The following is a 115478-nucleotide window of genomic DNA, read 5'->3' on the forward strand; positions in this document are numbered from 1 at the left end:
AAGCCATTTGACGTTTTAGTGCTTCTTTCCTGATCCGAGCTCTTTCTTGGATTTTAGGAAGTAGGTCGAGCTCTTTCCTTTGAAGTTGGGAGTTGGCTTCTTCATTGTAATGAACCACTCTAGGCGACCCTTCCTCGATTTCTACTGGGATCATTGCCTCCGTTCCGTATGCTAATCGGAAGGGTGATTCCTTTGTGGTGGAATGTGGCATTGTTCGATATGCCCATAGGACTTATGGGAGTTCTTCGGTCCAAGCTCCCTTTGCGTCTTGTAATCTCCATTTTAGCCCAGCCAATATGACTTTGTTGGCAGCTTTGGCTTGTCCATTGGCTTGGGGATGTTCGACAGAAGTGAACTGGTGCTTTATGTTCAAGTTGGCTACTAATTTTCTGAAGCCTGTATCTGTGAATTGGGTGCCATTGTCTGCGGTGATGGAGTATGGGACCCCGAACCTTGTGATAATGTTCCTATATAGGAACTTTTGACTTCTTTGAGCAGTGGCATTAGCTAGGGGTTCTGCCTCGATCCATTTTGTGAAATAGTCTACCCCTACTATGAGGAATTTAACTTGTCCCGATCCCTGAGGAAAGGGTCCGAGAAGGTCGAGTCCCCATTTTGCAAAGGGCCAAGGTGAGGTTACGCTAATGAGCTCCTCTGGCGGGGCGATATGAAAGTTGGCATGTTTTTGACATGGTGGACATGTCTTTACGAACTCTGTGGCCTCCTTTTGTAGAGTTGGCCAATAAAATCCTGCCCAAAGTACTTTTTTGGTGAGTGCTTGTGCTCTGAGATGATTGCCACAGATGCCACTATGTATTTCTTCTAGAACTTCCTTCATATTGGAAGTCGGTACACATTTTAACAATGGTATTGAGATTCCTCTTTTGTATAGAGTATTATTTATGATAGTGTAGTATTGTGCCTCCCGTTTTAACCTTTTTGCCTTCTTCTCATCTGTAGGAAGTGTTTATGTTTTGAGGTAGTTAATTATAGGAGTCATCCATCCTTGATCTAAACCTGTTATGGATAGGACTTTTTCCTCTTCTGAGATTGACGGGTTCTGTAGTATTTCCTAGATGAGGCTTCTATTGTTGCCTCCTAGTTTGGTGCTGGCTAGTTTTGAGAGTGCGTCAGCTCGGGCATTCTGTTTGCGGGGTATGTGATGGATCTCATATTCCCGGAGTTGTCCAAGCTGTTCCCTGGTTTTACCCAGGTATTTTTTCATAGTGGGGTCCTTAGCTTGGTAGCTCCCCGTTATTTGTGAAGTGATCACCTGTGAGTCATTGAAGATAATGAGTCTTTGAGCTCTGACTTCTTTAGCCAGCTTTAAACCAGCTAGTAGTGCCTCATATTCTGCCTGGTTGTTTGAGGCAGGGAACCTGAATTTGAGAGAGAGTTCGATTTGGGTTCCTTGATTACTTTCAATTATCACGCCTGCGCCGCTTCCAATCTTATTCGAGGAACCGTCCACGTAGAGATTTCATTCTGTGGGGGTTTCCGGGGTGTTTGTAAATTCTGCAATGAAGTCGGCTAAATATTGTGATTTGATGGCTGTCCGAGCTCCGTATTGAAGGTCGAACTCGGACAACTCGACTGCCCATTGTAAGATTCTGCCTGCTAGATCTGTTTTCTGCAATATCCCTTTTATGGGCTAGTTGGTCCAAACCTTAATGGTGTGAGCTTGAAAGTACGGGCGAAGTCGTCGAGATGTTAGTATAAGAGCATAGGCAAATTTTTCTATTTTTTGGTAGTTCAGCTCGGATCCTTGTAATGCTTTACTGATGAAGTATACGAGTTGTTGCCCTCTGTCGTCTTCTCGAACTAGTGCTGAGGCTACTGCCCGACTTTCTACTGCAAGGTATAATATGAGTGGTTCTCCTTCTCGTGGCCGAGATAGGATAGGTGGCTATCCTAGAAACCTTTTGAAATCTTGGAAGGCTTGTTCGCACTCCGTTGTCTATTCAAACATCTTTCCTTTCCTTAGAGTAGCATAGAAGGGAAGAGATCTTATTGCTGATCCCGCTAGGAATCTGGACAAGGCTGCTAATCTCCCGTTGAGTTGTTGTACCTCTTTGACACAAGTTGGGCTCTTCATGTTGAGTATGGCCTGGCATTTATCCGGATTTGCCTCAATTCCTCTTTGTGTGAGCATAAAACCTAAGAACTTGCCAGCTTCTACTGCAAAGGTGCATTTTGTAGGGTTGAGTCGCATGCCATGCTTCTTTATAGTGTCGAACACTTGGACCAGGTCAGACAATAATGTCTCTTCACTTTGTGTCTTTATCAACATGTCGTCCACATAGAATTCCATGACATTTCCAATATGATCTGAAAAGACTTTATTCATTAGCCTTTGATAAGTAGCTCCCGCATTTTTGAGACCAAAAGGCATCACAATGTAGCAGTAGTTTGCTTTTGGTGTTAAGAACGAGATTTTTTCTTGATCGGGTGGATACATTGGGATTTGATTGTATCCGGAATATGCATCCATAAACGAGAGGTATTTATATTCAGAGGAGGCATCTACCAGGGCGTTGATACTTGGGAGTGGATAAGGGTCTTTTGGGCAGGCTTTGTTGAGATCAGTATAGTCAGTACACATTCGCCACTTCCTGTTTGATTTTTTCACCAAGATGACGTTAGCTAACCATAGTGGGTGCTTGACTTCTCTTATGAATCCTGCCTCTAGTAGAGCTTGTACCTGCTCTTCAACAGCTTGGGATCGTTCGGGTCCGAGCTTTCTACGCCTCTGTTGTACTGGCCGAGATCCAGGGTAGACTGCTAGCTTATGACACATTAACTCGGGGTCTATGCCTGGCATGTCTACAGCCTTCCACGTAAAGAGATCGGCATTTTCTCGTAAGAACTGTACGAGTGATTCTTTTATGTCTCCTTTTAGAATTGTGCCAATATTGATTATTTTGTCTGAGATGTCTCCGATCTGGACTTTCTCTACTTCACCTTCAGGTTGTGGACGGAGTTCTTCTCGCCTCTGAACTCCACCAAGTTTGATTGTGTGGAATTCTTCTTCTCTGCCTCTGAGGTTTAGACTTTCGTTATAACAGCGGCGCACCATCTTCTGATCTGCTTTTATCATAGCTATCCCTTCTGCAGTTGGAAATTTCATGCATAGATGTGGAGTTGAAACTATTGCGCTAAGTTGATTTAATGTTGTTCGACCTATTAGGGCGTTGTAGGCTAAACTCACGTCGACCACGATGTAGCCTATTTTGAGTGTTCTGGATTGGTTTCCTTTTCCGAAGGTTGTGTGTAGCGGGACGTATCCCAGTGGTTGCACTGGAGTGTCTCCCAGTCCGAACAGGCTGTTTGTATATGCTTTGAGTTCTTTATCTTCCAAGCCGAGCTTGTCGAAGGCAGTTTTGAATAAGATGTCGGCGGAGCTCCCTTGGTCTATCAATGTGCGGTGGAGATTTGCATTGGCCAGTATAATGGTGATGACCATGGGATCGTCGTGTCCTCAGATGATGCCGGATGCATCTTCCTTGGTAAACGTAATTGCGGGGATGTCGGGTGCTTCCTCCTTTCCTCCGACATGATATACTTCTTTGAGATATCTTTTGCGAGATGCTTTGGAGATTCCTCCTCCTACAAACCCTCCGTGTATCATATGGACATGTCTTTCTGGTGTTCGAGGTGATCGCTCGGTTCATCCAACCTCTTCGTCTCTTCTCCTTTTTCTTTGCTCATCGTCCTAGGTGGCCAGATACCGATCTAGTTTTCCTTCTCTTACTAATTTTTCTATGACATTTTTTAAGTCAAAGCATTCGTTGGTGGAGTGTTCACGGACTCGATGGTATTCACAATATTCATTCCGGTTTTCTCCTCCTCTTTTGCCTTTGAGTGGTCGAGCTGGGGGTATTTTTTCTGTGTGGCAGACTTCCTTGTAAACATCTACCAGGGACACCCTAAGAGGGGTGTAATTATGATATTTTTTAATTTTTTCCCCTTGTCGATCTTCCTTCTTTTTGGACTCTTTCTCTTTGTCTCGGTAGGCGAATCCAGATTTTGAGGTTTCTCCTAATCGAGAATTTTCTTCCATGTTGATGTATTTTTCCGCTCGTTCCTGCACTTCGTCCAGAGATGTGGGGTACTTCTTTGATATAGATTGGCTAAAAGGTCCCTCTCTTAGGCCATTGATGAGGCCCATGATGGCGGCCTCTGTTGGTAGGCTTTGTATGTCTAGGCATGTTTTGTTGAATCTTTCCATGTAGTTGCGAAGGCTTTCCCGATCTCCTTGCTTGATTCCTAATAGGCTGGGGGCGTGCTTAGCCTTATCTTTTTGGATGGAGAATCTGGCCAGGAACTTTTTGGCTAAGTCATCAAAGCTTGAGATGGACTTCGGAGGTAGGTTGTCGAACCATCTAATTGCTGTCTTTGTGAGAGTCGTTGGAAAAGCTTTGCAGCGAACTGCATCTGAGTCGTCGGTGAGGTACATTCTACTTCTGAAATTGCTGAGGTGATGGTTGGGATCTGTAGTGCCATCGTATAAAGTCATATCCAGAAGTTTGAAGTCCTTGGGGATTTTGGTCTTCATAATTTCCCTAGTGAATGGATCTTGATCTTTGCGAGAGTTATCCTCAGGGGTGGACCGAGTGGCTTTGGCTTTGAGATCGGTTTCGAGTTTTAGAAGTTTATCTTCTAATTCTCGATGTCGCCTTACCTCTCTTTATAGATCCTTTCCAACTTCTCGTTGGTGCTGGGTTTCTTTTTCAAGTTGCTTTAAATGATCTTGAAGTGCTTCTATCACTCCTGGATTTGATGAGTTTTTGTCCCCATTAGATTCCGAGGTATCTTTCAGCGTATTGCCCGCGTTTTTGTGCGGTGTTCTATCCTCTAGATCTGAATCGTGGTCGTTATCATGGTCGTCCGCCATGGTGATGGGATGACTTCCAAGTTCCCCGGCAACGGCGCCAATGTTCCGAGGGTTACCTGAAACTGTAGGTCGATCTCGGATGAGATCTTCTGTACTGGTCAGAGATGACGTGTCCGGTTGGTGGATGGCGGCCGGAGCTATCGTGTCCGACTTGTTGGACTGGCCGCACTGCTGATCCTTCGTCACCGGAGGGTGGGGGGTACCTGCAAGGGACTCCGATGTTTAAGTTAGCAAGGGTATTAAGCAGGTTTTTAGTAGAATCAGAGTATGAGTTATACCTGGGTGCTCTAGTGTATTTATAATAGTGTGGAGTGACCTTCTTTAGATAAGATAAGTTAGTTATTTTATCTTTATCTTATCTTATCTTTAAGTGAGGTCAGCTTATCTTCAAGGGAACCGCCCTTCTCTCTGTAGGCTTGGGATGCCTTTAGATTTGGGTCGTATTCTTTAAGTTGGGCCCCTTTTTGGGCTTTCCTGTCTTGATCGAGCTCTTTAAGAAGAGGTCGGATAGCCTGACCTGAAGAGGTCGGTCGCTTTGTTACTAAACATCCCGGATCGGATAGCTCGACTCAGGGTGTGAACACCTTCCATTCCAACCTTCTGGCCTATAGCATGATCATCATCATCTTCAATCTCAGACAACTCCATTACATCAATTATATCAGAAACCGAATGTTCGTACTCAAAATAGATGTGGATGACGTTGTTATTATCAATGCAGTGACTGATCATATTAACAAGATCCTGGTCCACTTGCAATCTCCTAAGACCAAACTCCAACCCATCTTTAGGGTCCAAAAACTAACATGCTTCAGCTTTGTCATACCCCAACTTCCTATAATAACTTGTTACCACAAACACGTCAAGATAGTCTTCATCGACTCCAACCCATTCATCATACAAGTCAAATTTGTAGCAACACTTCCACCAAGATTTGTCTCAAACTTTTCACCATGGTAAAAAATAAGTTTCAATCAATCAGGCATCTGAAGTTTACAGTACAGCAAAATCAGAGAGCTTTAGTCATTTTGTAGCAAAACAACCATGTTAAATAGAACAAGAAATCAACACTATATTTGTAATAAGAACGCATATATTTACTTCCTAATGACTATAACTTAAACCAAATTATGCATAGTAGTTACAAGGTTCATATCAGAAATCCTAAACCCTAACACTTGCGCCACTAACAATCACAGCATTCTAAACCACTCATTTATGTATACAACGACTCATTCACACATAAGTACCAAGAACCCTCAACAGAATACAAAAAATGAAAGAGAAGCTGTCGGCAGTGTGCAAAAGTGATGCTTCGTCAATAAGTCCTTCATTGACCGAAGAGAATAGATTCCAAGGATGATCGCCGGTGATAAAATGAGAGTGGAAAGTATGGGAGAACAAACGAACAAAGAAGAAGATAATTTTTTTGAGGTTTTGGTTGGAAACATTAAAAATGGGGGGACCAGTGAGAATTGTTTATTCAAAGGGGGAGAAGATGTTGAATGACATTATTTCACACATTTAGGGCATCCCTCTCCCTCGACGACGTCGTTTAATGGAATGCCCACATGGTAGTTCACGTTCCACATCATCAACGTTTAGACGACACTTCTACGAGGGACTAACGGAGATGCAATTTTTCAAATTTCAGGGATTTAATTGTTCGTTTTTAAAATTCAACTAAATTGAATAGCGATTTAAAATTTAGGGACCATTTTGGATATTTACTCTTTCATTTTCCTTTTGGAAAGTTCGTGTCCTGTCCTGGTTCATCTCCCCCTGAACTATTTTGTCTCATCGATTTAAAGCTCTTCATCTCCTTTAAGTGGAAGAAATATAATTCGGATTGTCAAAAATAAAGTGGTGAGCATTTATAAAAGATATTCTAACACTCAAATCAATAAATAAATTATCTACGATGTTTTTTATAGTGAACCTGTACTTCTTTCCTTTCTCATAAATCCCTTTTACACATAGATGTATAAGGATTCACTCTTTGTTCAAATATTTTGTTATCATTGTATTATTGATTACAATAATTAGGCAGATCATTGTGACTTATAACATTATATAAAATTAAGGGTAAAAAACACATGCATAAACCAAACACATACCAATATTATATGAAAGTTCCAAAATAAATAACATTACATACATGTCTTCGTTCACAATTCTATACAAATCAAATTCATTGAATTCAAATTAGCCATTATAGTGCTAAATCAAATAAAAAAATTAGAATTAATAGGCTTCAATGTAAATCAAATTTATTAGTGTCGATTTACATAGGGTTGAAATTCAAATTGAGCATCTATGGTGTAGACCCCTAGTAAATCGATACAAGGTGTTTCAATTTAAGCCCATTGTTTTACACCCCTAGTAAATCGGATGGAGTGAATTCGATTTATGAGCAATGGCCAGTAGTGGTAAATCGAAGCCACCAAGTTCGATTTAGCTTAGATATACTATATATAGAATTCGAATTCACTTGTTTCGAATTACATTTCACCATACCCCAACCCCCAAAATGCCAAAACCAAAGAAAAGTGAGGAACAAAAACCACAAGATTCATACTGCGAAAATGGAAGACGCGAGAATCGTATCTATGGGTTGGACGGAGTTGCCCATATTGCTAGTAGCATCCATGAAGAGGTTAATGAATGAATTTTTTTTTCAAGATAAATTGGTAACCTTAGTAGCATTAAGTCGCTTATAGTAGTTGTTTATAAAGGTTAGTTAGAAATTAGAATTTTTAAACTAAAAATGGTGGTTAGAGTAGTCATTTAGTAAGAGTAGTGATTAAAAATAATCGTTAGTTAAAGTAGTGACTAAAGACTCTATTAGAATTTGTAAGTTATAAATGTTAGATTGAATAGTGATGATTTGTTTAGTTAGGATTTAATTTAACTCAATAGTGCCAGTGATAATAGTGGTAGACGGATTGTGATATGTTTTACATTGAAGTTATTTGTTTGTGTTTAGTGCATTTTTTAGAATATGACATGCATTATTTAATATTCCTTTAGTGAACTCTTTTGTTATGGTTCTTATAAATAATTTCTTATCTTTATGTAGCCCACCGATGTATCACCAGCATGAGAAGGTAGCACGGTATTCCCCTAGATGATAGGATCGTACTTTACTTGTAGATGGCTAGTTTATACCATCTTGCAAGGCTGAACGAGACATGGTTTAGGTTGGATGAGCCATTAGTGAGTGCATTCATGGAGCGATAGCGTCCGGAGACGCATACTTTCCATATGCCATTTGGGGAGTGCACAATTACGCTACAGAATGTAGTGTACCAGTTAGGACTCCTGACTGATGGTCAGTACATCAGTAGATACCTCACGGACTTTGGGAGATACATTAACGGTGGCGCCCAGCATGGGCTTGGTTCAAGGAGCTATTAGGTGTTTTACCTCCTGCGAACTGCATCGACAAATTCACAGCGAAGTGCACTTGGATGCAGGAGATATTTAGTGAGCTTCCTCAGGGCGCAGACGATGCTATGGTTAGGAGGTATGCCCGAATGTATATCATGATGCTCTTATCGACTAAGCTCTTCACATATGCAACATACCCGAAAACCAACTGATGAAATTAAATTAACTGTTAAGTGGGAAAGCAAAACACAATAAACCTTACAACAGACCCATCATTAACGTAAATCAACGAAGACACACCTGACAAAACTCAACACTAAATAAACATAATCTTATATATTACTAGCAAAAGCAGAACCCATGTTGGAACCTCCCTGTGGACACCTCTTACATGTGTGGCCAGGCTGTCTAGAAAGCCCACATGTCTTGGATTTGTTCGAGGTCTGCCTCGTCTATTGTAGTCTGGATCCTAGTGGTCCTGGAATGCTCTTCAGACACACGTTTCTTGGTGGGATCAGGTATGACTATCGGACCATAATACGGTGGCCAAAACCCCTCAAAGATTGGAGGTGTGAATCTCATTCAATAGACATTGAACACCGAGCTAAGGCAATACACCTCATGGATATAGGTAACCCAACTCAGACGTGAGTATGCACAGCATGCTAAGGCATAATGTCATGGATAATGAAGTGCTTGAAAATATCCGTAATCACATGACTGGTCCCTGAGGGACACTATGTAAGAGCCAAGTGAGAAGCTACCAGTCAGAGTGGTCTCGATCACAGTAAACTTAGAATTATCCCTGTCGTGCAAAGTCACCATGAAACATCTTGAGGCCTTCAGATTAGCCTCTATTGCCTTCATAAAATACTGACTAAACTACTGCCCAGTTCCAAACTGTGTCTCTGCCTCTCTTCCTTTTCGAACAAATAGCTCGACCAATCTCCCACAGGTGAACTTCACCAACGAACAAACTGGAAGGTTCCTTACACCCTTTAATATCGAGTTTACACACTTATAGATATTAGTAGTCATATACCTGAATCTCTGACCTTCATCCTGATGCTGAGTCCACTGTGCATACCCAATCCTGTTAGCCCAGTCACACATTGCAGGGTCTTCGGATCAGAGAATGTCAAACTAGTAGTCAAACTCGACCTTAGTCTTGGCCTAAGCAACATTCACTAGAAACCTCCGCACATCTTTGCCCTTAAAAATCAGTGCAAAATTTTCACCACGTGTCGGATACAAAATGCCCGGTATGTACTAGGTGGAAGCCAACCACCATCAGGAGCCACCAATGCAACTTTAATCCTGTTGTGCCTATCTGATATGACTAGAATATCCAGCTAAGGCATTATGTATTGCTGAAGGTGAGATAGAAAGAATGACCACGACTCTGCATTCTCACCCTCCACAAATGTGAATGCAACAAGAATGATGTTGGAATTTTCATCCTGAGCAATCGCAATGAGCAATGTACTCCCGTCAATATTAACTAACTGCTTACAATGCCGGAAGCCTCAATACACGGTGGGAATTTTCAAAAAAGCTGATGAAAATAGGGTGATGGCTTATCGACTTGCCTACCAACTCGCACAGTACTTGTCCTCAACACTACAACACTACCTAGCATCGTGATCTGCACACCCAGTACCCAGCGCAGTAACTCATTATATGACTCTTTTCAATTCCCGTAAATCTAGGCAACGGCCTTTTCTTTAGCCAGTCAAAGTCAATCCAAAACTAAAATGTGCCTCTATCGCATTCTGAAGTACCTTGATCGACACGGTAGCATCAACTCTAATCATAGGCAGTATGAAAGCCGATATAACATGAAAATCAAGCATCCTGTGATCACTAGATATCGAGGTGGCCAGACAAGTATGAGGTCCATTGTACCGTTTTACCTCCAAAATACCCGTGCGCTGGCAAAAACCAATCCGAATGAACCATATGCACTCGTTGCGAAAATACTTACACTTCCCATGGTACTTGTGATGATTGGATTCCAACACTTTGTGCTCAACTCCACGGCGAATGCTATAAGTCTTCACGCTTAAGACGGCTTCCTCTTTATCCTAAAACTACTGACCAACTTGAAACTCAGCTAAAGCTCTTGTATCCTGTGTATCTCTGGCCCCAAATCTAAAAGGTACTTGATAAACCGCTATTTTACGGTTTATTTTGTATTGAATTGAGTGGATTTTATCCATTATTTTTACACTTATGCATATAATTTGCATGTTTTACATTTTCCTTCCTAATTCTGTGCTATGATTGAAAACATGCTTCTTTGGCCTTAAATTACCAATTTTTAATCATCTCTTATTACCATTCGATGCTGTGATATGTGTGTTAAGTGATTTCAAGTTTTCCAGGACAGGAATGGCTAGAGGATGGAAAAGAAGCATGCAAAAGTGGAAGGAACACAAGAAATCAAGTTTTTTAGAATCTGGTAGCGACGCACACGCATGGGCAACACGTGTGCATGACCAGTGCAGCTGGCAAGCGACGCGTACACGTAGATGACGCGTACGTGTGACCAGGAATTTGTTCGGCGACGCGTACGCGTGGCTGACGCGTACGCGTGATAGAGCGTCACGTACTGTATTAAACAGAAAATGCTGGGGGCGATTTTTGGGCTGCTTTGGACCCAGTTTCAGGCCCGAAAATACTGATTAGAGGCTGCAGAGTGGAGCTGGAAGGGGGAATCAATCATTCACAATTCATTCACACATTAGTTAGGTTTTAGATGTAGTTTTCTAGAGAGAGAGAGGCTCTCTCCTCTCTCTAGGTTTTAGGATTTTTAGTCTTGTTTCTTCTCAATTTCAGAATTCTACCTTGCTTTAATTTAGTTTTCTTCTACTCTTATTTGTTCTAGCACTTTAGTTCTCTACCTCTCTTATTGATTCCTTTATTTTGCTAATTTAGTTTATGAACTCATGTGTTACTCTCAATTTTCATTAATGCAATTTATGTTTCACGTTTCTTATTATTCAACTGCTTTGTTATTGTTATTTCTTTGCTTTGGTTGGTTTTAGATTTTGCTATGTCTTGTTAGTTTTCTAAGTTTTTATTTTATGCCTTTCAAGTGTTTGATAAAATGCTTGGTTGGATTTTAAATTAGAGTTTTATGTTCTTAACTTGGATTGATCAATTAGAGACTCTTGAGTTATCAAAATTCTATTGTTGATTGGTGATTGAAAATTGCTAGTTGGCTTAGACTTCACTAAATCTAATCTTTGATTAGGACTTGTGAACTTAAGTTGATTTTGCTCACTTGACTTTCCTTCATTGTTAGAGGTTAACTAAGTGAAAGCAAAAGGCAATTACCATCATAACTGATGATAATAATGAGGATAGGCATTCCAATTCTCAATCCTTGCTAGGACTTTCTTTGTTGTTATTTTATTTCCTTGTTATTTACATTACTTGTTTCTTATCACAAAAACCCCAAAAATATTTTTTCATAACCAATTATAAGTACACTTCCCTGCAATTCCTTGAGAGACGACCCGAGGTTTAAATACTTCAGTTAATTTTATTGGGTTTGTTTTTGTGACAAATAATTTAAACATTGACTGAGGAGAATTTGTTGGTTAAGAACTATACTTGCAACGCGATAATTTTTGTGAAAATCTTTACCGACAATTTTCCTCCGTCAGTACTCCCAGTAACCCCTGCTGTGTCATGGCATTCAAGTCCAAAGTTAAAAAGTGCAACTGTACTGCTGAGTTTTTGAACTAGATGCTCCACCACTCCCAGCTGGAATACTCCTCGCTATGTCATCATCACTATCATCAGCAATCGTGGCGGGCACCACATCATCATCATCATCATCATTCCGCAGTACATCCTCGATACCATCTGGTGCTCCACCCTCCCCGAAAACTGGGACCATAACAGAAGTATTGGCCATCGCAATAGCAAGCTCACCAAAGGGTCAATTATCACCTATTTTGCTGTCTTAATTGCGATTTAGATCAGCTGCGAAGGACAGAGATGCAACCAAAGCTGCCTCATGTGCAATCATAGGCACAGATGATGAGGCACCAAGAGGCATTGAATTAGAGGCAGCTAGCATTGCTGAAGATTGAGGATTCTAGTTCAAATCTTCTGAACTACAGGCAAGCTTGGCCAATAGCTCAAGGGTTCTCATCTCGGAAAACTGACAACAACAATGGAACAAAACTTGTAAATCTTCGTCATTGCCTATGACGAAAGAATCGTACTTCACACCATCACGCAACACAGAAATTGAAATTCTATAGAATAACTTCTCCACCCGTTTCATGTCATGCAGCCCCAGTTTTTCGATTATAGTATTCTAAATCTCGATGAAACTCATAGAAGGTTTGAGGAAAACACTCAAGGAATTTTTATCAGTAAATTTTATTTTGGATCACTTTTTTTTTAATCAACCATTTATAGTGCACCAAAACTTAAAAATTATCATCACTAGCCATTGTGAGTCCTACTATGATGAGCAATTCACGTTATATGTTAGTAAAAGAGTAAATCGAATTAATTCAGCTTGATTTATATATATAGGTAAGTACGTACTAAATCGAACCTAGTAGATTCAATTTACTACTAGCGACCAATGCTTATAAATAAAATTTGTTACATTTGATTTATTAGGGGTTGTAAATTGAATTGATTTTATTCGATTTAATTGGTACATATTGTATCGATTTATTATTAATGGCTAATTTGATTTATATAAAATTGTGAATAAAGACATGCAAGTAATATTATTTATTTTAAAACTTTTATGTTAATACTTAATACTGATATGTGTCTATTTATGCATTTGTTTTACCCTAAAATTAATTTAGAATCCAATATTATCGTCGGTTACCGCCAAGTTATAAGTTTATAACATACGTATCAGTTTGTGTTCTCAATTTTTGCAGTTGCTAGTTTCAATCTACTATTTTAGAAACAAATTGAAGATTGGAGCATATTGAAAACATTGAAACCCACATTACCCTTTGATCCGTTACCCAAACCTTGGCCCACAACAACAACAATCTCGGAACCTAGTATAGCTGGCAGAGATAATTTCTCTAAGATAACCACCCCACTCAGGCTATCACTATCCCGATAAATCCGGGCAACGGCCAGCATAAACCCCGTCAAACCTGCAACAAAGATACGAATAACAAACATGATCCAGGTAACAAACCATTCAAACAAATCACTATAAGTGCTAATGAGTTACTAATCTAAAGGTACGCAGTTCATTCTGATTTCTACTGTAAACTCTCTCACACTCATACTTACTTGACCGTTGGAGTCCCTTTGCAGGTATCCAATGCTGCCTCCCCACAAGAAGACGATGTTCCACACTCTTTACTCCAAGGAAAGTCAATTCAAGCGTCAGCCAAACGAGCTATACTTCGGAGTTCATTTTCACACAGAAACATTTAGCGCCCACCGTGGGGCCCCGATTTTAATCTAACCCCATATTCTCTATATTTTGTATATCTCTTCATTTCCTTTTGCATGACATAGGAGATGGCGGACGAGCACAGTCACGCTCCCTCCATTAATCAGGCAGAAATTTTAGCAATCAACGAGGCCCTCAAGGCCGAGAATCAAAAAATGGCTGAGCTCCTGCGACAGATGGGCACGACCGAAGCAAAGGAGAACACAAAAGTACCAAAAACAAGGACAATGATGGCGAGCACACCTCGGAAACCAAACACACCATCCCAAAACCACCAAAATGACCACCAAAAAAAGAACCAACCCCTTCGCCAAAGAAGTCATGAGTTTCGAAATGCCCCAAAATTTCACCTTACCGTCAACCTTAAAACCCTACAATGGAATAGGAGATCCGAATGTCCACGTCACCAAGTTCCAGGCCATGATGTTCATGAATAAGGAGTCCGACCCGATCTTATGCCGCACATTCCCAACTTTCCTAGATGGAGCCGCTCTGATTTGGTTTTCCAACCTCCCTGAAGGCTCCATTTCTAACTTCGACGAAATAGCAGACCAGTTCGTCAACCACTTTGCCGCATCTAAAATATACGTCCATAACTCTGACTACCTAAGCACCATCAAGCAGGGACCGAACGAAAGCCTAAAAGACTACATGACCAGGTTTGCCGAAGCAACCAACGAGATACCTAACCTAAACCCCAAAGTCCACCTCTACGCCTTAAAGAGCGGCCTCCGGCCAGGGAAATTCCAAGAATCCATAGTCATTTCAAAACCAAAAACCCTGGCCGAGTTCCGCGAAAAAGCAACGACTCAGATCGAGGTGAAAGAATTCCGGGCACTACGAAGAGCAGATAAGCCTATCCCAACCAGAGACGAGGAAAGGCAAAACAGACAGTCGAACAGCAGAACGGATCCGAGAACGTTCAGGCTAACACCCAAATTCGATAACTATACCACCTTCAATGCAAAAAGGGAGGACATCATAAAGGACATATTGCACTCAAAACTTATCAAACTCCCAAACAGGGCCGGTACATATCAAGACCAGCATCATATGGACAAATCAAGTATTGTGCCTTCCACCAGAAGTACGGCCACACCACGGATGACTGCGTAATAGACAAGGACGTCCTTGAAAAGCTCGCCCGCCAAGGGCTACTGGACAAATACATTGCCAGCCGAGGAAGAAAGCGAAGCACAGACGACCTCGGCCAAAAATCCAAACCGACTGACAATTCTCGAGATAGAGGGAAAAAGGTAGATAACGATATCAATCCACCCCACAGAATAATAAACTGCATTTCTGGTGGTTTTGCAGGTGACGGATGCACAAACTCGGCACGAAAAAGGTCGTACCGAGCTATGATGACGATGACAGAAACCACCATGTCCCAACCAGTCGATAAGGACAAGCCAGAAATCTCATTCGTCCCAAAAGACTATAAAGCAAATGACCGGAACTTAAATGACCCGATTGTCATCACAACACAAGTCGGGGAGCCATTAGTAAGGAAGATCCTAATGGACCCAGGAAGCAGCGTCGACGTACTTTTCTACTCAACTTTCCAAAAGATGAAACTCAGCGACAAGAATCTCCACCCCTCTTCCGAAGAACTGGTAGGTTTCTCAGGTGAGCGTGTCTCCATTCGAGGTTACATCTGGTTACAAACCACTTTCGGGGAATACCCCAACAGTAAAACAATAGATATACAATATCTTGTTGTAGACTGCAGAAGTCCATATAACATCATTTTAGGCAAACCATCCTTGAACGCATTCAATGCTATTGTTTCTACTGTGCATTTGTGTGTTAAGTTTCTTTCACAGGACAACAAATTCATTACCATCCACGGAGACCAGAAAGAGGCCAAACAGTGCTATAACGCCAGTCTGAAAGACAAACAGCCAAAACAACCCGAACAGCAATACGTCCAAGCAGTATATAACTCGGACCAACTGCCTGCCCTGGCTGATCTGGACCCCAGAACCAACCATCAAGAGTGGCCAATGCTAGCAGACGATCTAACCAAGATCCAATTAACCAAGGACGACGAATCCAAGTGTACATACCTCGGCAACACACTTAAGGAAGAGGAACGGAACCAACTAACCGAGCTATTGAGACACAATGTTGACCTATTTGCATGGACCCCAGTAGACATACCAGGAACAGATCCTAACGTCATTTGCCATAAGTTGGCCATCAATCCAATAGTCCGACCTATAGCCCAAAAGAAGCGACACCTCGGCACTGACAAGAGAGCAGCCTCCTTGGAAGAGACTCAAAAGCTACTCAACGCTGGCTTCATCAAAGAACTCAGATACTCCACTTGGTTAGCCAATGTGGTAATGGTAAAAAAGAACAACGGTAAGTGGAGGATGTGTGTGGACTATACAGACCTTAACAAGGCCTGTCCAAAGGACGCATATCCCCTCTCGTGTATTGAGAAACTTATTGATAATTCTTCTAGTTTCCAATGTTTAAGTTTCATGGATGCCTATTCTAGCTATAATCAAATCCTTATGCATAAAGCTGACCAGGAAAAAACTGCCTTTATTACTGACAATGGAAATTTCTGTTATAAGGTTATGCCATTTGGGCTAAAAAATGCAGGTGTCACCTACCAACGACTCATGGACAAAATTTTCACAAGCCAAATTGGACGAAACATAGAAGTCTATGTCGATGATATGGTGGCAAAATCAACACACACGGCAAACCATGTTAAAGACCTAACAGAGATATTCCAACAACTACGAAGGTATAACATGAAGCTTAATCCTGATAAATGTGCCTTTGGAGTACAAAGCGGCAAATTCCTCGGCTTCATGCTCACTTGCCGAGGTATTGAAGCAAATCCGGAAAAGTGCCAAGAAATCTTAAACATGCGAAGTCCAAAGACAGTCAAGGAGGTCCAACAACTAACCGGCTGACTCGCAGCCTTAGCCAGGTTTCTGCCTCGAGTAGCCCATAGATCACATCACTTTTTCAAAAATCTTTGGAAACAAAAGAAGTTTCACTGGACCGAGGAATGCGAAACAGCTTTCACCGAGCTCAAGGACATACTTTCAGCTCCCCCAATCCTCCAAACTCCAGAAGCTGGTAAACCGCTCTATCTATATTTATCTATTACTGACCAGGCTATCAGTTCTGTCTTGGTAACAGAAGCAGAAAAATAGCAACACCCGGTGTACTTCATCAGCAAATCACTTCAAAACGCCGAGGTCCGTTACCCTAAAATAGAGAAACTGGCTCTAGCTCTAGTCACAACAGCCAGACGCCTACGACACTACTTCCAAAGCCACACCATCGTGGTTTGAACAGAACAACCCTTAAGACAAATACTGACGAAGCCAGAGCTAGCAGGAAGATTAATCAAATGGTCGATCGAGCTGTCAGAATACGACATTCAATACCAATCCAGAGGAGCCATCAAATCTCAAGCACTAGCCAACTTCATTGCAGAACTCACTACAGAAGAACAAGATCCTGAAAACAACATATGGACACTATATGTTGATGGCGCCTCAAACAGCAAAGGTTCTGGAGCAGGAATACTCCTCAAAGACAAACACAATTCGAGCAATCCCTGCAATTTACTTTTCATGCAAGCAACAACCAAGCAGAGTACGAAGCTCTAATAGCAGGACTTTGACTGGCTCATATGATGGGAATAGCACACTTAAACGTCAAATGCGACTCCCTCCTTGTGGTACAATAGGTAACAGGTATTTTCCAGGTAAAAGACCCGTTGTTAGAAAAATACAATATCACAGTCAATAACCTTGTCAAAAATTTTCAAAAATTCAACATATCCCATATACCTCGAGAACAAAATGACAGAGCAGATATTCTCTCAAAACTAGCAACAACAAGAAGTCAAACTACATCACCCATCCTATCCCAGCTAACACTCGAAGAACCTAGTGTATTACTAACATCAATCTCGAGTATTTCGCAGGAGGATGACTGGAGATCACCCTTCATCACTTACTTGCAAACAGGCAACATCCCCAACGACATCCAAAATCAACGAAAATTCAAACGAAGAGCGAGCTTCTACACAATGCTCGGAGCCGACTTATACAAAAGAGGATTCACAAGACCCCTGCTAAGATGCCTAAATACAGCAGAGGCCAAATTGGTAATAGATGAAGTCCAGGAAGGAGTCTGTGGCACACACATCGGCGGCCGAAGTCTAGCTGCCAAAATCCTCCGAGCTGGTTACTACTGGCCGACGTTACAACAAGACTGCATGAGTAAAGTCAAACATTGCGACCACTGCCAACGCCATGCACCAATCATTCATAACCCAGCTGAGCAATTACACACATCCGAGATATGCTGGCCATTCAACAAATGGGGGCTAGATATCCTCGGACCATTTCCACCCGCTCTAGGCCAGGTTAAATTTTTAATTGTCGCCATAGATTACTTCACAAAATGGATAGAGGCTACACCATTGGAAAAAATCACTTCTGAAAAAATGATCTCTTTCGTATGGAAAAACATACTATGCTGTTTTGGTATTCCTCAATCCATCATCACCGATAATGTTAGACAATTTATAGATCAAAAGTTTACAAACTTTTTACAAAATTTCAAAATAGTTCAATAGTTTTCTTCTGTTGAACATCCACAAACTAACGGCTTAGCTGAGGCCGCCAATAAGATCATTTTGCAGGGGCTCAAAAAGAAGCTCGATGACTCAAAAGGAGAATGGGCCGAGCTTATTCCCGAAGTACTATGGAGCTATAACACAACTAAACAATCAGCAACAAAGAAAACACCATTCAGGCTAGTCTACGGAAGCGACACAATGATACCAATTGAGGTATCCCTACAAAACACCAGAACCACACATACAAGCGAAAGTGACAATGCCGAAAACAGAAAAGCCAAGCTCGACCTTGTAGAGGAAACTCGAGACAAATCCGTACTACAACAAATAGTGGCAAGACGAGCTATAGCTCGGAAATATAACAGGAAGCTCAAGCAGAGAACATTCTCAGAAGGAGACCTTGTACTAAGAAAAGTCGAGGACGTACGAAAGCCACAAGGACATGGCAAGCTAAGCGCAAATTGGGAAGGACCATTCAGAATTCAAAAAGTTGTCGGCAAGGGAGCATACAAAATACAAAGACTCGACGGAGCTACACTACCAAATACTTGGAACATATCCTCTCTCAAAATGTACTTCAGCTAGTCTATAAGTCGGACATGGTGATGCACTCTTTTTCCTACTACCAGATTTTATCCCTGAGGAGGGTTTTGCTGGAGAGGTTTTAATGAGGCACACCACCCCGCATTCTTTTCAATCAATCACATTACAAACTAGAAAACACAAAAGCTTTTATCATATCTTCCATACCATTTGCATGGCTAAATTCAAACAAGCAATACTAAACTTCCGACGCACTCAAATTGTTCCAAAACAAATCAAACAAGCTTATCGAGTCGAGCTCTAACCTTGTCAAACTCCCTCAAGCCAAAAACGTATAGTGCAAAATACACATAAACAATCAACTGCAAATACTAACAAATACTGATAATAAACATTCAATACCACAAAACCTATACATCCAAACTGTTCAGAGGTACAAAAAACAAACGCATGTACCCAATCAATCCCCCAAATCATTCGATTAACAAATGCAAACAAATATAAAAAACTCCAAAATATTCAACACATGAAATATGAACAAAACCAACCATTATATTTTTATTTGGCCAACGGAACAGCAGTTCATAACAACAAACCAAAACGATTATCAGTCAAAACAAATTCATTACAGAACTCAGACATCAGGGTTCTCCCCATGACCCTCAATACCATCATTGTCTTCAACCAATTCATCCTCCACTACAACTTTACAATGATCCATTCTCGAAAGATCAGTAGCAGGAGCAAGGAATTTGGCCTGCTCAACAGCCCTCTCAAATCCAGCCAAGAACATCTCCAAACCATGGTCCTCTTTTTCGGTCTCAGCCTGCTTTTTTTCTACTCCAAGAACTAACAACCTCACCTCCAAAGCTATGTTTTTCTCCTTCAGTTCCTTCTCAGCTTTCTCACAGGTCGTCAGTTTCTCTTGGAGGACGTTCACCAAATCAAGAGCATCATGAAGCTTGCCCGACTTTTCTACATTCTCCTGCATAAGCTGAGTCAGGGAAGCTCTATCAAAGGTATCCCGAGCATGTTTAAGCTCCTGAGTCCGACCTATACACATCAAACGGACTCCAAGAACCTGAATAACACAGAAATAATCTCAATCAAGCGAGCAATATAAAGGAGAACTAAATTACAAAACAATACTTAAACAAATACCTGCAAAAATTGAGCCACGCCAATATCACCAATGTCATGAACAATTTTCACATCAGAGGGATTCTGGGCATGCTCATCAGCAACAGCAGAATAAGAGAAATGTTCCCCCCACACAAACGTTAGGTCTTCATTTCCCCTGAAGCCATGCAGAGCCCTCTGATTATCAGCAAACCGTTTCACCTGTTCCAAATCAACATCTTTCTGACCGAGAACATCCTCAGCCCCATCAGTTCCCCTCTCTTTCCTCTCTACCTTTTTTCCTTTTGTAGTTAACTTTCTTCACCGGGGAACCCTGGTTTACCTCGGCACCCACCTCAGCAGCAACCTGGCTACTAGAACCTTGCTTCTAAACATTCTTCGACCAAAAGAATGCACGCAAGCTTGTCAAAGTCACCTTAGGTGTCTTTTCCACTACAAAAATACAAGACAGTCAAGAGACCAGGAAAACACAAAATACCAAAACAGACAGAACAACGAAACAATCATTTACCTATATACTCAGACAACGCATCTTTATCAGACTCAAGATCAAGCATATCCACAACAGAAAGCAGAGAAGACGATGATACATTATTCACTAAAAACTCAACCACCATTTCGTTCTCATACTCCATCACATCCATCCCTAGAATCTGCCTAGGCCTCGGAACCCAAAACAAAGGGAATTTCTCTAATAAGCAGTGATCAACATACCAGGAAAATTCACTCTCAGCCACACCAATTTTTAAAAACATGGACTTAAATCCTTTGAATGAGGAACGATAGAGGCTAAAAATCGCCCGCCCAGGAGCACTAGCAAGATTTAGCCAACACCCCCTCTTCACACCCTTACACTGAAACAAAGCAAAAAATACCTCTAACGACGGTTCCATTTCCAAAACACCCATCAAAATCTCAAAAGCCCTAACAAAACAGGAATTTGGATGCAGTCGCGATGGAGCACACTTCATTTGCATCAAAACCCCACACTCAAAATCAGAAAATGGAAACCTAACTCTTAATTCAACAAACACAACACTATACATATAAAAGTATTCAAAACCCTCACCCCGATGACAAACCCGATCGTCAGCATTGCATGGAATAAACCTAAGGCTTATTTCACTACCCTCCCTTACCCAGGACAACGGCAAACCTAACTAAGATACGCTAAGCTCATCATCAAAACTCGAAGCCCAACCCTTCACCGAGTCAGCAACCCACCCATATGGATTGACAGGATCCCAAACAAAAACCTCTTCTACAATCTTATCAGTAGCTCCAACCAACTTTTTTCCTCTTACCTTTAACCCTCTTATCAGTCATTACACCCTTCTCTTTATCCATCAGAAAATTTGAAGCAGAGGTAGAAGAAAAGAAACGAAAACCAAAAGCAAAACAGTCACTAACCTTTTTTGCTCATTCCAAAAACGATGCAGGGATGAAGAAGATCAAAAGCGGTAAGCCAAAAGTCCAGATACTTTACCAGCCCACTAAACCACACGCCCAGGTAAAAAAATCAAAACCCCTAATCAAATTAAAACCGTCGATCACGATTACCAACCCCATCATCAACGGCTCTGATCTTCAACCTTCCCCATTCCCAACACACAATTATAGCGCACGTCTCCCGAAATTCTCTCTCCTAAGAACAATTAATTTACTGCCTAAAATTTCAACCTTGCTAAGTTTTTCAAAACAAACCTCACGCGAGCATACAAGTCAACCTTGGGGCTACCACTATACTCGGTTCCGAGCCATACATAAGCTCGACCTACTATAACTCGGCCTTGAAAAACAGGTCAAGCTTGGGGGCTATGATCCGTTACCCAAACCTTGGCCCACAACAACAACAATCTCGGAACCTAGTATAGCTAGCAGAGATAATTTCTCTAAGATAACCACCCCACTCAGGCTATCACTATCCCGATAAACCCGGGCAACGGCCAGCATAAACCCTGTCAAACCTGCAACAAAGATACAAATAACAAACCTGATCCAGGTAACAAATCATTCAAACAACTCACTATAAGTGCTAACGAGTTACTAATCTAAAGGTACGCATTTCATTCTAATTTCTACTCTGAACTCTCTCACACTCATACTTACTTGAGCGTTGGAGTCTCTTTGCAGGTATCCAATGCCGCCTCCCCACAAGAAGACAACGTTCCACACTCTTTACTCCAAGAAAAGTCAGTTCAAGCGTCAGCCAAACGAACTATACCTCAGAGTTCATTTTCACACAGCAACACCCTTTAGACACAAATTTAACTTTCTTACACCCTGCCAAATAGGAGTAGCTTAACCCATATCTCTGAAAATTTCAGCATATACATTTTAATTAATAAATTAAGTGAATGTATGACACTATGACTTCTAAACTGGAACATATCTAATATTAAATAATAAATAGAAATGTGTTTTTGACAATTTTGACTTTTGTGTATATCTTCTTTTGTAGCTGCAAATCTCTTAAAAAAAATGAAACTCCAATACTTGGTTGATCCATTGAGTAGTTTTTTTTTTTTTTTTCTAGTTCATGAAAATTTTGACTAACGGTTAGTTATTTACTTATTGTATTTTCCTTTTCTTTGTTTTCCTTTTTTATTGATAATTACGTTCATCGTGGTGATAGTTAAAAAGAGAAGATGTTGACTATGGTAATCAATATTCATTATGAAGTGGTAGCAGCCTTATTATTGGTGAATGGTGATAGTACATTGGTAATGTTTTTATTTGTGTCAAAATTATCTTTGAATTTTAATTTTATCTTAATTTTTAAGGATAAAATTAAAAATATTTAAAGATAATTTTAACACAAATAAATAATATTAAAGACAAAATTAATCATTAAGGATATTTAAAAAAATATTAAGAACAAAAAATATACTTTATTTTTTAGTTATATTTTGTTATTATAAAATATGATTAATTTTTAAATTATTTAAATAATAAATTAAAATATTAAAATAACAATTTAAATAATAACATATAATTTAAATTTTATTTTTGAAGGTTTTATATTTTTAAAAGATTGAATAACTTTTTATTGTCAATACAGATAATTTAATAGTAAAATAAGTTTGATAAGATAATTTTATTTAATTTGAGATTAATTTAACACAATAATTTTATATATTAATAAAATAAAATCTAATAAATAACTTTTATAATAATTTAATATAGTGGGTTAAATTTAATATTTTAGTGGAGATAAATAAATATTATTGTTATATATTATTAAAAAAATTTAAATTATAGTGATAAGTGATGACATTTGTTCCCACATTCTTCTAAATAGATCCGTCCCTGCTTTTCTCTATAGCTAAATATAAATTACCTACAACACAAATTCTATATTTACTCTACCCAGACATCAAAATCATGACAATCCTAAAAATATAGGGAAAATCTCTACATCCATGTAAAATACATGGATGTTATCCAAGTAACTTTCTCCACACATGCGTTTCCCCACCCCACAGTCGTTTGTTATACACGCGCCTTATATAACGTATCGCGTTTTCGTTCTTCTTCTTCTTCTTCTTCTTCTTCTTCTTCTTCTTCTTCTTCTTCTTCTTCTTCAACCTAATAAAATTCGTCGTTCTCCTCTGTTCGCATTTTTCTTCTCTGCTCGCATTCTTCATTATTGATCTGCATTGAATTCAACGTAATAAGCTCCATCGTTCTTCTTCTTCTTCGTTTTCTTCTTCGATCTACACTTCTGAATGGAAACAATGAATGATTCAACTTCAAATCAGTTGAATGAGGTTATTACGTTGAGACAGCTAGGGAATGATTGCTCCATGCTATCACAATAATCTTAAACATTGAACAAAGTAAAAGGAGACCACCGAACCGAACAACATTCATTTGGTGAATCAAAATCACAAAGGCCACCAAAACTGAACAATGTTCATGTGGTGAATAAATGGTAATCAACTTTCAATCAACAAGAATAGTATTTCTCCTCCTCTTCCTCCTCCTCCTCCTCTTTCTTCTTTCAAATTCGCGCACGTAGGTTCTTCTTCTTCAGTTCAGTGGATAGTTTAACTAGGGCTTTGAAATTGGTTGTTACTATGTTCAGTACTTCTTTTGCATGGAGAAATACTATTCTTGTTGATTGAAAGTTGATCACCATTTATTCACCACATGAACATTGTTCGGTTCGGTGGCCTTTGTGATTTTGATTTGTAGGCAGAGTTATTTGAATTTGATTTTATATAATGGATTATATTTCATTCACTCAGTACTATACAATTGTTTCACCATGAGTACTGTGTTTGGTTCACCAAATACTGTGTTTGGTTCATTCTGCAGAAAGCTATTTGAATTTGATTTTATATAATGCATTATGTTTCGTTCACTCAGTACTATACAATTGTATTGTGTTCGGTTCACCATGAGTACTATGTTCGGTTCACCATGAGTACTGTGTTCAATTCACCATGAGTACTGTGTTCGATTCATTCTGCACTATTCAAAACTCTTCTTCCTCACCTTCTACTGCTTCTTCACCAGAGAGAGAAGGAGGAAAAGACAAAAAAATACAGCAGCAACAACAACAAAAGAATGACGATAGAGTTTCAGGGTTTAGGGTTTTAGGGTTTAGGGTTTATGGGTTCAGGGTTCAGTGTACAGGAGTTCAGTGTGTTTCAAACTTTTGGTTTGCCCCGTGTATTAAGTTCGGTTTACCATGTTCATGGTTGAGGGTTTAGGGTTTATGGGTCTAGGGTTTAGGGTTTAGGGTTCAGGGTTTTAGGGGTTTAGGGTTTACAGTAGGGTTCAGGGTTTACGGTTTAGGATTTAGTATTCAGAGTTCAGAGTTCAGTGTTTAGGGTTCGGGTTCAGGGTTTAGGGTTTAGGGTTTAGTGTTCAGGGTTCAGAGTTCAGAGTTCAAGTTCGGGTTCAGAGTTTTGGGTTTAGGGTTTAGGTTTTAGGGTGTAGGGTTTAGGTTTTAGGATTTTAGGGATTTAGGGTTTATGGGTTCAGGGTTCAGTGTTCAGGGTTCTGGTTTTAGTGTTTAGGGTTTAGGGTTTAGGGTTCAGTGTTTAGGGGTTCATAATTTTTTGGTAAACAGGAGAGCGATTTGGATTACTCTTCTGAAATGAATCAAACTGACAAAGTTTGGATTATTCAATTTTGAATCGAATTGAATGGAATGCAATTGCTAATTTGAATTGAATTAAATAGACGGAGGTGTACTTAATTGAATTGAATTGAATTGAATTGAATTGAATTGATAATATGTAAATTGTAAGCAGAGTTATTTAAATTTGATTTTATATAATGGATTATGTTTCATTCACTCAGTACTATACAATTGTTTCACCATGAGTATTGTGTTCAGTTCACCATGAGTATTGTGTTTGGTTCACCATAAGTACTGTGTTCGGTTTATTCTGCAGAAAGTTGTTTGAATTTGATTTTATATAATGGATTATGTTTCGTTCACTCAATACTATACAATTGTTTCACCATGGGTACTATGTTTGGTTCACCATGAGTACTGTGTTCGGTTCACCATGAATACTGTGTTCGATTTATTCTGCACTATTCAAAACTCTTCTTTCTCACCTTCTACTACTTCTTCACCAGAGAGAAAAGGAGGAAAAGATAAAAAATACAGCAGTAACAACAACAAAAGAATGACGATAAGGAGAAAACATGTGAAGAAGAAGGAACGCGAAAAAGGAGGAGAAGGAGGAGGAGGAGAACGTGAAGAAGAAGGCGAAGAAGAAGAAGACGCTCCGTGCGTAAACGAGCGTGAGAAGAAGAAGAAGAAGAAGAAGAAGAAGAAGAAGAAGAAGAAGAAGAAGAAGAAATGTTTTTTCGTAATGAGCGGGCGCGTGTTTTCACTCTCATTAATGCGCGTGACTCTATTTGGGATTGGGCCAACTTGGTTACATTATTACATGGATGTGTAGCGCGCCTGTAAAATATATATCTGTTGTTGAATTTAGAAAATATCTGATAACCTTGATGATGACAAATATTTGATTGAGATATAATTGATTGAGTGTTTAATTCTATACGAGGAGTGCTAGGGACCAGCAACTTTTGTAATTTGTAGCCATCAATGATGTTTTTAATGGTGTGGAATTTCATGCAATAGTGTGAGATTACTCACTTTTCTTTTGCCAGTTACATGCTGGCCAAAATTTAATAAAATTGCTGCCCCTAAACTTTTCCATTCTATATTTCAAGTGTTGTAGAAAAAGTCTTGATAGGATCTAATTTTCAACCAACAAACATCAAGAAAATAAGTATTTGTTGTGATATATTCTTACAAAAACAAGATAACAAAAAAAAGATTTCATGAGATCAGATTTGACATTTGAGAAAAGGAAGATTCACTCTTGAAGATTAGTTTTCAATTTTTCATTATATAGTTGGCAATCATCCAATGATAAATTCAAAGAAATAGAAACAATCAAGGATCTCCATTAGCAATCCATGATTTAAACATATTAACAGCACATGATTGACATGTATACTAGCAAGATCAGATCATATATTCATGAAAAACTGTTGCATATTGCAATCAAGCCAAATAAGGAAGTTATTCATATTCAAAGCCAATGACTATCTCCTTGATGAGTGCAAGGGCTAATACATCAAATAAGAAAATGATTCTTACATTGAAGAAGAAAATAAACTGTCTATATATAAAGGAATCATCCAAAGAAAAAGACAACTAACTGAAACACACTAAGAGATACATTCTTTGTTGATTTTGTTCTTTTTTATTATTGAGTGTATTTCAATTTCTCTATTTCTAGAATTAAGTTCATATTGTGAGATACAAAAGGTAGAGAGAGTTAGTTCACACAAAAATCATTCTATATTTTTGTTTAAGTGATTGATTTCAAAAGTGTACTGAATTAGAATGCACTTAGTTCTCTTAATCTGAGTTAGATTAGCACTTAGATGTTATTAAATTTGGGTTAGTTTAGGTATGTTTTCTTAGAATTGGTGATTGTAATTATTTTTTATTATAGTAAAAATTTTACCATAAATAATGTAGGTTTTATTAATTACACTTAAAAATTGAACTTGAAAACAAATTTTTTTTTTATCAAACTTTAAGACCATTTTATCCTTGTTATTTTTTACCAATCTAAAGAATTGTAACACCTTACAAAATTGATTTGATAGCAATGTTGTAAAAATCGAATTGGTAAAAAAGAAGTTTAAAGAATTAAATGCTCAATCAAAATTAATTGAAATTAAATCAAATATAATAAAATAATATACTTATGTAAATACATATCTTTTAAAAAAATATTTTTGCGTTTTATTTTTTTAAATCGATTAACTGTTTAAAAATTAACTGATTCGAACTATTTATAAATTTTTAGAATGATTTTTTAATTTCTGACTTAGTTCATTCACAACTAATTTTTACTTTAAACTGAACTGATCTAATAACAAATTTCTGATTGAATCCAATTCTCAAAACCATGTTTAATAGATTCATCCTCCATTGGCAAAACTTTCTCAGCCATTAAAAATTCTAAATCCATTGATGCCCCCATCCCAACATAGAATTTTATATTAAAGTAGTGATCCATAAAAGAACAACAGAGGGTGATGGATTGTACTAAAATTTGAAGGTGATGAGATGAATTCAATCATGATCCGAGCTTGGGTCCTCTGTGCCACAACTCAACAGTCCTATGTCCTCCAATTTTCGTTATCTTGTCTTGAGTCTGTCACATGTGGTTAGATACTCTTGGTGTGATCAATAAATGGTACATACAAGCACACACTGAAATGACATAAACATTTTTATTTTTTTTTTTTTTTATAAGGGTATGCAGAGAGAAAACTCTTCTCAGCAGCCAGTAAAAATTTTTCATATTTTTGTTGATGTACATGTAATTGTAATTAAGATTAGGAATAAATTATTATTTTAACCTCTAAAAAGTGAAATTACACTCTTGTCCTTTAAATTAAAGATTTCATTTCAATTATTTGAAGTTAGATAATCGTACATTTTTATTGTATATATTTTGTGAGTAAAAATTGAAAATAATAATATATTTTAGTAAGACAACAATTTTGTGACTTGTAAGAGAAATGAAAAATAAAATGTCCAAAAAATAGTTAGCAAAATACCGAAGCTGGTAAAATTAGTGGTTCAATGATTTAAAGATTTAACAGAGGTTGAATTAGATATAATAAAATATATAATATTTAAAAAAATTATTTTTATAAATTATTATTTTAAATCAGTTAACAGTTAAAAAATGTATCCGTTCAACCGATTAATTAATTTGTTACTGATTTTTTTAACTTTTAATTAATTCACTGCCAAATAATTTTTATCCTAAATTGAACCGGTCTAATAACAAATTCCTGATTAACCGGCCGGTTCATTTCAATTTCCGGAACCATGCAAAATAGTATACAAACACTCTAATCTTCTTTATAACATGTATAGATGTCATGAAACAGTAATTAAGTGCTAACTGGAACACTACCATTGCCAAGTAATGAGTTATAACTCAAATGGCATAGTCTTCCCATACTCAATTAAGAGGTTGCGGGTTCGAGTCTCTTATCTTTGATAAAAAAAAAAAAAAAAAAAAAACTAACTAACTAACTGGAACACTACCATTTGCATAATTGGATCCTTAATTAGCTACATGATAGTTGCATTAAATACTTGATGGCAATGCTTCATCTAACTCAATCAATTATTCTCAAATGTAGTAAACTGTTAGACACACAAGTTTTATTCTAACAATTAGTTTGGACAATTATCATTAACTACTATTCAACATCAAACACAAACTAAAAACTACATAACAAGAAATGGGAAAAAAATCATACAAAGCATCATGTTTATACTTATACTCTTAGCATAATCATGTTCTTTGGTTGGCCAATGCTGCCTCGTTTCCTTTGCCAAGTTTTCCCAAACCTTCATTTCTTTGAATGTGTTGCTACTTGCTGCCCATAAATTTTATTCCCACTTTGTACCATTTGCTTAACCACGAGTCTTATTTTTCAACTTTGAATGTGAACAATAGTAGTTGAAACTAGTTAAAAGAATAACATTTATTTTTTAGATATAGAACAAGGACATGATGATGATGATGATGATGATGATGATGAAGCAGGGACAATAATTCATTCATTCATATAATAGTGCATGCTCTGCAATGAACGTTTCTACTATTTCTTTTTCTTTCCTCAATTATAAGGGGGATAGGTATGGTCATGGTAGTACAATTTTGAATGCTTACTACTCTGCACTCTGTCATGTGCAAACACAACCCTTTGACCATCAAATGTGGTTCTCATTCTTGTACAAATTCAACTACTCCTTATTCTAGTTAGAGCACAACCTAGTTACTTCAAAGTATAATTTTAGGGGGTTTTCTTTTTATTTTTTATTTATCAAGAGACGAGTGTAGAGGTGGCAATAGGTAGGGTTTGGATCCAACCCTAACCCTACTCGCGGGTTGAGATTTTTATATAAACTCAACATTATCCTATCTGCGAGTTGAGAATATCCCAACCCTAACCCTATCTGCTCTTAACCCGCAGGTTACAAAAAATATACAACATTATTATATAACTTGATGATAATTTAAAATCGAACTGATTTTTATGTAAAAAAATAATATTAAATTATTAATTAATAATTTTCTTTTAGTGGTTAAGGATCTTTTGTATTTAGTGAGAGATCTTTGATTCAACATCCACTTAAAACATATTTTTGTATAAGTATATAACATCAACATATATAGAGTGCGGGTTGGTCGGGTAGGGTTGAGGCTCAACTCGCACCCTACCCGACCCGCACAAGAACCCTACCCGCTGCGGATCGAGTTGGCAACCCTACCCGATTGGATGGGGTCGGATTGGATATCCACGGATAAGATACATATTGCCACCCCTAGACGAGTGAGCTTACCAATCAACCAGGTCAAGTTAGTTGGTTTTCTTTCTATTTACTTAAATGATTATTTCACCAAATTTGCAAAATATTGGAAGAGGGAATCAAATTTTGGCCCACTTATTTTCCATCTACCACATGTGAAATTAAGAGAGAGATTTTTTGGGCCAATGTTGAATTCCCAGATTGGAGTGTTGTTTGTTGTTTGTACTAAGTTGGACAATGATAGTAGAGTTGTTAATGACTTAATGGAGAGGGAGACAAAGTTTAAGGTACATGATTTAGAAGAAGACTTGTTTCTGCTCTCTGTTGTATTTGGTTTCATTTTAATTTGGAATTGAATCTCTTTGGCTGCCCGTTTAATAGTACTATCTCAGCATGTGCAATTTAAAAATGTTTTATACAATTTAAATAAGTTTTTTTTTATCTTCATAAAATATTTGTTTTTTTTTTTTTTTTGTAAAATTTAAAAATGATGTTTTAGACTCATTTGAGTTTTTAGTTAAATATTGAAGTAACAAGTTAAATGACGGTATGTCACATTTTATCACATTAGTATTTTTCTACCATATTACTTCTTAATGAAACAAACTAAGGAGAGAACTAAAATTTTGTACCAAAGAACTAAGGAGAGAACTTTTAAATTGTATTGAAAAAAAAATAATAGAAAAAATTATAGAAAGTAATTAAAACAAAAAATGAATATTTTGTACCGAAGAAACTTATTTAAGCTTACTTGTTTTAACTTCATTTTGATATTGGTGTTAAATTTTTTTTCCACATTTAATTATATATTATCAGAAAAAATGCTATAACAATAGACCATAAGGACACTTATAATAAAATAATAATTTCTTTTTTAAAAAAAGATTAACACTAAATCAATACTAATCCTATATATGGTATGCGGGCCTTTACCTTACCATTTTTATTCATTAATCATTATTTTTCTTTTATCTATACTTAGTAATCTTTGGCCCATATATTTCTCCACTAATCTCTCCCCCCCAACTCTCCTTAGTCATATCCGAATCCTAGACCCAAAAAAGGAAAAAAGTCATGGCCAAATCCAAGCTAAGGATTAAGGTTCTATCTCTTTACATCCATTCATTCTTATATAAAGGTTTGGAAAAATTTTAAGTTTACCGGAAAATACTGGTGTTCCAGTTGTTTTAACAGTTGATTTTAATTAATATATATTATATATATTTTTTATAATTCAGATCAACGGTTAAAACAACTGGAACACCGATGGTCCCAGTACACTTAAAATTCTTCCTAAAGATTCACCTTTGTTGTCCCCAATAATAATAATAATAATAAATTTCACCTTTTATTAATTCAATTGATGTCCCAAATATATGTAAAAAATCAGTTATTAAATTAAATATTTATATAAAATATATATTAAAAATAAATAAAATAATATAATACACAAATATATAATAATTAATTTAGTAATTTTTTTTTATGTATATATAGTATCTTTTAGAAAAATATGATATTGATAAAATAATATTTAAACAGTAAAGAAAATAATTCTAAATATTTTTATTAATGATTATAATATGTATACACTAAAATCAGTCACCATTATAAAATATATATTAAAATATAAATATACATTGAAAATAAATTAAATTATATATATATATTATTAACTAATTTTAACGATTAATTTTAGTATATAAATAGTATTTTTGTTTTATCAATTATATACATTTTAGAAGTGAATTGAAAGAAACCATACTTATAAAGAAGGTAAAGATGTGAGTTCTGTTGTTACCCAAAAAAGGGGCACAAAACTTTGGACGAGGCATGTGTGAAAGGATAGTGAAGTGGCAGATTCCAGAAGCAACACATGAGAGTGCTCCCATGAATTAAGAAACACAATTTAAAAACGTTGGAAGTGGCCTTTCCTTGTTTGTCCTCGTTGGTTGTCATGGCCATTACCTACTACTGTTGTCTCTTCAGACTCTGTCTCCCCTGCTTTTGTGGGGGGTCCTTCTGCCATATCTCATAAACTAATTAATGACTTTATCAAATTGAAATTTGAAAAGAGTCTGTATTGTGTAACAAAAATAAATATTAAGAATTATTTTGTATATTTTTAAATTTGAGAGTCTAAAATGTCCAATAATAAAAATTTCAACAACTGATTTAAGAAATTACTAATTTTTTATTAAACAATTTAGTAATAAGACACCACACCACACTCGCGAATTTTTGGTATTGACAATTTATTATGAAGGGTTTCTTTTGAAAGAAATTTAAAATCACCAAACTAGGGTGTTTTGTTATGCATTTTTATTTTCTATTTTTTTCAGTGTAATAATGAAAAAAAATAAAATTTTATTATTTTTAATTTTTTTTTACAAAATTCAAAAAAACTAAAAATAAAAAAAATAAAAATATAAACTAAATGCACTTTAAATTTTTTATTTATGGTCTTTTTAAAAATAAATGGTATGATTTTTATTTAAAATTGTGGTGTCAATTGTGTAAATTTTACACTTTTATTTATGAAAGAGAGCCTCAAACTCTAGACCTCTATATGAAGAGGGAAGATAAATATTGTTTGAGTTACAGTTCATCAGCGATTTTCTTTTTTTTTTTTTTATTTGGCTATATTAGAAGAGGTTCGAATTCAAAATCTCTATAAATTAAGGATAAATGTCTTATGAAAATCTCTCAACTTAATAGGTTAAGAATGAATCTATCGTGGCTAACTAATAATTACTGTATGTACAAGGTGAGATTCAAGCTTTCAGACACTTATTTAAAGAGACTAATGAACTAATTATTAGACTAATGCAAGTTAGTTTATTTCTTTGTTTTTTTTTTTTTTTTAGAGATTTCTTTATTCTTTAAGTATTAAAAGGTTTAGGTAGTGTTACAGCAATGGCCCAAAGTCATCAACCAAGAATTGTTTTGGGCCAACACAGTCTTTACATAGAGAAATTTGACATTGGTCCAATTAAAGGAGCCCAATTTATCGGGCTTTTAGTTGACTAAATGGGTCAAGTAGTGACTCATAATTCAAACCCATTTGGGACACAAATATGCAATTAGTTCACTTTGCACGAGACTCCCTGCTTAGTGCTTAGATAAACTGTTTTTTTAGTTTCTAACTAGTGTACGGGATAATATATAAAATTATATAAAAAAATTTAGGGTTAAGTTCAATTTTGGTCCCTAATATAGGGGTTAAAAATTTGTTTCGTCCCCAACTTTTTTTCTGCTAACAAATGGTCCCCAAAGTTTCAGTTTGTTTTAAAATCGTCCAAAGGACGAAAATACCCTTCCCTCCCCTCTTCTTCCTCAACACCCATCTTTTTCCTCAACATTAACCAGAAACCAGAAGCAGATGCACAAACCCAGAAGAACAACAATGGATCTAAGCAGCATCAAAATTCCAAATTCAAGCCAAATCAGAACTCAGAACTCAGAAAAATTATCATCATCAAAACTCAGAACTTATAAAAAATCATCATCTGAACTCAAACAAACAACAATAAAAACAGCAAGAAATAGAAGAACAACAATAATAGAAGAACAACAACCCAGAACTCAAAATCATCGTCATCTTCAAAACTCAGAACCCAAAATCAGAAAAACGAAAACCCATAACTTAAAACTCAATGGATAATGGAATCAAAAGAACAACAACACAGAAACTAGATTGATAATCATAAGCATGCAGAAGCAGCAGAACCAGAAGAAACCACAAGAAACCAGAAACCAGCGAGGAGCAGCGACCCCGACGGCCGAGCGAAGAGCGGCGGCGTCCGTGAAGACCGGTGGCAGCGGCGAGGACCCTTCCCCTTCCCCCTCTTCTTCCCTCCCCCCTCTTCTCCCTTCGCGTTCCCTTCCCCCTTTCCCCGAGGAGCAGAGCGGCGGCGGCAGCGGCAGCGAAGAGCGGCAGCGGTAATGAAGACCGGTGGCGGCGGCGAGGAGAGAAGAAGGAGGAGGAGGAGGAGGAGGAGGAGGAGGAGGAGGAGGAGGAGGAGGAGGAGGTGGTGGTGGTGGTGCGGTGGTGCGGCGGTCCCCCTTCCCTCCCCCCTCCTCCCTTTTTCTCGCGCCCCCTTGCTTTCTTTCTCTCCCCACCCCTCTTCTCGTATCCCTTTCTTTCTTTTTTTTTATTTATTTTATATTTATTTTATTTTATAGTTTTTTTAACGAGGGATAATTTGGTAATAAAAAAAATTGGTAAAAATGACGATTTTAAAACAAACTGAAACTTTGGAGACCATTTTATAGCAAAAAAAAAGTTGGGGACGAAACAAATTTTCGACCCCTATGTTAGGGACCAAAATTGAACTTATCCCAAAAATTTATTAAAAAATTAAATAAATATATATAATTATTATTATAAATATTTTATAAAATTATAATTAAAATTAAATTTTTTAGAATTTTAATATTAAAATATTAAAAATAATTAGTATTTATTTTAATTAATTTAAATTTTTTGAGTGATCATCTCACTCATTTATTTAAACAACTATTAGGAGTTAGAATCTCGCTATGTATGTGTAGCAATTCATTGGCTAGCAGCAAACTCTTAATCAATTGAGCATCAATATGTGGTTAGATTTGATAGGAATACCCGAATACGCAGGTACCCGACCCGTCCATACCCAATTGGGAAGGGTAATAACTTGACCTGAGTCGGAGCATATTTTACTCATGACAGGGTATTGTCGGGTTTAGGATGTACCCGCCCCGGATATATACATATAAACACTTTTTAGGAATTAAGATTTGTCTCACATCACAGATTCAGTTATTCATAACTTCAGTCCATACTCTATAGCCATGTAAGAAAAACCCAGTCATCCTCACCCAGAGTCTTCTTCTCGGCTTCTTTACAAAAAACCTCATAGCTCCCGTCATCGTCATTACTGAGCCCAACGCCGCCTACCCCTTCACAGCTCTCATCTTCCTTCACAGCTCATGTCGCCATCACTGCTTATCCCGTTACCGTTGTTGTTGAGCCTGTCGCCAACTTTCTCCTGCCGAGTCTCTTTTCTCTAGGTAAATTTCTCTCTCTCTCTCTCTCTCTCTCTCTCTCTCTCTCTCTCTCTCTCTCTCTCTCTCTCTCTCTCTCTGAGTCTATTAAGTTCTTCTCTTCTTCTTCCACAGACTCATCACTTACTCACCGTCGTTATGAGCCCGAGTGTTGCCGTTGCAGTTTCAGTTTCATCTGAGTCTGTCACCGAATAAAATAAAATTTTTATTCAAGTTGGACCAGTTAAAAACAGGCATGCATGAGATCATTTTTGCATGTAATTTCTGAATTTTCTCATCCAAACTTGATCTATATGGTTGAGTGTTTTAGTATGGCGATCATCATGGTTTCGTTGCGACACTAAAGGGATAAAAGTTGCGGTAATTTCATAACTAATATATGAGACAGACCAGATTATTAAAGTAATCAGGAAAATAACATTCAGATGTGCGCATAAAATTTATAAGATGTGATTATCTTAAGAAAATATATATGTATGGCCCAAGTGAAAGATTGTTAGGAAATTATTATTTCTTAATATATTTATGGACAATACATATATTAGTTATAATCGCAAATTAAGTAGTTTCACATTAAATGACTTATATAATGGTGATCTCATTTATTGTCATAAATGTTGAATTAAATAAGTCATTATTACTTTTGATTTGGATAAATGAGATTAAAACCATATATATTATTTTATTTAAATTTTAGGGTTTAATGAATATCACACTCAAATATAAATAATGACTTCAGGATTTTAGTCTCCAACACATCAAACTCGTCTTCGTAGCTCTTTTCCCACAGTAAAATTGTGATTCAGCTCTATCAGAGATACAAAAAGTTTTGGTTGACGAAGATCAAAGAACCACAAGAGCCGAGCTCTCTGATCTCAATCATTCTCTCAAATGAAGGAATGCTTCCGCGCTCTCAGTTATATTTCTTAATGATTTAACATGGATGATCTTGAGGTTGAGAAATCCTAAAATTTTTTGATAAAATAGAATTTTTATTCAATCAAATGATGATAAATAATTTTATTGAATTAAATTATATTAATGTGATTAGTGGATAATAAAGAATATTAAAAAAATAAATAAATAATATTTTAAAATTATAGAAATATTAAATTGTCATTTCAATTTATTTTTTTAATCAACGCAATAAATATCTTGAATTAATTAAATTTTTACAAAAAATTATATACCTAAAATTATTTCATTTCTTTAAAAATCTTTTGAACATACAATGGTTTAACGAGAGGTTAACTATTGAGAATTGAATATAATATTTTAAAATTCGTATTTTCAATAAAAAGATGTACTTAGTTCCATCCATCCTAAACAATTCTATATTCACTATTACTTATCCATCTAAATAATTCTAACACTGATAAAATATTATTTTTAGATGTAAAAAATTTAAAATATATTTATTCTATTTTAAAAATTAATATTCATATTTAACTTAGGATTTCGATAAATATGGCAAAAAAATTACATTTTTTAGTTTAAAAAGTAAAATATCTATAAATATATTTTTGTGCTTTAGCTTTAGATTTTTCAAAAAAATTTGGCAAGTTAATGAAATTAAATCATATTTCTATAACATATATAAGAATGTATATTACACATAAATAAAAAATGTTAGGTGTAATAGAACAAATATATAAATTAAAGTAAAATTTAGAAAAATAAAAATCAATAAAATATTGAAAGAAAGAAAAATATAAATAGAAGAAAAATAAAATTATTAGACAAAAGAGAAATAATTTAATAAATTTTATGTGTATATAAAAGAGGAATAAAAAGAAGACATACAGTACCTTGTTTAATTTAGCAAAATTTATGAAAATAAACACATAGAATAAGAGAATAAAAAATAATAAAAAACTAAATATCTGAATTAATATAAAAAAATAAAAATAATAAAATAATAATAATCCATCATAATCTTAATATTTTAATATAATTAATTAATAAAAATATAATTAATCTACCATAATCTTAATCTAATCTTTTAATATAATTAATTCTAATTAAATAATCAAATAAATTAAATATATGTCTAATCTAATCGTTTAAAGAAATAATAAATTTTCTATCATTAGACGTGTATATATATATATATATATATATATATAAACGTCATTATAAAATGAAATTAGTATTATTAATGACATATAAATATTAAAATTGTATTAATACATTAATTGAAATATATAATTAGAATAAAAAATTGTAAGAATTAAAATAATAAAAATTTATTAATTTTAATTAGTTAAATTAGCATAAAATAAGAAAGAGATGATTAATCAGATTAAATAAATTAAAAAAGATTACCAAGCAAAGTAAATGTCACAATAATTATATTACTAATTGAAAAAAATCAATTCAATTTATTCAAATTTTTATTTAAAATAGACAATTAAAAATCACTAATGAATAAAAATAATTAAGATATAATGAAAAATAATTTTGGTAGTATAAATAATTAAATTAAATTATCATATACAATTTTTACTTTTTATCTTATTATAATTTAAGTTACCATTAATGATAAAAAATTATTTTTAAATAGCCCCAATTTTTATTTAACAACATAATTAAAGCACAATTCATAATTTTTTATTTTGTGATTAATCAATATTTTTTAATTTTTTTGGTTAAGACTTCTATATTTTATGATTGATAAAAATTTTCTACAAAATAAAATTTTTTGATGAATTATTACAATCATAATTAATTAAGAAAATTAAGAAAAATTATAAAAAAATTAAATAAAAGATAAAAAATAGAGTAAAAGTTTATTTTGAAACTTAAAATTTGTCAATTGTGCTAGAAATTCTAAAATTTGCATCTTATTATATAATCAATTTTGTTACTCACTTCAATTTTATTATCCATTTGTATCCAAAAAAGTATATAATGTCACACTTATTTTAAAAAAGATGAAACTCTTCAAATACACGGTATAATGTATAATTTAAGAATAATAAGATAAAAAATATTTAGAATTTTATAATAGTATTTAAAATTTTCAATGACGATAATACAAAGAGTTTAAATCTACTAAATGAATTCTAGATCTCAATTCAATAGTTATCCTTTGCACATATTATTTAAATTTAAATTTTAAAATTTAATTTGTATCTTCTTTTTTTTCTCCTAATATAAATTATTTTTGACAAAAAATAAGGAAAAAAATCTATTAGACCAAAAAAAATTCTATCAAAGAATTATTATAAAAAAAATTATAATTAGAGAAGAAAATAATAAAAGTATTAATAATAATAAAGAAAAAGAAATGAAGCTCATATTAAAGAATATTAAAAAAGAAATAATAAAGTTCATATTAATAATAATAATGCTGAGAAATGATATTGCTACTTTAGGCTTCTAGCCTCCGCCTTTGGCCATGATCTTTTTCCTTTCTTTGCTTTTTTATTTAAATTATCAAGTCATCAAAAAAATAAAGAACAATTCAAGAAAATGAAAACGGTAAGATCAATAGTAACTATACAAATCAAAACACATAGAAGAAAAATAAACTATTATATGATAGAATTAACATGAGTATATTTCATCGTTAAATAAATAAAGTTAACACAAAACAAAATTATACGTAAAGAGAAAAAAAGAGTTAAAATATCCAAAGTGATAAAAAGATTATTTTTACAATTTTATATATATATATATATATATATATATATATAAAAGACTATAAAACAATGAACTTTTAACTAAATTAAATTGTATTTATTATTATTATTATTATTAGAAAGGGTAAAAGAGAGCAGTAGAGAAAATATGTATGTATATTCAAGTTGTGTTGAATGATATAATATAGAAGGGTATTTATAGGTGCTAAGAAAATCGACATTAATAAAGACGTAATATCATATAATAAATATTCAGATATGTTAAATAATGCTAATTGATTCTAATTATACTCTAACATCTCCCCCTCAAACTCAAGTAACAACTTGAGTTTGAAACTTATTTGAAACAACTAAATAAAAAAATGCATAAACTGATAGAACGGGTGCAGACGGAATTGCCTGAAGAAAGCACAGGCAGAACTGTCGGAATGAAACGCAGACGGAACTGCCGGAAGGAAGCGCATACGAAACTACCGGAAGAAAACACAGACGGAACTGTCAGAAGAGAACGCAAACGGAACTACCGCAAGAGTGGCCAACTGCTGAAAAGATGGCGAACTGTCGAAAAACTGTTGAAAAGTGATAAAGTGCGAAGAGATGACAAACTATTGGAAGGTGACAAAAAACATATGGTTTCTCCATGAGAATAAATAAGTAGTGGATGAGCTAATCAGTAAAGTAAGAAAAGTATCAAAGCATTGACAAAAGAGAAGGAAAAAAATAGTACGGAAGAAAAGTATGAAAAGTACGGTGATTTTATCAGAAGAAAATCAATTTATCCTACTCAAGGAGGATACCATGACTCTGATACCATGTTAGAAAGGGGAGAGGGAGCAATAGGAAAAAGGTTTGTGAGTATTCAAGTTGTATAGAATGATATAATATATAAGGGTATTTATAGGTTATAAGAGAATCGAAATAATAAAGACGTAATATCCTATCACACAAACTTTATCACTAAGGGCAAAAATACGAGATTTTTATAATAGAATAGATATCTAGCCAATTTTTTATTTTAAATATTTTATTTTTATTTCAAATGTTTTATTATATTTTATTTTAGTTATTTAGTTAAAATTAAATTTTTTAAAAAATATATTTTTATTCCATTATATATTTATCTAAATAACAGCATAATTATAGTGGTTGTAATCAAAGTAGACAAAATCGCGCTTTTACTCGTAGAAACGGACGATTTTATGCTTCTGCTCCATCTTTCCGTTGCGTTTCTACTATCTGTGTTGGTAGAGTGGCAATCGCGCAGAAATGCCGGAAAAAAGCACAGACTCACTGGAAGCGCGAATTTTTCGATGACCCATGTCTCATGAAGAAAACTGGTCCATAACCTCAGTTTTGCGCATCCAAATGGAACCCAACTCGAACTCAAACTCGAACCCGAAGCCGAGCCCAAGTCTAAATCTGTGTTTAAGAAAGATTGGAACCCTAGGTTCCCCTCTCCCTCTCTCTTCCCTTTTGCATCTGAAGCCTTTATCTTCTTCTCAATTTCAAAATTGAAGTATGGGTGCTAGTTGTGGTGGGTGGTGTGGCAACTCTTTACGTCTCTCATTCTATTCCTCTTCTCCTCTTGTCATTACTAGAGTAGCATAGGTGTAGCTTGGTCACACTGCTACTCTCTTTCTGTCACTCAAGCACCACGGGTGGTTTGGTCATGCTGCTGTAGTTCTCTTCTTCTCTCTTGAATTGCTAAATGTCGCTAACTACTTCACCGTTAGCCACTTCCTCGTTATTCCTTTTGTTTTGTTTGTGTTGATTTTATTTTGTTTGTGTTGGCTTTGTTGTGTTTAAATGAGTTTTATTAATTTTGTTTTTTATTTTCTTTTCTTAGTTATTAAACTGTTTTGCTAGCCTATAACCATTAGCATATAATATACATATGATTATGCTCTGTAATTTTTTTAATTTACTCTATTATGTTCTATTTTATTTTGTTCTAAAATGATTGAATTATTAATTTTTTTGTTGTTGTGGTTTTTTGGATATGTAATCTAATATGTTGGTAGGATATAAATTTTCATTGGAATCACATGGCAAGAAAAACGTTGAATACCATTGGATTTACCATTATTCTGGAGTTGACGGTATAAACATCGTCAAAAAACTGTTTATCGGCAGATTTTTTCATCTGACGCTAATTACCAGCAATTTTTCATTAGTATTTTCAATGGATTTGTTGAGACTAGGTTGATAATTACTGTACGTAACTTTGGCGCCATTTCATGTGTTTAGGCGCCAAGTTACCATCGGATAAATTCTATGGTAATGTTTTTTTATTTTTTTTTTTTGGCACAGTTAAACTCTTCTTAACAAAATTGTTAGCAGAAATAAAAAATTATCAGAAATTAACAAATTATTTTATTAAAAATAAATGGTCTAAATACAATAAAATGTCACAGAAATAGAATACAATGAAGTAGATAAATAAAAAAATAATACCCTAACCCCTACTAGGGTTGGCAATTGGTAGGGTAGGGTAGAGTTTGAAGCCAACCATAATCCTATTCGCGAGTTGAGATTTTTATATAAACTCAATCTTACCCTACCTGCGAGTTGAGAATATCCTAACCCTAACCCTACCCGTTCTTAACCAGCGGGTACCCAACCCTACACGCGGGTTACAAAAAAGATGCAACATTATTATATAACATAATGATAATTTAAAATAGAACTGAGTTTTATGTAAAAAAAAAATTATTAAATTATCAATTAATGATCTTCTTTTAGTGGCTAAGGATCCTTTGCATTTAGTGAGAGGTCTTTGGTTCAACATCCACTTGAAATATATTTTTATATAAGTATATAACATATACATATATAGGGTGCGGGTTGGTCGGGTAGGGTTGAGACTTAACCCGTGCCCTACCCGACCGGGTAGGGTCGGGTTGGGTACTTGCGAGTAGGGTGAATGTTGCCACCCCTAAACCCTACAGATCCCGGTAATCGTCGTCGTTGTTGTCATCATGGTCCCCCTGCTGAGGTGGCGAAGTAGGTGCTGATGTCGGTGCCCCACTAATAGTGTTGCTGCTGGAACCAGCAGTGCCGCTGCCTCCAACGCCCCTGGCTCCAGCGCGCATCTGCTGGTTGTACGCCTCCATCTACTCTTGCAACCAATCTAGCTGCTCCAGCTTACTCGTCAGGTCCGAGTTGAAGGCAACGACTCCTCCCACGCGTGCAAGAAGGTCGTTGTATCTTTGCTCAGAGCCTCAGACTGCTCCACTTGCTGGTGAAGTTCCTTTGTCAGCTTCTGCACCTCCTCTCTCAAGTCGACAACTTTTTGGGATCGGCAGGGCTGGTGGTAGAGGCAGAGGTAGAGGAAGCCGCCAACGCAGAGGAGCGGAGCCACTGGCGAAGAACGACCCCAACCCGAAGCGGCAATTCTTGTAGGGTTTAAAGGCGGTCTCGCGCCAAACCCTATTAGGATCTACCACTGAGGTCTCGAAGTCGGCTTCGTCGTTCCCACTAGATGGCTGATATTGCTGGGTCACGGCCTCCAACCTCTGTGTGTAATCCTCCTGTGTCATACACGTCATGATTAGGATAACAGTTAATTGACTTTAAACAAAAAAAATTTAAAACTTAGAATTGATTTAAACTCACATAATGGGCCGCAAATCGCTCGTCAGCAAATCTCTGCTTGTTGCCCTTCAAAGTATGGGTATACTTGAAAGTCTCCGCTAGTGTCGCCTCATGGTCCAACGACTTAGACTACAAATTAATATATCAACCAATAAAATAAATGAACAAATTAACTAACTAATCCAGGTAACTATTAAAAAATCAAACAATGACAAAATTCTTACCAGTCTGCTCTTCGTCTTCATCAAGGTTGCTGACTCACCCGTATACTTCGACGACTTAGGCGAAGCCCTGTTAGCGACATTCATAAGATGGTAATGCTTGAACCCCTCATCATTGTTAAAATAGGCCTCCAGTTCCTTCTTGATGGATGGACAGATCCACAACGTTAGGTGGTCGTGCCCCTTACGAACGTTACTCATCATCTGCTGAAGTCGTTTAGCGGCCCGGTGGTCGCAGATCTTCCTGATCATAAGATTATTGTATGCATCCCATATTAATTTCAACTGCACAAAGTGATTTAACAACATTAGTTAGTTGGAATAAAATACAGTTCAAATACAGTTAATTAATTCAACATTATTGGGTTCTTACCGCCCACTTCTGAAACCGTCGATCTCTAGTTTCAGCCAGAATCTGCGTGTAGGTCGGCTACGGATGGTCGTACATCGACTTAATGATCTCGGAGATCTCTTGTGTGCAAGCATTACTATCAGAGAAATGACCAAACATTAACAAACACATAGAAACGCATAAATTTAAGATTAAAAAATTGTATGTACTCACGCCTGCATGCCATCGGGCCAAATTCTCACCCGGATGATGGGCGGTGGTAGAGGGGCATCTTACTGGGGCACTGGAGGAATCACCCACCTTGGGCTTTGTCATTGGATCTACAGGGGGGCGTAGTAGAAGGAGACACGTAGTTCGGGTTTAGGACCATGATGAGATGAACTGTTGGTTTGCTAAACCTGCCTGTGACGTCACAGGGGTCGACAGGGCAGTCGAGGTAAAGGGCGAGGACTGAACAGTCGCAGGAGATTTGGTGGAAACTCTCTCTCTACCACGACCACGAGACCCACTCGGTCTACCTCTGCTACCTGTCGTCATGTTTGGAAAATGAATGTATTATTAACACTAATCAGCACATGTTAACTACATGAATCATTCAACAAAACTCCCAAAAAAATTAGATATAACCTCTCCTAAAGTTGGACATATAATAATCATTACGATTCTCACAAATCTAATCAATCTCAACCCACAGTATCAATCAAAACACAATTAAATTCACCACATTTCCAACAGAGCATATTAACTTGTTTTCGTACTAGAATTCATACTATATATAATATTATACATATAATATTACAATGTCAAATACAACAATTTATTTAGTTCAATTAAAATTAATAATTAGTGACATGATGCCACCAAATATCATTAAGTAGTGTTCACCACTACAGGAATCTAGACTTAATTTCGTCTATGAATATTAAGCATTGAGTACATATATATTATGCCTACTATTATTAAAGTTATTTAATAAACTTTGATACATAAACTTTGAATTTAGTTTGGACGGTGAATCTGAATTTTTTGTTTAATTTTCCTGTTTTTGGATTATGAATTTTTTATTGCTAAATATTTGATTAGAAGACTTTGTTAAAAATTTTAAGGTTCTGAAAATCGGTTTAAATCGGCCGATCGAACCGTAAACCAACAAGAAAAGCGATTTCGACAAAAGGGATAACTGCATGTTTCAAAAATCGTTATTGGACCGTTGAACTGGCTGGAAACTGCCCGGTTGAATCAAACTTGAACTTAGTTAGTTTTCAAATTTTGGATTAAAAGTCACAAAACAACGCCGTTTTGTTCATTAATTAAAAAGAAAAAAAAGGAAAATGGTATCCAATGCAAGCAACATAATTTCAATCTCGAACCTTAATCCCCTTCCTCAGTTCCTTAAGTACTATAAGACAGCAGAATCTCAATCTCAATCTCGAACGTAGGCTCGCAGTAGAGAAGGAGCCTCCATCTCGTTAAAGAACGTCCAACCACCACCGCCATCACGATCTCCACTGCCACTGTCCGCACTGCGCTATCGTCATCGCAACGCGTCTATTCTCCACGTTTTCTCGTCTGTTTTGAGCTTCTGCCGCCTCTGTATCGTCGTGCTTCCGCCGCTGTGCTCCCTCTCCGTCGCTTGTTCAAGCTTTAGACCTCCAGCCTATTGTTATCACCACGCTTCGGCCTCTATTTTGACCGAGCTTCTATTGCGGTATCGCCGTGCTTCCACTGTTGTTCAACCCTCATCTGAGCTCCCTCTCCGTCGCGTGTTCGAGGCTTCGAGCTCCACGAGTTTCAAAATGTGGGAAGCAATGTTATGAAAACCAGATAGACCAGCTGGTTCGACCGGGTTAATTGGGAACCGCTCCTTTAGATGGTCTGGTTAATGTCTAAAACCGTCTTGCAAAAAACTAGTAGAAAACCGATCGAATCGATGGTTAACCGTTGAACCAACTGAACCGGTCCGGTTTTTAGGTTCCCGGTTTTGATTTTTAAAAAAGTAAAAAACAAATCAGAAAGACGCCCAAAACCCCACCCATCCCTCTATCTCTCTCTCTCAAACCCAACCCTAAACCTTCTTGGAACGCAGCCACCATCCCTCTTCAAAGTCATCGCCGAACTCTTCTCCTCCGGTAGAGGGTGCTGTCGCCGCCGGCGGGGACAGACCGTCTTCGAGCGCTCTCTCTCTCTCTCTCTCCCGCTCAACGTCCCTCTTCGAGCTCTCTCTCGCCGTCGCTGCTTCTTCGCTCCTCGCCGTGGGTCGTCGACGGTAAGTTCCTCGTCCTCGCCTCTGGTCTCTGTTCGTCCTTGTCCTCGTCCCTAACCCTCTGGCCTCGTCCTCGCCTTTGGCCTTTGTTTGTCCCCAACCCCAACCTCTCTGAGTCCCTGTTCTTTTAATTTGGTTCAATTTCAATCGCATTCATAACTTATTTTTTTGAAAAAAAAAAAAAGTTAATTAGTATCTGTAAGAGTATTATCATTGTTTTGATCATTGTTATAAATGTTTGGAAAAACTGGAAAAGCATTGTTGTGATCAACAATATAGTTAAGAACTTAAGATCATTGTTAAGCATTATTTGGGAAAACTGGAAAAGCCAAAAAGCATTGTTTTGATTTGTATACATAGGATTACTTACTGTTTGCATGTTAATTACAACATAGCAGCTGATGAGAAAAGAAAAATCTGTTTAAGTTTGTCATTTTGGAAAATAGCTACACTCTTGGTTCTACTGTAGCAGGTTATGCTCGGAAATAATAACTTTTCATTCTTCAATAAAACTATGTACAACAATTACGATGGATATTGATAGTTCTGGATTGATTCTTCACCAATTTGATATGATCTTTTAAGTATACAATTTATCTAGTTCCCTCTAAAAATTGGTATAAACATGATAAATTGTATTGAAGAGGAATGCAAATAATGATCAACAATCACAAGTCAGTGTTGGCCAACAATCACAATTTTTATGTTGAATTGTGAAATTTTGAATTTTAAAGAAAATTTATATTGTATTTTTAATAATTTATTTTATATTTAATTAAACTGGTTTGACCACGGTTAGATCTTTAAACCATTGAACCAGTCAGTCGACCAGTTCACTGACAGGTTCGGTTCTCGCAACTTTGGTGTGAAGTGATTTCTTTCCTTGTTCTTGTTCTTTCTTTTATTTGGGTTGCTGCCAGTTCTTTGTTGCTGTTGTTTCTTGGTTTTAGTTGTTTTAAATGTTGTTGTGGTGCTGATCTCATATCTGAGTTCATGTTATTATTATTGTTAACTTGGTAATTTGTAAAATTGTTATTAAGGTGCTGTTCTTTGACTCTATCTTTGTTAGGTTGTTGTAATTTTGCCCAATTGTTAATTTGAATAATTATTTTGATCTTAGTTTATGTTTTTGATCTTGTTAATTTGATAATTTGTTAAATTGTTATTGAGGTGCTATTCTTTGACCCTGTGATTGTTAGGTTGTCGTATTTTTGCCCAATTATTAATTTGAATAATTATTCTGATCTGAGTTTATGTTTTTGATTTTGTTAATTTGATAATTGTTGTTGTGGTGCTGTTTTTGATTTTGTAATTGTTAATTTGTATAATTGTTGTGACTTGCTTTTCATTATTCTTGTCATTGGACTACTGTTTTTGCGGATTTTTATAATTGATGACAAACTTTGATGTTGGCATTTTATATTTAGTTTTTTTTTTTGTTATTTGACTTTTGAATTTATATTTGGATAAGATTATAACATTGTGATTGATATAGTATTTTTAATTTGAATGACATTTTAAGGTTTATATTAGACTATAATTATGTTTTAGTGTGTTTATTTATATTTTATTTATTATTTTATTATAAAATGGTTATTTTGGTTGAACCACGAACAATCGGTTGAACCAATAAACCAGTGAACCAGTAGCTAGAGCGGTTCAATGACCGGTTCGGTTTTCAGAACCTTGGAAATTTTTTGTGATTCTGAATCCTTTGTCACTGATGGCATGTTAGAATATAAAAGACGACGATAGACGGTGTCAGTGGTGCCACCGCCGCTGCCATGGGTGCTCTTGCCACTCTCTCATCTTGGACTTCCGAGGACAACCTTCTCCTCAAGAACGCCGTTGAGGTTCTCTCTCTCTCTCTCTCTCTCTCTCTCTCTCTCCAATTCACTCTTAGCTTTCGATTTCAACCTCCATTCCTAATCTTTTGTTGCCTTTGCATCTGCGTATTTGTTTAATTTACTGTCTATCTAATGTGCTTTAGCGCCTTTTCTGATGAATAGTAGTTGTACTGCTAGGTAAAGTTGGTGCCTATGGTAAAATCCACAAACGTGTGTCTTAGAGGGTTCTTAGGTTGGGATCAATGAGTTATATTCATTGCATATTCATACTATTTATCATATTAAATGTGTATTATTTGAGGTCTTGGGGATAGTAGACACTCATATCATGGGGAAAATGTTTTAGTCCTTACATATTGAAGAGTGGATCTGTTTGTGGATGATTCTGAATGTCGTGGTTTATGTATGTCAAGGGGCAATTGCTCTGAATTGGATAGATGTTTGTTCTTGCCGTCTGGTTTGAGTTTTGAAGGGGGACTCCATGTTTAGTCTTTGACTTGTCTATCTGCAGGCTGGTGCTTCTTTAGAGTCACTAGCAAAAGGTGTGGTGCAGTTTTCTCGAAGATATAGTTTCAAAGAAATACGCGATAGATGGTATTCTATCCTCTATGATCCTATTATTTCTGCGGAAGCATCTGCAAGCATGACAGACTTCGAGATTTCTACTTCACCTCTCCCATCGAAGTTCATCAAGTTTGGAAATTCAAGAGAACGCAAAATTGATTCTGCAAAGAGAAAAGCTGAAAGTGTACGGACTTCCTATTATGCTATGCGGAAAAGAATCCGCAGTGACATGTTTAATTCCATGGACTTAGGTTTCCTTGTTGATCCTGAAAATGACAATTATGGTGCAAATGGAAATGAGAGTTTACCTGAAAACTGTGTGGCCGAAGGTGAAATGTCCAATCATTTTGGTTTCCATGGTTCACATACTGATCCTGCTCAGTATTCTTTTCCTGAAAATATGATGAATGGTGGTGCTACATCGAATGGAGTTACTGCCCATGCATATTACACCGGAGCTAAGGATCCAGTTCAAGACAATATCCCTGCTGAGCAACAAGATGTACTTAGAGAAGAACCTCAATTTCTTCGAGATGATGTTTCCAATGGAGCTGCAGAACCTCAATTTCTTCGGGATGATGTTTCCAATGGAGTTGCAGAGGAGATGGGTGTTCCAGAAGAACTAGCCATTGATAGCTTCATTGGTGACGATAATTTAGAGACCCCATTTGATCAGATCAACAGTGATCCTGGAAACCTGTGTTCTGAGTTTGATGGAAATGATGTATTTGATTCATCTGAAATAGAATGTGGTACATCATTTAATAGCTTACATTTGTCTCCACTCCCGGAAATGCCAGTGTGGAAAACACATGCGAGCATTCAAGAACCTGAAATGCCATGTGATGATTTTAAGGATTCTATTGCTTGTGGGGAGGCTTACCTAACAGAACTGTCCAATTCTCTCTTGAACTTCACTAATGAGGAAGAACTCTATCTGATGGATGTTGATGGAAAAGATGGGATTGATAAGTCTTATTATGAGGGTCTGAGTTCACTTCTACTGAGTTCTCCTAATGATGTTAGCCAAGATCAGATGCCTGAAAAGGCTGAGGCAGAGTCTTCAGTGGCATCACAACCAAAAGTTTCAAATCTGTCAGTTTCATGTCAGGCAAAAGTAGATGATAACAATAGATCACAGTCTAGCAATGCTCAAACAGTTCAGAAATCAGATAACCAAGTATCATCTTCTGTCTCTGTTAAAGATCCTCGTTTTCCTGAACTAACTAATGGAGTTGTATTCTGTGCACTAAACACTGAAGAACCAGAAGTTCCATGCAATGTTGATGTTTTCCTACTACCCTTGGATGTGCCTCCTTCAACATCTCCCTATTCATCTGAATGGATGTATACAGAATCCAATAAGCCAATGTCATCATGTGTTCAGGATTCTGGATTTAGTAACCATAAAGCTCTTGAAACAAGTAGAATGACAAAGGTAGAACAGAAAAAACCTGCAGAGTTTCGTGGATCTTCTCAGGTGATGGGATCTCCTCCCCTTCCAGGACCTGTTGGTAACTCTAAGGTAAAGTGTGAATTTCCGAATGCTCATGCATCACATACAGCATCCAGGAGTGCTATGTCTGTTTCTGGTGGGTTAGGTGGAAATAAAGCTAGCACAACCAATGCTATCATGCATGCAAATCCAAAGGACACACCTATCAATGTAGGCTTGACACATTGTCTAAATAGTCGTGTGACAAACTCTTTTAGTGAGAAACCAACCCTTGGGTCTAATGGCTTCAGAAATCATCCTTATTCTGATGGCTCTGGCATGAAACAGGGAAAAAACTTAGCCTTGCCAAAAGATCGTCATTTACAACATGCTGATGCGGGGTCTTCAGATGTTCCCAAGTCTCAGCTGGTGGCAATTCCTCCAACTTTAGATGAAGAGCAATATATGGAGAGTGATGATGACGTTCCTTGTTATTCTGATATAGAGGCAATGGTAAGGCGTGTAGTGCAGACCTTTCAATCAACAGTAACCTTAACCTTGTTTCATAATTGTAGCTATTTTCTGAGTTATTCCTTCATTTCCTTCTACAGATACTTGATATGGATCTGGATCCAGATGATCAGGATTTGTTTTATAACGAAGAAGGTATTACAAAGAAATTACTTTTGTCATTGCTTCTTGCATGATGCTATTTGACATCTTTTATATTTTGTTTATTTGGAGTACAGATAATTAACTAATGTCCCAACTAAATAACATTTATGTTTTGTGGTGCTTGCCTTATTCTGCCTCATGCCACAGAAGCATGGCTCAGTTATTTGGGATAGTCTCATAAACACTCATTTTGCATCCTTATGGTTGCCTATTTTTTATTTAACTAATGTCTTATTATAGTACAGTGATAAATGTGATGGACCCTTGGGCAGGTGATACTTTTTAGTAGTATTTTTTCCTTTTGAAGAAGCTGTAAAATTTGATGCTTCCCCCTAATGAGTTCCAGTTCACTAGTGACATTTTAGAAACATGCTAGTAGTTATGCGGCATATGAGTGAGCTCTTGTGCATTATGGACCAGACTTCATGTGATGATGTTTGATGCATGACCACGAGTTCTGCGCTTCTGCTAGTAGTTTACATAATTTCTGGAACTTGTGCAATATGTGTGCCTTTGTATGAATATGTTTTCGTTGATCAGCAGATATTCAGTAAATATTCTGTTTTTAAACTCTCCAAGTAGTAGTTTGTTTACATTATTTATCCTATACATCTAAGATAAATAGTTGGATATTATTCCGTTTTTGTTGATTTCATTGTCTATTTTCTTTTATAATAATTTAACAATATTATATTCTGATTGCAATATAGTATCAACATATCAACATGAGGAAACTAAGCGGACTATCATAAGGTTGGAACAGGGTGCTCATTCCTCTATGCAGAGAGCCATTGCTTTACATGAAGCAATAGCCATTTTATATGGTCGCTATTCAAAGCATTATATTAAGAAAGCTGAGGTATTTTATTGCCTAAACTCTTCACTTGACTTGCCGTCTGAGTGTGGTTTTTAGTTTTGGGTATATCCATGTGTTGAATTTATTTCCAGTATAAGAACCGAGACACACAACATATATGTCTATGAACAGATATTTACTTGCTTTATTCTGATTTTGTTTCTGGTTTGAGACAGTGATTTGATTGTAAATTTGGAGTGAACTGTGGTGAAGGTATAATAATTAAAGAATAGTTGGACAGATCTGTTCTGTGCCGTTCAGTGAAATCCATTTCTATGTTTGTGTGCGTTTTAATCTTTGAGCCTTTAAATGTCTAAGCTGTGATGTTTTTTTTTTTGGGAAGTAAGACCCACCAAATGATGCGAGGAAAGTAACTAAATTGCTATTCTCTAGGATTTATCTTTCCATAGAACAACAATCAAATTAAAGTGCCAACAGATAATGCTTTTAGTGATATCTCAGTTTCTCCTGCAGGTTTTACTTGGACGGGCAACAGAAGGTGTTTCTGTAGATATTGACTTGGGCAAAGGAGGTTATGCAAATAAAATATCTCGACGCCAGGTTAGTCATATTTACCAAATTTGACTTGGTTCATGATGCAACAATGATTTCGGTGCTTTCATATATTGTTACTCCCCCCCAAACAAAACAAAGTTTGACCCGTCGACATATAAATGATGTTTCTTCCTTTGCTAACTTTCAGGCAGTTATAAAGCTGCACAATGATGGATCTTTCTACATTAAAAACTTTGGCAAGACTTCAATATTGGTGAATAACAAAGAAGTGCAGACTGGTCAGTCTCAAAGACTACACTCCAATTGTTTGATTGAGGTATGATTCTATAGCCCGTATTTCAGAACCTCATATCCTCTTTGAAAAAGTTTTCCTGCATGCATGTACACATGCTCTTAGTATTTGTGCATATGGATAAAAGTTTTTAACTAGTTCTCAACCATGTGTTGTCGACAATCAAAATGAGTCTCAGAATTTGATTGCAGAGTTAATAGGTGCTGGATGGTCTGCAAATTCCTTTTTTTTTGTTTCTAGTTGTTGGTGGAATTAAGTGTCATAGAATCTTTGTGCTACCAATATCCCTTAGTAGGAATATAAGAACACAGTTTTTGTTATGAGAATGAGCATGTTACTGTTTGCTCATTTCAATTCCATCCCTGCTTTCTTCGAGTTTACAAAATAATCAAATATACGTAACTCACTACCACTAGTTTCTAAGTTGAGGGAGGTGGAGGCGGTTGGAATTATAAGATGCCCTTTGGGTTAGTTATGTAAATAGGAATCAAGTCTTAGTTAAATTGCTACAGTTGTCTCGAAATGTTTGAAATAAAATACAATTGGTTTTATTTTGCAGTTGAGGGGGATGCCATTCATATTCGAGACAAATCCTAGTCGTGTGAAGCAGTATCTGGATCAGCATATTACAGACAATTCACAAACCTTGTAGTGTCAAATGTAAATGTTAGTAAGAGATCCACTAGAACAGAAAGTGCTTATTTTTATTGCACTTTCTGAATTTTGGTAAAGAAACGTTGATGCTGTATGTCAATGGTTTTGATGCTATAATGGTGTTTCCATGGGAATGGGAATGGGCTTCTGTAGTTCAGTGCTCTCCTTCCCCCATGTTTCTCTGCTGACGTAAGTAGATAGTTATCTTAGCAACATTTTTGTATTATGTCAAATTTAACCCCCCTAACCTGAAAATGCTTGTTCACTCGCTAATGCTGAATCTGAAGCTCATTACTACCTTGCGTATTTCAAGGTAACGACACATTCTTTCCTTGAAACAGCATTCTTAATCTATTATTGTGGGTTAAAATCTTCTCAAAATCCACGAGTCCATGTTATAAAACTAGGCTTTTGAATTCTGTGTTCACAAAAATTCGTATGAGTGATATTTAAATTAAAAAAAGCCAATTTGTCAAAGTATCAGACAGTTTGTGGCCTGGTCAAAGGACGCTGTGCTGTATTCTTCCGTCCACCTCGCTGTGCTGTAAGTCAATTGCCATTTTATATGGTCGCCATTCAAAGCATTATATTAAGAAAGCTGAGGTATTTTATTGCCTAAACTCTTCACTTGACTTGCCGTCTGAGTGTGTTTTTTAGTTTTGGGTATATTGATGGATTGAATTTATTCCAGTATAAGAACTGAGACACACAACATATATTTAGTTGCTTTATTCTGATTTTGTTTCTGGTTTGAGACTGATTTGATTGTAAATTATGGAGTGAATTGTCGTGAAGGTATAATAATAATTAAAGAATAGTTGGACAGATCTGCTTAATCTCTTATCAAAAGACGAGCACTGTACTCTATTTTTAGGGCAGAAAGATGCTAACTCAGTTTGGGGATAATGGAAGGACAATTACCATAAGCTTCCAGAAAGAAGTCAGGGAGGGGATCGCTTATGAATTTCATTCTTTCAAACTACGCGCTAGGCTAAGAGTCCCTCTATTTTTGTCTCTTTTATTAAGAAGGTAAAGTAGTAAATTCATCCTCTATGTTTGGGTGTAATCTCGCTTTGGTCTTTAAGGTTTAAAATGTCTTATTTGAATTCAAAAAAATTTCATTTAACTTCAATGTAGTTTTGTAAGGTCAAAGTTAAATAATTAACGGAATGTCCTACATGACAACAGTACAAGAACAAGATCGATAATCTGGAGAACAAGTACAAGCTTCAGAAATACAAAATCAACCGTGGATGCATCAATACCAATTTTTCTTTTTTTTTCCAAAAGTGTTAATCGTAAAATACAATGGATAACCATTTTACCACAATTCATAAGGGTAAATAGGCAGAGGGGATATGCTTTCATGATCCAAGATGAAATTAAAAAAAAAATACTATGTATATACTAGTCAACTAATAAATAAATTATTATATATTATTTTTATAAATATATGTGATGTTTAATTTATTTTTAATATATTTTATATTTTAATATATATTATATATGAGTGGTGAATATGGTAGTGAATTTTTTTTGTACACATAATATTTTGAATCAAAACTTTAAATTTTATGATTTTGTTATTGGCAATTTATTATAAAGTGCAGGAACTTAATTTTATATATATATATATATATATATATATAAATTTAATTGTAAATTTAATAAAGTTATAAGGCTAACAGAATAATTAAATTTTTTTTAAAAAGTTTAAAAACACTAAATTTGTAAATTTTTTTATTTATGTTTTCTTAAATGTTCTAATTTTTTGTCGGACTTCTGAAAATGGTTTAGTGGAGATCGGATTTTTAATAAATTAGTGGACCTTAATTCAACAAAACTGTGAACTAGTTACAATTAAAAGAACATGGCACACTATCGAAGTGGGTTGGCCAAATGGTCAGCTCACTCTTCTGTTTAAATAAGTGTTGAAGATTTGAATCCTATTTTATATATATAATAACTCATTGGTCAATAACAGACTCTTAAATAAAACTTAGATTCACAGTATATTAATCTTTAACCTATCGAACTAGGAAATACCGTAAAAAAAATGAACATGCACACAAACGTTTTGTTTGTTTTTTTTGGACAGGACACACAAACGTTTTGTATCCTCTTGATAGAAAAACAAACTAGATACTGTTGTCCAAAAAGAAGAAAAAGAAGAAAACATTAAGGTAGTGTTTGTGGAAAGACAGAGACGGAAAGACTGAGACTGAGAGACAAAGACTAAGAGATAGAGATTGAAATAAATTTCAGTATTCTGTTTGGTGCAAAATGGGAGACAAAAATTGAAACAAGAATGAAACTCTAATTTAATTTGCACAAAGGATAAAATTGAAATTAATTAATTGAAATGAGGGTATTTTAGGTATAAAATGTTATTAAATTTTCAATCTCCATCTCTAAAAATTTTAGTCTCCTGTGTCCCCACTTTTTGGAGGTACTGAAATACTGAAATTTTAGAGACAGAGATAGAAATTTTAGTACCAGTCTCTAAACTAACAAACATGATACTGCATTTCAGTCTCAGTTTCTGTCTCAATACCTCAAAACAAATGCTACCTAATAGAATTGCTCCGGTATAAGTGTTCAAAATGTATATTTATTCTTTGACCTGTTTTTTATTTTGGGATCTACATATTTCTCTGTTCTTTAAGCATTAGAAACAGTTTAGGTAGTGTTGCAGCAATGGCCCAAAGTCTTCAGCCCAACACGATTAGAGACATTTGATGTTTGTCCAATTAAAGGAGTCCAATTCATCAGGCTTTCAGGTGACAAAATGAGTAAGTCACTCAAAATTCAAACCGATTGGCACAAGTATGCCAACTAGTTCAACATGCACAAGACTCTACTAGAGTAAAGGCCTTTTTAATTTTTAATAGATTTTTTTTGTGACTAAAAACAAAACAAACAAAAAAAAAAAAGACACTAAAGGGAAGTATGCATATTCTCTGACACAATCTCCATTAATTCTCAGTTAGGAAGCAACCACTCCGTATAGGTTTGGTCTTTCGCACTGCAAGCTTAGCCATGTAGTCAGCGACAACATTTGCAGTCCTCTGGATAAGCGCCAGGCTCATTGTCCATTTTCTATTTCGAAGCTCTTGAATTTTTTCAATGAAATCTGCACTATTACCAGGAGCATCATGAATAATAGCACAATAAGCATCAAGGCAGTCCACTTCACAAATGATTTCATTGAAATCGCAGTTTCAAGCTAAACACATCCCACTCAAAATATCCAGAAACTCACACGGCATTATGGTGTCCACCGGAATAGCATCCGAACACCCCTTGATCCAAGTCTCCGTGCTATCTTGAAGAATGCAACCAAAGCCAGCTCAGTGCTAAGTGAGCAAAATACTAGCATCACAATTCAATTTAATCATAAAGATCAGAGGGGGGTCCAAGAAAGAAATGCAGAGGTCAGATTTAAGGTTCTTCCAACATAAAAAAAAAAACTGACAAAATCCTTAGCTGCTTGTTTAATTAAAAATGTTACCTTCACAGTACTCCAAGAGTCCTCCCTATCGAAAACATCGTTATTACGATCTCGCCAAATCCACCATAACGCTGCTAAGAAGAGGTATTCATGAGAAGAAAAATAGCATCTAATCCAATTAAAAAAGTCCATGTCTAGATCACTTGGCGTTCTACCAATCCCCAACAAGTACCACACCGCTGCGCTTTAATGGAATCCCTAAAGCAATGGAGGATATCTTCCTCTCCCATATTATAACGATGACACATTAATGATCTTGCTAAGCCCCTACGATGCCGAAATCAGTTAGATGGCAAAGCATTATGGATTTCCAACCACATAAGAATCTTAATCTTCTCTGGGATACGAAGATGCCAAAGTTAAAGAAAGTTTGCTTGCGGATCCCAAAAAATCTTCCTCTGAAGGAGCCACTCATATCCGTGTCTGGACAAGTAAACCTTAGTGGCCGAGTGCCTCCAAAACCAACTAGCGTCAATATTGTCATGCCCAGAAGGATGAATATACTCCAACCTAACTTAAAAGTCATCATCAATATGAGTAGTCAAAACACTCCAATCCCAGTGATCTTGCTTCCATACGTCCTCTACCCCCAACGCTATATCTGTGTTATGGATATAAGGGATATGTGCCGCTAGTGTCCCCTCTAGATTCCATGAGCCGAACCAAAAGGATTGAGAAAGAGGGCCAACGTTCCAAATAAACTCCTCCTGCTGCTTGGCCTTAACTTTCATAATATCGCGCCAAACACGCGAGTCATTGCCATTATCCTCGACATCCACAATCAAATCACCAATCACATATTTAGCCTTCAAGATACGGACCCAAAGCTTATGAGGGCAATGAAGAAGCTGCCAAAGAAGCTTTCCAATTAAAAATAGATTCACACAGTGCATATCTCTAACCCCCAAACCACCATACTTAAGGGTAGTAATTACCATAACCCACTTGACCAGATTAAGAATCATCGACTCTGCCTTTCCAAAAGAAAGATCTCATAGCCGCATCCATCTTCTTGCAAATAGGGATGGGGAAGAGTGAAACATGCATCGGATAAATGGGTAAAGCAGAAGCAACTAAATTAATCAAACAAAGTCTACCAGTCCTGTTTAAGAGTCTCCCCTTCCAATTTGCCAATCTAGATTTGATTCGAGTCAGGGTGTCAGCAAAAAAAGTTCTAGACGCTCGGGGATGCCCAATATTCACACCAAGGTATTTTTCTAAATCATTAACAAGACGAATCTGGGAGACCCCTGTCAGAACATATCTTCAGCCATTTGAAATGTTCTTAGAGCATAACGCCTAGATTTTTCAATATTCACCTTGAAATCCGAGGCTTTGCAAAAGAGCTCCAAAGTTTTCATAACATTCTGGACTTGAGTTTTGCTTGCTTTGCAAAATAATAGGAGATCATCAACAAACATGAGATGAGATCAACACGGACCACCCCGAGAGATAGCTATTGCGTCCCAACTACTAGATCCAACTTGTGAATCAATAAACGTAGCTAATTGCTCCATACAAATAACAAAAAGATAGAGCGACATAGGATCTCCTTGTCTAAGACCCCAACGGGGTTGAAAACTACCCAATTTAGACCCATTCCACATGATTGACAAATTTGAAGCCCGAACACAATTCATAATCAGCTTAATTGTGGCTTGAGGGAAGCCGAAAAAATCAGAGAGTCTGATAGAAAAGCCCAATCAACCCTATCATATGCCTTTTCCAAGTCAATTTTAAAAGCGATGGCTCCTTTCCTCAACTTCGTCTTTTTAAGAAAATGCAACATTTCTTGGGCCACAATAATGTTATCATCAGTCCCCCTGCCCTAAATAAAACCCCCTTGGATTGGGGTAATAATCTCATCTAGGTATGGACACAATCTGTTCACGAGAACCGTAGTGATTATCTCGTAAATGACATTACAGAGACTAATCAAGCAAAAATTCTTAAAGGCACAAGGAGAGTCGCACTTGGGAATAAGCACAACAAAGGTTTCCACCAAAGAAAGGTTGAAAGGATTTTCAAGAAAGGCACCTTGAACAGTCTTCCAAACCTCATGATCCATCACATCCCAATACTCTTTAAAGAAGAACGCTTAAAAACCGTCTGGACCTGGAGCTTTCAAGGGACCCATGTTGTCGACGGCTTGTTTGACTTCCAAGAAAGGCACTGGCTGAGTGAGGCGGTCACAGGCTTTTTGACTGATATTAGGAGTGGGAACCATACCTACATACTTAGTGTCAACTTGCTCAATGGAACAAAAAGGACTTTATAAAAATTTAAAGCTTCACTCTGCAAAACTTCAGGATCCGTAACCCAAGTTCCATCACTAACAAAGAGACCATGAATCTTGTTAGTCTTCCTTCGGATGATAGTTTGCAAATGAAAAACTTTGTATTGTAATCATCAAACTTCACCCACTACTCTCTAAATTTTTGGAACCAAAATAACTCTTCTTGTGGTAGGATAGTGTTAAGAGCTGATTTGATATCCTCTTGCTTCCTCCTTAGCTCATCATCGTCGCAACTTTTTACCCTTCTCTGAACTACTTCAAATTGACCCTCCAGCTTACGCTTGTTGATAAAGATGTTACAAAAAATTTTGGAATTAAACTCTAACGAAACCTGCTGAACTCGAAGAAGTCGCCTCTAGATACAACCCTCCTCTTAAAAAGGATCCCACACCCTCCTAACAAGCAGCTTATACCCAGAACGCGAGGCCCAAGCTGCTTGAAATCTAAAGGGCTTGATACCCTTCTTCGTTGGGGCTCCCAAACACTTGACCGAGATAGGACAATGGTCCGAATGAAGGCGGCCCAAGACCTCAACATATGCTTCCGAAAAAAGCATTTTCCAATCCCCATTACTACACACTTCGTCTAGTCTTTTCGCTATGTCCTTAAAGCCCTGAATTCTTCGAAACCATGTAAATTTTCTTCCAGTCACAGCTAAGTCAAACAAGTTGCAGAAATCCAGGGTATCATACAAAGAAGAACTACGAGCAGGATAAAAATTATCCCCTCTAACTTCATCAGAGCAAACAATCTCATTAAAATCTCCCAGCGCCAACTAGGGCTCCAAACAATTGAGAGATATGTCCCTCAGATGGTTCCAAAGAAAATTTCTTGTAAAAAATTGAGGACTACCATAAATAGCACTACAGACCCAAAAATTTTTTCCTTCGCCAATTTTAACAGTGACACATTGATCATTAATAGAGAGGATAGAAAAAGAATAACTAACATTATATGTAAAAACCAAATACCCCCTTATGACCAATGATTTGGAGATACCCACAGAAAAGAAACCCAAATTATGCCAAAAATTCTTCATACTAGCAAAAGGAATATGCATATCAATAAGAATAAAAAGGATTGGCTTGAATTTTCTTACCAATTTTTTGCAGTGAACTCGAGACATCCTATTAGAAGCTCCCATAATATTCCAACTTATAATATTTAGCTGATCCATAAAATAATGGGAGATAAGTTGGAACACCACCAAAAGGATCTACACCTTAGGACTTCGATCATCAAGCTTGCAAATGTCCCCCACCGCTGCGGCAGTATTTGCTTGTTCACCCACTTCATTTTTGCGAAGGAGAGTTTCAATGGGTGATCCTTGTAACGACGCTGGGGCACTGGCGCTTGTGGGTATTAGTTTTGGCACGAACATGATGAGAAGAAGAAGACTCACCCGCTGTGCCCTTTGATCCACCCGGATTACACCCCAAAACGATCTTCATAGGAGTAAAAGAGAGTTTATTGCCAAATCCAAATTGTCTAGGCCCTAATTTTTTTTACTCCTTGTCCAGGGATGGGCTTCACCAAAGATGGGTTAGCTTTGGAAGAATGAATAAGCTTACCCTTTCCTTTCCAAGTGACTGGGACCACTCTTCCTCCTTTGCATGAGTTTTATTAACGTTGCTAGAATCATGCAACGTATCATGCATGAGATCCGATGTCTCATTAATCAACGAATCCTTTTCCAAAATGGAACTAAATTTAAAATTTGAACTCTTGGCCGTAACCAAATTGGGATTGTGAACATGCAGTAGCTCTTTTGATCAAACATATGGGTTGGCGTCAGCTCCGTCAGCTCCATCAGTCCCTCTGCTAGAATTTGCTCCTGCTTTTCGCTGACCGTAGTCGTGTGCGGCATATCCATAGCAATTACATGAAGAGCATATTAAATGAAGATTTTCGCACTCCACCTCATACACTTCATCATCAACATCAATTCTTCTAATCATTGGCTGTCCCAGATTGATCTGAATACACGCCCGAGCATGAGCATATTTGCCTCTTTTTGCGGATTCGGTAGCCAAATCCACCCAAATAGGAGTCCCTATGGAGGAGGTGATAGAACGCATCGCCTCTTCATTATATTACCATATATTAAGCCGTGAGATCTTGACCCACACCAGTGTTGACTCAAACGATTATTCAGAAGGTCTAAAGGAAGTGTCCCATAGCTTGACCGCGACATAGTTGTCTGCAATCATCCAAGACCGTCCTAAGAGAACCTGATCTCTATCATCCATAAGATCGAACTTCACCAAAAAATAGCCAAAATTCACGTCTAAAACCTCATAACCACTTTTGGTTTTTCACACATCTCTAAGCTTGTGAATAATGGCCGTGTAACTAAACCGCTTTCCTAAAACTTTGATGACAATAGGGTCTTTGTATGGTTCCGCTAGAGCTGCTCACGCTTCAGGCGTAAAACAAATCCAAGGAATGTCCAACTCTCCTTGATCGATGTAATAGTAGCCATCTTGTCTTTGACCAAGGCCCCTGCGGTCTTCATGGCTCTAGAGACCGTGAAGCCAACTACCTTGTCCCTGAAAGAGGTCTTCAGAGAAACACCTTTGGATATTCCTGCTCCTCCCTTCTCATCCCCTTTGCCCCTTCATATCACCGGCTGTAGCCCCCCTCCTACACTCTTCCCCTAATCACTTTCTTTGGCTATGCCAGAAACCTCACTGTGTTTGCCACTCTCAAGAACACCCCCTACCCCCCACTCTCTTCGGTCTCTCTGTTCTCTCTCATTTTTTGACTTTTCTTTTTAATAGGTTTAATTACTTTGTCGATCTCTATAATTTTACCAAATTCGTAATTAGGCCTCTATTTTTTTTCAATTAGGTCATTACACTGTTTTTAATTTTGTAATTAAGTTATTTTCATGTCAAAAATGTTAAAATTAATATAATATTTTTTCTAAAAAATATGTGGTAAAAGATCTAATATTAGATTCTTAATTATAGATACCTTCAATTTACAAAAAAATATTCAGTTAACTCTAATATCTTTTATATTAGGAGGGATCTAATTGTAAAATTAAAAGCAGTGAAATTCAATTGAAAAAAAAAATATAAAGATCTAATTAAAAATTTAGTAAAACTATAAGAACCAAGATCAATAAAGTAATTAAATCTTTTTAATATTTAGATTAAATTTTAATTTTATTTTTAATATTTAAAATATTTTATTTTCTCTCAAATATTTTATTATTATGTTTTATTTTAGTTATTCGATAAAATTAATTTTTTTCTAAAAATATTTATATTCTCATTATCATCTTCTTTTAGACAGTGACCATGATAGTTATAGTGATTTAAAACTGAAAGTGATAGGACCATCAAAATGGACTAAATTTATTGGATCAATTCATTTACCTGTTTAAATGGGCGGACTTTGCCTCTAAAATTAAACCTATTAAAATTTTGGGCTAAATGGGTTGAATCCGATTAACTTAAAAAATTGACAGACTAATCAGATTAGCACGCGGACTAACGGGTGGCCCGTTTATTTTTTTACATGTTTTTCTTAAAAAATAATGCTTTTAGCCAACATTTATTCCGATTCGATTCGAAAAATTCGACCCATCAACTAAAAAAATCACTGTTTGTTTAAGGTTTTTAACTTAAAAGTGATATTTTTTGTCAAAATATTTTTTTAAAAAAAAATAAAAGAGTAAACGAATTAGCCTATTTAACCTATCGGACTTACCATAAACGATTCGAACTGAAAAATTATAGCTTGTAAATAAAATGAATCTAGACGGACCAATCTCATTTAACTCTAGAGTCTAAATAAGCCGGACATAAATGAATTAGACTAACTCGTTTAACAACCTTTAAAAACGATAAAAGAATAAGAAAAAGAAGATAATAAAAACTCTCTAATCTTTACAAGCTAAACCAATCACAAAGACTAAGAGAAAATCTTCTGATAAAAAAATTATTCAAAAATATAATAAGTGGACTCCATAGTCCATAGTAATTATTTGTCCGTGGCATATGGTTACTTGTGGTATTTTTTATTTTTCAGAATTATTATTTCCATATACCTGCTGCATTAACTGAGGCAATTCATTCCATGATTTTGCTTTGTCTTGCCTGCATGATATATGAACAATATTAGATGCTCTCTCTTTTTCGAAATCATTGTTATTTTAACTTTTCTTATACATTAAAAAATTGATGTACTTAGATGTGAAACAGGTTTAGATAAATGATTTTTTTAATATATAAAATAATCAAAACAATAATTATTTTAAAATGGAAGAAATATATTTTTCCCCTTCTTGATCATGTTATGAAATTATGCATTATTTATTTTGTGTACATTAATCTGCAACTTTTTTTTTTGTCCACAATTAAACCACTATAATCAGAATCTTATTACTAGATTTTTAATTAATCTAACCCAATGCAATTTCATTAAAGAAATTAAATTACTTATTATTTATCAGTTATATATTTTTTATTGTCAGAAATGTTCATGAGTCTGACTGAGTTAGATTTAATTAGACCCAAATCTAATTCTAAAAAGTAATTAGATTTATTTTTAATTTGATTTAAAAGTAATTCGAAAATAAATTAGGTTGACCAAATGTAAAATTAATATATATAAATTTATAAAATTTATATATTAAAGTAATAAAATATTATTTTTATAAATTAAATTTAATAAATATTATATCATATTTATATAAAAATAAATTATTTTAAAACAAAATAATACTGTATGATATAAAAAATTATTAATTAAAGTATAAAAATATAATATAACATTATTAATTTCACTATAAAATATATATTTTTACTATAAAAAATCATTTCAGATCAACTCACTGACTCAAAACATAATCCAAACTTAATCTAAAAATAACACTGAATAAAAATAACCAATCTAAATCTAACAAAATATATCTTAAAATCGAACCGAATCTTAAATACCAACCTTAGCACAACAAATTACATCGGGTGTTGATATGCAATATTATATCTATAATGAGTCAAATAATATGTAGAATCAAATTTGATTTGTCGAACTTTTTTTTTTTTTTAAATAAGGATTATGTTTATGTGTCTTAGGATATATGTTAAAGTTACTGACTGAGAATATTTTTATAAAAATTAAAAAAATTTAAAATTTTTAATATATTTTATGTATTTATTTAAAAAATAAAAAATTTTATTAATAGTAATTTTAACATATGTTCTAACTTAGAACACATGTTTTAACTTTTTTATTTTTTTAGTACATTAAAAAAAAATTAATATACTTAGACATTAAATAGATTTAGATACATCAATTTTTTAATGTATAAAAAAGTAAGAAAGAAAATTATTTTAAAACAATATATATGAGATGTAAATGAAATGAATGCATTTATGTAAAGAATCTTATAATAAAATAATTACATAGTCTATAACAAGGTTGCTTGAATGCTGGGTCATCAGTTGATGGTGGGGGTTCTTGGCCAAATATCATCTCACAACTCATGTCATCAAAATCTGCAAATCATCAAAAGAAAATATATAATCAAACTATCCATATTGTTGAAGAAATCTATCTCCCTCGTATACTGATACTGTTGTCTATTATATACTTTCTGCACATTTGATTTAGGTAATTAGTTAACTTAATGAGAAATTAAATCACCTATTACATAATTTAGGTTAGGGGAGTTTTCAGTCTGATCCATTTGTTAATTAACGTATTTTTATTCTTTCATCAACCCAACTTTTTTTTTTTAATTATTCTGTTGCTCTTTAAAATTTTATTAAATTTTTAATTAAATTTTTATAATTGTTTTAATTAAATTCTTACACTGTTTTGAGGTTTGTAATTAAGTCTTTTTTAGTATAAAAATATTAGAATTAATTAAATATTTTTTCACAAATTGAAGATATCAATAATTAAGAACCTAACTAGATGTTTAACCTTATATTTTTTAAAGAAATATTTTGTTAATTTTAATATTTTTAATATAAAAAATATTTAATTATAAAATTAAAAACAAAGTAAAATTTTAATTAAAAAATGTAAAAATTTAATAAAATTATAAGAATTAACAAAATAATTAAAACTTTTTTTTTGTTCTGTTAATCATAATTATTTTTGGTGCGTGCATGTATGACAAACTCAAAAAAAAAAAAATTTGAACCATTTAAAGTTGGGTTGGGTTAAGTTAAACCCGTTGTGCAATGTAGTTTGAAAATAAACCTTTTTAATTAAAGTTGTTTTAAAAAGCTTCTTAATAAATACAATAATGATTTTATAGTTCTTAAAATATATAAATCTAAAAGTACATATGGTTTTATTTTTTAGGGTATTTACCGTTAAATGCAATGACTGATTTCCTTGTATATCATAGGATGGTTCATTAGAGGGGTAAAGTAACACCGGATATAAATAAATATAAAAGAGCATACCAGAACTAATGAGATGAACAGAATGAATTAATGGGAAAGTTTAGGGGTCAATAACTTTTTAAAAGATTGGTCAGTATTTAATTATAAAAAAAAAATTGAATGATTTCACACAATTGAATTTAATCTCACACCATTAAAAATATTATTAATGGCTAATTAATAATTACAAAACACAAAAATTACTGACTTCCTAACACTCCTCTTATATGGGTTAAAAAATCACAAACCTTCTTCCACACATTCTATCTTGTTGGTTAATAAAATCTTTAACACAACTTAAACGATATTCTTCTAGAATTTATACACCCAAAATTATAGTATTTATTTAATAATTAACCTTATTATGATTACCTTAATCATAAACTTACTTATTTTTCTCTTATTCGTTATTTTTATCTTTGAATTTAAAAAATATAATATCTCACATTGGTTCTTATCATTTTTCTAAACAAATTAGATGTTAATAAAAAGTAGAGGTATTTAAGATTGGGTATGGCCCGCAACCCAGTCCAGATCCTAGATATATTTTGTCGAATTTAAATTTAGGGTAAAGTATTAAATTAGTCTTTTTATATTTGAACGTAATTCTATTTTAATTTTGAAGGTTTAAAATGTCCTACTTGAGTCTAAAAAAATTTTATTTAGTTTCTATGTAATCCTATCGTAAAGTTAAAGTTAAATAATTAACGGAATGTCCTATAGCAATACAAGAATAATGTCGATAATTTGGAGAATAAGTACAAACTCTAAAGGCACAACATCAACCGTGGATGTATCAATATATTTATTTATCATTTTTCTTAGTTCTATAGAAAATATTTCATTTAAATTGTAAGAAAAATGATAAATAAATGTATTGACGCATCTACGGTTAATTTTGTGTATCTGGAACTTGTACTTGTTTTTCAAATTATCAACCTTGTTCTTATACTGCTGTGATGTAGGACATTTCATTAATTATTTAACTTTGACTTCACGGTGAGACTACATTGAAGGTAAATGAAACTTTTTTAGATTCAATTAGGACACTTTAAACTTTAAGAACCAAAACAGAATTACGGTCAAATATAAGGGATTAATTTAATACTTTACCCTTAAATTTATTATTTTAATCGGATGTTATTTTCAGGTTGGATTCAGATCATAAGATAATTTCGACTTGGCCCGAATTCATTTTATATATATAAATATATATAGAGGATGAAATTAATAATAAAATATTATATTATTATACCTCAATTAATATTTTTATATTACATATTATTATTCTTGTTTTAAAATAATTTTTTTTGGTATAAATATAATATAATATTTATTAAATTTATTTTATTAAAATTTATTATATAAAACTTACAAACGCTAATTTTTTTTATCGGGTCGAGCCAGATAGTTTTCGGATCAATTTAGAGTCGGGTTAAATTCTTTAAAATAAACCTGTAAAAATATTAGGATTGGGGCGAGTTCTGATCAAATTTTGCTTGTCCAATCCATATGCATCCCTAACAAAAAGGCTTGATATACTGGTCCTTTTTTAAAAAAAACTTAGATAAATAAGCTCGGAAATAGATCCTCTCCAGTTTTTTTAATACTTGATAAAATACAATGCAATTTCTCACCTTTGATTTTAATAGTGGGACCAGAAATAAATAAGAGAGAGAATGTGGTGAATGGTTAGATTAAACACTGCACACCATCCAGTTTTTTATTCACTGGAGAGGATCCACTCTTAATAAAATAAAATTCGTCCCTTATCTTTCAAAATTTTAGACAACTTAATTAATCCCTCAAACATATTAACTTTTAAGAAAAATTAGGAGTATTTGTAATTTTTAAAAATCAATCTTGTTATGTGTATACAAAAAATTAATACTCTATATAACATATATGTTGAAATATAAAATATATATTAAAAATAAATTAAATAATATATGTGTTTATACATAAATAAATAATAGCTGATTCAATTGCTGAATTTTTATTTACACATAGTATTTTTGTTTAAAAATATAAAGAGCTATTTTTTTAACTTTATTATGGATAATTATCTATTATTCTAAAAGGTCAAAATTTAATTTGTCAACTTTTTTTATTAAATAGCGTTTGGTGGAGAGACAGAGACGGAAAGACTGAGACTGAGAGACAGAGACTAAGAGACAGAGATTGAAATAAATCTTAGAATTCTATTTGGTGCAAAATAGGAGACAGAAATTGAAACAAGAATAAAACTCTAATTTAATTTGTACAAAAGGTAAAATTGGAATTAATTAATTGAAATGAGGGTATTTTAAGTATAAAATGTTATTAAAGTTTCAGTCTCCATCTCTAAAAATTTTAGTCCCTTGTGTCCCTACTTTTTGGAGGTACTGAAATATTGAAATTTTGGAGACAGAGACAAAAATTTTAGTACCAATCTCTAAACCAACAAACATAATACTGAGTCTCAGTCTCTCAGTCTCTGTCTCAGTACCTCAAAACAAACGCTACCTTAATTGTTTCTAAACAAAAATAATTAAGACACTAATCTAAAATTTACTCTAAGAAAATATATAAAATAAAAATAAAATTAAATGTACAAATGACATTAGTCTATATTTTTCACAAATTAAATCGATTCAAAATCTATCCATATCTTTATAAGTTAGACCCACCCAATTGACACCCTAGTCATCAATATGTATGATTTCAATGCCTTTGGGTCCAACCAAAAAAGAAAAAGAGAAATTAAAAACCTTCCTTTGTGAAATTCCTAGTCAATTTTAATAAGGTGTCATTTCTGGTGAAGTTTAACTGTTTAAGTGTTTAACGTGCGGCTATTATTCAGGTGTCAAATTCCATATGAAATTGAAATGCAATGTGTAAAGCATTGATCTTATTTTAAGCCTCAACGGGTGTAATTGCATTTTGGTACCCTAAGTGGTATCTACATGAGACCCTCCACTAATTAGTATTTTGATAATGTAAGTAAGGAGCATCAATTTCTAGTCTTGTCACACAGATTTTGTCACTTGCTAATTTGAGAAATGTAGACATAATTATTAAGATGATGATGTTCTTTTGAAACTACTCAAAATATGCATGTAAATAGTTACATATGCACAAGAAAAATATTATGCTAACAACTCAAACAAAAAATCATTTAAATGAATTCCTAATATTTCGACAAATTTTTATTTTGTCTTTAATGGTTAAAATGTTTTATTTTTATTACAACATATTTCTAATTGACTCAATATTTTTTGTAAGTTAAACTTGAAAAAAATATTTTATGCTCTTAATAATAATATCACTATTTATGGGTATTCATATATTCGGATCAGATTCGCAGATCAATGGTATTTATCTATATTCAATCCTATAATCATCAGATCGTATTAGATCTAATTTATAGTTAAATAGTATTAGATCACGAATTTTTATATCTATATTTACAAATCCACATAATAAACAAAAAAAATTATATTATGTTATGTTTAAGTGTTTTTTTATTTGGTATAGTTCTACTTTGTGTTGTACTTTTAGAATATTAGGATATTAAAATTTTATTATTATGTATTTGTTCTTGTTGTTAGAATGTTAAATAATTAGATTTAGTTGTTTTATTTTATATTCTAGAATTATATATATATATATATATATATATATATATATATATATATATATATATGTTTAGTTGTATTGTGTTTATCATTTAAGAAAATATTGATTGATAGTGTTTTAGAAGTAAATAGATATTAAAAAAAAGGGAAAAATATATTTTTTAATTTTTAGAGATATTTTTTATTTTTTTAAATTGGATATATCCGATATTTTCTAATTCAATCTGTAAAGTTGAGGATTGTATTAGATCTTAGTCTAAAAAAATGTGAATATTAGATCAATGATTTTAGCACAAATCGAGTTAAAATTTTAGTTATATCCAATCTACATACACTTAATGTCATAAAATCACTCCTCACAAAAGCTTAAGGTGATAGGAGAAGCAATATGAATTATAATATCTCTAATGCTATTCTTCAAATAAGAGTCTCTTTTGGATTTGTTTGAATTTTTACATAGGCCTTCTTTTTTTTTCATTTTGTTTGTCTTATACTATTTTTTTTTTTCTTTTGGAGTTCACCAAAAATCAAATTTTAGACCATTCGAACATAGAGTTATGATACAATTTCATGATATCATTTCTTCCAAAAGTTTAAGCTGATGGGAGGAAATAACATGAATGATTATATCTCTATATTTTTTCTCAAGCAAGAATTTCGTTTGAATTTGTTTGAATTTTGTGTAGTTTTTTTATTTATTTTATACTATTTTTTTTATTTTGGAGTTCACCATAAATCGAACTCTAGACTTTTTGATATAGAACTTTGATACTATATCATAAAATTACTTCTCTTAAAATTTTAAATTGATAAAAAAATAATATAAATAATTATATTTTTAACACCTAATATATATAGTGACAATTATGCAAGAATATAGTCAATATATCTATTATTAACCCACTTATTATCACTAATAGTTGGCTCTATTGTCAAACAACTTATTAAGTAATTCCTAATATCTTTTAACATAAACATAAATTTTTTTTAGTTAGCTCTAAATTACGATGTTAAAATATACACGCATATTAAGGGAGAAAATTAATAATATATGTTATAGAGGGGTAAATAAAGCTTCTTAAGATGGGAGTCATAATAATATATGATTCAGAGGTTTCTGCTACCAAATTAATTATTTAAATTAAATTGGTTTGTTAAAAAATGAGTAAATTCTTATTTTAATCTTTTGAAATTTGTGTGATTATCTATTTTAATATTTGAAGATTAAAATTTTTTATAATGGTACTCTAAATTCTGGTTCGGATAGCGATTTGGTCTCTCAACCCTTTTCACCGATGAATTAGCAAATAGAGTATTGATGTGACAAACTCTTGTCATATCAGACACTTCAACGATTAGATGACATGACAAGATTTGATTTTGGACCCTATTTAATTCTTGAAACCCTAACTTTTTTTTCTTCTTCTTCTTGTTCTCCACCGTCCTTCTCCTCTCGCTTCCCCTTTTTTACTTCTTTATCTCCCACCTGACTCATTCCTTTTTCTTTAACTTCCTCTCCGTCTGTCCCTTCTTTGCTGCGATCCTTCTCTTTTTTTTGACACGATCTCTCCTTTCCACACTCGGTCCGTCGCATCCCTCGCTCACTAATCATCATCGATTCGTTGGCTTTGATCCAAATTCTAAATCAAAAGCAAAGTTTGTTATTTTAGTATTACGAAGATAGCGGTACGTCCCAACAGCAACAACAACAAGAGTAGAACTAATGGCAACGACAACAACACTACAAACCTTTGCTGCTATCATTGCTATAGTTAGTTTCTTCACACCCCACTTTTTTCTTCTCAAAATTCAAGCTTTTAGGGTATGTTATACATATTTGTATTATGTAGAACATGTCACTAAACACGTTGTAATTAACACAACACTAGTATAATCTGGCCAAATAGAAGGTAATCGTAATGAATTTCACCGAACTGAAGATGACGTTAATATAATTTACTCTTGAAATATAGGATGCTTTTACTGTGCTAACTCAATCACCTCTTTTGGTGACAGATCAACCTCATCTTTAAAAGAAATAAAAATTTTAAAAAAATGTCCTACTCTAAACATTATTTTATTTTATTTTTGTTGTTTTTTTTATTTACATTACTGTTGTGTTTCTCTCAATAATTTTTTTGTTTAGAATTTTATGAATTCAACAATGCTAGAAAACTAAAAGGGTATTAGTCAAAAATCAGCCAAATACCTTTGGGTGAATCTAAAATCTCTACGAGTTAATATATATAGATGTTTCTTCTGCTAAGTATCAGAATGTTTCTTTTTCATACTAAATGGATGTTCTTTTATATATTTTTCAATTTTTTTTGTATTGCAAATGTGAATGTCTCTATTTCTTTAAAAATTTCATATTTTTTTTAAATTTTATAGATATTTAATTATTTTTGCTAAAATATAACTGAATATTTCTTTTGTTAAGTATTAGGATGTTTTTTTTCATATTAAATGAATATTTTTTTTATATTTCTTTCCAAGAAGATCAATTAGGCATGCATAGTGTTCTAAGGTTAATTGAATTTTACAATCTGCACTCGCTTGTTTGAATACCAGTTGCGCCTCAGTTACAAGACCGGCATGATTACAAGCAGATAATACGGCGGGTAAGGTAATTGAGTCTGACTTCACTCCTCCCTCTCTTTTATTTCATGGAAAAGTTGCAATGCTTGGTCACCACATCCATGAAGACCGTAGGCACTGATCAAAGTGCTCCATGAAACAGAATCTCTATTTGGCATTTCTAGGAATATCTTAATTGAGTCATCCAGACAACCACATTTGGCATACATATTTATAAGTGCATTTTCTACAGAGATGTGTGAACTAAACTCAAATTTGAGGACATAGCCATGAAATAGACAACCATGTTTCAGTGAAGATAAGTTTTTGCGGCTCCAGTAACACATCTGGTTCACGAAAGGGAAGCGGTTCTTGTCGACGGTAGCGAATCCGACGAGCCAGATGTCGGTGATAGAAGAGGAGTGGGTCGCGGTGGGGAGGCGAAGAGGGCCTGACGGTAAGAGAGAGAGGTCTGTGTGTGTGATTGTTGAAGGTCGGTAGGTTAATGTGAGAGAGAAGATGGTTTTTATAAATTTTGAATTTAAAAAATTTAAAATTAATTATTAATATAAATTAATGTGATTTTATTTAATTTTTGGCTGATAATCTCTTGGTTCCATATACTTTTTCTTATGAATTTTGTTATAATTCAAATTGAAGAAGAAAAAGAAAAAAGTCATGTCACTTAATTGTTGGAGAATCTAACAACATTCTGTTTATTGATTCGTGAAAAGAATTGAGGGGCTAGATATAAATTTAGACATTACTATAAAAAAAATTTAAATTTCTAAAACCAAAATAGATAATCGTGTAAATTTCAGAAAACAAAATGAAAATTTACTCGTTGAAAAATACAACTGTAATGATAATGTGTGGATATATCATATATGTGTATTTGATCATGCAAATAGTCGTCGAAAATATTAATAAATATATATACTTACTAGGAACCATGTTTACTGGCATACCAAAAGAATCTTTTATAAAAGATTGAGATGGCATCTTGCAGAGATTAATGCACATTCCTACGCAATTTGTCTTCTCCAGAAATCTGCATATATATATATATATATATATATATATATATATATATATATATTAGTGAAATTCTTGTTCAACTGAAATTTTATTAAACAAATATATACTAAAAACAATGTTATGATTCAAAATAAATATGACAAAAAAATAATATTATTATTTGAATAATAATATATTTTATATATATAGACATATTTGGTTAAATTAGTAAATTGAACACAAGTGGCCAATTCGTTCACTGGTTTTTTTATCTGAACCGGCCGGTTCAACTTCAAAATAAATCGAATTTTAATTCAATAAAAGTCTTGATGATATCTTAGCAATAATGACAATAACATTGAATCATTGATGGTGATGATCATGATGAGAATGGAGTGTGGAGCTTGCATAATCATTAGAGCATATTGTTGAGGCCATAAAAGTATGGTATAACATAATTTTCTGTGTTAAATAATAGAAATGTATGTGAAGATAATATAATTATATAGAAAATTAAGTGGAAGTTGAAGTTACCTGCATTTCTTTATGTGGACTACATTTTTTTCTCTTCTTCCATTGATCTCTGATTCTCTCACCTTTACACACATTGTGAAAGAAACTTATTAATGACGTTATTACATGCTTAATTAAATTCCTTTTACATTCAAGAAAACTACCAACATCTTAGAAAGTAAAAGGGTATAATTTGATTATTATATGCACTGTTAGAAACAAGATACTAAACTAGAGAAATGATTTGTATATTGTTAAGTGTATTCAAATTGTCTATTCAAGTTGTGTATTATTGAGTGTAATTAAATTATGTAGAATGATACAATATAAAAAGGTATTTATAGATACTAAGAGAATCGTAATAATAAAGATGTAATCTCCTGTAATAAATATTCAGATATACTAAATAATGCTAATTGATCCTAATTATATTCTAACATGCACTTATCTATATTATAGCTTATATTGGGCGATTGTTTATTTCAAGATATAAAAAATACATAGGTTCTAATATATATATATATATAGAAAAATTAAAGAAAATGTCGTAAAAGAAATAATTGTGCATATATTCATAATTAAGCATATTATTTTCTAAATAAACTTGTCACTTTCAATATATACATGGCCTTGGAATTTGGATCATAGAGCATGATGATTAGTTGATTACATAGTGCAATGCCCAAAACAATGTTATACTATATTGATTTTCAATGTCAAAATTTATTTAATTAGGTATGTATGTTACACCATAGGGCCCAAGGGTGTTGTGTTTCAAGCTTAACGAAATGAATTGATCCTATTAAATTATTACTCAATATAGTTAATTAATGATATCCGTTTGAATGATGATTTATATCAACGATTCAGCATATCTACTCATGAAACTCAGAAACTAGATTATTGGGGGATGATGCTTGAATAATTGTACATGCTAATTATGGAGAATAATTAGTGGGTGACGTCAGATATATGGCAGTGCTCCACACAGTAAAAGAGATTTCCCAAACTTAATTAAGAAAAAAAGTTGGTAAGTTGAAATTTATTCTCAAATCATATATTTTAAGTCCATTATTGCTCTATTTACAAACTTAGTTTAATTTGATGACATGCAATGAACCTTTTAAAAAAAAAACTTTAATCTCTTGACAATTTACTAAGGAATTATATACCATGAATTTCATCAATTATTATAGTCATACAAATGGGATGGGCTACTCTTTTCTTTAAAAAAAATATATATTTATTATGCAAAATTACAGTCAAGTAACTAATCAATAATGAATCTCAATAGAGAGCTAATAGAGTAAGTATACAATATATATAATGGGCTGACTCTTTAGCCCAATACAAAAAGTAATTATCTGCTATCGTACAGATTCGAACATCTATGATAAAATACTACTAATTTATCAAATACAATACACCCATATTATCTAGAATAATCATCCGAGTACCAGAGATAATAAACATCTTACATTAATTTAATTTTAATTTAATTAATTAATTGTCCATAATTTAATTTTAATTTAAAATTAACCCATTATATACATTGTACGGCACATATATTGACTCCCTATACTTCCTTATCAAGAATATAAAATACAAATAAAATAGTGTCTTAGTTACCTCGGAGGGTCCGACCAACCAAGCAAAGAACAAAGTGGTAAAAGCAGCAAAATATTCCCTTGCAAATTTAGATGGTGGTAGCATTGTCCTTATCTGCCATTTTTCATGAATAATAATTATAATACATAGTTATTATAAAAACAAGAAAGGAATTTAACAAGTTCACTACAACAAAAATTATTTTTAATGATAATTTATTTGTCTTTAGCAACAACAATAAAAATAGCCGTCCATATATTATTGACAATTAAAAATTAATCATCTTATATTTTGGTTTTTAAAAAAAATTAAATGACAATTATAATAATTGATAATAAAGACTTTTTTATCGCTCACAAAAAAATTTCATAACTTATGATAACAATGCATAATAATAAAAATAAATATATAATTATCAAAAAATAAAGTAACTAAAAAAATAGTGATCCTAATGTTATTGCTACTAAAACTATTTTTTTTTCTAAAAGCACATGTATAAGTGTTTTTTTTTTTTTTTTTGTCTATAATTATAGAGGAATTAATAACTTGGAAAAGTGGCGGTAAATTACTTCTAAATTCTAAGATAAAATGAGTTAAAACACCTTGAAGACTTATAAGTTATGAAATCATTCGTATACTTTTACTTAATAAAATTGATTGGTTTCTATTCTTTATGGAATTTAAAGAAGAAATAAAAATAATAAAATTTTATTTTCTATTTCAATAATAAAAATATAAAAAAATAAACTAAACATACCCTTATAAAATGTTATTTTCTATTTCAATAAAATTTTATTTTCTCTAATTCTATAATACTAAACACAAATGGAAGTGAAAGCAACAGAAGATATCATCATATTAAGCAATGAACTCACCAACATAAGTATTGGCCTTGGAAATGCTCTATCAAGTGCTTGAATGATAACTTCTTTCTGTTCATTAGAATCAAATTCCTTATAAGCCACCATCGCTGCTTCTACAAGGCTCTCATATCCACTCTTTCCATTACTGTGTCCTGAATAAGATTCAAAATTAAGGTGAATTAATAATATACATACAATTAGTAGTACAGAGTATTTATGTAATTATAGAGATATACTATACTTTTTAGGATTCGGATCTTCTAAAATAAAAAAATTGCTAGAGCAATAAAATAAGAGGCTAATTACTATTAATTTATAACTTTTACGAGTCTTACTATCTTAATTCAATGGTGATTAAATATACATTTTTTGTTAACCAAAAAAAATTATTTTTTCTCTTTATAAATCTTTTCATTTTAAAAGATCTTAATCTTAGTTTTAAAAATAACTCAATTCCTCTAGAGAATCTAACTCAAAGAACAAACCTAGTTATGCTAAAAAAAAAAATTAAGAATTTAACTAAAAGGTGTCATAGAATTAAAGCAATTATTGAAATAATTTAAATAAATAGTTTTAACTTTTTTTAATATATTGTTAATATATTAAAATTTATGATATATTTGGTTTGTATTTGAAATTTCTGTTTTTATTTTTTATTGTAAAATTTTTGGTAAATAAAAAGACTGAAAATAAAAAATATTAAACCAAAAAATCCTTAAATTTCATATTTTCTATTAAAATTTCTTAATTATAGAAGAAGAAGTAGAGGAAGAAGGAAAAGAGGGGAAGGAATTAATTAACCTGTTGATGCTTGAACACTTTTTGATAAATGGTTTATAGCTAAGTGATCAAACCAATTATCTTTGTAGACATTAGTTTCTTGAGCATTATTCTCAGCTGGCCTTGCAAGAACTCCAACTACAAAGGGAGATTTTGATTTATGCTTCAACTTCATCATCCATTGATAAGGTGAAGTTAGTGTTAGATTATTATTGCCATGTTGTGCCATCATCATTTTTGCATCCAATATTATTATTTTTGAGAGGGAGAGATAAAGAGAGAGAAACAACTATGGAGAATAGAGGGATATGGATGAAGATGAGAGAAGGGGTTTAAATAAGAACAAAGAGTGCATGAAAAGCATCTTAACAATTTGGTAGAACACAAGATTCTAGTTCCTCTTTGTTTATTGGAGGCTTTCTTTTGTTGACTTATTACATGACACAAGATGCTGCGGTGCATAATGAAAATAGATTGACAAAATTTTTATCTCGATTAATTTTACAAAGTGTGATCTTATATTATATAATTTTGTTTTATTTAAATCTTATATAATGTAAATTGTACTATGTAAAATCAATTAAAAAATTGAAAAACTTCATTGTCGTATAATACTAATATATTAAGTAATACTAATATATACTTGAGTATCCTAGGTTAGAGAGGGGGATATTCTTTTTTTATAATTTATCTTTTTTTATAATTTTTAAAGATAAAATAAGAGTTAAATATAAAACATGCCAATTTCATGAGATTTTTATTTAAATTAATTAAATATATTAGTTTTTTAACAAATATATAGACCAAATTGATAACTATAACAAATATATAGACAGACATATATCAACATTTCAACAAATTGATAAAACCAAATTGACACTTTAAAAAATATTTAGGTTTACTTTTTTATTTTCTTTAGCATGCATGGCATGATATACTCTAGTCTTATCTCTATGCATATAATAGTTACGAACTTGCATTCTATAATAAACCAACATATATATATATATATATATATTAAAAAGAAACACCCATTAAAGTCAACAAATCAGAGTAACAAGGAAACGGTTGTTTAGGAAACACCAAATAAGATCTAAAACACCAGTTAAGATCGCATAAAAGCAACATCAATAACTAATTTACATCATAACATCACAGTTCTAAAACAAACTACTTGCAAAAGAGAATCAAGCTAAATCCTACTTTAATCAAAGTCATCATAATTAAAACAACCTACAAGTTTTGGTTTCAGTCAACAGCCATATATATAAATCAGAAGCTTAACAACAATGAATGAATCACTCATTCAATCATTCCTTGGAAGTTTTGTTGATCAAGGACTTATGAATGTGAGGGATGACACCACCACCAGCAATGGTTCCTTTGATGAGAGTGTCAAGCTCCTCATCTCCTCTGATAGCAAGCTGCAAGTGTCTTGGTGTTATCCTCTTCACCTTGAGATCCTTGCTTGCATTCCCCGCCAGTTCAAGAACCTCGGCTGTCAGATATTCAAGAATGGAGGCCAGGTAAACTGCAGCAGTTGCACCAACACGTCCATGAGCTTGGACCCTTTGCTTCAGCTGTCTATGGATACGACCCACAGGAAACTAGAACCAAACCATATGAATATCAAAAACAAAGGGAGCAATGATATAGCAATAATACACCTCTTTCAGAAAATGACGGAAACTCCCAGCACCCAAAATTTCAAAACTACTCAATACTGTATAATAATGCATACACTTTATCTTTTTTTAATAATGATAAATACATGTCAAGAACCAAGAGGTTATGCATCAACAGAAAACAATAAGCAAATGCAGTATTCTAGATATAGATGTGAAATAACTCAAATGGAAAACAGTAAATACGTCCTACAAAATATACAAACTGAGATTAAGGTTCCACTTTCCAACAATTTTAAAATGTAAAAATATCACACCTCTTCACACAAAGGGAATAAGTGCCTAAGACTAGTAGGTAAAGAAAAGTCAACCATTTAAATTTTAATCCAAGGAAATCAATGTGGAAATTAAAAAATTATTGTAACATAGTAGCCATAACAATAGAACTATTTGTTTCAATCACACTATCTCATGATTGTAACATAACTTTGGAACCATACATTAAAGATAATTCATTTTTAACTGATAATATAAAATGTGGTTATGAGTGCAGATCCATCAAAAACTAAGAAGAAAAACAGAAAAGTGAACAACTTTAAAATCTAAAATCCATTCCACTTCACACAAAGGGTATCATTTACCTACATCAATAGATTATCTAAAGTCAACAAATCAATCTCAGCAAAATCACAATGGAGAATTGCTTTATAGCTATGCGGATCTATCTAAGCTAGAACCAACTAAAATACAAAACCATTCGGAAAACTTACTTTATATTTTATATACACATTACGTTTAAAATATATCATAAAACTAACACCACAATCTCCAATCCCTACCAAACCATTCTTTTTCAAATAATAATAACTTTTTTGTAAATGGTGCACAATTTAACATAAAGATTTAAAATCAGTAAACACATTTGACTACGAAAATAAATAAAAAGAAAATTAAAATCAGAAGAAACGTAGAGGTAAATCTTTACCTGGATTCCAGCACGAGAAGAGCGAGAAATAGGTTTCTTCTTATCCTTGTCTTTGTCTTTGTCTTTGTTAGCGGCGGTGGTTTTCGCTGCCAGAAGACCTTTTCCCCCTTTTCCCGCCATACCTAAACCCTAAACCTTATTCAATTTCACAGAAAAATCAACCTCAATTTTAAAATCACAAACTAAAACATAGAATTTCAGAGAGAGAAATAACAGATTACCTGAGAGAGCGAGAGAAATGTGAAGAAATTGAGAGAGAGAGAGAGAGAGAGAGAGAGAGAGAGATTATGGAGTAAGAAGCATTCATACGACTATACGAGTCATTAATATGAGTTAAATGAGCGTTTTACTTTTCTTCCGTTTTTATTTAATTTTGAATTTTTATGAAAATAAAAACGAAATCTAAAAAGTGGCGCTCAAACCTTCGTGTGCGTGGGAAAATAAAAATTTTACAAAATTTGACGGAGAATTCAAAATTTTCACACCCTTCTCTTCTCACCGCTTTAACAAATATTTTTAATTATCAGGGCCCAATAACCGGATATTTTTATTGGAGTTAATTGTTAGGTCCATTTTGGCCCACTATATTATCCAACTAGAGTCTCAAACTTGTGTCGTGTTGCAGCCGAGGCCTTAGATCAATGGCAGCATCACCTGTCTCGCTGGGAGCTACACCAGATTTAAATTTTCTGTGAAGAATATAGAATCCATGTTAATAGTAATAGTGTGTGTAAATGAGTGTTTTATGTAATCTAGGGCAGCTGATGTCTTAGTTCGCATTCAAACTTTGGTGAAGTATAGTATGAGTGTCTTGTGATACTTAAGATTAAGATTGAAGGTTGTCCAATTTATTTAACAAAAAAAAAACAAAACTTATGATGTGTTCGATATGTTTTTAGGTAAGAAACCCCTCTTCATACTATTAGAGATTATCCCAAGGCATTTTCAACTAAATAAACAAAACTTCCAATGTTTTCGAATTGCCCTTCTAAATAAATCGACTAAAGAACAAAATTTTTAAACATCTGTCACTTGCATAGACTAGTAAATTAGCCACTAGACCAATTCAATTTAGTTAATGTAGTGGGGTGTTTCATTTTTAAATAGTCTAATATTTCATCATTCTTTAGGCCTCTTTAGTATCAAAAGGAAAAAAAGTATAAGCTAAGTCTAAACAAAAATATTTTTTCAAAAAGAAAAATACAAAACACAAGTTGAACACAATATAAAATTTTAAAAATAATTTAATTAATTAAAGGTTAATCCAGATAAATAAATTTTTTATATTTTAAAAATAAACATTTTGAAAATTCCAAAAAAAAAAAGAAATTAAGCACATACAAATTAAACACAATAAAAAATTAATTATTACAAAATAAATGGGATAACATGATCCACATAACAAATTAAGCACTATATCTATATGTTTTATTATTAAATATTTTTTATACACCTAGTAGGATAATCGGGTCAATATCCGTTTTCTTTCAGTTAATGCTACTTTTATCTCTCACAAATTAATTAATAAATTGAAAAGGGTTATGTAATAATATGTAAATATGGATAGCCATGGGAACAAGATGTGTTTTTCCAACCTGTGGTTCCAGCAAATCGGGTCTACTTATTTGTTGTCACATTTAAAATGGATATTACATGGTAATAATCAGACTATCCAATTTACAGTTTCTAACTCAAGAATTTTTAACAATCATGCTTTATGAAAGAAAAATAAGAATAATTTCCAACGTATAAAATAACATAATTCACTTACATGTAATTTGTGTAATTCCAAATTTAAAACCAAAAGTCCCATATTAAAGAAAAACACCAAAACAAACAATATTATTGGCTTACACACTATAGTAATCCATAATTAATTAATAAAATAACCTTTATTTATATTAGAGGTGTGCATGGGTCGGGTGAAACCGGGTTTAATGTGACACAGACCCGACTCGAAATATATGTCGACCATATTTGTTAGACCCGAACCCGACCCTAAAACCGATGAAACCTATACACTTTCGAGCCACGATTATACTGGGTAAAAACCGGATGAAAATCGAGTCATTGACATTATATTATTTTGATACCTTCTTAAAAGTTTGCATGTAAAAATCCAAATTTCCAAGACTCCAACCATTATTTAACATGGTAAAATTCACTTAGAAAAATATAACAAGAACCAACTCTTCTCTAAAATTAAAGCATAACTATAATCAATACTAATATTGCCTAATAACACCAAATATTTAAATCGATACAAATAACACAATATTATGCATTAGTCTAAAATCTTATGCATTTTAAACATAAAACATTAACTTATAGTCTTATATACAATGACTAATAACACAAAAATATTAAGGTTTACAATACTTAAATTCCACATAATAATAGCCATCATCCATCACTAATAATACAAAATATTAATTGTGTATATTAACCGAGCCACCAGACCGATTTCGAATGATCCGAGCTATGACCCGAACTCGACCCAAAATAATTATCAAGTCTATTTTTGAAACATTTACCCGACCCTAAACCCAATGAAATCATACCAAATTAGTCCTTAAAGTGTTCGAGATTGGACCGGGTCTTCAAGTCGGGTCAGGCCATGCACACCCCTAATCTATATTAAAGCCATTATTTCTGGTAGAATTCAATAAATAACCCGTTGCAAAAATTAAATAAAAGTAACAAATATCATAGACAGAAATAAATAACCAATAAAGACTACAAATCTTATATTATAACAAAAAAGGATAATTTCGATCGGTCAAAGCTACAACTATAAGAACAAATCCAGCAGTTAAAAAGATCACATGAAAGCACCATCCCTGACCAATTTACATCCTAACAGCATCATAGTTCTAAACAAATTACTTGCAAAAGAGAATCAAGCTAAATCCTAGTTTAATCAAAGTCATCATAATTAACACCTAGTTTGAGATTCAGTCAACAGCCATATTATATAAATCAAAAGCTTAACAACACAAGATGAATCATTCATTCCTTGGAGGTTTTGTTGATCAAGGATTTGTGAATGTGGGGAATAACACCACCACCGGCAATAGTTCCTTTGATGAGAGTGTCAAGCTCCTCATCTCCTCTGATAGCAAGCTGTAAGTGTCTTGGTGTTATCCTCTTCACTTTGAGATCCTTGCTTGCATTCCCCGCAAGTTCAAGAACCTCAGCTGTCAGATATTCAAGAATGGAGGCCAAGTAAACTGCAGCAGTTGCGCCAACACGTCCATGAGCTTGGACCCTTTGCTTCAGCTGTCTGTGGATACGACCCACAGGAAACTATGACCAAAACATGTGAATCTCAAAAACAAAATGAGCAATGACATAGAATCACAAAAGAATATAGCCAATAATATATAATCATTTCACAACAATATTAGATCTCTTTTGAAAAATAAGGTACTCTCAACACCCAAAATTTCAAAACCACTTAATACAGGATAATGATGCATATACTTACCTTTTCTTTTTATAAATGATTTGTACATGTCAAGAACAAAGCGGTTAAAAATCATCAGCAAAGAATAAGTAAATGCAAGATTGTAGATTCAGACATGCCATAACCCAAATTGAAAACAAATTTAAAATGTAAAAACATCACTCCACTTCACACAAAGGAAATACACGCCTATAAGTAGTAGGTAAACAAAAAGTCAACAATTGAAATTCAATCCTAAGAAACCAATGTGGAAATTAAAAATTGGTTGCCAAGGGGAACAAATAAAGCAGCTAAAAGCACAGCTAATCATGAATTGCCATAACAGAACTATGTGTGTCAAAAACACTATCTTAATAATAGTTGTAACATAGCATAAGTGTTGGACAACCATGGAGAACTCTTGACCAATAGAGAGATTTTGGAAAGGAACAAGTAAGATAAAAAAAAACACCACATCCAACTCAAAACCTTAAGATATCAAGTTAATTAGGTTTCTCATCTTATAAAATCCTCACTTTTCCTTGTTTTCTTCAATATGAGACTAATTTTATGCACTCTTCGCATTTGCAACATTAAAATTCGAGACTATACACCAAAAGTAATTTCATTTTTAACTGATAAAATAAAATGAGGTTCTGAGTGCAGATGCATCAAAACTAATAAGACAAACAGAAAACAGAACAACTTTAAAATCTAAAAGTCCAATCCAATTCAGGTAAATGGTATGGTTACCTACATCAATAAATCATCTAAATTCAACAATTTAACCTCAGCAAAATCAAAATGAAGACTTGCTTTATAGCTATGCCAATCTATCTATCTAGAACTAACTAAAAATACAAAACAACAGAAATCTTACTTCACATTTTATATACACATTGCTTAAACTAAATCATAAAACCAACACCACAATTTCAATCCCTACCAAACCATTCTTTTGAAACAGTAACAATAATAATATCTTTTAAAATGGTGCCAAACAGTATTTAAAAATGGGAAACAATTTAACATACAGATTTAAAATCAGTAACAACATATTCGCCTGCGAAAAAAGAAAAGAAAGAGAATTAAAATCAGAAGAAATGGAGAGGTTAATGTTTACCTGGATTCCAGCACGAGAAGAGCGAGAAATAGGTTTCTTCTTATCCTTCTCTTTGTCTTTGTCTTTGTTAGCTGCGGTGGTTTTCGCTGCCAGAAGCCCTTTTCCCCCTTTTCCCGCCATAGCGAAACCCTAAACCTTATTCAATTTCACAGAAAAGTCAACCTCAATTTCAAAATCAGAGAAACCACAAACTAAAACATAAAATATCCCAGAGAGAGAAATAGAAGATTACCTCCGAGAGAGGGAGAGAGGTGTGAAGAAAACGAGAGAAATCGAGAGCGAGAGCGAGAGAGAGAGAGAGAGAGAGAGAGAGATTGATTCAGATTATGGAGTAAAAAGCATTTCATACGAGTCATTAATATGAGCGTTTTAACTATTACTTTTCTTTTGTTTTTAATTTTGAATTTGCAAAATTTGTGAATGAAAATGAAATCGAAAAGGAGGCGCTCAAAGCTTCGTGTGCGTGGGAAAATAAAAATTTTATAAAACCCGACGCAAAATTCAAAATTTTCCCACTCTTCTCCTCTCGCCGCTTTCCAAGTATTTTTAATTATCAAGGCCCAATAACCATCTTTTGTTTTTATTCAGTTTACTGTTAGGTCCATTAGGCCCACAATATTAGACAATATGAGACTCAACTTTTGGATACTCTGGAAACTAAAAAACTATTGGAAATGTTTCACAAAAATAAAAAAGTTTTATAGGTCATTATTAGATCAACATGTTTAAATAATTTTTTAAGTAGTACGTTTAAAAATTAGTTAATTTTGTTAATGTAAAATGTATAATTGAAGAACTGTATAAATAATTTTACATGTAAATACAAATTAAATATAAAATAATAACAATAATACTTCAACCAACTAACTATAGTTCAAATAGCATAATCTTTCCGTATTCATCTAGAAGTCACGGATTGGAATCTTACTCTTAACTTTATAATAATAATAATAATGCTTCGAGGTGCGTACTAATGAGATCAATTGGATCTAGAACGAAGATGACATAAGAGCTTTGAGGAAGTGTTCAACTACCATCTTTTGGTAGGATTTGGTAACGTCTTTATTTCCGAATTCTAGAATATGCGAACACAAGGGATTGAAATTTTTGAAAACAAAAATTGAAACTTTAATAACATTTTTTTTTTAAAATATCCTCATTTAAAACTTCATATTCCAAGTCCATCATTCATCCACAACCCCACCTTATCTTTTATCCCACCACCACACTTTTGCCATCACTGAAACTTAACTACTACACGTCAGCCATCACCAATTTTACCACCAACCACAACAATACCAAAAACAACAATAACTTCATCAATATATATCAAAATAAGAGAAGAAGAAGAAGAAATGTACCTTCCAAGCTAGGAATAATTCGAAGTTGTTGGGAGAGGGAGAGGGAGAGGGAGAGGGAGAGGGAAGGGAGGGAGGGAGCGGGGAGAGAGAGATTTATTAGCAATATTTAAGTCTCTATTTTTATTTTAAACCAAATAAAATACTGAGACATAACAAAATATTGAGACATAATTCAGTTCTATGCACTTTACACTAAACACAATAGAAAGACTTAATTTAGTTTCTGTTTCTCGGTCTCTATCTCCCGGCCTTAGTCTCTCTTCCAAATGTTATCTTAGTAATGGGTTGTTCGCATAGCGGGTTGGAGGATCCGAGATTATATTCGAAGAGGGTAGTTTGGAATCGTTTGAATTTCAGGACTAGCTAAGTAAGGTATATCATGGCTTTTGGCCTATAGTGGGCCTTACCTAATCATGAGCTTCCAAGAGAAAAAATATAGGTTTTAGATAAACGAATCTCTAAAATTTTTTTAGTATCTCCAATACTACATCTAATTTTAATTTTATTTTGGATCCTACAAGATGGTACATAAATATTTGTAGAATCATGTATTAAAAATGGTGATTTAAAATTTAAAGTTAAATTTATCCCTCCATTGCTTAGTCTTAATTTAATTAGAATTTTATATTATTTCATCAATATAATTATATGAGTGAAAAAATTTTATTGATTCTTTATTAAAATTATACCGTATTTCTAAGGTGATACGAATTTTGTTTTATCAATCAATTTCAATATATATTTAATTTTAAATTAATTTATTTTTTGAATATATCAAAAATAATACTCTAAAATTTTTTTATTAAAGATGCTAAAACAAATAATAATAATAATAAGAAATAAATAAATAAAATAATACTAACAATAAAGCTTGTTAGTTTTACGGATCCTAAAACATTTCTAATACAAATTTTTCATGCATCATATGGGTGTTAGCGTAATATTTTAAATGCTACATACCCAATATAATTTAAGGATCTCAAATGATGATTTGAAAATGTTAAAAACTAAAATTAGACCATACTTATAACTAGAGTAAAAAAGGTAATTTTACACCTTAAAATTCACTTGAATTAAAGGTATGTTTATATACATAGGCTTTTTTTATATTCTTTGATACGATTAAAAAGCACCAGCAAGTAGACGGTAAGATTCGTCGGCAGTCTCTCTTCTCAAGAAAGGAAGTATACAACCCAAGTTTCTAATGCTATATTATCATATAGTAAGTGCTTTATTGAATTATGCCAACAGATTTTGAAAAACAAAGGCTTCTGAATTGATGTGCACTCAGAAAGAAACATTTCATTGCATGTTAAAATGGCCAAATCCAATGTCTTTTCCATAGACAAAAGGACTAGTTACGAATGTGCCGTTGCCTGCTTTGTGTGCGAAGATTGTAATGTTTAATTTTATGATTTGAAAGAGAACACGCATTCGGTCTTTGTCTAACTCTATTCATTGCTTTTCTTTTTTTCTCAAAATTCCAAAACTAATTATGATCAATGCTCCAATACATTTGTTTCGAGAGTTATCTAAAACGTTAATTTTGGGGCTGAACGTGAGATCCAGAATCCCTTTGAGATAGCATCCGACTTGTTCTTACGCTGAGGTGCCACCGTCCGAGTTACTCGTGAGAAAGTGGGAAATGGTACCTATAAGAAACTCCAATGCTTAAATTGGTAACAGTTTTAGACAGGTTTTTAGTAGATTAGAACGTGAGTATACCTGAGTAGTGTCAGTATATTTATAGTAGAGCTATTAACCACCTTTGCAGGAGTAGTTCCATCTTTATTGGTGAATATCTGTTCCCTTTATCTTGGGAATTTGTTAGGATCTACCTTTTAGGAAGACAGAGATAGTATGAGAGATTCGAAGAGGCAGTTACTTGTATGCACTTGTCCGATCTCTTTCACCATGTCCGACCTCTTAAAAGAGGTCGGGTATGTGGTGAAGGCTATCCTTTTTGGGTGGGCCTCTCTTTCTTATTGGGCCTGTCTTTATGTTTTGGGTCCATGTATGAATAGTACCCCTACTTGTGTCTGAGCTTTCAAGAGGTCGGGTTCAAGCAATTTAAGACCTTAGCTTCGTCGTCTGATATCCCTGCTTTCACGGGGTTGGGTACTTGACGTGTTTCAAATTTTTGAATGTTACTGCATTAAATGGGGGGTGAGCTTTGCGCGGCAGTTTCCTTGGAATCCGCGCATAGCTGTAAAAAGGGATGTGAAATGACTGTTTTACCCTTCTTCTTTATAAAGTGTTTGCGCGCTCCTTTTCTTATCCTTTCTTCACTTTCGAAAGTGCTTCATTTGCTTCCTTTCATCGCGAAAAAAATTTTCTCCTTTTATTCTTACTTCCCAACCGCTCTCAGTTCCAAGATTTCTCCATCTCGAATCCTCTGAAGGTCTTGTTTTGCTGGGTGGAGAGGAACGTTCGTGCTTATTACTGTTTGACGTGCCCATTTTCTTCTTCGAGTCTTCATCAAGGTTACTACTCTTGATTCTTGACTTTCTTTTTCGTAACTGTGCTTTTTGAATCTGTTTCTTGTGTTGGGGTGGTGTTCGAGTAGTAACGGATATTTATTGCATTATTGGTTTTGTTTGTTCCTTGAAACTTCTTTGACTGTTGTTTATGTTGTCTACTAAAAGACCCTTTTGAACCTTTTTTGTTGATTGAAATCACTGTTGAATATTTGGCAGTGTTTGTGGAATTTTTGTGGGACTATAGCCGTTTTGTTATTTGTTGATTGCCTTCGTATTGCCCCCCAATAGTGTCGCTGCTGTCGGCACAGGAGAAATGCCATTTCTGTTTATTCTTGTTTTGAAAAGATGTTTTCCAAATTGTGTTTTGCATTTTTGTTTCTTTTGCTCGACTTCTTTTGAATGATGCCCGAGTTATGTAGTGATGATTTCTCTGTTGTATTTGTAGGTGTAGATTTTATGTCTCGATCAGTCATAAAAGATATGTCGACAAAAGTCCCCCTCTCTTTTGACTTGGATAGATACTCCTGTCCTTATCGCTGTCTCCGTAGTTGATAAAGAGTATTGTGAGGTATTCCGTAGACATCATAGATTATGTGAGAATAGAGAGGATGAGAGGAATTATGCGATAATGGTACCAGATCCCGAGGAAAAGGTGTGTTTTCCTCCCGTAGACAACTCGAGACGGCCCTTTTTCTATGTCTATGATTGCTTTTTCTCGAAAATAGATGTCAAGCTTCCTTTTTCTGATTTTGAAATAAATGTCCTTTGGGCTTGTAACATCGCCCCTCCCAGCTTTATTCGAACTCTTGGGTTTTTTTGAAGATTTACCAGCTCCTATGTCGCGAGCTCGATGTCCGACATTCGGTTAAGGTCTTTTTCCATATTTTTGTTTTGACCAAACCAGGTCTTTGAAATGAAAAATTTCTTGGGTTTTTTCACGCCGTTCAAGGTAAAAAGGCTATTTTCATTTTCGATGAGTCCTTCCACGATTTTAATAACTATTTTTTCAAAATTCAAGTGGTAGAGGAGGTCCATCCCTTCTTTTTGGACGAAAATGACGAACCCTGCTTCCCTTTATACTGGCAAGAAAAACCCATGATAACCAAGTATAGCGTAGATACCTTAGATGACCTTGAGAAGGGTATGGTAGAAGTATTGGAAAAATGCTGGGGTCGAGTTCCTCACTTGGACATGAAGAGATTCTTACGGGATCCCGGTATACTTCGGGTCGAGCTAGGTAGCCTTCTTTTCTTATCTTTATGGCTTTTGGCTGTATCATCTATGATTAATGTGCTTTTTCATTTACTTTGTAAAAAAAATAGCTCCCAAATCTGCAACGATGAAACAACTGCATCAAACTCGGAAGACTGTTGTGGCGCGTGGTATTCAGGAGAAAGAAGCTGGGGTGCTTCTACCCAATCTTCCCCACAGAAATCGGACTCAAGTTCTTCAGCCAAAAAGAAGATCATTCTCACTCCATCAAGTCGGTTGGTCTCTCCTGACCCGCCTCCAAAGATCTCAGTTGCTCCTCCTTCTCCTTCATCTTTAAAACCTCCCCCTAAGAAACAAAAGATTGCTGAAGAGGCAAGCATTTACGATAAAGGGTTTGACGGGATCACCTGGAGTGAGAGGAATATTCTCCCTCATAGTCACATCAATATGGATGATGTAGCTTTTCAAAACCATCTCAATCTTATGGCCCACAACGACATTCAGATAGCGGGAGTGTGTGCGTCCCTAGTCAAGGAGTTGAAAAAGACTTTCCTCAGTGCCACTCAAAGCTCTCTTGAGGCTACCCGAGCTGAAGTGGAAAGGCATAAGGAGATTAAGAGGGAATTGGAGGGGGAGAAGGCTGCACTGTCGTCTGATTTGGAGGAGGCCCGATCTCGGGTAAAAAAGGCAGAGGCGACCACAACTATGGCAGAAGGGGTGAAGAAGATAGTGGAGGAGAGCTACACCCGGCTATATGGGGAGAAACTTGACCTTCAAGAAGAGTTGGAGAAGACCAAAGAGAGATACGCGACTCTTGAAGAGTCTGTTATTGAGGGGATGGATAAGATGTTTAACAACCTGAAGGCTCAAGTCTAAGTCCTTGCCCTCGGGGTTGATTTATCTTTGTTCAACCAAGACAACATAGTGGTTGATGGAGAGATCGTCCCGACCCCTGAAAATGATGAACCTTTGCCTGACCCAAAGTCTTCAAATACTAGGGTTAGGCAGGCTTCACAGGCTCCTGAATCTCTCCCCGAGGTGGTCAATGTCGAGCTCCCCCTTCCCCCCGACGCTATCCCGGCCATGCCGGTCTTTATTCATCCTCGACCCCTCTTGCCGGAGCCAGGAAGTAGTGACTAGGGAACTTATCCTTTACTTGTCCCTCAGTAGTTTTGCTTTTAACTCTTTAGACGACCCGACTTGTGGATCTTTTTTATGGACACTTTTATTTTGTAATAGCTTAGTAGTTTTTTGAATACTTTTACTTTATAACAATTGTGGTTTTAATAACTTTTTTGTAGTCGTATTCAAACAACTTTGAAATTTAAAGAGCTTTTTTGCTCCTTACATAATGAAGCTAGGCCTTTTTGGAATTTAGCCTTTATACAGTTGCTTAGTTTGGTGTTTATACCTTAGCAACTTTTTCGATGTTGTTCCTTTGCTGAAATTTAAAAAATGAGTTCATTTATATGGATTTCCTTTTCAAGTTCCAACTTTGTGTAGTCAAAATTTGTTAAGTTACTTCTACACTTAGTTTTTATTCCGCCTTATAATTGAGGTTGATTTTCACGAGTTTTTTATATAACTTCTTACATTAATTTGTATATCGTCACTTCATCTTGCCGACCCTTTTAGGTTGGGCAATGATTTTCGCAGTTTGTTAAGCTTAAATTAATGCATTTTTATAGGAAACTTTCTTAAGAGAAAATGGAATTTTTATTCATGAATGAGAAATTCCTTTACATAAAACCTACTATTAAGGGTTTTGACCGCATTCAGCCTTTACTGTGATGCCTCATTAAAATCTCCTTTTGAAAAAACCTTTTTTAGGGAAAAAAATCATAAGGTTGGGAAAAAGAGTACACCAAGGATCAAGGTTTACTTCTTAACTGTAGTACTTCTTTAGGTTACATGCGTGTCAAGACCTTGGGAGCTCCTGTCCTTGTAGGTCGGACACTTTATAGTAACCCTTTCTTAAGACTTCGATAATCTTGTAGGGTTCTTTCCAATTTGCAGCTAACTTCCCCTTGCCTGACTTCTGAACTCCGATGTCATTTTGGATCAGTATAATGTCATTTGTGGCAAAGTTTCTTTTGATCACCTTCTGATTGTACCTTAAGGCCATCCTCTGCTTTAGTGCTTCTTCTCTGATATGAGCTTTCTCTCAGACTTCTGGGAGAAGGTCGAGATCTGCCTTTTGTGTTTGAGCATTGGCCCCTTCATTATAGAATACAACCCTGGGCGACTCTTTAGTGATTTCTATAAGGATCATAGCATTCATTCCGTAAGCAAGTCGAAAAGGTGTTTTCCGAGTTGTGGAATGAGGGGTTGTCCGATATGCCCATAAGACTGGAGGGAACTCGTCAGCCCATGCTCCCTTTGCATCTTGCAGTCGACGCTTTAATCCGGCTAATATGAATTTATTTACACTTTTAGCTTGTCCATTGGCCTGAGGATGTTCCATCGATGTAAATTGGTGTTTTATTTTAAGGTCGGCGACCAAGTTCCTAAAGGTTGGGTCGGTAAACTGAATTTCATTGTCCGTGGTGAAGGAGTGAGAAACTCCAAACCTTTTGACAATGTTCTTATAGAGAAAATTTTGACTTCTCTGGAAAGTGATGGTTGCTAGTGGTTCCGTCTCGGTCCACTTAATGAAATAGTCAATCCCCACTACGAGGTATTTGACTTGTCCTGGAGCTTGGAAAAATGGTCCGAGAATATCGAGTCCCCATTTTGCAAATGGTCAGGGGGAGATGACGCTAATAAGCTCTTCAGGAGGTACCACATGAAAATTGGCAAGCTTTTGGCAAGGTAGGCACTTTTTAACAAACTCGGTCGCTTCTCTTTGTAAGGTCGACCAGAAGAAGCCGACCTGGATTACCTTTTTGGCTAGTGATCGGGCTCCTAGATGATTCCCACATATGCCTTTGTGTACCTCCTCTAGGACCTCTTTTGTGTTGGAGGTTGGGGCGCACTTTAAGAGAGATGTTGGTATTCCTCTTTTGTATAGGTCGTTGTGAACCAACGTGTAATTTTGTGCCTCCCTTAGGAATATTCAGGCCTCATTTTTCATTTTCAAAGAGGATATCAAATTTGAGATAGTTGACTATAGAGGTCATTCATCCTAAATATTGATTAGATATAGTCATTATGCCCGTGTTGTCATCTCCTTTTGATATTGATGGTGCATATAGAGTTTCCTGGATAAGGCTACTGTTGTTGCCCCCTGGCTTGGTGTTGGCTAATTTGGGTAGGCATCAGCTTGAGTGTTAGATTCTCGACTTATATGTCGGATCTCTCCTTCCAAGAACTGTGTTATTTGTTCTCATGCTTCATCTGAGTATTTCTTCATGTTTGGATCGTTGGCTTGATAGGTATTGTTAATCTGTGAAGTTACCACTTGAGAGACACTGAATACTATCAGCCTTTCTGTCCCCACTTCTTTAGCCAGCTTCAGGCCAGCAAGTAAGGCTTTATACTCTACTTGGTTATTAGAAGTAGGAAACTCAGACCTTAACGAGAGTTCTATATGAGTTCCTTGCTCACTTTCAAGAATGACGCCTGCTCCACTGTCGACTTTGTTAGATGATCCGTCTATATATAAGTTCCATGTAGTTGGACTTCCCTAACTTTCAGTGTATTCAACTACAAAATCGGCAAGATATTGGGATTTAATTGCCATCTAGACAATTTCACAGCTCATTGCAGCATTCGTCCTGCTAGGTCCGTCTTTTGTAGAATGTGTTTCATTGGTTGATTGGTACGGACCTTTATGTGTGAACCTGAAAATAAGGTCGGAGCCTTCAAGAGGTGAGTATAAGGGCATATGCAAATTTTTCTATCTTTTGATAGTTCAATTTTGCTTCTTGTGAAGCTTTGCTGACAAAGTAGACGGGTTCCTATCCACCTTTATCTTCTCTGATAAGAGCTGAAGCTATAGCTCGGCTCACCGCTGGTAGGTAGAAAATGAGTTCTTCTCCTGCTATAAGCCGGGTAAGTATGGAGGGTTGTCCCAAGAAGGCTTCGAAGTCTTGAAATGCTTGCTTGCAATATGGGGCCCATTCAAATTACTTTTCCTTTCTGAGAATTGAGTACAGTGGTAGTAATTTCAGTGCTGATTCTCTTAGGAATCTGGATAGTGCTGCCAACCTTCCGTTTAGTTGTTGAACTTCTTAAAGACAGGTCGAGCTCTTCATGTCCAATATATCTTTACATTTGTCCGAGTTTGCTTATATACCTCTTTGAGTTAATATAAAGCCTAAAAATTTTCCCGCCTTTACTGTGAAGCTGAATTTTGAGGGGCTTAACCTCATCTCATCCTCCCTTATGGTAGAAAATACCTCAAAAAGAACAGACAAAAGTGCCAAGTCGACCTTGGTTTTAACAAGCATGTCATCCACATATACCTCCATAAGTTTTCCTAAGTGGGAGGAAAACATCTTGTTCATCAGTCTCTGGTATGTGACTTTGGCATTCTTTAATCCAAAAGGCTTTACTACGTAGCAATAGTTACCTTTTGGAGTTATGAACAAGATCTTCTCTTGGTCTAGCTTATGCATCGGAATTTGATTGTATCCCGAGTAGGCATCCATGAAGGACAGGTATCTATAGCCGGAGGCTGAGTCGACCAGGGAATCGATGCTGGGAAGAGGGTATGGATCCTTGGGGCAAGCCTTATTGAGGTCGGTGTATTCGACACACATCCTCCATTTTCCGTCTTGCTTCTTTACCAAAACTATGTTGTCCAGCCACAATGAATATTTTACCTCTCTTATGAATCCTGCTTCTAATAGGGCTTGAACTTGTTCCTCCACAACCTGTGTCCTTTCGGGCCCGAGTTTTTTTCGCTTTTGCTGGATAGGTCTAGAACCCGGATAGATGGCGAGTTTGTGGGACATTAGGTTGGGATCTATGCCAGGCATGTCGGAGGCTTTCCAAGCGAAGATGTTGGCATTCCTCCTTAGAAGGTCAATGAGTTGCTTTTTCAGACCTTCTTCCAAGTTAGCCCCTATATTCATTGCTTTTTCATGGTGATCTCCAATTTGCACTTCTTTCACTTTTCCTCCGGGTTAGGGACGCAGTTTCTCCCGAGCTCAAACACCTCCGAACTCGATGGTATTGACTTCTTTTTTCCCAGGACTGCCTTCTAAATTAAGACTTTCATTGTAGCACTTGCGTGCTAATTTCTGATCTCCCTTTATGGTGGCAATCCCTTCTGATGTGGAAAACTTCATGCATAAGTGGGGTGTAGAGACAACGACTATAAGTCAGTTTAGGACTTTTCGACCTATTAAGGCATTGTATGATGAGGTGATGTCAACCACAATGTAGTCGATGCTCAATGTCTTTGACTTTGCACCCTTCCCAAAAATGGTGTATAGAGATATATATCTGAGAGGTCGGATCGGTGTGTCTCCCAGTCCAAAGAAGTTATCTAGGTATACCCTGATCTATTAATGTTCTATGGAGGTTTGCATTAGCGAGGATCATAGTTATAACCACGGGATCACCATGGTCAAGCGTTACCCCTTGAGCATCTTCTTTAGTGAACGGAATTTTTGGCAAGTCGGAAGATCTGCTATCTTCTACGACTTGGAACACCTCTTTAAGATGCCTTTTTCTTGATGATTTTGATATTCCTCCTCCATCAAATCCCCCATTTATCATGTGTATGTGTCGCTCGGGAGTCTAAGGTGGACGTTCTTGTCGTCCCCCTTCTTCGTCTATCTTTCTCTTCCTTTGCTCGTCCGAGCTATCTGCCAAGTATTTATCTAGTCGACCTTCTCTGGCCAACTTTTCTATGACATTCTTTAAATCATAACAATCGCTGGTAGAATGCCCATAGAGTTTATGGTACTCACAATATTCTGTCTGGCTTCCTGTCTTTTTGTGCTTAATCGGACGAGGAGGTGAAATATTCTCGGTGTGCTGTATCTCTCTGTAAATATGTACAAGAGAGACCCCGAAGGGAGTGTAGTTATGATATCTTCGAGGTTTCTCCGGATTGTACTCTTCCTTCTTCTTAGCTTTTTTTCTTTTTCCCGAGATGGATAAGGCAGGCTGGGTCTCAGAAGTGGTTCTCTCAGTTTTGAGTTCTCCTCCATATTGATATACTTCTCTACCCATTCTTGTACTTTGTACAAGGAGGTCGGGTGTCGCTTGGATATGGATTGAGAAAATGGTCCTTCTTTAAGGCTGTTAACTAATCCCATTATTACTGTTTCAATGGATAGGTTTTGAATCTCCAAGCATGCTTTTTTGAATCTTTCTATGTAATCTCGGAGTGTCTCCCTAACCTCTTGCTTAACTCCCAGCAAGCTCGGGGCATATTTTACCTTATCTTTTTTAATTGAGAATCTTGTCAGAAACTTCCTTGCCAGGTTATCAAAACAAGTCACCGACCTGGACGATAAGTTGTCGAACCACTTCATCGCAGCTTTGGTCAAAGTTGTCGGAAATGATTTGCAACGAGTAGCATCAGAGGCATCGGCTAGATACATCCAACTTTTGAAGTTGCTGAGATGGTGCCTTGGGTTGGTTGTTCCGTCGTAGAGATCCATGTTGGGAGTTTTGAAGTTTCTTGGAACTTTAGCCTGCATGATATCTTCCATGAATGGATCTTCACCCCCTAGAGGGCTTTTTTCCCGATCTACTCGATTGCTCCATTTTCGGAGATTAGCTTCCAATTTTAAAAATTTTTCTTCCATCTCCCTTCATCGTCGTACCTCTCTTTGCAGTTCCCTTTCTGATTCCCGTTGACGTTCAGCTTCTTGCTTGAGCTGTTCTAGTCGTCCACGATGACCATGAACTAGACTCAATATCTCCATTGTTTGTGGAGGTTCTTCTTCTTCCGGTGGATGGATCTCTGATTGAATCCGTCCTGGCTCGGGATTTTCCGACGTCCCTTCTCCATGGGGAACGTGCGTTCTTTCCCATGGTGAAGGTATTGCAAGTGTGAGATCATTGCGGTGAGGCTCTGATTTTGATTCAGATGCCGTGCGACCATCTTTGTAGTGATCATCCACCATGGTGAAGGGTTGAATTTCAGGTCTCCGGCAACAACGTCAATGTTCCGAAGGTTACCTGAAACGTTGACTTTGGACCTGAACGTGAGGTCCAGACTCCCTTTGAGATAGTGTCCTACTTGTTCTTATGCTGAGGTGCCGCCGTCCGTGTTTCTCGTGAGGAGGTGGGGGTGATACCTACAAGAGACTCTGATGCTTAAGTTAGCAAGGGTTTTAGGCAAGTTTTTAGTATATTAGAATGTGAGTATACCAAAGGAGTGTCAGTGTATTTATAGTAGAGCTGTTAACCACCTTTGTAGGAGTAGTTCCACCTTTATTAGTGAATATCCATTCCCTTTATCTTGGAAATTTGTTAGGATCTATCTTTAGAAAGACAGAGATAGTAGGAGAGATTCGGGGAGGCAGTTACTAAAAAGAGGTCGGGTATGTAGTAAAAGCCATCCTTTTTGGGTGGGCCTCTCTTCCTTATTGGGTCTGACTTTATGTTTTAGGTCAGGGTATGAACAACATTCAACTCGATTATTAGAGAGTTATGTACCAGCAAAGGCGCTGTATCTATTATATATATTTTTATTATAGAATAAAATATTATTTCTATTTATAAAAATCTGGATTACTAACAAATTTATAGATGAATAAATAAAATTAGTTTTAAGTTTATAAGTGATAAGTAAATTACCATTCTTATCCATTATTAGTACAAAATAATTTCAACTCAAGTGAGGATTGCTAATAACTAATAAGGTTGAGAAATAAGGATAAACGTAAACTCTTAAAAAAGAAAATCGAAAAAAAAAAACAGTCTTTTTAAAAGGAATCGGAAATGGAAGCCAATTCCCGTGATCCTCTCATATAAGTCGAAAGAAGCATCTCCTTGTAAAATTAAATGGCATGTCTCCACTAAAGTAAAAAAATGTAACCTCGAAAAAGAAGATAGGCCGAAAAACATAAAAATGAGGAGAAAATAAAGAAAAAGAAAACTTAGCCAAATTTCACAAAGATTATGATCTTAAATCTAAATCAAACATGAAGAAAAAATAAGCATCGTTATTAAAACATGTTGAATTCTTAAAATCTGGAATCAAAGTAATATAAAGATGAGTGAAGAGTTAACACTGCTAGAATCTAGGTTGAAAAAGGTTTGGCAATTAATGGGATATTTGCTTCTCAAAACGTAGGTAAAATTTGCTTGGCATCCAATAAGATTTAGAACATGAACGAAGTGCTTGATCACAAAAAAAAATATATTTTGAACTGAGGAGCTTAGAAATAGAGAAGTTTAAACCTAAAAAAGAGATTTTTATTCGGTAATTTCACAAATTTCACGTATATAATGTGAGAGTAAGAGTTAATATTCAAAATGGTCACTGAAATTTGACTCTCGACTCAATTTAGTCCTCCAAATTCCAATTGACCCAAATTGTACCATGAAACTTTAAGGCAACTCAAGTTGGCCCCCTGTCTATATTCGTCACCGGAAAGATGACGTGGCATGATTGAACGACGTTGTTTTGCTGTTTGCACCTAAACGACGTCATTTTACTCCTCCCCTCTTCTTCTTCCGCCTCCTCAATGCGTGAACCTCCCACCATTCCATTGCCACCACCCTCAATCATACCATTCTATTGTGATTAGTTTTCCTATGGGGGGAAGCTGAATAGGCTCCTTAAATATAGCATTGTGCTGGTCTAGAACTTTCTGTAGTCAGTCGGGAATTATTGGCTCTTCCAAATCCTCCCCATTATCTACTAGTTTCAAATGATATAGAGTGCTAACCACTTTTGCTGAAACCATTTTCTGCAACATGATATTGCTAATTGCATCGGATTGTAACAAACGCTCCCTTTGCAACTTGATTGCTATTCCATTCACCACGAACTTCATTGTGAGGAGGTCATAATGGGTGATAACATAGCCAAGACACATTAGCCATTGCACCCCTAAAACGATATAAGCTCCTTGTGAATCTAGGACAAAAGTGTTGACTGTGAATTGATAGCCTTGCATCACCAAGGGCACCTCGTCACAATAAGCCTTGCACCCAATAACATCACCATTCCCAACTAGCACTTGAAGGGGGGAAGTTTGCTTTAACAAAAACTCGAGCTTCTCATCCACACTTGCCTTCACAAAATTATGTGAACTACCACCATCAATCAGAACCAGCATTGACTGCCCCTTGTAGCTACCCTTCAACCTAAACGTAGTTGGTTGGTATTGTCCCACTATAGCATTAAAACTGATTTCAAGCTGAACCAGTTCCACAATCACATGATTCTCAGGCCCCGTGGTCAAGACTACCTTGGGATCAGGATCCTTAAGTATTTCTTGTATTTCATCTTCTCCAATCAGCAAGTAACAAGACGTTTTACGTCTATGACCAAGAGACCACTTATTCTCACAGAGTCACAGTAGTAGCATAAGCCTTTTTTTTTTCTTTTTAACTTGATTTTGGAAGCAGAAAATTTCTTAAAGGGTGGGTTTTGGTTTAGGTTTTAATGGTTGATAAGTGTTCAATTTTGGCTACTGGTGTGTGAATTTAATAGGATTGGGTTGAACCTGGTTTTAGATGTGCTATTTTGGTGGTGAGAGAGACTCAATTTTGGGAGCTTGTGGTTTGTGAAGTTGGACTTTGTGTCATTGGATGGGTTTTCTTATGAAACGGTTTAGTCGAGGTGTGCTTTTGCTCGTGAAGTTGAGCTAAGGCAACTGTAGTAACATAAGATACTGGTTTAGCTAGTAACAATTCACACTTCAGACGGTCCTGTAATCCATCCACAAATAAGGAAATCATCCACTCTTCACTTAACATAGTGACTTGATTAGATAATTCCTTAAATTGGCCTTGGTATTCTGCTATTATGGATGTCTGTTTTAACTCCTTAAGAGCTGCTTTAAGGTCATAAAACTGATTCTGGCCAAATCTGACTAGCAAGGGTTCCAAGAATGATTCCTACGTGTGAGTGATATTATTGTTAATTACTTAATGGTACCAAGAATAAACAGGTCCAGACAAATAAAATGAAAGCATACGTACCCTCATGGCACGGGAAACAAAGATCGGTAGTTCTGCCTTGAAGCTCCGAATCCGCCATTGGAGGAAACTAGACCTGTGTGTTCGTGGGTCTTGCAGTGAGTCTCCTTCATTAGAGTCGTCAGCCGTTTTCGTCATCCTCATGGCTTCCTTGAGAAAGCCTCGAATCTCCCATAATGAGTGCTCTACACCATCCATACGGTCATTATTCCGAGAGAGTTGGCTCGCTATTTCAACGTGGTTATGTTGAATTGCATCGATCTCAACATGATGGTTGAGTTCTCTAGGAATGGTCACTTTTCTCTCAATGAAAGCACCAAATGATAGCTAAGAAAATGAATTAGATGCAGCAACATAAATTATGCAGCACACAATTATGGAACAAGGAAGAAAGTGATGATGGAATTGACGAATGAGGAATTACAAATGATATTCCCTATTCGAGTCAAGGAAGAACTCTAAGTAACAATTCTTTACACTTTTTTCTAATTGAATTATGAATCCTCCCCACTCACTATAAACTCTCACGTAACAAACTTGCTAAGCTGTCAGAGAGGAGATCTGCTGTGATGCGCTCTTCATCCCACAATCTATTCACTCGTCTATTTGGATTGCTTCTTAATCCTTGGTGACTTGGGCTGTATTGCTAGAAGTCCAACATCAATTTCATGTTCTGGTTCTCCTTCTGCACTCCTCATCTCTTCAATTGGGTCTTCATTTGGGATGACATTGATAGAACTAATATTTGTTGTTTGAGAACAAATTCTGTTGTTGTTCATTCTTGTTGTATCTCGTTGTTCACTTGTTATGTTTATATACGCAGCCAGCAAGCAAATGGAATCATCTAGAGATGTCTTAGCAATGTCGATCTCGATTATTACTCTAAAAGAAGCTTTTAGTACTAGTGAAAGAGTGCTTAACACTATAAAAAAAAATTTTTTAATCCAAAGATAGTTGAGTCATTGATTTGTACACAAAATTGACTTCATATTTTTCTAATGACAATTTATTTTGAGGAGCTTATTGAGAATTTTAAGAAAATTATTAATATAGATTGAAATTGTATTGAATTTGGATGTGATATATTTTTGTTATTTTAGTTTATTAACAATTTTAAACTTTATTTTACTGTGATTAATATTATGTTAATTAGAATAAAAAAATTGACCGAACCAAATTACTTTTAGTTTTGTTCATTTCGGTTCGATTATTGCAAAAACAATAAATCGATTAATCAATACGATATAAAAACCGAACAGATTGGTTCGATTGATTTTCAATCGAAATCGAACCAAACCAAACCGATGAGACCCTAAATTATTTTCCATATAGAATAATTAGGCATGAAGCAAACTAGGGAGTAGGGAAGTACTATTATATTCGTGGGCCTCACAAAAAAAGATAGGAGGTAGCAGATGGGTTACTTCCCGACATGACATCCATCATCATTCGTCAGTGTAGAGTGAGTGCCCACCGCACAAACGTTAACGTTAAAAAACGTTGCCATGGACCATCATCATGTCATCGTCTCTCTTTATGCACTTGACCCCACATTCAATTTTCTTCTTCCAGGTTCCCCATTTAATACGTCCTCCCATCACTTCCAAATTTCCATCCTCTAATAGATAAGGTGATAATTAAAGCCTACTTCTTTAATTGAAATTGCCGTATAATATAATGTATTCAATCTTCACGAGTGGGGAAAAGGAGCCTATTTTCGTCAATAAGATCATGTCCACTCATTATTCAGAAATTGGAAACTAAGATGTGTTTGTGAAAAAAATAATAGGTAGGAAAAAAAGTAACCGATTTACTATTTCCCTAAATAGAAGACATATAAGAGAGAGGATATATTTCTCTTCTATATACAAAGAAGGTTATATTAGGAGAAATTTAATCCACAACACCTCTTTTTCTCCTTATCATGTTCTTCTTCATAAGAATTGAACTAGCGACGAATCTACAAATTTTAGTTATGCGACTAAATATATAGTATATATATATATATTTTACCAAAGATACGAAAACTCGAACTCGCAATTTTTTAGATAAGTATGGAAAGATTATGCCATTTGAGCTATTATTTATTGGCAAATATATAGTATATTATAATAAAAAATTTATTTTAAACATATCAAAATATATAAAATTAAATTATATAAAAATATTAAATATTAAATAATTATTTATTTATTTATTATCAATATTGGTATATAATAGGTACTATAAGAGTTATTAATTTATATTTTTATAAATTAAATATATACAATAATAGTAAATTTGATATTAATCAAGATGATAAGTAGATTACCTTTTTACTAAAAGACTTTTTTGAGTCTTCGAAATAATAAAACACATTTTTTTATGAATTATATATGATAAAATGTATTTTAGGAAGAAAAAACTAATAATAAAAAAAGATAGAAATACCAAACCTTTTATATCCCTATTATATATTTTACAGATTATCTAATAATTATTTAATCATTTAACAAATAATAATAATAATAATAATAATAATAATAATAATAATAATAATAATATCAATAAAGTTAGTTGGTTAAATAGATAGATAGAAAGAAATATAAAATACTTTTGAGTATTAATTATTACAATACATATATATGTCATACATTTTTCAGTTTGTTAGAAAATATTAAAATTAAGTAGAGAAAAAATTTAAAAATATAAAGTTTAAATAAATAATTTTACTAATTAAACAGGACCATAATATTATCTTTTTTATTAATTTGATTATATATATTAGATAAAAGTTAATAAGAAGACCTTTATTATTATGAGGTCAATTTAATAAAATAATTTTGTTGACACAAAATTCAATAAGGTAACTTTTATTTAATATGGAAGCAAATGTAATTTTATAATGGGACATTATGCATAAAAATATATACTTTTTCACATTTTTTTTAACATGTTACTATGTTAGTGGGGTACTTCCCCCACGTCGCAAAGCATAAAGCTATCCTTATTGAACCCAATATTATATTTAGAAAATAAAGTATTAATTAAGTTTTATTAATTCCATCATGTATTACTCTTATTATAAACCTTTAAATAAATAAATATATCATATGATATAATGGATGTATCGATGCCTATTATTCTACTATAACAAATAAAAACAGAGATAAATTTTGAAGACAACTAAAAATAAATCATCTTATTTTTTTTGAATAAATTATTATTTATATTCACATAAATTTTAAACATTGACAAATATATCCACAAAAAAAATAAAATTAAAGTTGTACCATAAAAGATCAGTTTTGTACGAAAAAATTATCCAATTCTAAAAAATTATCAAAAACTTTAAATTACTCTTTTTTTTTCTAACACTATCATCATCATCCTCTCTCTCTCTCTCTCTCTCTCTCTCTCTCTCTCTCTCTCTCTCTCTCTCGCAACCACCAGCCATCGTCCTCATCTTTATCAGCGTCGCCAATCCTAACCACCCATACTGCTATCAACCGCAACCACTCACACCATCGCCTCCTGCAATCCTAACCACTATAGTCCAGCCCTCACCTTCTCCAACTGCAGTCGCACAACCCCACCATCACCAGCAAGTGCTGCACAGACTTCAACACCTTCCTTGTTCTTGTAGCAATTGCTTCCCCTTCCACCATTGGACTCTGCGTTGCAATTACTGTTGATATGACTGTGACTCTTCTAGATGTTCTTCCTGCTTCTTCTTCTTTAACACCTAATATTTTATTTTGGAATATCCTCCCATTCCTTTTCAATTAAATACTCCAAATAATTAAAAAAAAAGCCTATCAACAACTTCTTTCAAACCTCTTTTCTCATTAAAACAAATATCCAACTTTCAAAGTATTTTTTCATAGTGTCTGGCAGTAGCATAAATTCGCACACAACAAATCTGCCATGAAAATTTGTAAGTAACAAATAAGTGGTACACACTCTTAACATCCTTACTACACATCACACAAGTAGTATTACTTTGATCGATAATAGCCAATCTATTTGATCTATCTTTAGTATTTTGTTACAATGGGCTCACTAATTAGGCCTAATATCTTTAGTAAATATGAACAGTCATTTTCTGCTTTGCCATCCACACCTCTCAATATGATGACTTGAAATGATAACTCTGTTACACTGCACTTTGCAATACTAGGATGGAAATAGAAAGATTAACATGTATAATTGGCAAGATTATAATGCAAATTAGACTGCTATCTAACTGAGGATGGTCTTGGGACATAGCTGGTGCCAAACAGCTATGTTGCTCTCCAAACCTACACACCTCCCTACAAAATTATTCATAAATCTCATCATCTAATATATAACATAAATAACATTTACTTGTTAATTTTGTAAACTGTAAAGAATGACATTTACTAGTAGCTCATATTTTGCCAAAGTGCTATACGGAGACTCCATATACGCCAGTAGAGAATTACTTACGTCGACAATGATATTTTATCCGATCAGACTCTAAAACTCTATATTCAGCGTTTCTTCGAATGCTGTAGTTCTTCATTGCCATCAGAACATCATCTCCAGCACATAATCATCAAAGGAATCACTCTCGTTAGAAAACTCAGTTTCAACAACGTAATCCAAATCTGACTCACTTTCATCTTCTTCGACACGATCACAAAGTTTGGCATAGTGAATCAGTGTTGCTGCTACCGAGACTACCTGTGGGATCGAAGAGGACAGCCCACAACTACCACCAATGTCATGAACCGCAACATACCACTCCATCACATATTGTGGCATTAGCCTAACATGCATGTCAAACATTACCCTTACATGCAAGGTTGTCAAAGTTGCGAGTCTAAGTAAACTCGTGGAGCTGACCTAGAATCGACTCATAGACTCGTACAACTTTACCTGTTATGAATTAGGCATTCAAAATTAACAATTTTAACCTCAAAACACATAATAAAATTAGTAAGGTTGTCCCTAAATAAATATTCTGACCCTAAATCAAATAATTAACTATGAACATTGAATCATCAGCTATATTATATACTAACACAGTTATACAGTAACACTGTAATTTACTAAATTTGTAACTACAATAGCTTTCAAATTTAATGACATAAATCAACATCATTCTCCAAACAAAACTAAAATAAATCCAACTTTTCTCCTTTACAAATTACAATTATGAAAAATGACTAAAATAAATCCAACTTTTCTCCTTTACAAATTACAATTATGAAAAATGACTTAAAAATGATCAGAATTCAAATATTAAAAGTTTAGATTAACGTAGAACAACTAAAAAATGAAGTGAATAACAACTAAAAAATGCAGTAACAAACTAACAAGTAACAACTTTGAATTAAAAAAAAAAAAACCTGAATGGAGCACAGAAGCAACACAGTCTTGCAGGCAGAGAAGCGGTGCAATCATGCAGGAAGAGAAGCGACGAGCAACGACAGCAAAGTAGAGTAGATCAGTAGAGTGAGAGAATAACCTAGCCACCCAAGGATGTATACGGCTATGTACAAACCAAATCAAACTGCAGAGGACATGATGAGCAGTGGTAGCACGATGAATACTGGCAAGGTAGCAGACGACAGAGGCTCGACATGTAGCAAAGCAGAAGAGAGAGCGAGACTGCGAGAGTAAGATGATGCAAAGCAAATAGTAGAGAGTGGAGTGTAGCTGTACGCGAAGACGAGTAGACGAAGGATATGCAGGCGATTGACAGAGAATGGTGGCGAACGGCAGACGGTAGAGGCGCAGAAGTCAAAACAGTGAAAGAGTGAGAGTTGTAATACCCTACCACACAAAACCTTACGCTATAGTCGTAAATCAGAGGTGGTGAGGCATTACGACATCTAAAAGAAAAATATACGTACATAGAATTCGAAGGATAATAATTAACTAGGAGCATCTGAAGAAAGGTTAAACAAAACAATGACCGTTATCACATACACGAAGTGTTAAAGATAAGAAGCATTGATACAGAAACAATATATATATATATATATATATATATATATATATATATATATATATTAGATTCAGAATAAGATACATAATAAGAACCAGTCTTGACCTGCGAAGAAAAGACGGGCTAGAATATTACAAAAACAAAAGTGATAAAATACATCCTGTTTCTCCAAAATAAAACCTCTAAGATGAATATACAATATAGTATTCAAAAGCAAAGAAAAGTACTACATAAAACAAAGTAAATTCCAAAAGTAAAGTTTTCTTCGCTTCCACCAATGAAATCCTGCACACTCAGCGAGGTGCATCATGCCCTGTATCTGAAAAACAGAAATTTCCACAACGAGTGAGAACTCGGAAGTTTTTAGTAGGGTAATAGTTTTAAATAGAAACTATATAAAGGGACATGAATCCACAAGGCAATCATAGTCTTCAAACTCACAAGGTTTAAGCCTAAGGTTTAACTAATCCCAACAAGGTTAATATGCTAAGTTTTAGCCCTTATCAATCCTCTCTAACCTCAATTTCTTTCCAACAAAATCATATTTGTTCCCAATATCACAATTATTCATATCAGTATCTTATCCAATAAAGTCAGACATAATTAAGAATCAATGTAAATTATACACAATCAAAGAGCAAATATAGCAAATAATACATTTAGCAGTTAAACAGAATTATTCACATAGGCAAACTAAATACAATAACCACACCCAAACAATAGCAAATAGATGTACATGATGCATGCCTTTCCTATTAGCCATGAGATCACGTGTCGGTTATACTACCAAACTTGACACAAAATTCGGCTAGCATCATCCGAATCGGTTTCTCGATGTGAATCCCTAGGAGGAATTTAAACAAGTCATGGTACCATTATCTCAACAAAGAGTGTCGTTTCACCTCCTAGAGGTATAAATCATGCCAAGACAACAGAGAATGCTGTCTTATTTCATCGGAGAGTGTCGTCCACCTTGAAACCAAGAGAAGGTGGAGTGTGGGCGAGATCAAATCACCATCCCCACATCACATCTCAACCATGAGCAAGTGGGATAAAACTATCGAACTTGCCCAAAAACCAAGAACAAGAGGGATAAAAACCACTGACCTTGCTCGGAACAAATGTCAAGTCAATACGCAAGTAGAACGACACTCACGACCTTGCCACGCAAGCGAGACAAACCTCTATCCTTGCCAATTCAGTCATTCAGACCTCAATCAGTCAACATCAATGTCTTTAATCAATTTCATAATTATTAGATTTATTAATTCAAAATATCTTTGCCAATTAAACACTTCGTTACCTTGTGAGCGGGATAACACCACCGTCCTCACCGCGAGCAGGATGAACCTCCATCCCCGCAATAATTTCCTCTAGTTAACTAAATGTTTATCCAGAAATTAATCAATCCAATTCATTGGATTTAACTACACTCTTTTTAGAGCTTAAAAACTAGTTATCAGACATCATATGGCGTTATAAGACTTTACAAGCTTACCAAAAAAGTTAAACAATAAAAAACAAATTAGAGAGCATTTTCCGTCGTGTGTGTACGTACCACCCTGTGTGCGCAAGCTTGCAAAATTCCCTTGATGTGCATACGCACACCCTTGTGCATATGCACACCCCTCTGCGTACGCACAGGCTTAAACACATGCTCTGTTAGTGTGCATGCGCGCCTCTGTGCGCAAGTACACCAGCTAGTTTTTTTGGTTTTCTGCTGAATCTGAAATTTCAGTTTTTAACAACACTTTTTGAAAGTTCATAACTTTAGCTACAAAATTTCATTTTTTCCGTTCTTTGACAGTTTTAAAGCTCTCGTCATCATCTTTAATTCAAGATAAATTTCATGCAATTTCAAGCTTCGAGCGCCAAGTTATGCCCCATCAAAATTTGTCAAAAATATGTTTTTACCAATTTTTTGCATAAATATCAATTTTACAATTCTCTAATTTTTACCTCTTTCAAGCCAACATAACCAAATTCCTAGGCATCCTTTTCACTCAACATCAATTCTCAACCATATCCTAGCCATTCAAAATCCAAATCACCAATTCCAATTCAATTAACCATCTCATTATTCAACAACAACATCTATCAACAATTCACATATATCATCCAACACTCAAACATACCAATTCACATAATTTAATCAATTAAGGCCTTCGGCCATAAGTTCACTTAACAATTTTCAATCAACTTACTGAAATGCCTCCAATCACGGCCTTCGGCCAATTAATATCAATCGTTATATTAGGCAATCAAACCACAATTTTGTATCCAAATTCATTCAATATATATATATATATATATAACCAATTAATCACATTAAGAACTAAACCTTAAACAACTATTTCCATTCAACATTATCCTAGGAGCATTTAACCTAGAATTTCACATAATCTTACATAATGTTTACCCGAAACCAAAACCCATATCTTATCGACGACAGTTTTCTAACTCTTGAATTTCCTCTCCGATTGGACCCAAGCCTCAATCAACCAACCAAGCCTCCACCAAACACTCCGAAATCAACCCAAGCCTCCAACTCGCACCAAATCAATCAAGGAATCTAAGCTACTCTATATAATCTAATTACATCAATTATTCAAACATTTATAATAGAGTTTTCACTCAAAAATTAGGGATAATGGAGGGATTGAGTTTTCTTACCTTGTATAACTTAATCTTGGGTCAAAATCTCGCTAGAGATTGTGCTTAAGCTTCCCTTAAAGCATCAAAATCATAATATTTCAACTCCTTAAATCCCAAACTCGAAAATAGAGTTGAATAGAGAAATGGGCTAAGGTTATTGGGAGTACTGATCACAAAAGTTTGTTAGAAACGAAGAGGACGATGAGGTGGTCAGGTAGCCACAAACAGGTTTTCGATCGGAGCTACGGGTTAGGAGAAAAGTGGAATTGAGTGTGAATGTGAATAGTGTTCAGGGGCTTGAGCTTTCTCTCTTCTTCCCTTCGAGGTCTCCCTCCTCTCACTACCAAAGTGTTATGTTTTGGGTGAAGGGGGTGTTGAGGCACATGGGTTAAAGGGTTTGGGTCATGGGCTTGGGCCTAAGTAAAGGCTCGATGTAATTTTAGCCCATTGGCCCTATCTCGGGGCAAAATCTTTAGTATAAGTGTTCGGATTTTGTTCTAAATAATTTTCTTGTTATTTTCATAATTTTAGTTTTCTCACACGCATTACTGGACAGACTTAAGCCGATGCAGTTAGTTTTTAATGCTGCTACGTGTTTTTTCACAATTAATTATATTTTCGTGCTCAAATTTATTTTCTAAGTTAAAATTTTAATTTCTCAACCATTATCGCTGCTTTTGATTTATTAACTAATTATTCATTATTTATCTAGGTTTTATAAGAGTGACAGTCACAACGACGAAGAGTGAAAGAGGAGTGAGTGACCAAGCCATTAACCAAACCCTAACGTTATTCTCTCCTTTTCTTTTTTTTTTTGGGCCAAAATGATGCCTTTTTTTGGCCAAAATGGACACCCAATGGCTTAACATGTTGGAGTTAAAACCCCTCAAAATACCCTAAAGGACGTCGTTTATGTTCTATTTGGGCGCCAAAAATAAAATGGCAACGTTTTATCAGCATAGCGTGGCTTTCAACATGGCCTCCGTCCAACCATGTTATTATTATCACCGAAAAGTATCTCAAGGATGACCGTTATTAAGTTGAGAGACAAATTTGGGGTAATTTTAAGTTCAAAGACGACATTGAGGCTTGACTGCAAATTTAGAGACAACTTTAAGTATTAACTTGCTAAGAAATTCACTGGAGTGTCTGAGACCCATCTAGAATCTGAGAATGATGTATAATGCTATTATTTGCTCACCATAATTTTTCATGGATAAGAACCATAGGTCCAGAACCAACTAGCCATTTTAGACCCTTTTCCAGTACTTTACGGCCTACTAGGATGCTACTCTACCCCATGACAGATTAATGTTGATATGAGCTTTCATAAAAGATGAAAAAGGAAAATATCAACTTCGAAAAACCTTATATAGAAGAAAGCGCGTTTTAGTTATTAGATGCCAACCTTTTTTCCCCAACATGACAAGATTGAAAGCCTCTAGATCCATAAAGCTCATCCCTCTCTGTATCTTATCTCGGCACAAGGTGTCCTAACCAATCTAGTGCATATTTCATTCTTCTCCTTGTTGTCCCCACCAAAAAGCCATCATTTTTTTCTAAATATTTTCAATGAGCATCTTTAGAAGTTTGAAGCAGCTCAGAGTATAGATAGGGATGGTAGTACCTATTACTTTAATTAGAACTTTTCTACCACTTATGGACAACAATGATCTCTTCCATAACTGCAACTTTTTAGCAACTTTATCCTTAATGTATCTAAATATATCTTGTTTGGATCTATTAACAATTGCAGGGAAGCTAAGATATTTCTCTTGAGAGCCAACATATAAAACTTGCAACAACTGCGCTAGAGATGCACGGTGGTCATGAGGAGTATTGCTGTTGAAGAAAACCAAGAACTTGTTCAGGTTAATAATCTGACCACTCACTTTACTATATTCATGTAGCAATTGCAATAGATTTTGGCAAGATTGAGTTATAGCTTTGCTAAAGATAATAGAATCATCGGCAAAAAATAGATAGCTAATAGTAAGACACCTTCGGTTAAGTCTAAGCCCACTAATTAGATGTCTCTATTCTCTGTGGAGCAGATGGGGGAGATCCTCTAAATAAAGTATGAATAGATAAGGGAAATGGATCCCCTTGACGAAGACCCCTTGTTGGCTTAAAAAACCCGTGAGAGAAACCATCCACAATAACAGAGTAGAAGACCGTAATAACGCATTCCTGCATCTAGCCTATCCATTTATCACAAAACTCAAACTTCTTCATTACCTCCTGTACGAACCTCTATTCCACTCGATCATAAACTTTACTCATGTCTAGTTTAAGAGTAAGGTCATAGTAACCATTCCTCTTATTTTTTGGGAAGTGCATGTACTCATGAGCAATCATATATTATCACTAATCAGTTGGCCTTTGATAAAAGCACTTTGGTTTTCGCTAATAATACCGTCCATCATAAACTGTATTCTGTGAACCAGCATTTTGAAAATAATTTTATAAAAAATTATGCTAAAGCTAATAGGTTTGATCTGGGTCATGGACTCCATTCCTGAATTCTTGGGAATTAAGCAGATCTCAGGGTGATTGAACACCCTCAACATTTTACCTCCAGAAAATTTTTTTTGACTGTTTTGAGAACGTCAATCTTGATAACATTCTAATAAAACTAAATTTTGCTGTGAAATTGTCCTCCCTAAAAATAGAAAAGGGGTTAGCTGAAAATACATCATACTTAATTTCCCTTTCAGCCATTGGTCTTGTGAGAATATATTTTTCTCTGTTGTTGATCTTAATCTCTAGACCTACAAAGATCTTTATAGAATCATCTGGAACAAATTTTCATAGAAGGTTTGAGCTATTTTGTTAATATCTACTGTGTTTTAGTAGTACAGTGTATTGTCAACTTTTAATTTTGGGTAAATACCCTTTCTGCCCCCTGACTTTTTTTCCGTGAGACATATCGCACCCTAATCATTCTTAAACCTCATCCCGGCCCCTATTCACTAAAAAATAGACAAAACGACCATTGCAATCTGATAACAAACGGTTACCAATACCAAATGTGTCATGTAACATCTTCACTATCAGAATGTCACGCTTTCGGGCGCGCCACTCTAATAGCGAGAATATTACGGCGACTCACATATATTAATAAAGATATGAACCTTTAACTCGAAACCGTATTACGGTTTCCTTTGAAAAATCGAAAATACTTTTTATTTTAACTAAACATGCATATGTAACTAAAATCAATCACAATCCTGTGTGTGTGTACAGAACTCCTTATACAGATAGCTTGCTAATAGGGATACATACATATCATTAAAACTCCTATCCCTCTTACAAAAATACAATAACAACCAGGGCGAGGGAAAAGTAATAACTAAACTAGTACAACAATATCGTATAAGCAAAAACGTAAAGATCTCTTCACAAGCTTCTTCGTCGGTTTCTTAAAAAAGAAAATCTGTAGGGGGTGAGAACATCGTCCTCGCTGGTTCTCAGTGGAGGGTTTTTTAAGAATTGTCATAAGAAGATATTTAAAAGAAAACTGTTTTTTTTTTGTCATAGTAATCATTGCTCGTCTTATGAATCTTTTTGAAAACCAACTATTAATCATCCAAAAACCCAAACCTTTTCAAAAAACCATTAGTTAGTTACCCAAAATACGAATTCATATTTTGAATTTATAAAACTCTAATTAAACACAATACCTCATAATCTTTCACTACGTGTAACAAAGAAGTAATTTCATCAAACTCACCACTGGTTCATCCAATCACGGCCTCCGGCTCAAACATAACCAACCACGGCCTCCGACCCAACACAATATCAAATCACACTCCAACCATCATAATCCGAAGCAACAATCACAATCACAAGTAATGCAATTCAAATACAATCAAGAACAATTACATCAAGTATAGTAATTAGCAGTTAAACAGAATTATTCACATAGGTAAATCAAGTACAATATACACACCCAAACAATGTCATATAGATGCATATGATGCATGCCTGTTCTACTGTCCCGACACATCCTTTCGGATGTAGCCTCTCTGCCACATCAGGAATATAGTGCTCAACACACTATGGTTCCGTGGATATAGTGCTCGGCACACTATCGTTCCAAGGATATAGTGCCTGGCACACTTGCATACTCACTCCAATGATATATTGCTTGACACACTCTTGTGGCAGAGAAGGTTATGTGAGTGGGATACTACCACAGCCCTTACATGTTCTGAGGATATAGTGTCTCACACACTTTTAACGTCATTCACGAGTTCAATAATTTTTCAAAGACCCAGAATCATCTTTCTTCACCAATAGGATTTAAATTCTATAAATCCACCAAAACCTCTAAAATAAAATTCTTTAATCAAACTCGAAACATAGTTCTTTTCATATTTAAATCAACCTTAAAACATAATACTTTTCTTAAATAATTTAAAATCGTACAATAATTCATTTATAACAAAATCGAACTCAAAATAGTATAATTCTTTCCTTACTAAATCGACCTCAAAACATATACTTTTCTTAAATAAATTAAACTCGAAACATAACTATTTTCTTAATAAATAAAAAATCAAATAGTACAATTTCTCACATCCAATCTTTTTTCTAAACAACATTTCAAACAAGTTTTAAATTTTATAACAAAATTTTGACAGCATCTCCCCAAAAACTTAAACTTTGTCACCCTTTTCGGGTCCCAACCAAACCATTCCTCAACCTTTTCCAACGGGGTTAAAACCAAATAATTTTCCAATGACCCAACTCATTTCCAAAACCTTAATAAAACCAATTCAACAACCACCGGTTTAACAAAATTAATCAATAATTCAATTCAAATAAACAGTCATATTCATCTAAATCGGGCCAGACAATTCAAAAATGTATTTCTCATATTAATATCCATTTATAACAATTCCAAATTATAAAAATTAAGTTTTTAGAAAAATTCCTACCTCAAAAAATCAAACCCATAACCCAACGCATCACGAAAACCTTTTCTCTCAGCCTGAAATCATCGGCAGCCGCAACCACAGCTCCAGTCACTTTCGCAACAGCTTTAATTGCAACATGTAACCTCGGTTACTAAATCCTAAAACATTAATATCGTAAAAACCTTAATAACACATAACATAACACTAACGCGAGCTTTTCGAAACAGAGATACTTACTGTAACAATAAAACGAAGTAGCCACAACTTCGAATCGACCCAGCAGCAGCTCTAACAACTATCTAGAGTGACAGCGGCGACCAAAAGCTCCAGTGACGGTGACTGTAACAATCATGCAATGATGATATCTAGGAATTCAAAAGAACGAAAACTCAGTGGCAGAGGCAGCTTCTTCCTCTCCCATTCGAGCTCTCCACCACGGCCACGGTAAACCATCAACAGCAGCGGCGACAAAGGCAAGGCGCGGCGACACCCAGCGGCTCCTCCTTCCTCCACGTGACCCAGAAGGCGACGATCCAGGCATCGACGGTGGCAAAAGTTGCAAGGAACGGAGACGATGCATAGCACGACGACAGCGACCCTCCCGCGGCGGTGACGGCGCAGCTGGCAGCACGAATCCTTTCTCCCTCCTCGCGTCTCTCTCTTCCCGATCTTTCTCTCCTCTTCTGGTGTGCGACGGTGGCTCGTGGACGGATCGGGGCTCCTCACATGTGGCAGCTCCAAGGGATAGTGGCGGCAGCGCAGTGGCGTCGACAGGGCACGACCCCTCCCTCTCTCTTTTTCCTCCTTTCCCTCTGCTCTCGCCGTTCTCTATTTTCCCTTTATTTTTCTTTATTTTTTCCCTTTCTTTCCTAACCGTCAATCGTGTGTGTGTGTGTGTGAGGAAAGAGTGTGAGGTGAGTGAGGGTGTGAGCTGCTGAGAGTGAAAGGTGAATGAGGGTGTTGTTAGAAATTAGGGTTAGGGTTTTTTGCAAAAGTAGGTATAAGGGTAATTTGGTCATTTCAAATAAAAATAGAGTTAATATAGTAATCGAAAAACTAATTTTAATTCAACAAAATTATCTTTAAAGAAATACTATTTTATCATAAATTTACAAATTATTTTTAAATAAATACTCCAATCCAATCATTTGAGACAATATGATTAATTTTCTATATTTATAAAAATGAAAGTATTAAACCCTAAATCTCAATTATTTAAATAAAATCATATAAAATTCTTATTATTTTATAATTTAAATATGGAAATTCTCTGATAATTATAAAATTAGATAAAAATTCTAATTTAATTATCAAAACTTGATTTAATTAGCTTTAATAAAATAATTTCTGAAATTAAAGTATTTAATGAGTAAATAAATTAAAATTGACTCGTAAAATTTTAGGATCTTACATTTATGCCATGTCTCAGTTCCTTTAGTTAGAGGGACTAAAAACTCCCTCTTAACACCTTCCTCCTCTTCTTCATCCTCATCTTCTTCTCCTCTATTTTCTTCCTCTTCTTCTCCTTTCTCTTCTCATTCTTCATCAGCATGGCAACGGCACAGAGGCACAGTCCCCAGTCCAGCCAATGAAACTGCTTTCCCACAATGACAACCCTTGGGACCCTTCCACCGCCCTGTTCATGCTGCAATAGTGGCATCAGCCCCGACATCCTCGACGCCTGGCTCTCTTCTTGCCTCACGGCAACCACGTGTTCCACCCTCGCTGCATCGACGCCTGGCTCTCTTCCCATGTCACCTGTCCCGTTTCCCATGCCAATCTCAACCAAGATCCTTCCCAAGTCGCCGTTTCGCTAAGCGGCGGTGGAAAAGAAGAACATGAAGAAGATGGTTCTGGAAACAGAGCATGATTGAGGGGAGCCCGTTGGCGTGTGAGGTAAGTGAGGGATGACGGGGTGGTAAAATGCAAGGGATCCCCTATTTTACCTCCGCTATTTCAGTACCAGCTCCCCATTTCCATTGCTGCTGTCGCTCTTTCATAGCCGCCGTTGTTGCCGCTGTGCAAGTCTTCAATTAACGGTAACCCACATCCTTTCTTTTCTCTTATTTAACCTTCTCCAATGGAATCTAATTCCAGTTCTGATTTTGTTGCAGATTTCTAACTTCTTGTTAATGGATAAAAATTTTTGGTAGTCATCAAGCTAGGTATTTAAGCCTAAAATCGTATATCTCTTACTTCTTGTTGCCTCTGCTTGATAATTTTGTTGGTTGGTCTAGTCGGTATAATATATATGCATCATCAGTTTCAATTTTCATATCATTTGCTACAACAAAAAGGCTTGCTTTGATTTCAATCTAGTTCGTAGTCCCTTTCCCTTCTCTGGTTCTCTTGTTCTTGTTTGAATTACGTTATATGATTAATAAGATTTTAACCTTTATTTGATAACATCCCCTAAAGAAAGGGATACTGATACATAAATTTTGAATTTTGTTTGTATTGGGCATCATCACAGTTCATGACATCAAAATAAAACACAAGAAGAAGCAACACAACCATAAAGTTTGGATTTTAACCTTTTTTTTATTATTGCAATGTAGTTGTTTGATCATTTGCCTCAACTAGCTTATATAGTATTTTTAGCTATGTGCTGATTTGAAGGTGAAGCCCGATGATGATGATGATGGAGATGGAGATGCGAAGATAAATGAGAAGAAGAAGGGGAAGAAAATGGAGGAGAAGAGGAGGATGATGAAGAAGAGGAGGAAGAAGTTAAGAGGGAGTTTTTAGTCCCTCTAACCAAAGGAACTGACATGTGGCACACTTGGTACTGGTAACCATTTGATATCCAATTGCAGGGGTCATTTTGTCTATTTTTTTTAGTGGATAGGGGCTAAAATGAGGTTTAAGAATGATTAGGGTGCGATATGTCTCACGAGAAAAAGGTTAGGGCCGGAAAAGGTATTTACCCTTTAATTTTTCTATTCTATTCTATCTTGAATGAAATCTGAATTTAAAATTGAAAAATTTTGTATTTTAATTTTTCCAATATAGCCATTTTATCCTAGACTTCTCGGATTTTTTAAATTTAAATTAAATAAATATAGTACTTATGAAAATGAATAAACGGTGAGATAATTACAAAAATACATCCTGAGACACATCTCAGACACTGAGGGGTAACCCCAGAATGGTCATATCTCGGATGTTGTGCCACCGTGCTGTGATAGAGTGACGGCAAGTCACATCCTGAGTGCACTCGGGATATGTATAAGTGCTGATATCGGATACTAAGTATCCGAGATAGGAGTGTTTTGTAAAGGGGGTCTAAGCATCCGAGATAAGAGCAATTGTCGTGGATGGGGGCTCAACATCCGAGATAAGCTTGTATGCATATATAAGTCACAGCATCTGAGAATTACATGCATTACAACCATTTTTTCCACTTTTGTGGCCTTCTAGACGCGTGAATTTGAGTTTATTCAGAAAATATGGTCCCACGACAATATGTCCGCGAATGAGGTATCAACAGACTGAATGGTACTTGACACGTAGCTAGAGGTTTAGACTTTGAGGTTAGTAGTTTAACCCTTTTTTTATTGTTAGTGAATAATAAGTTTAGATGTTTAGTCTTTAGTAACTTAGGTAATGGAGTAGGTATAATGAGTTGACAAAGTTAGAATATCTACATTGATTTTTTGGTATACCTAAGATCGTTGTATACTTTGTATAATTGATTGTAATTACTTAAGTTAAATAAATAAAATATTTATTTAATTGAGTTAAGTTAAATAAATAAAATAAGTAACTCTTATTTAACCTATTAGTCCAATAAATAGGTATCTGTTACATTTAATATAAATGCTTATCTAGGTGGATTATAAGTTTTAGTAATGTTTAGCAATAATTAATGGTTTAGATGTAATTAATATGCACTAGTAAATATTTTAGAAATTGCAGAGACCACGGTTACTGTTGCCACGCCGTGTGACCCTAGGTCTCCCGCCGCTGGCCATCCTGTTGCCCTATAAAAGGGAGGCTAGATTTTGACATGTGGTAGAGTTGATAAATTTTATGTTTGATAATTTCTTGATCTCTGCATTTGTCGAGCGGTGGAGGCCCGAGACTCACACGTTCCACTTTTCATGGGGTGAGACCAGCATTACGCTCCAGGATATTGCGTACCACATTGTTCCGTGCACTACTGGAGAGCCCATTGGGGTTGTACTAGAGACTTCCAACGATGGCATGGACACTCCACTTGAGAGTGAATTGAGGATTTACTGGGCGCCAGGCCGCCACCACAGCCGGAGGGAGGAAAACAGATTTTCGGGGGTGAAGATGACGTGGCTCGGGGATAGGGTTGCACACATTCCTGACGAGGCAGCCTTGGATACACTCCGTCAGTATGCCCGGTGCTACTTGATGGTGCTTATTTGGGGGTTTCTGTTCACGGACTAGTCTGCTACAATTGTCCCTTTGAGATAGCTGCTGCTACTGGAGGATTTCGATCGTTGCTGCCAGTTGTCATGAGGGTTTGCACTGCTCTATCATATGTACCACTCATTGTGCACTGCGACATTGCATGATGTGACTGACATTGCG

At 34.8% G+C, this 115478-nt stretch overlaps 4 protein-coding genes across 9 annotated transcripts; 1 reads left to right on the top strand and 3 right to left on the bottom strand.

Annotated features, from left to right (window-relative positions):
• The first annotated feature begins 44816 nt into the window (after positions 1-44816).
• On the top strand, positions 44817-52223 carry LOC107624899 (uncharacterized). Of its 3 annotated transcripts, XM_021115523.2 has the most exons (9): positions 44817-45064; positions 46797-46914; positions 47420-48997; positions 49256-49420; positions 49519-49573; positions 50293-50441; positions 50913-50999; positions 51142-51270; positions 51806-52223. In XM_021115523.2, the coding sequence occupies exons 2-9, from the start codon at positions 46846-46848 to the stop codon at positions 51896-51898; spliced, it is 2325 nt and encodes a 774-aa protein (XP_020971182.1). In that variant the 5' UTR covers positions 44817-45064; positions 46797-46845; the 3' UTR covers positions 51899-52223. The 3 variants fall into 3 exon arrangements, with proteins under 3 accessions (XP_020971182.1, XP_016182874.1, XP_088361321.1); XM_016327388.3 differs by having other exon boundaries at positions 47420-49420; XM_088505195.1 differs by having other exon boundaries at positions 44832-45064; positions 46807-46914; positions 47420-49420.
• An 8996-nt stretch (positions 52224-61219) lies between these two features.
• On the bottom strand, positions 61220-75400 carry LOC110268718 (beta-carotene isomerase D27, chloroplastic-like). Of its 2 annotated transcripts, none has more exons than XM_088505403.1 (7): positions 75114-75400; positions 74325-74464; positions 73471-73563; positions 71863-71924; positions 71256-71362; positions 63125-63217; positions 61220-61813 (listed from the first exon to the last, which is right to left on the bottom strand). In XM_088505403.1, the coding sequence occupies exons 1-7, from the start codon at positions 75325-75327 to the stop codon at positions 61773-61775; spliced, it is 750 nt and encodes a 249-aa protein (XP_088361529.1). In that variant the 5' UTR covers positions 75328-75400; the 3' UTR covers positions 61220-61772. The 2 variants fall into 2 exon arrangements, with proteins under 2 accessions (XP_088361529.1, XP_088361530.1); XM_088505404.1 differs by having other exon boundaries at positions 61696-61813; positions 71280-71362; positions 75114-75377.
• Positions 75401-76103: 703 nt separating this feature from the next.
• On the bottom strand, positions 76104-78056 carry LOC107624898 (histone H2A variant 1). Of its 2 annotated transcripts, none has more exons than XM_016327387.3 (3): positions 77924-78056; positions 77703-77831; positions 76104-76699 (listed from the first exon to the last, which is right to left on the bottom strand). In XM_016327387.3, the coding sequence occupies exons 2-3, from the start codon at positions 77820-77822 to the stop codon at positions 76403-76405; spliced, it is 417 nt and encodes a 138-aa protein (XP_016182873.1). In that variant the 5' UTR covers positions 77823-77831; positions 77924-78056; the 3' UTR covers positions 76104-76402. The 2 variants fall into 2 exon arrangements, with proteins under 2 accessions (XP_016182873.1, XP_016182871.1); XM_016327385.3 differs by having other exon boundaries at positions 77703-77837; positions 77924-78055.
• Positions 78057-80428: 2372 nt separating this feature from the next.
• LOC107624897 (histone H2A variant 1) lies at positions 80429-82641 on the bottom strand. Of its 2 annotated transcripts, none has more exons than XM_016327384.3 (3): positions 82503-82641; positions 82271-82399; positions 80429-81008 (listed from the first exon to the last, which is right to left on the bottom strand). In XM_016327384.3, the coding sequence occupies exons 2-3, from the start codon at positions 82388-82390 to the stop codon at positions 80712-80714; spliced, it is 417 nt and encodes a 138-aa protein (XP_016182870.1). In that variant the 5' UTR covers positions 82391-82399; positions 82503-82641; the 3' UTR covers positions 80429-80711. The 2 variants fall into 2 exon arrangements, with proteins under 2 accessions (XP_016182870.1, XP_016182869.1); XM_016327383.3 differs by having other exon boundaries at positions 82271-82405; positions 82503-82636.
• Between the last annotated feature and the right edge of the window lie 32837 nt (positions 82642-115478).

The sequence above is a fragment of the Arachis ipaensis genome, chromosome B2 (genome assembly GCF_059453495.1).
Source record: "Arachis ipaensis isolate K30076 ecotype BB chromosome B2, ASM5945349v1, whole genome shotgun sequence".
In the NCBI taxonomy this organism is placed as follows: domain Eukaryota; kingdom Viridiplantae; phylum Streptophyta; class Magnoliopsida; order Fabales; family Fabaceae; genus Arachis; species Arachis ipaensis.

Coding starts and splice junctions, on each gene's coding strand:
- LOC107624899 (XM_016327388.3), top strand. CDS start 46,846: ATGGGTGCTCTTGCCACTCTCTCATCTTGGACTTCCGAGGACAACCTT. Junction 51,000..51,141: donor ATAAAATATCTCGACGCCAG/GTTAGTCATATT, acceptor GCTAACTTTCAG/GCAGTTATAAAGCTGCACAA. Junction 51,271..51,805: donor ACTCCAATTGTTTGATTGAG/GTATGATTCTAT, acceptor TTTATTTTGCAG/TTGAGGGGGATGCCATTCAT.
- LOC110268718 (XM_088505403.1), bottom strand. CDS start 75,327: ATGATGATGGCACAACATGGCAATAATAATCTAACACTAACTTCACCT. Junction 63,218..71,255: donor GCCAGTAAACATGGTTCCTA/GTAAGTATATAT, acceptor GATGATTTGCAG/ATTTTGATGACATGAGTTGT. Junction 61,814..63,124: donor GCAACCTTGTTATAGACTAT/GTAATTATTTTA, acceptor TATATCATGCAG/GCAAGACAAAGCAAAATCAT.
- LOC107624898 (XM_016327387.3), bottom strand. CDS start 77,822: ATGGCGGGAAAAGGGGGAAAAGGTCTTCTGGCAGCGAAAACCACCGCC. Junction 76,700..77,702: donor CTTCTCGTGCTGGAATCCAG/GTAAAGATTTAC, acceptor GTTTGGTTCTAG/TTTCCTGTGGGTCGTATCCA.
- LOC107624897 (XM_016327384.3), bottom strand. CDS start 82,390: ATGGCGGGAAAAGGGGGAAAAGGGCTTCTGGCAGCGAAAACCACCGCA. Junction 81,009..82,270: donor CTTCTCGTGCTGGAATCCAG/GTAAACATTAAC, acceptor TTTTGGTCATAG/TTTCCTGTGGGTCGTATCCA.